This window comes from Lissotriton vulgaris, chromosome 4_1 (assembly GCF_964263255.1).
Source record: "Lissotriton vulgaris chromosome 4_1, aLisVul1.2, whole genome shotgun sequence".
NCBI lineage: Eukaryota > Metazoa > Chordata > Amphibia > Caudata > Salamandridae > Lissotriton > Lissotriton vulgaris.
In genome coordinates this window covers 1846505945-1846650123 of record NC_141691.1, presented here as the reverse complement: position 1 = coordinate 1846650123, position 144179 = coordinate 1846505945, and the positions used below count along the sequence as shown (strand labels likewise).

The window sequence follows — 144179 nt, the reverse complement described above, 5'->3', positions numbered from 1 at the left end:
AACTATGTGGCACTGAGTGGTATTTGGAGTGTATGTTGCATTGAGAGCTGTGTAATTATGTGGCAGTGCAGTGTGTGTGAGGCAGCGCAGTGTGTGAGGCAGCGCAATGTGTGTGTGAGGCAGCGCAGAGTGTGTGTGTGTGAGGCAGCGCAGTGTGTGTGTGTGAGGCAGTGTGTGTGTGTGTGTGTGTGTGAGGCAGCGCATTGTGTGTGTGTGTGTGTGAGGCAGCACAGTGTGTGTGAGGCAGTGCAATGTGTATGTGAGGCAGTGCAGTGTGTGTGTGGCAGCGCAGTGTGTGTGTGAGGCAGCGCAGTGTGTGTGTGTGGCAGCGCAGTGTGTGTGTGAGGCAGCGCAGTGTGTGTGTGAGGCAGCGCAGTGTGTGTGTGAGGCAGCGCAGTGTGTGTGTGAGGCAGCAAAGTCTGTGTGTGAGGCAGTGTAGTGTGTAGCAGGGCAGTCTGTGTGATGCAGTGCAGTGTGTGTGTGTGAGGCAGTGCAGTGTGTGTCTCACAGTGCAGTTTGTGTGTAACAGTGCAGTGTGTGTGATAGTACAGTGTGTGTGTGTGTGTGTGAGGCAGTGCAGTGTGTGTGTGTGAGGCAGTGTGTGTGTGTGAGGCAGCGCAGTGTGTGTGTGTGTGTGAGGCAGCGCAGTGTGTGTGAGGCAGCGCAGTGTGTGTGTGAGGCAGCGCAGTGCGTGTGTGAGGCAGCGCAGTGTGTGTGTGAGGCAGCGCAGTGTGTGTGTGAGGCAGCGCAGTGTGTGTGTGAGGCAGCGCAGTGTGTGTGTGTGAGGCAGCACAGTGTGTGTGTGTGAGGCAGCGCAGTGTGTGTGTGTGTGTGAGGCAGCACAGTGTGTGTGTGTGAGGCAGCACAGTGTGTGTGAGACAGCGCAGTGTGTGTGTGTGAGGCAGTGCAGAGTGTGTGTGTGTGAGGCAGCGCAGTGTGTGTGGCAGAACAGTGTGTGTGTGAGGCAGTGCAGTGTGTGTGTGAGGCAGCGCGGTGTGTGTGTGAGGCAGCGCAGTGTGTGCGTGAGGCAGCGCTGTGTGTGTGAGAGAGGGCAGTGTGTGCGAGGCAGCGCACTGTGTGTGAGGCAGTGCAGTGTGTGTGAGGCAGCGCAGTGTGTGTGAGGCAGCGCAGTGTGTAGCAGGGCAGTGTGTGCGTGATGCAGCGCAGTGTGTGTGTGAGGCAGTGCAGTGTGTGTCTCATAGTGCAGTGTGTGTGTGTAACAGCGTAGTGTGTGTGATAGGACAGTGTGAGTGACACACAGCAGTGTGTGACTATTTAGTGTGTGTGTGAGGCAGCGCAGTGTGTGCGTGTGAGGCAGTGCAGTGTGTGTGTGTGAGGCAGCGCAGTATGTGTGAGGCAGCACAGTGTGTGTGTGAGGCAGCGCAGTGTGTGTGTGTGTGTGTGTGTGAGGCAGCGGTGTGTGTGTGTGTGAGGCAGTGCAGTGTGTGTGAGGGAGGGCAGTGTGTGTGTGAGGCAGCACAGTGTGTGTGAGGCAGCTCAGTGTGAGGCAGTGCAGTGTGTGTGAGGCAGCGCAGTGTGTAGCAGGGCAATATGTGCGTGATGCAGCGCAGTGTGTGTGTGAGGCAGTGCAGTGTGTGTGTGTGTGTGTGTGAGGCAGCACAGTGTGTGTGGCAGCACAGTGTGTATGTGAGGCAGCGCAGTGTGTGTGACAGCACAGTGTGTGTGTGAGGCAGCGCAGTGTGTGTGTGTGAGGCAGCGTGGTGTGTGTGTGTGTGAGGCAGCGCAGTGTGTGCGTGAGGCAGCGCAGTGTGTGTGAGAGAGGGCAGTGTGTGTGAGGCAGCGCAGTGTGTGTGAGGCAGTGCAGTGTGTGTGAGGCAGCGCAGTGTGTGTGAGGCAGTGCAGTGTGTAGCAGGGCAGTGTGTGCATGATGCAGCGCAGTGTGTGTGTGAGGCAGTGCAGTGTGTGTCTCACAGTGCAGTGTGTGTGTAACAGCGCAGTGTGTGTGATAGGACAGTGTGAGTGACACACAGCAGTGTGTGACTACATAGTGTGTGTGTGAGGCAGTGCAGTGTGTGCATGTGAGGCAGCGCAGTGTGTGTATGAGGCAGCGCAGTGTGTGTGAGGCAGCGCAGTGTGTGAGGCAGCGCAGTGTGTGTGTGAGGCAGCGCAGTGTGTGTGTGTGTGTGTGTGTGTGAGGCAGCGGTGTGTGTGTGTGAGGCAACGCAGTGTGTGTGTGAGGCAGCGCAGTGTGTGTGAGGCAGCGCAGTGTGTGTGAGGGAGGGCAGTGTGTGTGAGGCAGCACAGTGTGTGTGAGGCAGTTAAGTGTGAGGCAGTGCAGTGTGTGTGAGGCAGCGCAGTGTGTGTGTGAGGCAGTGCTGTGTGTGTCTCACAGTGCAGTGTGTGTGTAACAGCGCAGTGTGTGTGATAGGACAGTGTGAGTGACACACAGCAGTGTGTGACTATGTAGTGTGTGTGTGAGGCAGCGCAGTGTGTGTGTGTGAGGCAGCGCAGTGTGTGAGGCAAATGCAAAATTGTGTAGAAAACCTCGAATCGGCGCTGAATGAATTCCACTGGCCCCGCCCAATGTTTACACAGTATTTATGAAAGGTAATAGAAAGAAATCTTAATTTCACGCAACGCGGGCCTCTGAATATTTCAAAATAAAATCTTTAAGAGCACGTCACTTTGGAAATGTTCTTACCAGGAGGTAACGGCAGCGGTCCCAAGTTAAATCAAGGTGGGTGCACTGCCCCGAAAGTATCCAGCTCTCGTCGTGTATGTGCCCGTTTCTTCAGACGACACTGCCCAAGACACCGAAAAGCCTGTCTCCACAACAGTTTGCCCACTTGTCTTTGTCCTAGTGAGGAGGGGGCTTTACACAGTCAGTCTTGGTCGTGGGCCACGGGAAGAGAGGGCAGGGACGGCTATACTCAGCTTCCAGATGTACATGCCAGAATACCTGTTTGTTAATTGCCTAACACTGGTGCATCACAGATTGTGTTGCGCTGACCTTAATAAAAGTCCGCGTAGCAGTGTTTATCTGAAGGCCAAGGAAAGATGTCGTCTGTAAGATCGACAGCCCCGGAGGATGTAACGGGAATCGCTGCTCCTTTTGCTGTTTTACAAGCCGTTGCAGTTTCAGTTTAGGACTGCGTAAAGCCCATTTAACACACTCCAGGGAGTACATGATTACTTGCGACAAACACGGTACTTTTGTTGCAGCGATATCATAGGTAATAGCAACCAGGGGGAAACAAATGCAAACGTTTTCATTATGGATTTATGTACACAGGCACAAAAATGAAATTATTTAAAACTAAGTATGGCACATGAATCAATCTTTTTCAGTTTGACTGCCGGGCATTGTCAGGTGGAATGTAGTTGCATCGGTTTCTTTGTTTATTTATGGGCATTTTTTTGTTGTTGTTCTTGATGATTAATGCTCTATATTTAAGACAGAAAAAAACGTTTCTTTTAAGATTTGGCTAGTCCCATTCTCCAGCAGAACTGAACTTGCCCTAGAGACATTTGTTGTTTTCTTATATTGTTCAGGTTGTCACTCTGCTCGGCGCTGGGCGAGGAGCCTATTTTATAGTCGTGCGCTCTCTGCTGCCATGCAGAATCCCGCCTCCTTAAACTGCGCGTGTTCACGTCCCTTCGTGCCGCAGGCGTGGCCTCTTTGCTTTTTTACGGAGGCTGTAGTTAATTTTGATGGCTCTGAAAAAAGACCACAACAACTACTTTGAATCCAGGGCTTTAGCATTGCCACCATTACCATTGAAGCAAAATCTGTCCAGCTTTTGGGGTTTACAGACTGGAACAAACAAGCTGTGAGCATGCGCATCCCGGAAGTTCGGAAGCGTCACGCCTGTCGTGGGGCGGGACTTCCGTCTTCCGTGAAGCCCGCGCCCACGGAGTGGATGGCCTAGGAGCAGTCGTGACGCACAGCAGAAGTCAGGAGTGGCGGCTGAGGCCGCTGACGCGGTAAGTGGGGCGGGGTGGGGAGTGGCGGCGGTATGTGTGTCTATGTGCGTGTGTGTGTATGCCTGTGTGCCTGCGTGTGTGTGCCTGCGTGTGTGCCTGCGTGTGTGTGTGCGTGTTTGTGTGTGTGTGTGTGTGTGCATGCGTGAGTGTGGCTGTGTGCGTGCACGTGATTGAGAGAGGCGAGAGGCTTACTTGCGGGATGGAGCTTCCGAGGCAGGAGATGTGCACGGCGCCGTGCGCGCCCTTAAGGAGGAATCTGAGACAGCGAGGCGCGTGGCCGAACACTGTCTCACATTCCCCCGAAACCGCCGACAATAGGTCCTTCGCTACGCTCGACCTAAAAAAGTGTTCAATCATTGAAATCGAGTGTTTATCCATCGTATCATACAGATATGTCAGACAGCAATTCTAAGAAGAAAGCTTTATAAAATGTATCCTAGGGCTGTCAAAATGTATATTTCAAATTATATTAATATGCCTTTAAAGTATAACAGAACAAAGATCAACCAATGTCACATCATATTACATATATAGTATAAGTCATGTAGTTGCAATATCAGGCAGTATGTCTCATTTTATATGCTAGTGTCCGTGACTCTACCCACAAGGTGAATCCAGAGTGGTATGCAGCCCATATATTCTTAGGACACAAAGATTCCGGTAGCTCTTGTAAAAGATGAAAAATTAGTTGGCCCTCTGTTGAATGAAAATATTAAAATTGAACCGTAGTTTATATTAATTTCTGTCTGTTAACCTGCTTGCAAATAAAATGAGCCAACCAGTCATAATGAAATGTTGCTCCATGGTGCACAGCTGGTGCACAGAGGGTTAAATTAAGTTGTCTGAAATTCAGCTGAAACCAGAAAAGAATGACAAGTGAACATGAACGTGCCCATTCTGCTGTAGCTCCAAGTTGTTTAATGATTCACTAGCCTTTCACCTATGTACAGAGCCAGTTCAGTCAGTTCAGCGAGCCCTTTCTAGGAATCGTTCGCTGACCTAGGACGTGACAAGTTTGGCCTGCCCTTGCCCCGTTAAGTGAAGAGGCGAATTGTTTGCTCAGCACAGATAGCATAGATAGCAAGTGCGTCATTTGTGTTGGAAAGCAGAAAACACGGGCCTCTGCTGATAGTAGATCAACATTGCACATTGACATTTCAAGATAACCGGCCAAGGCAAGGCTGAAAGTCAGGAGGTGGTAGTTTAAAGATTAACCTGTAGCTGCATGGTCAGATGTGTCGCAAATAATGTAAATTGTGAACGTAGACATATTTTTGAAATGCACCTTGATACTGTAATGTACACGTGGACCTAATTCTAGCATGGTCACACCATGATGTAATTTATTAATGATTAATGCATCCAGGTTCTGAAAATTGTATATAAGAACTGGCTTGCTTTCTGAAAAAACCAGATCACTTTGCACTCCTGCAAATTGTCTCAGCTGCAGCTTTATTGGCAATAAAGCCACTTTCTTTGAAACCTTGAATGTGCCCTTCTTCTTGTCCCTATTAATAAATTTTTTTGCTTTAACAGATGGCGCCGTGACTCGACAGGAACTGATGGTCTCTGCAGGGGATAAAGAACTGCTGTCTTTGGACTCTTCAGGAGCCTTCCTGTCTCGGTGTATTCTGCGCAGCTACTGAGAGGACTTGTTTCCTGACACGCCCAGATGACAAGGCTCCCGTTGATAAGCCTTTGACAAAAGACACCACCAGCTTCCTTTGAGCCATCAGGTGATTTTGCCACAGCTAAGAAGGGTGCATACAACGGCATACTGGTCTGATGATCAGGTAGGCAGTGCTTAATTGCACTGAACTCAATTTTATCAATTGAATAGTGTTTTTATAAAATACATCAGAAAGTACAAACTGAGATTCATTAGGGGTCTCTAGGGGAGGTCTGAAGGCGCCTTTAAGATAGGTGCCTGAGGAGGACTGTCCAACCTGTGAAAGATCTTAAGGATCCCAAGGACAGGAGAAGGACCGTGGGTGGTCGCTTTTAGGAGAGGGACCGTGGGTGGTCGCCTTTAGACAGAGCATGCTTCTGAAAGACGTCTAAAAAATATAAGTACATATGCATATTGTTGAAATAGGTCGTACAACTGTATCTTGCAAAAAGTGTTGAAAAATAGTATAAAAAGTGTGTAAAGTAGTGTACAATAGTGTATTTTAAGTGCACTTTAAAATAAAAGGAAACAAAAAAATAAATAATAAATTTAGTAACTAAATAAAATTCACTATGCTTAGCAAACTATTTTTGAGCACAGCTAAAGGCCGCAGGGCAGCCTTTGATGTCACTCAACCAACACCTCCTCGTGGCACACCAGCATGGCACGTGTCACGGAAAAAAGGGTACCATACAGCTATTCATCTAGATCAATGGACTCATTATACCAGGAAAAAACCTGATCTACAGTGGCCAGAATATGGGACATTTGACAGAGCTAAAATGCTTTATTTAGAAGATTGTTTAAGGGAACGTGAAAAGAAAGGGAAGAAAGTACGTTTATTACAATGGGATGCATTTCATGCATGGCGGTCATACGCCGCTAACAGATGGCCAGGGGAAACTAGGACAACAAAAGGGAAAGCTTTGGCACATGATAGGGAGAAGGCAAAAGAAAGATGTGTAACAAGTTGTAGGGAAAAAGAAATGGAAATGGACAAATGCCTTACAGTTCACAAGCCTATACCAGATGTGTACCCCACTCTACCTAATGCTCCCTTAGAACAGGAAGATACAGAGGATCCTGTAATAGAGTCATTATTGACAACTCCACCACCATACAGCCCGCAAACAATGCAAACTTCACAAACTTCACCAGCACCACACACACACGCACACCACAAGCTACGTCACCAACTAGTAAGACAGTACCTGTACAACTTCAAGATACACCTCTTTCTACCTCTGGTAGACCAGGGTTACGAACAAAAATATCAGAAAAAGAACAGAAAATAATACACGAGTGGGTGATGGAGGTTATGAAAAATGGTACTTCTACATGGCGTAGTGCAAAAAGCAGCTTTCCTACTGATTTCACGCCTCCACTTCAACGCAGTGCTTTGGAAAAGCTGGACAAGAAAAGTTACAACTGGTTTAAAGAATGGGACAAACATTGGCCTGAGAAAGACAGCTACCCCCAACCTGACAGATTGTCCCGTGCTCATAACAGCACAATCTCAGCAGCAATAGAGGATATAGGGGCAACAAGCACAGAAATATTAAATGCTGTCCAGATATTAGCTGAATGGATAGATACACTTCTGATACTAGAACGAAAATGTACTAAACTTAAAAAAAGTAAAGATGAGGAAGCTAGTACTCATTCTCCTACTCTTGCCATGCCATTAAGAGAAGTACCAGGTAGTCAGGAAGGGAAGCCCACTATTAAAGTGCACACACCATGGTCAAATGTTGAATTACATAGATTTGCACTTCAGTTTCCAGACATTAGACAAGACAGAGAAGAATGGTACAGACAGAAATAATACTAAGAGTTAGCACTCTCACACTGGATGACATAGAACAAATGTTTTCTATAATATTGCCACCAGACATTTGGGGAAAAATAAGGAGAGAGGATGATGAATTTTTAAAAATAAAATGGGAAGATATAACTTCAGTAACAAGGAAAGGAGGAGATGATATATCAGATGATATTAGAGACTTACCAGCAAAAATAATGGCTAAAGTAAATACACTGGTACCCAGAAAACAAATAGACTGGTCAAAATTAAATGCATGCATTCAAGACACTGAAGAAACAGTATCTGGGTTTTTCGCTAGAATACAGAAAGTCTTCACAGCTTCAAGTGGTTTACATACTGAAAAGGAAGCAACACAAAGTGCACTTGTCTCCTGTTTTGTAAATAATTTAAAACCATCAATTAAAAAAGGGATTCTAGAGTACAACCCTACTTGGTCATGCAAACCGTTAACAGAAGTTTTACAATTGGCACAGTATTACGAAATGCTAGGTAAAAAGGAGTTGGAAAGTAAAAATAACAAATTAAAAGAGTTAAAAACTAAAGTTTTGATTCAGCAGGCAAACCAGTATAGCGGCAGAGGACAAAGAGGCAGGGGTAGAGGAAGAGGCCGTGGGGGCCCACAAAGGTCATTTTCTACTCCCCCTACACAGCATACCACCACAAATGAACAAGCACACACACAAGGATGCTTTAATTGTGGGGGTCAGGATCACTGGAGAGCTCAATGCCCACACCCCGTCAAGCAGTCACAAAGAGGGGGTGGGATGGGAAGATCAAGAGGCCGGGGAAGGAGCATGGGAAGAGCTGGATATCAACAGCAAGGACGTGACTCACAACATGGCCCTACAGAGTATCCCCCCAACACAAATTTCTTTGATAATGAACAAATACCAAAAATGCAGGTGCATCACCCTTATGATGGAATATATCAGGAAGGGCCCCAAGGGGAATGGGACTATTATGCACAATAGGGGGGCCCGAGAGAGTTAATACAGAGGATGGTAATCCCTGTAGATCCCACTGGACCATATGTGAGGGGTAAGATTGAAGGTACACCTGTGGAATTACTAATAGATACAGAGGCCACCAATTCCTCCTTGACCAAGAAAAAGTTTCCAGATGTTCCTCTCTCGGGAAAAATAAATAAGTCAGTGGGATTCACCAACACACTTGTAACAAGCCCAATTTCAGCACCCTTGAAATACAGTATAGGCCCAATTCAGGACACGCATTCATTCCTTATATCAGACAATGTGCATTTAATTTGTTGTGATTGGACTTGCTAAAAAAAATGAATGCCACTATTAAGTGCACTGCAGACGGAGTTTTCTTGGAAGTAGATGGACCAATGACAGAGGAAATGGGCAACTGTTTCCTATCAATAGGAATACAAAATATTGCCGCACAAATAATGGATCAGATAGATTCAAGGATATGGGCAAAACACAAAAATGACACAGGGAAAATGAACATCACACCTGTCACTATTACAGTCAAACAGAATGTAAAATTACCAAGAATACCACAGTACAAAATTGCTCCAGTGGGTCTAAAGGGATTGCAGGATATAATAGCTGACTTACTAAAAGAAGGGATTGTTAAAGAAATATCAGGCAGTCCTTGTAACAGCCCTATTCTTCCGGTCTTAAAAAAGAGCGATGGAAATACTAATGAAAAAAGTTACAGATTCATAGTTGATCTAAGAGAAATTAATAAAATAGTGGTGCCACAGTTCCCGGTTGTCCCAAATGTAGTATCAATATTGTCAACACTGTCACCAGAAATGGCATATTTTTCTGTAGTGGATTTGAAGAATGCCTTCTTCTCAATTCCAGTAGATGAAGGTAGCATGTACCTCTTTTCATTCTCTATAGGCGGGAGAACTTATTGCTTCTGTAGGGTCCCTCAAGGGTTCACAGAAAGCCCGAGCATTTACAACCAGGCCTTAAAGGGAGAACTAGACACATTCAATTTATCACCTAACTCTGTGCTAATACAATATATTGATGACCTGCTGCTTGGTAGCATCTCTGAGGCACAATGTACAACTGACACCATTAATTTGTTACATTTCTTAGCTGAACGTGGTCACAAAGTTTCACCAGAAAAGATTCAATTTGTTCAACAGGAAGTATCCTACCTAGGATACATCCTGTCGAAAGGGCAGAGAAGATTGGATGATAAGCGCATTAAATTGATTCTACAGACACCAATGCCACGCACTCAAAAACAGGTGCGAGCCTTTTTAGGCATGGCCAGTTATTGTCGACATTGGATTGCTAACTTCTCCTTGATTTCAAAACCCTTATTGGCCCTGACCCACAAGGACACGCCCGAACCCCTTCAGTGGTTGCCAGAACATGAACAAAGCTTCCTTGCCATTCGACAAGCTCTCTGCTCTGCTCCTGCTTTAGGCCTACCAGACTATTCTAAGTCTTTCCAACTCTATGTTCATGAGTCTGACGTGAGTGCTCTTGGGGTTCTATGCCAGCAGTTTGGTGACCACAAAAGACCATGCGCATATTTCTCTGTCACCTTGGATACTGTCGCCAAGGCTTTACCTTCCTGTATACGTTCTGTTGCAGCAACCGCCTTAGCACTACAACGTGCATAATAATGGGACATGAAGTTGATGTCTATGTTCCACATGCCGTAGAGCTGATACTAAATAAGACACGTACGCAGCACCTCACAAATGCCAGGCTCACGCAGTATGAGATCTGTTTATTTGCAGCACATGTGACACTTCACAAATGCAATGTGCTTAACCCTGCCACTCTGTTACCTATTCCCACTGATGATCTAGTGGACTCAGACCATGATTGTATTTTGTTAACTGAAGAGCAAACAAAAGGGAGAATAGACATGACGGACATAGCCTATGCAGATGCAGAGGGAGAATTGTGGGTGGATGGTTCCTGCCTTAGAACAGAGGATGGAAATACATCAGCAGCCTATGCAGTTGTAACAAATAAAACTGTAGTTGAGTCCTGTAAGATACCTGAGTTGTCTGCACAAGCAGCAGAACTTGTGGCACTCACACGAGCTTGTGAATTATCTGAAGGAAGGTGTGTTAACATATATACAGACAGCCAATATGCCTTTAATGTGGCACATTCCTTTGGAAGACTCTGGAAGGAAAGAGGTTTCATTACCTCACAAGGCACAAAGATACAGCACGGAGTGCTTATCACCAAATTACTTAACTCCTTGGCACTTCCAAAGAAATTGGCCATAGTTAAATGCAGCGCTCACAAAAAAGTTACAGACAAGGTAGGCCAGGGAAATGCATTTGCTGACATAACAGCAAAACAGACAGCAAGAAATAATTCAGCACTAGTACTAACTGTCCAAGAATTACCAGATGAAGTGAAGTCACTAGATCTAACAAGTGAAGGTATAAGACTAATGCAACAAGGAGCAACCGCAGAAGAACAGATGAGTTGGTCAAAGAACGGGTCATTTGTTCAAGGATGTTGGATGAATGGCGCCAAGGATAAATACATGTTACCAGACAGGATGGTCTACTCTATGTGTTTGGCCATGCATGGCCCAGCACATATATGCAGGGATGCAATTGTAAATTGCATGGACAAATTCTGGGTGAACAAGAACATAAGAAAAATAGCACAGGAGATATGTCAAACATGTATGGTATGTGCACAGTACAATGTGGGTAAGACTGCTCCAGTACCCAAAGGCCACTTTCAGAAACCAACAATGCCATTTGAAGCCCTGCAAATAGACTATGTGGAGATGCCCCCTACAAATAAGTATAGGTATATCCTGGTGGTGGTGTGCATGTATTCAAAGTGGATAGAGGCATATCCGGTGAAACACAATGATGCCATCTCAACAGCCAAGTGCTTGATAAAGGAACTGATTCCACGTTTTGGGGTCCCAAAAACAATATTTTCAGACAATGGCAGTCATTTCTGTAATGAACTAATAAAGCTGACATGCAAAGCCTTGGGAATACAGCAGAAGCTTCACTGCGCCTATCATCCAGAGGCCGCTGGTGCAGTAGAAAGAAAAAATGGCATGCTCAAGGCCAAGATAGCAAAAATATGTGCTGACACAAAATTGACCTGGATGGATGCTTTACCTATTGCCCTAATGAGCATGAGGAGCACACCAGATGCCAAGACCAAGCTCAGCGCACACAAAATAGTCACTGGGTTGCCAATGGTCGCTTGGGGAGTTCCAGACAAAAATGCTCTGCCTATGATGACGAATGAACTGTTGAATGATTACTGTATGTCACTTACACGTACTCTTGCTTCTATCAACCAGCAGGTGAAGGGAGCCCTTCCAGAGCCGCTGCAGGTCGAGGGGCACAAGTTCAAGCCCGGGGACTGGGTGCTAATTAAAGCATTCCAGAGGTACAACTGTCTCCAAGCTCGCTTGAAGGGACCACAACAGGTGCTGCTCGCAACAAAGACAGCGGTGAAGTGCACCAACAACAAATCTTGGATCCACGCCAGCCATATAAAACTGGCACCTCCTGAGACTGCATCCAGCCAAGACCCAGGTCAGCAGCACATGCCAACACCAGAACTGCTCAAAGAAGAAAAAAGGTACAATTTGAGGTCTACAAAGAAGGAGATGAAATGTCAGTAATTCTGGTACCTGATCTTCTGCAGGAAATAGATGAAGTACTACTATTAGATATTATCCTAACAGATATTTTGACGACGATTTTTGACTTTGAGAATAGCAGTGAAGAAGACAACGAAGACGCACTCAGTTACCTTGAGGAAGTATTTAGTCAGCTAGAATACCAACTAATGCAAGATTTAAATAGTATAGCATTACAAGAAGCCTTGAATAGAGTACTTGCTGACTGAGAAAAATAAATTAGAGTATATTGCACACTACCACCAGGAATAACAGCCTGTCTGCATAACAGGAAGAGACTACAACAATTCATCAGGGAAGTTCTTAGTAAAAAGTGGGCCAGTACAACGTTGAGTAGATGAACTGATCCAGGAGGTATTTGCGAGTCCTCCTGTAACTGCATAGTGCCCGTGCCACTGCAGTAATTAGTAGATGAACTGATCCAGAAGGTATTTGCGGGTCCTTCTGTCACTGCGAGCACCCGTGCTGCTGCAGCAACCAGCAAAGGACTTTTTCCAGATCATCAGGACAGCCAGCTTCAGAAAGATACATTTGGGGTGAGGTATAGTGGACACTCCTGTAAATGTAAATGTGGCTGCACTAACAATTGATATTCATGATCAAAGGGTCGTGTCTTATAGGAATTACATGCATATCTTTGAGAGGAGAGAAGTACCAAAAAATACTCAGAGACCATCTGAAATATTAACGAATAGCTGTTCGCAATATATTTTATACTACAGCCTCACCTTATATGTGTTTATGCTTTTTGTGTGTTTAGCTTATATTATAGTAAAGATTCATAGTGATAATTCACAACATAGTGTCATCAATAGCACTACATCCAATTAAAGAAAGTATAAGAATAGATAGATATGGATAGGGAAAATACAGTTCTAAAAATGAAGAGAAAATGGTACAAGTCTAAAATGTGCATATCTGGGGTGATATTCTGTCTGTTATTATTAGCATTAATTACTGTATATCTATTAGATGTGTTCTATCCCATGGAAAAGTTGATCCCAACACCAACAACACCTGCTACAATACCTGCATACACTTTGTCACCTGAAGAAATAGCCCACAGAGAAGATATGCACCACAATTCCTTTGTGACTTTGATGCATCATACCAATAAGATATTAACAAGGGGAGATTGCTGGATATGTTTGCAATTTCCAGCTTCTGTAGGCCAAAGTTTGCCCCTGGTTCAAGTCCCACTACCGTTTGCAGCATCCTGTTATGCCATTTACATAACAATAGTAAAAATAGAACTGATAGCTGTTTTGCAGAACTTAAAGAAAAGTACTGCTGGCGCAGAGACAACTATGGCCCCACCTGCAGGAACATTATATAACAAATATATGGCAGATATTCTGACACTAGGGAACTGCACGGAAGTGATAGAACAAAATGCAACATTTCCCCTGTCTGACATCTTTACTCCGCTCTTTCCAAATAAGAATACAAGCATTAAGATAGCAGGCCCATCAAAAGAGGCAAATAAGAATATACCATTTTTAAAGTTAAAATTAAGAAAACACAACGCAATAGGGAGTATATGTATTAAGAGTAATGGGACCTATCAGGTGGGAAATAGCACAAATTGTAACATGACATTTGAAATGACGGCCGGAAATATTAGCATTCCACTTTACGTAGGTGACTCAATTTATTTCATTTGTGGAGAGAAGGCTTATACATGGCTTCCAACAAATTGGGGTGGTTGTTGTCACCTAGGTTTTATATTACCTGCTATAGCAATAAAAGACACAAAAGAAGTTCGAAGGGACATGCAAAGACATGCACCACGGCGAGGCAGGAGAAGTGTGGATGTGGATCAAAGAGATACAGCATCACAGATAGCGGGTGACATATTTAAAGGAGTGATACCATGGATTGGTCCAGCTATCAACTCCAGAGATATACGTAGATTATCCAGGCTACTAGAAGCAACAATAAATGAAACAACAAGTATACTTGAAAATATTACAGTAGAGCTTCAAGCTGTGAGATTAGTTTCGTTACAAAATAGAATGATTCTCGACATGATGCTAGCAGAAAGGGGAGGAGTCTGTGCAATTATAGGGGTGTCCTGTTGCACCTATGTCCCGGACTCCTCTGTTACTGTCAGGGAAGCAATAAAAAGATTGCATCATATAGGTGTAGAAGCACATCAGGATTCTGGTACATGGGATATAGGAGGTTCACTTTGGAGTTGGTTGAGTGCATGGGGTTGGAAGATAGGAATGGTGTTCATAACAATTTTCCTACTAATAATAGGCTGTTGTCTATTAGTTAATTGCCTGCCAATGTGCTGTCAACTATTGGGACAGCTGACAAAATGCCAAGTGAGGAAATTAAAGGAAAAAGAAAGAATGCTGATGCAAACAGTCACTACTGAGTTAATGAACATAGACATTTCTGACAATGATAAGAATGGACAATATAATTATTAAATTGTGATATGCTGCGTGATGAAATTATTTTAAACTGAGGTTCAAATGGTCGATTTGTAAAAGATGAAAAATTAGTTGGCCCTCTGTTGAATGAAAATATTAAAATTGAACCGTAGTTTATATTAATTTCTGTCTGTTAACCTGCTTGCAAATAAAATGAGCCCACCAGTCATAATGAAATGTTGCTCCATGGTGCACAGCTGGTGCACAGAGGGTTAAATTAAGTTGTCTGAAATTCAGCTGAAACCAGAAAAGAATGACAAGTGAACATGAACGTTCCCATTCTGCTGTAGCTCCAAGTTGTTTAATGATTCACTAGCCTTTCACCTATGTACAGAGCCAGTTCAGTCAGTTCAGCGAGCCCTTTCTAGGAATCGTTCGCTGACCTAGGACGTGACAAGTTTGGCCTGCCTTTGCCCCGTTAAGTGAAGAGGCGAATTGTTTGCTCAGCACAGATAGCATAGAAAGCAAGTGCGTCATTTGTGTTGGAAAGCAGAAAACACGGGCCTCTGCTGATAGTAGATCAGCATTGCACATTGACATTTCAAGATAACCGGCCAAGGCAAGGCTGAAAGTCAGGAGGTGGTAGTTTAAAGATTAACCTGTAGCTGCATGGTCAGATGTGTCGCAAATAATGTAAATTGTGAACGTAGACATATTTTTGAAATGCACCTTGATACTGTAATGTACACGTGGACCTAATTCTAGCATGGTCACACCATGATGTAATTTATTAATGATTAATGCATCCAGGTTCTGAAAATTGTATATAAGAACTGGCTTGCTTTCTGAAAAAACCAGATCACTTTGCACTCCTGCAAATTGTCTCAGCTGCAGCTTTATTGGCAATAAAGCCACTTTCTTTGAAACCTTGAATGTGCCCTTCTTCTTGTCCCTATTAATAAATTTTTTTGCTTTAACACTCTTCAGCATACAATTCCAGTTGCTCTTTACAGTACGTCATGTCCGTGAGCCATTGACGTTGTGTAGGCATTACACGTTTGCCACAGCAAATCACAACCCTTCTCTTAGCTAACAACAGTGTTGCGGGTTGATAGTTTTTTACCAAACCAAGAAGACACACTTGCAAGTGGCACTTAACAGGCTCAATTATCATGGCAGAAAAAGTCCAGTAATTTGCGCCCAGTATTGGTATATCGGGGGAGGGGGGGGGAAGGGGGCAAGACCATACCAGGTGCATAAAGCCAGCATCTGGAGCACCGCACACACAGCATTGTCCTGCAGGCCAAACATATACAATTTAACAGGGGGTCATTTATTTATAATTCCTTTACTCATGGTGCTGGTTAGCTATGTATGTAATGCATTAAAGTGGGAGTCTCACATGGAAACTGGGGAAACATTGCTGGTCCTGCAGCGTGAAGAGGGAGGCATGTAAAGCTCAGTAGCAGGAAAGATATCCCTCCTGGTGCTCCACTCCACCCTATGAATGATATGGGTGATAGAGCAGAGGGAGTGCCGGTCAATACAAAGGGCCCTTATTGCCACGTTTCCCAAACATGCCCCAGCCTCTCCTGTAGCATTTTAAATTCAGTCCCTGCAATGGGATCTCTCTCATGGAGCAGGATGGCATTTAGTGGGAGGAGCATCGTCATGTTCTATCCTAAGTGTGGAGTGTAGGCGTGGGGGAGATACCAGTAGTCAGCCCAATGGTCTTGGGCACACAAGTGATGTAGCTCTAGGTCTGCAGCATTAAAACCGCCTTGTGCATACTGTAGAGTAGGCATCTCCACCTTAATTCTAGGTTGATTTTCAGCCCATGCTGTGGTTATCAAATTTTTATTAACCCCTTGACCGCGGCGCAAATTCTGCCATGGTGCTGGTGAAATAATGAGTGGGCGGGGTTCGGACAGCTCCCGGCCGTCCTCCGCACACGCCCACTGTGACGTCGGACGGCCGGGGGCCGTCTGGCGCATGCATGGGGTTAAAGCTTTCAAAAACATGCTGTGATAATATAACAAAAATGTTAACAACAGATATAAAAAACTAAGGTGAAATCACCATCTTCATCAAGGCCACTCTATCATCTGCCATAGACAAAGAGAGCCTAGAACATCTCTGTACCTGATCTTCAAGCCGCATCACAGCTCTGCCATAATTGTATTGAAGCACCAAAGAGGGATACCAATGTATCTTGACCCCTAAATATTTTACAGGCTCGTCGTTCCACTGCAAGGGGAAGTCTAATTCACACTACTTGGTAGCTGGAGTAAAAACAAATATAATCAACTTATTCCAGTTTAAGTGGCCAAATTGTATATATTCATGGATTATAGGTACTGGGAGGAGAGCAAGGTCTTTCACATACAGCACTATATCGTGTGAGTACATCAAGATGCACAAGGGCTGGCACATGAATTGCAGAGCTGAGGCAGAGTATCGCTAGTGGATAACACATGCTAGTGGCTCTAATGTAAGATCATATGATAATGGGGAAAAGGGACAACCCTGACTGGCGTCTCTATATATGCGTATTTCAACAAAGGTATCCCCATTTACCCCCACCTGACCAGTTGGGGTTGGGTATAATAGCCTACTCCACTGGAGGAAATTTGGGGGCATACCCATTCTATGCAAAATTGCTAACATACATTCCCATTGAATTACATGAAAGACTTTGGCAGCATATAAGACTACAGCCACCACTAAGCTTGGGTTGAGCTGGTGAAGCAGTGAAACATTTCTGCACATGTTATGCAACGTAGAACGGCCTGTACAAATCCAGATTGATCCGCTAATACCAGACTGGGAATGAGAAGCTGCAACCCTGTTGCTATTATCTTAGCTAAAACCTTAACATCTGTATTGATGAGAGACAGAGAATGGTATGATTCACAATATTTGCGTGCTTTTGTCAGGTTTTAATAGAGTGATGAGGAGGGCTTTTCTAAGAGTAGGCATAAGAATGTGCTGATTTCATTCATCATACAGTGCATGGAGATGCAGAGCAAAGATAGAGCCACTCTTTTTGTATAATTCACTGGTTAGAACATCTTGGAAGGAATTTTATAGCCACTTCAATTTCTTCTACCGTAATAAGTTGACATAAATATTCGCTCTGGCCAGTCGACAGCCATGCCAGGGCAATTTCATATAGATATTTTGCCACCGCAGGCATGGAACCTGTGACACAAGTACTATAGAAATTGGTATAGAAGGCAGTAAAACTTACCAGAATAGAGGATGTGTCATAACGGTGCGCCCCATAAGGGGATAGGGCCCAGAGTGACGTCAGCTTTGCAGCCTGGAGTTGTCCTTGGTGCCCTCCCTCTCCATATGCCCACATTAAATGAAATGCAATGAATTTCTAGGAGAGCTGCCTCACTGCCTTACTGAAGTTAGTACCCTGTTTGCGAATGGCTAATAAGGTATGAGGATCTGGGTGGGATTTATGAGTACACTGCAGTGTGTGTAATGTTTTTTCTATGCTACACAGCTATTACCAGAGTGTCTTGAGTATACTGGTTTGTGTGCTGATACAGACTCCTTTAATAGTACCTTTGAATGCTTCCTAGAGTTTGCCAACATCATTGACAGAACCCTCATTTTAGATAAAATACGCAGCAATGGCAGAGTGCAGAGTCTCACAGAACAAACAACAGACATGGCACAAGGATGTCACTCTTCCACTTCAAGGGCAATGGTAGGCTCATTATCATGCCTGTCAGGGTCTTTCAACAAGCTCACTGATCTAGGGATGATAGGGTGTGGAGAACTTGGTTGCTGTCCCACACTTGTCCCACATAGGCTTCATGTACGCTGACATGAAGATTGTACCTCCATCAGATACTACCTCTTTGTTGTGTACTCAGGCCTGCTTTGCCCACACCCATATCAGATAATGGTGGTCTCTCTGCATGTGCACCATCAGTGTAAGGGGAACGTCTACAATTTAATAGGCTATTTAAAAAATCCTCCTACTCATTTAAATAACATTTCTCAATTCTTTTTTGATTTTCGGCTTTTGATTCATAAATATTTAATTTCTCTGATTCATCAGCTATTGCAGGAAAAGTCTGTATTCCCTTTTTTATCCTCTTTCCTTGCCTTTTTCTGAATGCCCCATTTAGATTTTAGCCAATGGCTCGTTGAATTTTTAAACTAAACCCTCATCTTCCTTCTCTTTTTCTCTATGGCCATCCAAGCCATTCATTTAGTGCCTCAAATTGTTTAGTTCTACGTTGCGGTTTTCTCTCACACATTGCATAACTCAGGAAATCAAACTATTTTGTATTAAAGGTACTTGCCAAAGGAAATGATAGGCCTTTGTTACCAGAAGTATATTTGTAGGAGGGTGGATACCTGACTATGGTTGCCCCCAACTTTTTGCCTGGTGTTTTGCTGGTTTTCCGACTTAGTTGACCTGGGACCCTGCTATTCAGGGCCCCAGGCCTACTGCTCTCTCTGTAAAATGGATTCCATGTACCTTAGGTACATATCTAATTGGATACTGAGTCACCTTATCAGCCCCTGTACAGTGTACCTTAGGTACCCAGGGCATAGGTGTACCCAGGGCCTACCAAGGGCTGCAGCATGTATTATGCCACCCCTGGCTGGCCATCTAAATCTGACACAACTGGCTGCACGACAGCTGGGGCAAGGTGGTGTAATCACCCTTTGCTTTAGATATAGTATACCTATATCTAACCCTAAAATGGACACATGTATTCCTTTCAGTCACTCCTATGGCAGGCCTTATCAATCCTGAAGGCAGAGTGCTTGGAATTATGTGAGATGGTGCTCTGGCATGAGCTGAGCCCGTTTGCAGCTTGAGGAACCAAGTCCTAATAGCTGTTCCATGATAACGCGTACCATATACTCTTAAGTGCCTTATAATCCTCGCGGTTATTTGCCAACTTTGGTATCGCTTTATCAAAACATGTCGAGTAAGGTGTCATACCAATTGGAATACTAACCCCTCGCCAATTCTGGCGACAGGGTTAGCATTCTACCCTTCTAGAGGGACACGACATGTATGTAACTGTGAACCCCGGTTAAAGTTAACTCGAGCCTCAGCATCACAAAATGGATGCTGCCACCACAGACACAAGTCTGACCTCCTGCTGCTGGGAGTCCTTCCAGCGAGGAGAGCTTGGACAAAAGGTTTCCTGTCAGGGGCGGTGCTAGCACCATCCCAGACAGGGTTTTGTGTATCCCAGGTAGGCAGGGCTGAGAGGAAGGTGACTGCAAGTGGCACCCCGGTGCTCACTGTGCATAAGCCGGCTTGAACCAGATCCAGGGGCACACAAGTCCCTGAGCTGGGGAAAGTCCGGACAGGGGAGAGGGGTGTAACTACCCCCCTTCCTGGTCCCACCCATGGGCAGGACCTAGTCGAGTGCCAGCCCCTTTCTTTAGAATAAAGGTAGGAGCGGGGACCCTTCCAAATTAGATCATCTTTGAATCCTGAAACTACTTTCCACGAAAGGAACTCTCGACTTCTTCTCAAGATGTCGCCCTTGTGACTAAGGAGTAGTCACCCTGCATCAGCAGGCACCAACTAAGTATCTTGCGGTTTGCTGCACGTCCTTCCTCCGGAACCAGACCGACCAGCACGACGAGACCCAGACTCCCTGCCATCTCTGACCTCTACCTGCCTCTATAGCACAGCTGAGAACCGTGGGTGCGACGAGACCAGAGGAACCGGCTATCATCAGAACCTGCACGACACTGATCCAGCACGACCGCCGAGGGACCCTCGAGTGGGTGCACTGGGGTAAGAGAAGCCCCAACCCCAAGCAGCACGAGCACCGAAGTCCAGCCCCCCAGCATCCACCAGATCTGCGTGGGGCCCCTTTGCTCCTGTGTTGCTTGCCACGTTGTCTGGTCACTTGCCCGTTGGCTAGTGACCCTCCAGACGACGTCCTACGTTTGTTTCACCACTGGTCTAGCTCCTCTAGACTGGCCCTTGTCTCCTCTTGAAGGGGAACATCCTCGGACCCTCCTGGTCCACTCCAGACGCCATTTTGTGTCGCCACGTGGGCTTGCCTTAGCCAAGGCTTGTTGCCTCCTTCAACGGATCCAGCATCGCCAGCAGCAGACATCCGACGTGGGACAGCTCGCAGACCTCCAGCCTGGTCGACATCAGCGCCCTGGTCCGTGCAGCAGCAGAATCCAGTGTCACTTCTTCACCTGGCTGAGTGACCTCGTCCGGTGCCATTCTGGTGCCCACCTAATCACTGGCTAGTGATTCAGAACTTGGTCCCCTCTGCTTACAGGTATCCTTCTTCACTGATCCATCCTTGGATCAGCCCGGAACATCTTCACTGGTCGCCTGCCAGCAACTACTTTCTTCAGGCTCCTGAGTATCAGCGAGGATTCCCGACGACACTTGAACCCTATGCAGCCGCAGCCCCTGGGCTAGGTAAACCGAGTACCACGGTGCTCCAGCACAGGACCACTCTCTAAGTGTCCAGATCCTTTTTCGTTTCAGCTCTACCTAGTCGGGTTCGCCCGATAACACTAACTTTGCATTTTACTAGTGTCCATAGACTTTGTCCCGCATTGCGCGTAAGAGTTTCCACTCTGCACACGAAGTTCCTAGGCCTCCTGCTTCTAATCTAAGGGTTCAGTATTGTAGGCCTAGCGGTTCTAAAGCCTCTGAGAATAGTTACTTACCTGCTAGTAATTCGCATTCCACTTCCATAGTATATGGTTTGTCGTGGCCCTCGGGCATTTGTGTAAATTGTGCAACTTTCAGTATTTCTTTAAGAGTTTTGTATTGTGCTTAGCACCCTGTCCTCATAAAGAGTCCTGGGTTGTTGTGGTGTTATAAATAAATATCCTTTTATTTTCATAACAACTTGTGTGGTGTCCTTTCACTTGGTGTTCAAGGGGTATATGTGATGGTATAACAGCTGGCTTAACACGCCCTCTAGAGTTTAGCCTAAAGACTGCTCTTGTCCATGCTACTAGGATAGCTGGTCTATAAGGTTGACTTACAACCAATCATCAATAAGGGTCGTTTGGAATGATACATAATGATCACTAGAATAGTGAGCACTGCATATCAGGCCAACTTCTCACATTGGTGAGCAGCGGTTGGGATTTGAGCTTGCTGTTGTTTTACCACACGTATCCTAAGAATATCGTTTGAAAGATCACATAAGTACCAAGGTACATATAACTTAGCTTAGAATACTCTGAGTTCTACTGAACCAGCTGTTGTAATTTAACAGGGCTTAGCACACCCTGACTACAACTCTTAGCAAGGGATCAGTAGGCAAACAAATAGTGTAGGTAAATGCACCACTTACACCTCACTAGAAAAGCATGTCAGACAAAGGAGGGAACTCAGAGGCTCCCCTTGTGTCAGTTGACCCTCCACAGGTCATATCAAGATATGCAGCTCTTAGCTTCCAGGAGATGAGATAAGTGTGTACCTCCAGGAAGCTAAAACAGGGTTCTAACCCTACCATCCCATTCCTGATTGGTCTCTTAGAGACTTATGATGCCAGGAGGGCTTCTAACACAGGCCCTTCTAATCCAGATGGGAGTATGCCCCCCTTAGAGGGAACCCTTGGGGACCCTGACCTCAACCTCAATGAAGCAGTTAGTGGAGGTGAGGAAGAGGATCAGGAGTTGTCAAGGGATGAGGCAGACAAAGGTCAGGTAGAAGTCAGTAGACTCACCAGGACCAACTTAAGCAGGCATGAGAATGGATTTGGGGGACCCCCAGGCCCACTCTCAGGCAGGCTTAACATTGGGAGTGGACGAGTTAGGTCTCTATACAGAGGCTCTAACAGATCCATTCGAACCAATGGCTCTCAGACCTCTTCTCACAGAGGGATGACATCCCCTCAGAGGAGAGAGCATGAGGCCAAGATGAGGGAAGTCAATCTGAGGATTGAAAGGGAAGAACTTGCCCTGGCCAAAGAGAGACTTGCCTTTGCTAGAGAGTAGAAATTGAGTGGGGCAGACCCCACTGGTGGCAGCATTTTACCTAGAGAAAAGGACAGGAGTTTAGACACTAGACACCTGAGTAAGATAGTGCCCCCCTTTAAACAAGGGGATGACATCCACAAATGGATGACTGCTTTGGAGAGGGCCTGCACTGTCCAGTGCGTCCCCCAGAGTCAGTGGGCAGCTATCTTGTGGCTCTCCTTTGAAGGCAAAGGTAGAGATAAGCTCCTCACTACTAGAGCTGAGGATGCTAACAATTACCAAGTCCTGAGGAATACACTGATTGATGGGTTTGGCTTAACAACTGAACAATACAGGTTGATGTTCAGAGACACCCAGAAAACTCAGTCTCAGGATTGGGCTGACTTTGTTGATTGTGCCACTAAGGCTTTTGAAGGCTGGCTACTGGGAAGTAAGGTTACTGATTTCAAAGGATTGTACAATCTAATTATGAGAGAGCAAGTCTTAAATAATTGTCAGAACCAGTTATTACACCAGCACCTGGTAGACTCTGATCTGACCTCTCCACAAGAATTGGGTAAGAGGGCAGACAAATGGGTCAGAACCAGGGTCAGGCCTAAGAACCAGGGTGGTGACCAAAAGAAGGAATCAACCAAGCCTCAAGAGAAGGGTGGGAATAAATCTTCTGATCAAACCCCAGGGCCCCAAAAATCCTCTGAAAAGGGTGGGTTCCAAAATCCTTCCAATTCCCAAAAGAAACCTTATTGTCATACCTGCAAACAGGTAGGCCATTACAAAACTGACAGCAGTTGCCCAAGGGCCAACGACAATAAGGATAACATACCCCCAAGTAAAACTTCCCAGCCTCCTGTTACTACTAGTAGTAATCCCCCAGGTGGTGGGAGTGCCCCTAAGAATCTGGGTGCATTTACTTTGGGAGTTCCTGGGGACTCTGGCCTAACCAGGTCCCCAAACTTAGATACTCTTGTCTGTGAGACTGGCATGGGGTTTGCCAACTTCACAACTTGTCCCAACACTTTGGGCAAGTACAGACAGGAGCCCCTCATCAGTGGTAAAAAAAGTTGAGGCCTACGGGGACACAGGGGCTAGCATCACCATGGTGACTGAGAGCCTAGTCCCCTCAAGGCAACTTATACCTGGAGCCACATACCAGGTAACCAACATTGATGGAGTACAGAGAGATCATCCCATAGCAGTGGTCAATCTCAGCTGGGGAGGTGTCACTGGCCGCAAGAGAGTGGCGGTGTCACCAAACTTGCCTGTAGATTGCCTACTGGGGAATGATTTAGAGATCTCAGCCTGGGCTGAGGTAGAGCAAGAAACCCATTTTAAAATGGTAAACCTCCATGGTAAGGTTAGTGGGGCAGTGATAGCCACAGCCCCAGTCCAAGATGTCCTCCCTGAACAGGTCAGGAGGGCTGTGCCAGTCACAGCCCTATCCCAGAAAGATGCCTTTCCTGAACAGGTTGGCAAGGCTGTGATGGTCACAGCCCATACCCAAACTGAGTCCCTTCCTGAAAAGGTTGGTAGAGTTGTGATGGCCACAGCTCAAACTCAGACAGATAATAGTGTTGTGAAGCCTGAAACTATGGATCACTCCACTCAGACAGAGAGCATTGAGGAGGAAGAGAAATCTCCCTCCCACCAGACTCTAGGAAAGGATCAGCCTCCTCAGGGAACTGATCTGACCCCTTGTGAGGAAACTGCCCCAGAGGTAGTCAGGCCTAGCCTGGCAGAGCCTCTGATGTCAGTGGACCCTTCCAAGGTGAGACCCAGTCTGGAGCAGGTAACCTGCCCCTCTCTACCCTGCCTCAATCATCCCAGGGCTGTAAAGGTAAGGGAGGCCAGTGGTGGACCCCAAAGGGCCCCCTGTCCAAAAGAACTCCCCAATCAGCAGATTAAGGGCACTGAAGCTAGTAATCCTAGCCCGGTGAAAATAAAACACACTCCTGAGGGATCCCCCTTACAATTAGCTAGGGACCTCCCACAGAGGGACACTGTTGGGCACAGCCAAACCTGGGGCCTAAAACCCCCAAACCTGACCTGTCCCTCCAGTAAGCCAAACAGAGGGACTCAGCCTCCAGCTTTAGGTAGCTAGAGGTTGACCCTGAGAGCTCACAGCAACTCAGTCCTGGAAAGAAAGGCACATAAGGTGGATAGTGATTGGAGGAAGTTGAGCCCAACCTTAGTGGAGCCTCACTTCAGTACTCCATCCCAGCACCAGCCTTTTACGTTGCCAAAACACACCACAGGTAGAGATTGCCTATGGTGGAGACCCTCAGATACCCTTAGGGTGAGGGATTGCTTGGTGTACCATGATATAGGGGGTAACCATGCCAGTGCAGGTACCACCTCATATGGCCACTCAGGCAATATAGGCTTACCTGGTCAAGGATAGCCTTATCTCCTTTCGTTTGGGGGGGGGGGGGGGGTTATGTAGGAGGGTGGATACCTGACTATGGTTGCCCCCAACTTTTTGCCTGGTGTTTTGCTGGTTTTCCGACTTAGTTGACCTGGGACCCTGCTATTCAGGGCCCCAGGCCTACTGCTCTCTCTGTAAAATGGATTCCATGTACCTTAGGTACATATCTAATTGGATACTGAGTCACCTTATCAGCCCCTGTACAGTGTACCTTAGGTACCCAGGGCATAGGTGTACCCAGGGCCTACCAGGGGCTGCAGCATGTATTATGCCACCCCTGGCTGGCCATCTAAATCTGACACAACTGGATGCACGACAGCTGGGGCAAGGTGGTGTAATCACCATTTGCTTTAGATATAGTATACCTATATCTAACCCTAAAATGGACACATGTATTCCTATCAGTCACTCCTATGGCAGGCCTTATCAATCCTGAAGGCAGAGTGCTTGGAATTATGTGAGATGGTGCTCTGGCATGAGCTGAGCCCGTTTACAGCTTGCGGAACCAAGTCCTAATAGCTGTTCCATGATAACGCGTACCATATACTCTTAAGTGCCTTATAATCCTCGCGGTTATTTGCCAACTTTGGTATCGCTTTATCAAAACATGTCGAGTAAGGTGTCATACGAATTGGAATACTAACCCCTCGCCAATTCTGGCGATGGGGTTAGCATTCCACCCTTCTAGAGGGAGACAACATGTATGTAACTGTGAACCCCGGTTAAAGTTAACTCGAGCCTCAGCATCACAAAATGGATGCTGCCACCACAGACACAAGTCTGACCTCCTGCTGCTGGGAGTCCTTCCAGCGAGGAGAGCTGGACAAAGGGTTTCCTGTCAGGGGCGGTGCTAGCACCATCCCAGACAGGGTTTTGTGTATCCCAGGTAGGCAGGGCTGAGAGGAAGGTGACTGCAAGTGGCACCCCGGTGCTCACTGTGCATATGCCGGCTTGAACCAGTTCCAGGGGCACACCAGCCCCTGAGCTGGGGAAAGTCTGGACAGGGGAGAGGGGTTTAACCACCCCCCTTCCTGGTCTCACCCATGGGCAGGACCTAGTCGCGTGCCAGCCCCTTTCTTTAAAATAAAGGTAGGAGCGGGGACCCTTCCAAATTAGATCATCTTTGAATCCTGAAACTACTTTTCACGAAAGGAACTCTCGACTTCTTCTCAAGATTTCTCCCTTGTGACTAAGGAGTAGTCACCCTGCATCAGCAGGCACCAACTAAGTATCTTGCGGTTTGCTGCACATCCTTCCTCCGGAACCAGACCGACCAGCACGACGAGACCCGGACTCCCTGCCATCTCTGACCTCTACCTGCCTCTACAGCACAGCTGAGAACCGTGGGTGCGACGAGACCAGAGGAACCGGCTATCATCAGAACCTGCACGACACTGATGCAGCACGACCGCCGAGGGACCCTCGAGTGGGTTCACTGAGGTAGGAGAAGCCCCAACCCCAAGCAGCACGAGCACCGAAGTCCAGCCCCCCAGCATCCACCAGATCTGCGTGGGGCCCTTTTGCTCCTGTGTTGCTTGCCACGTTGTCCAGTCACTTGCCCGTTGGCTAGTGTAGTGACCCTCCAGACGACGTCCTACGTTTGTTTCACCGCTGGTCTAGCTCCTCTAGACTGGCCCTTGTCTCCTCTTGAAGGGGAACATCCTCGGACCCTCCTGGTCCACTCCAGACGCCATTTTGTGTCGCCACGTGTGCTTGCCTTAGCCAAGGCTTGTTGCCTCCTTCAACAGATCCAGCATCGCCAGCAGCAGACATCCGACGTGGGACAGCTCGCAGACCTCCTGCCTGGTCCACATCAGCGCCCTGGTCCGTGCAGCAGCAGAATCCAGTGTCACTTCTTCACCTGGCTGAGTGACCTCGTCCGGTGCCATCCTGGTGCCCACCTAATCACTGGCTAGTGATTCAGAACTTGGTCCCCTCTGCTTACAGGTATCCTTCTTCACAGATCCATCCTTGGATCAACCCGGAACATCTTCACTGGTCGCCTGCCAGCAACTACTTTCTTCAGGCTCCTGAGTATCAGCGTGGATTCCCGACGACACTTGAACCCTATGCAGCCGCAGCCCCTGGGCTAGGTAAACCAAGTACCATGGTGCTCCAGCACAGGACCACTCTCTAAGTGTCCAGATCCTTTTTCGTTTCAGCTCTACCTAGTCGGGTTCGCCCGATAACACTAACTTTGCATTTTACTAGTGTCCATAGACTTTGTCCCGCATTGCGCGTAAGAGTTTCCACTCTGCACACAAAGTTCCTAGGCCTCCTGCTTCTAATCTAAGGGTTCAGTATTGTAGGCCTAGCGGTTCTAAAGCCTCTGAGAAAAGTTACTTACCTGCTAGTAATTCGCATTCCACTTCCATAGTATATGGTTTGTCGTGCCCCTCGGGCATTTGTGTAAATTGTGCAACTTTCAGTATTTCTTTAAGAGTTTTGTATTGTGCTTAGCACCCTGTCCTCATAAAGAGTCCAGGGTTGTTGTGTTATACATAAATATCCTTTTATTTTCATAACAACTTGTGTGGTGTCCTTTCACTTGGTGTTCAAGGGGTGTATGTGATGGTATAACAGCTGGCTTAACACGCCCTCTAGAGTTTAGCCTAAAGACTGCTCTTGTCCATGCTACTAGGATAGCTGGTCTACAAGGTTGACTTACAACCAATCATCAATGAGGGTCGTTTGGAATGATACATAGTGATCACAAGAATAGTGAGCACTGCATATCAGGCCAACTTCTCACAATATTCATGCCAGTCTTTTAACAACACACATGTTTGAAGTCCAATGTCCATCAATAATTCAAAGGCAAGAGAACCCATCACAGATACACTAAGACGTGGGTACTCGCAAACATTCCCCTGGGGTCACAAAGTACTGACTGTAGCAAGCCCAAGGGCCGCACCTATACCAGGAGGGCGAGAGTTGGGGTAAAGGTGGGCGAATGAGGCCGTGATGCAGATTCATGGTGTGGACAACAAACCGAGCCATATGACTTCTTTCTGCCACCAAAGCTCTATTCTCATACTCCAAGATTTAAAGTCAAAGCATGAACTTCTAAAATAAAACAAGAAAGAGATTCTCATCTGGTGGCTGAATTGCAAAATATGAATCCAGAATCCCTTTATTTATGTCCGTTTCACATCTTTCTGAGTGTTCCTAATCTGTCAATTGAAAAGCAGCCCAGAGCTGCTGGCTACCAGGGGGGCGCAATTAAAGGTCAGGAGGACCGCATACGTGCTGCACAGTGCAGCACCAATGCAAAGAAGGATATTTTTTTCAGTGTGTCTACGTATAGTATTTTGTACTGAAAAAGTAACCTTCCAGTGCAAAACATATAGTAGACTCAGGCACACGCACTAGCACTATGACGCTAAGGTGTGTGCCTGGCGCACAGAGCTGAAATCAGCTCCGGGCCCAGGGATAGGGGAGGAGACAGCAATATCTTTATAGATATGTTGTCGCCTTCTCACTGCGTTCCATTACTTTTTTGGTAAATCTGAGCCTTTGTCCTGTGCACAAAGGAGCAAATTATACCAATTTAGGTTTAATATACAAACCCTGAAATAACATTTTGATTCATTCAAGAAAAAACCCTAATCAGGGTGAATGTGGTGCCTTTCAAAGCACACTATGGGGTCGATTCCGATTCGGTAAAATCCCCTACGAATAGCCGTACGGAGCATTTTTCCTGTACGAATCATACACCTTCAAAGTCCCCGTACATACAATGAAGTACGATCCGAACCCAAAGCAGATCTCTGTACAAATCGTACGAAAGACCATACGACTTATGAATATGTACAAATTGCATTCGCAACACGCAGTACGCGACGTCCATATGGATCGAAGCAGCTTTTTCCGACCCAGCAAGTACGATTCGTTACGACAGCACTCTGTACGACTCTTTTTCTACGGGAGTCTGTAAAAGCAGATTTCGTCTCGAACCGCGTGCGAAACAGACCCCACCGGGTACGCGAGTACACCCCATGATTGCAGGGGTATGGTGTGTAGGGGTATGGTGCGTGGGGGTACGGTGCATCGGAGTATGGTGCATAGGGGTACGGTGCTTAGGGGTACAGAGCATAGGGGTACGGTGCGTACCCCCATGATTGCAGGGGTACGGTGCTTATGTGAATGTGTGGCTCTCTGTACGAATTGCTCATATGACGTTTTCCGTATGAATCGATTTCTCTGTCCCCGGTCCGGATCGTACTTGTCGGGTCGTATGGCATGTTTACGATTCGTACGGATCACTTTCAGGGTCAGAATTGTACGGATGTTCCCTTGCTTTTCATACTGTTTGCAACGATTCAGACGTATTTTTTTCTTACAGATCGTACTACGCGATTCGGACAGATTTGTACGATTCGTATGAAAACGGCTATGAATTTGAATCGTCGTACGGATTAGTTTCCCAAATCGGAATCGACCCCTATGTTTTGCAGACAAGTTCAACATTATCTCAGGATCTTAGATTATGACTGATCTGATTGCCTTAACCAACAGTTAACCAGACTAAAACTTCTTCAATGCATTTCACAAATATGATGAATACACCAAAACCACAGTAATCAAATCATCACCCAACCAGGAATCAGCAACACAAAACCAAAGATCTCATCTGAAATGTAACAATTCAGGCCTCAGCACAAATCCGTTCTCTCTACTACGAATCCCACAATGACTCATTAACATACCAAAACACACTCAATCTCAAAAATCATTCTGCCCTACTAGTTCTCAAAGTCCTTTTGTTCAGGAACAGCATTGGAGCACCGGAACTCAGAAAATAATCAAATTTGGATTCTTGGTAATATAGACAAAAATCGAAATCGGGGACAAAAATTGTGTCAACGGCACATCTTATCTCTACTAACCATCTTCCTATTGAATTTTAAATGTCACTTAAACCTGTCAATTTAACACTAATCCCCTACATGAATATTAGTTTGCCCCTTCTGACCTAATGACATTCAGAGTTGTTAGAACAAAATAGTTACATAAACAACAGTGAAACAATGTGAATGAATGCATTATGAAGTGTAAGCATAAGCCCCTTGAATTATGTTGCAAACGTTTTTCTTCTAACAGGTTCTTCGAGAACAGTGTCATTCCGAAAAAAATAATCCACATCTTGCTGCAGGTAATGTCAAGCCAAAAATATCAACACAGAATGAACATTATGATAAATAAGGCTTCCATTTTGACCAAAATGGAGCTGTCTTAAATGAGTCCTTGTTAGCAGAAAATTCACTTTAATACAACGTAGTGATTTTGTTTCAATTGTATTACCTCCATGCACATGTGAATTGTGGTGCAGAACAACTACAATTAAAGCACCTTTTACTGTAAACATACAAAACCTTCCACAGCAAGAGTATGGCCTCCATTTTTCCTCATTTTCTTCTTCATGCTCCTGCAATAAAAAATACCCAAACATTATTACAATAGATTAGTGACAACTTAGCTATTGAGTTTGCCACTGCTTGTTGACATTGCTGTCCCACGTCGTTCCTACTTTTGTTTAATATGGTTCTATGTGAAACATGATCAGTCTTGTTCCTCACTCAACCCATTAGGGGAAAAACATAGATGCAGCTTCCATCCAGTATATCTCTTGTCGGAGTAAAAATAAATGAAAAAGTATTTAGACAAATACCTATTTCACATACCTGATATTGTAATTTGAACTCTGGTGAAGATCTCTATGCAGTTTTTGTTTCTGACAGTATATTTATGTTCACTTATGTGTATCTTGCAGCTCAGGCAACATAGTATTCCTTTGAGTGTAAAGTCTGTCCTGTGTTTGAATGATGTATCTCTGGTACTTTTATTATCCCATGGGAGTCTGTGCTGATTACACTCAATATGACCTGCTTCTGGGTGTTCTTTTTCTGGAGGTTATCTGACAGGCAATTTGATTAGTAAATCATTATGTTCTATTTTTATGAAGATTCTGTGGAGGTTATCATCATCTATCAGCATATGCCAGTGCTTTAAGATTATTTTCATTATCTGCCTTGCATATGGGGAACATGGCAGAATCTGTTATAGGCTTTCACTTTCTGACTTTGACTTGGCTGGCACTAAACATTCTTCTCTGCTAATTTTCGAAACCTTGGCCTGATGACCAGAATAAAATAAGCCTCGTAAATTGTGTGGTTTTTCAAATCTCCAGGCGGGGCCAAGGACTAGCAATGATTGATGAGCATCAATTTGTCCATGGATCAATGTTATTGTGTTGAGTTACATATTTTGAGTTTGTCTATTGAGACGTTGCCATGAACAGCTCTTGTGGCTACAAAAGTAGACTAGTTTATAGTTCTGCTGGTGGATTTTCTGATTGTAATTGCAGCACAGGCAGCTCCTCAAGCACACTGGGGATAAACGCATGTGCCTCACTGAGTTATGCTCAATGCCTAAGCTTCCACCACCAGACGTGGAAGGCCCACTTGAATGAGAGCATCTGATGGGACCTCCACTGATGCCTCCACCAGATCATGGAATTTCCACCACTAAATGTGGGCACTACAGTTGAACCTCCCCAAATTGTATGTTTATCTGGTCTTCCAAGCTATGCTATGTAGTGTGTCATTGTATGTCATGGTCACTATATTTACATTCTATTGAAAATGTACCACCCTTTCCACAGACACAAGCATCTTCATAGCTATCAGAGTATGCTTATTTCCACTTATGCCTCGGCTCAGAAATGTAATCCTGCACCATCGTCAAGCCAGAGAGGGAGCATAGCTTGGGATTGTGAGAGCCAGGCATGTCCTTGTAATTGTGACAGCTGTGTCAATCATCGAAGATGGAGGCTCATTCATTTGGTTGTAATGGAAAGTTTCTAATCTAAAATTTCAACTTCAAACAAAGTATTCTACTTCCAGGTTATCACTGGCAGACACAGTATAGATAGAGCAGAGAGATCTACGCACTTTGCCTGGAAGCTGTGCATATTGGTGGGTCCCTCTTCTTCCATTCCAGTTGCACCCAGCTCCTCTAGCTGGTGCACCTTTGTTATATTCTAGTATTTCCCTTCTTGTTGTGTTAGAAGAGGCTTCTCTCTGAGCCTTCTCCTGCCATTCTAATCTTCCATCTCAGACAGACGACTCTGGTACTGGTTTCCCCCTCTTCTCTTGCTACCTTGTGAAGATTAGTATTGATAATCTTGGCTTAGAACTTAAACAACAGAATCTAATGACACACACAAATCTCCTCAGCATTAACCCAACTGACAGTGCTCCGGAAGGACTTCCCTGCTAAAAGGTGACCATAGCATTTCTAAAGTATACAAAAAAAGATGGATGGAATGCTTGAATCAATCTTAGCCATTGGTAATTACTCAGGCCGCATCCCAATCTATCGTTATTTTGCACAACATGCCACCTCAGTTTGGACCCTTACATATGCAAATCAGTCTTGTCGCTGCTCCAATAGGGACAGTCCAGCCTGAACTACCTGGCTAGGTCCTCCAGAACTGGAACACAAGCAACCTAGGACTGGTTTCAATCTAGTTATGGGTTCTTCACCCGGGTGCAGCTTGGTTCCAGTGACAGAGTGTGCACAGCACCCAAGTCTGGGCATACCCATCCTACTTAGGGTGACACAATAAGTACACAAAACATTGATGGATGGAATGCTTGAATAAATCTCAGCCCCTGGTACTCAATCGAGGCCGCATCCAAATCCATTGTTATTTTGCACTCAATGTCTCATATGTTTGGGCCCTGCTATATGCAAATCAGTCTTGATCGTACTCCAATAGGAACAGTCCAGCCCGAACTACCAAGCCACGTTGTCCCTGAACCAGAACACAAGCAACGCAGGACTGGTTTTGCCCTTGTTATGGGCTCATCACCCAGATACAGCTTGGTTCCAGCGACACTGTGTACACAGTACCCATGTAGGCATATGCATCCCACTAAGGTTAACACATTAAGGTATAAAAGAAAGTGATGAAGGGAATGCTTGAATCTTCACAGCAGCCCCCACCTGGCATGCTGGGGTAATGAACAGCAGCACTCGGGAGGACAGTCCAATTGGTGCAACAGTCCTAATTCTCCACCAATGTGCCCAGATGTGGATCACGTGCTCACTGTCACTGAAACCAAGCTGTACCCAGCTGATGAGCCCATAACTAGGGTGAAACAGGTGCTGGTTTGCTGGTGTTCCTGGTTCAGGGAGGACTTGGCTTGGCAGTTCTGGAAGGACTGTTCTTACTGGTGCAGGGTCAAGACTGATTTGAATATAGCTGGTTCCAAACTCAAATGGCGTGGTGTGTAAAATAACAATGGATTGGGATGCAGCCTGAGTAATTACCAGTGACTTAGAATAATTCAAGCATTCCATCCATCGCTGTCTTGTATACGTATTGTGTCGCCCTAAGTGGGATGGGCATGTACAGACTTGAGCCCCATGCACACTGTGTCACTCAAACCAGGCTGTACCCGTCTGATGAGCCCATAACTAGGGTGAAATTGGTCCTGGGATGCTTGTGTTCCAGTTCATGGAGGATCTTGCTTGGCAGTTCGGGCTGGACTGTTTCTATTGGAGCAGGGTCAAGACTGATTTTCATATAACTGAGTCCAAAATGAGGTGACGTAGTGTGCAAAATAACAATGGATTGTGATGTGGCCCGAGTGATTACCAGTGGCTCAGATTAATTGAAGCATTCCAGCCATCACTGTTTTGTATACTCGTAGAATTTTTAAAGGCAGGTCTGTTTCCATCCTGTCATACTTCAGGATCTAGAGGTACATCCTCCACCTCAGGAAAGTAGGAAATAAACTTCCAATACCATTAGAGTGTATATTACAATCTCCATTTTCTGCCGTGTAAAATCATGGGCAATACAAAGTGGATCCTGTCTGTTTCAGAAATCATATATTCTTATCCTCACACAGTCATGCTAACATGCACACTAAACACAACCCCCACTTGACATGTACACAATTTGTCAGTGCAATAGTCTGAGTGTTTTATATAAGTAGAACTTTAAGCAAATAGGACCAGACGGTGCCGCACTCCAGAAAAGGATAAAATGGTCTCTTCAGTGCTAAGAATATAATACAAACGGTATGCTACAAACATGGTTGATGTAAGAGTACCACATTTGAAATGCGGATGGATCCTTCAGGGCAGGAGTAAATGTCTATTTACCATTCATGGGACATTCTGGACCCGACAGAGAGGATTCTGGGATGTGGTTATCAATTTGAAGCTTGTCTTTGACTGACTCAGGCTTAGAGAATTGGCAGTAGATGCCACAGAGCCTTGCAATTTCAGTTGCAGTGGGGCTGCTGGATGAACCGTATGCTGAGAGTTTACTAGTTGCATGCTTGGAGAGGGCATTTTTGAATTTTAGTCCATGTAGTTAGCTGGGGAGGAAAGAGAACTCTTTCTGAGGGAAAACTAGCAATAGTGGAGAGCTTGTGGGCCGAAGTAGGTAGAGACAGAGGAAAGTCGGGTAATTGCGTTAACTTTGCCTTATACTACGGAAAAGGAGCTTCAAAAAAGTGTATTTCTTTGTGTCATGACTTGTTACTGCAGAATTTGGAAATAGTAAGCTTTGTTTACCAATGTTTGTGAGTTTGCATTCATAAGTGATATTAACATTTTTCACGTTTTTATTGATATCATAGAAAGTATTTATTCAGGCAAGTGACACAATTGGTTAGTCATTCATTCATACTGTATTTCAGCTTTCTCTCTCTCAATCCTAACCTTCCTTGCTGTAATCAAAGGGCCTTCCTTTTAGTTGAGAGGGCGAGGAGTTGTGTGATTGTGCCTTCTAGTTCCTAGACTGCAAGATGACACACTGAGGGAAGAGTAGAACCTCAATGTGCCACAGTACAAGGACCACAGCGACACATGGAGCTCTATCTTGGATAGCCCCCGTGGAGCTCCATCTGGGAAAGTCTCTGTGGAGCTCCATCTGGGAAAGTCTCTGTGGAGCTCCATCTTGGAAAGCCTCTGTGGAGCTACATATTGGAAAGCCTCCATTGATGCCAATGGAAAAAGTAATGTTCTTCATTGCAGAGGATATGCTGGACGTTGCGTCCATCCCCCAATTCTGAACCGAAAGAGGAAGTGCTCGGTTTTTCCATGTCACTTTGTTGATTGTTCAGTTCTGCTACATAATTAAGAGCTCAACATTTCACAAAGTGAAGCATGAATCATTGGCTAAACTTTAGAGACTGCCAACAGGGAATCGTTTTATGGAAGCCACAAATGAATGCGGATATGACACAATGATTTATGGAGAAGATGGAGGTCATTTTTCAAAATGGAACATGCAGTAAAAATATATGTGAGCAATTATAGCAAATGCAAAAAGGACAAACCTAATGAGTTTTTCATCACTTGCAGATCTGAAAGACTAGACTGCCGAGCGCCATGAAACACCCACATGTTGTTGCCTTCATTGCCTGAGGCACGCTGCTTGCTGCCGCCCTCCTCCAATAACATGGGCTCTGTATCAAAATCTTCCCAACAGGGGCTCTCGCTCCACTTAACTGCATATAATGGAGCCTAAAGTATTGCCCAAGTAATGCTTGAAGAAACAGACATGCAAAATTGAGAAATGTGATATTTGGTGCTGAAATGTGTGAGACAACCCAAGGCTAAATTGTTGGCAGTACAGTGCAAAACCTTGTGGAGTGTCCCACCACGAAAAGTAGAAGCTGTGCACTCATGACACACTGACAGTCATTGTGACTCAAAAACGTGAGTAGGGTTCAGCCTGCTTCTAGCTAAGCAAAGAAAACTAGACTGCGCCTGGAAATTCATCCAGCAACACAATTGATTACTTAAGTAGTACAGAACACAACACACCAAGGGGGCATTTGAGGGCCCAGCCAGCCACTACAACATGAATTCACCACTCACTGGCAATGCCTTAAGGGCAGGGCTGCTGCCTGGCCAGATTTGGCTCCTGTCATTGGAGATGTGACTAGTGTTCTCAATAAATGGCCCTAGAGTAGACACTGTGCCAAAGGCCGGACTGACAGTAGCGGGCACCAGGCAGTTTCCCAGTAGGCCGGAAGGTTGAGGGCCTGGTTTGGACCCGTGGGGGCCAGTTTATTAGCAGTGCTGCAATATCTGCCCCCTGTAACAAAATCCGGAGCGATGCTTCTCACTAGCACCCCCCCCCCCTCCCACGCGCAACCGGGGCCGGTCAAACAGATTGCCAGGGTTGGTTGCTGTTCCCAGTACGGCGGTGACTATACCCCTGGCTTTGCACATGCTGAGTGGACTGCAACTATTATCCTCCTGCTGGACACTTAACATTGTACTCCCCATCTGGGAGAGCTGCGAGGAAAATAGCTGTCTGCTCACATTCACCGAGTATGAGGCACATGTTCCAGATCATATTTTTGGGTCCAAGGCATCTCTGCTTGACAATTGGTTTGTGGGTGTATTGCTGCACGAACTGAGACACTTCGATTTTGTTTGTCAAACCTGTAGCTCAACCCTGGGTAGCTGTGGCTCTCAGCAACAAGGCTTACACAAAGGACCAGATGTAAAGCATTGAAACAGCACCAAATCAATTTAATAAGAAGTACACGAGACACTCACGCAATCCAAATTCTATTTATAAAAATAGAAATTGGAGTCTTGGGATCTGAGCCTCCTGATGATGCCTTTTATCGTTATGTTATTTTTCAGTGGCTATGTAAATGAACCCCGAGAGGACACAACCCTCATCCCTCACACATTTTGTATTCGAAGTACCGTAAATATGGGGGAATTTACATCACAATATTATGGAAACTTGGCAGAGGTAATCTCTGAATAGTACTTTTTACAGATTGGCTAGTCATAACATTACTTTTAAGAAATCAGTTCTTTGGGAACATATGACAGTAAACTTGAATTATCGGTGATGAGACATTATTTCTCTCATTTCATCGGTGTAACCATAATAGTCTATGACCAAGAGCGCAACAGTCAACACGTGTCTCATCTCATGGTGGTGCACAGGCTGGGTCTTTTTCAAGGCTCTCCCTTTCATTTAAGAGCTTTACCCTTAACTCTAAAACTTTGTTGGGAGGCACAACTTGATAGTTCATCTTCTCTGCATTGATAACGCTTCAATTTTCCGGACTCTATTGCTGACGATTTTTGTTGACTGTATGCAGACTAATTCCAGTTCAAAATGTATACTTTGCGTGGGCTTTCAGTCAGCAACTTGTTCATGATTGGATGGGTTTGTGGTCTGTCTCAGTTGCCAGCTTCCTCCGCTGTTCTTGTGTTTGTCCTCCCCAGCAGCCTTTCCGTCTCACAATGTTCGGCCTGTCTGCGTTGTAGCCTTCTATAGCCTAATTGAGTGGACTCTTTTTCATTTGTTATTGATCATGTCATGAGAGTTCATGTGTTTTTTGCTCTCACCCCCTTTTTTTCCACAATTCATGGCCATGCGTGCACATACGTTTTTGATGCATGGGTCAGTCCCAAAAAGTACCGGAATGGTCAATAGCTTGGCCTTTTTTAATCCAAGACCAATTGCCTTTGCAAAGGCTTGTCTTTCTATTTTATCATTATTTTTATTTTATCAATTATTAAAAAAATTTATGATCAATTATTATTATTTTTGTATCCTTTTCACCCTATAAGCTACTTAGTTCGTTCATCACATCTTATTCTCTGGCATCAGTTATTCAATATTTCCTCAGAAGTTCCACTAATTTTGTTACCACTATTTAATACGATTTTTTCCGTAAATCAGCAATATTCTTCGTACCTTTTTTAAGTTTCTGTAAAATACATCACATAAGGCTTCATAGTTATCACAACGTGTTACTTAGTTTACAGAGGACCCTGAAAATAAATAGAAGCCTTATCTGTGAAAGCGGGCAGTTGTTTTCATAGCGTGAAACTTTATACTTCATTCTAAACAGGGACGTAGATTCCATTGGTGCAGCAGGTGCAGTTGCACCAGGACACAGAGGACTGAAGGGGCGCGCTGAAACCTGAGTTTTGCTTTATTTCACGGTGGGGGGGGGGGGGGTCGGGGGGAGGGGGTCTTACTTGCACTAGGGACCATGACACGATGGCTACGTCACTGATTCTAGAACCAGCTACATTTTTTGTGAGTGGCCACTAATATTTTTAAATGGCCACAGCGAAGCTGAACTCAGTGACATTTCATTCTGTCTCTGCTGAGGCTGGGTTTCAAAGTGTAGGCACGCGCAAGTAATAAATGTATACAGTTTAAAATAGACCCTCAGAGTCCTTCAGTGTGAAAATAAACACGCCGGATATTAGTGCTCGCTGCGCGCTTCTTGCTGTCTCCGATGCCGCCTTCATGCCAGGAAAGATCGTTTTCATTCCCAGTACATGTTTCTTTGCATTTTCCGAGTACTGCTTCAGTATGTTCTTTCCATTTTATTTTTGTTGGCATTTGTGTTTTGAAACGAGGGTCCGCCACGCAGGAAGAAGCCATGTCACCGTTCTTCCAAAGCACGCGCTCCTTCTGTTTTTTTGCAATTTGGATTAAAACTACATCAGCGCCGTTCCAGCGGTTAACACCAGGCGTGCACAGATGAAAGTTCAAAGTACATCCCACCGCACCACAAGGAAGAATAACTTTCACCCCAGAGGAAGTGAGTACCCTTTACAGGTTCCACCGCAAAAGTTTATGTCAAGCCATGCTTGCACCGCTGCGCAGGCGCAGAATGTACAACAGCTCCACTCGATCTGTGCATAAAGCGGCCACACCCCAAATGTGAGGCCCTGAATGCCTGTGTTTGACCATGTGCCCTATTACTCTGGTCTTGCACCTCTTGCACCAAATATTATAACAACAGGGGTTCCGTTCTAAGGGCAGAGGGACCACCACCTTTTGGCAGACATGGAGGCCTTTGCTCATCCTGATACACCCTTTATGTTCAGTTCAAGCAGCCAGGCACTATACATGCGCTAAATGCACAGGCGCCTGGCTGCAGGAGCTGAACTTTTCCGGTCTTAAGATGTCACAGCCCTGGGGGTGTGACCTCCTCAGCCCAGCAAACTGATGTGAGGTCTTCTCCCTCATGACAGGGGGGCACGTCAGTGCTAGCCTCAGACCTGGGCACCCCAGTTTAAGCCCCGAAGTGCCCAGTGCTAAGTATCAATCAGTGACACCTAGTTACATGGTGACAGTGCCAAGTGCCACTCAGTGACACCTCGTCAGCAGTCTCACTGACCCCATTCCACTCTGTCATGAGTAAGAGACTCTCTCCCCTACTCGTTGGCTGTGTTGAGGTCATCCAATGGCAGGAGGTGGCACACACAATCCCCCAGGAACATTTGAGATTTGCAACCCAAGATCATCGTTGCAGCTGATAAGTTAAAAAAAAATGGTTTGTGCGTACATTTGCGTGTACGTATAAATGTATGTGTATCTGTGAGTGCATGCTGTGAATGGGTGTGTTTGTGCACCAGTGACATAACGAAACTTGAGGGGGCCCCCCTGCAAAGTACATGGAGGGGGCCCCCCATGCTCTGGACCCAGTCAGGCGCTCTCAAGCCAGGGCCAGACTGGGAACCCAAAGCAGCCCTGGCATATTTTGTCAGACCAGTCTCTCTATGGTACGTAGCGAGCAAGCCTGATTCTTGCAAATGGGCTGGGGGGGTGGGAAGGGGGGAGGGGCGGTTCACCCCCAATAATCTTTTTTTATGGCAAAAGCTGTGCATTATACAACATATTTTTCATTGTATATTCAAATGTATTCACTTTTAAAACATAGTAAATGATGACCTTACAGTGCACCGGGATACCCAGTCATACCCACATTCTTACAGAGAACATAGAAGATAGACCATGTTTTCCATCAAAGGTCACTGCTTTGTCTGTAATGTTTGGCACCTGAGGGGAGAGTGTGGGTGGCAGACAGAAGCCACATGGAAGTCTGTCTCACTTTGGTCTCGAGGATCCGACCAAGAAGAACCGAGCCAGAGCAATCATCTGCAAGGAGGGTCCGATCTAGCTGCTGTGTCGGAGCTGGTCAAGGCCCTTCACCCAATTGGAAGCAGGATATCAGGAAAGAGGAAATAGGCCAGGCTGAGCCTACCCCCCACCAAGCCTCATTTAGAAAGCAACCTGCGCAACTGGGGGCTGCCAGACACTGTAAACATCCTAATTGAAGCAAATGCTTTCCCACCACCTCTCCCTGAGAAGAGAAATTCAGAACCCCCAAAGAGGAAGAATGCAAAGTTCTGAATTCACTTCCTGCTCAGGTGGAAATATGCCTCAGAGGAGCTGGTACTGCCCACAAATACTGAGGCGATGCAGCTGGAAAACTGTTGGATGGTGCCCGTGACCCACGCAAGGGAGTGGCTGTATAAACCTTCTTGTGCCCACCCCCTTCCCTCGTGTGTCTTAGTGCACTTAAGTAGACCTCTATCTGCTTGCAACACTCTTTAAATCAGCAATGGTACGACGTATCACAGCCCAATATAAAAGCTTAGCAACGTAACACATAGAAAAATGGGGCACACCATACTATTTAACAACATAACATATCTCTTGTTTATATATATATTTTCAGGATTTACTGTGTGTCTCCTGAAGAAGGCGGTTCACTGCCGAAACACGCGTCGAGTTTTTTATGCTTTTTTACTATTGGATTTACTGTATATATTTTTTGTGTATGAATTTCATTGTATTTAAGTTTGATATTAGATGTTGATTTAATTGTATGTAACTGAAATACTTTTTATCTTTATCATATGGTTTGACCCCTTGGTCATACACAATATGATTTTTAAAGAATACTCATTAAAAATATATATATTTTATAAACATTGTTAATCTTTCGATTATTCCTTCTTGACCTCTGACCTTACCTGATTGTTCACACTGTCCACTTAGACATCCTAGGAAGTTTTTCACACCTATTTCATTATACCATAAGCCAACATACATGACATAGCAGCTCTTATAAGGTGGTCTGATTCTTACAATGTTGCTCACATAGTTTTATGTTTAATATAACCTTTCATTTAAAACATCAGGATCACAGATTTGTAACGTTTTCAAAATCATCTTTAGAGTTGCATTTTCATCAAAGAATCGGTGCAACCTCAAACAGGACTAATCTGAGGCATGCACTTAAATTTTGAGTCCTGCCCCTAATGGGGTCATCCAAGAAATCAGGCCTCCTATAGCCCTGCCAACCTAACTAACACATAAGCCAGCCTCACCCATGCAACCCAGGGCATTACAGTCAGGATTTTGAAAAAACAGCTTTTCTGAAAAATGGTCACAAGTTTTTTAATTTTTTTAAATCAAATATGATGTCAATAAAATTCATCTTACTGATATGCTTCTTATTATTATGACCACATTATAAGTACTTTCAGCCACTGTGAATCTATATCTTAAATATGCCTATCCACACTTCCTGTCAATGGCATGGGCTGCACTGGCAATGAGCTGTCAAGAACACACACATGCTGGAGAAAGTATCTCTTTCTAATAAATATTACAGTCAATGGTGGCTGGTGTATTTGAACTGACATATTACCAACTTGGTAGCAAACCATGGCATCCTTAGTCAGTTGTTCTCAAAATAGCTACATTGTGTATGTTTTAATCCTTTGCACCTTAGCAATGACAAGCACCACTTCAAGACTGTGTTATGACGCAAAGGCAGACATTGCGCTTTAGAACCTACAGGGGCATACAAGGTAGGTCTAGGAGGGCCAGACCCTTGCCAAATATTTAGGATATCCAAATAGAAGACACCCACATAAAATGACTCTCAATTGCATTAGTTTACATAGCTCATGGATAGCTGAATATCTTGCATGGATCCGGTTCTCCTAGACCTATGTTGGACACCCCTGAGAGACTCAACGTTTGCATTTCTTTCTGAGGAGCCTCGGAAAGAAAAAATAGCAAGAGAAGCTTTGTATTTCAAGTGGCTGCTGAATTTTAACAAGTATACATTTTAGAGCTGACAGTTCTAAAAGCAAATCGGCTACAGTGCCAAATGACCACCATGGACAGACGCACAGAAAACCCAGGCTAAAAAGAAGATGCATGGACATTTGAAAAACCAGTCTGCACCAGGGGAGTGCAGCCAAAGTCAATAAAACGTCATTAGTGGAGGTGGCAGCCTACACAAAAGTTAGTGGAAAGTGCTTGAGGCACTTTTCTGCCTGCAGATACACTCTTTTTGTGTAATCTAAGTCAATTTGTTAATTTCAGAGTCAAAGAGGTGAGCGGGGATTTATCTTGAAAGACGTACCTACGTTTTTTAAATATTTTTTTAATTTCATCAAAACAATTTACAGTTAAAATGAATAATTGTTCCTGTACTGAGATGACGACCTTGAGTTTTCTCAAGTTGAAAGGAGATGGTCTCCTGCCTTGAAAAGATTGGTTTAAATTGTTTTTTTTTTTTTATTTGAAGTGTGTGCACTACTAGGAAATCTGACGAAGGCAGATAACAATTAGCAAAGGTGCCGAGAGCGTGTGGTGTGAATAGGCAGGAGAGCAGAGTCGCAGAGAATTGTCCTGGACAGGTAGACTGGCTCACAGGAGTCGGCTCCTTACCACTGAGCAGTCAACACTGGTGTGGCACTTGGTTATAATACGGCTGGGTCTCGGATGAAGGCTAATGGTCTCATACTGTACAGAAGAGCAGCAGAAGTGCAGAAGCAGGGGCCTCTACCCCAAGTTCTTCCTCCACTTAGCTATAGAAAATACAGTTAGATGATACAGCCAGTGCCAGATCAGTGAAAGGATGTAGCAGACAGGCTCTCATCACTAAAGGCACACATCAGTGGCTGAAATAGCAAATACATCCAACTCATACAGTGCACATTGCTCTCATTGAATAGTGGTTTCATCTGAATCTGTATTCAGCGTAATGTTATGGGCTATGACACAATAATGTTACTAATAAGTAAAACATACTAAGACGACTTTCTTCAAACTGCCGCCCTTTGCAGCAAGTCACTTTTAATATCCTGAAAGGCATTTAGTCTTTTTGGAACAAGCATGCATGCCAACTGCTGCGACAACATAAGACGCTGGCTGACTTATTGTGGCCTCCGACAAACAATGATGTACATATTAGCATGTTTAATTTATATTTCAAGGAGGAAACTGCAGGTGATAAGACTGCATCTGAGTTCTCTCCTGGCCTTAAAAATGTGCTTGTAATGCTTAACCGGTCTAACTCTGTGCGGATACACGCTAAACTTCTCCATATAAGTAACTACTGACATTTTGCTATTATGATGACACAGGGCCCAGTCGTCCTGGTGCTCACTCCTGCCTTGCAGTGCATGCCCATTTACTAAGTCCGACTCATGAACTTCTACTGAGGCAGCCTACTAAACACCTTTCATCCTGCAAATCCAACAAGCGCAATGAACTTTTTCAGGATCAGATTGGTGCTCCGCTCCGCTACAGGCTGTGCCATCTGCTGTCTTGTGAGTGAGCACAGAGCGACTTTGTCTTTCTTTTATTTCCATGACGACTGACTTGGAAAAAAAAGAGGAACAAAGGCGTTTAGTTTAACCCCTGTGCTGCTACTTATAAAGCTGGCATTTAGGCTGTGCCAAACACCTTGGATGAGTCAGGTGGTTTGATGTAATATAGAACCCCAATAAGAATATCGCCCCCCATAACAAAACCAGCCCCAGGAAACCCCAGGTACTGCCAGTCTGGGCCTGTCTCAGAGCAGGGGCCCACTGCACGTGCACAGTTCCAGAGGGGGGGGGGCCTGGAGCTTAGGGCCTCCTGTGCTGTAGGGGCTGCAGGGGCTATTCTTATGCCCCTGCCATGAAGCACAGTGACAGTTAACTGGTACACTCATTTACTCCGCAACGTTCCAAACACCAATCAGATGAGCCAAGGAAGTAATGCAACGGAATAGAGAGAAAGGGGGGATACAAAAATGAACAATCAAGGTAACATAATGAAAGATGTATTGCAGAGCATGAGTTAGAATCATAGTTAGACCAAACACTTTCATAAAGAGGAAGCTGCTGTAGGAGGTGGAGACTGCCAGGAGAGAGTAACTATCATTGACGAGAAAGAATACAGTAGGAAAGAAGCAGAAAGAAAATAAGAGCAGTCAAATAGCGGGAGACAGCAGGACATAATGGATGTATAAGATGAAAGAGAGACTGAAAGAGGATGCAGGATGATACAGTCAAGGAAAGAGAATGAAAAGGAGATTGAGAAGGACATTCATAACAAAAAGTGGGTATAGATAGTTAGTGAGTAATGGAGGAGCACTCTCAAAGAATGTGTACGAGAGAGAGTAAGTGAAAGAGTTAGGGATAAAGAGAGAGAAAGGCTTCTTAGTAAGTTAGGACAGTTGGCAAAGAGATAAAGGAATGAGTGAGAGAAATAGATCAGAGAGATAAGGGTAGAAAGGAGGGACATTTATGGGAAAGAAAAGAAAACAAGAAAGAGAAAACAGAGAAAGAAAAAAAACAGCTAGAAAGAGAATGGGGATATGGAGGGTCAAGAGTGACCACCCCTGAGCAGATGCTGTCTAGAGAGTAAGATTACCTGAAATGAGGGTCACTCACATTGCATGAAGGGGACTATATGAAAGAATGAGGCACAGAAGAAAGTACATCATAGTAGAATCTAGAGAGAGGGGAGGAAAGAAAGCAGGATGAAAACTACACGTTAGGAGATAACGGAGATCAAGTAACCCACAGAATAAAAAGTGAGGCAACCAACAGGGAAAAAGAGGGATGTTGTGTTGGGGATATAGATTTGAAAGGTGATAGGAAGACACAAGGAATAAGTACATTGAATGCAGCGTGACTGTTTGCTTTATTTCAAGTAGCCGAGCTCTGGGAACCTTTACACAAGTTTTCAGTGCTTTCTTACAACACGAAAAACATACAGTTTAAGTAAGTGCAGAGCACTCATTTTAGTGCAGTTTAAAAAACAGAAAAGCTGTCCCATCTTTCTCACCCAGCTTTCAATATTTATGGAGGAAAAACATACATGTAAAAGGAGCAATGTCCACTATTCAGAGGATCATTGGGATGGAGCTGCAGGCCACGGCTCTGAGCCATAGGGCCACCCTGCTACAATACCTAGGCACTGACAGTCTGAGCCAATAGCGCCACTACCTGAGTCACAGGATGTGAACCTGGCTTGGCTCTTGTCTCAATCCCAGAGCAACACATGCAATCCACATCTGCGCTAAATGTTGTAAATACTAAAGCAAGTGCATTTACTTGGTCAGATCTCCCTGTTTTTGGAGGAGGGGGGGGGGCAGCAGAACCTACCTCTGAAAAGCTTGACCAAGGAATGCAAGGAGTCACTCATACCCAGATTCCACCCGCTGTCAGGCATTGTTAACACAGTTGCCTTTGTTCAGTACTTGCAGGGGCCCCAGTGGGGGCTTCTGGGGTTTTGTTAAGTCTTGTGTGACCACGTGGCGAGGCATAAAGATTGCTATGATATCAGCCCAATACCCCCAGGGCCTGCCAGTTACTCCTGGCTGTTGGTGGACTCACCTGTTTGGGTGACCCCAGTTAGTCCAGCGCTGGCATCGCTACTACTTTAATCTCCAGGAATCACAGCCCTTCAGCAGCTGAAGGATGCCAGCTTGGCTGGGGAGAAGGCTGCTGCAGGACGCATGAGACTCTGTTACTCTTTGCTGCTTGCCACCTCTGTAGTCTGACTCTGATAATGGACTCAGGATGGTTGTGGGAGGGTCCACAGACAATCACTGAATCCTGCTTTAGTCATCCATCCAGGCCTTCTGCAAGAGTCCATCACCCTCTCCTGCAATTAAAAAACCCTGGCTGGCTTCCAGTAGAATCAGTGGCTTCCTAAAATGTAACAATAAAGTGTTACTTACATTTCTTCAGAGCGGTGTCAACCTATTGCACTTTTTCTGCACAAAGAACAGAGCAAGTTGCTGTCTGCTGAATATCAGGACAAGCAAGGTGCATGGCTGAGGGGTGCCGGGACCTCCTGCACCTGGGGGCGAGCGGGGCGCTAAGCACCTTTGTGTGCACACATTCACACACAGAGTTCTATCATCTGTCTCTCCCTCTCAGCATTTCTTCTTCCTTTGAACTTTGTTTTGACTTTCTGCTTGTTGCTGCTCTGTAGACTGCTTCTTTCTGCACTCCAGCACTGTAATTCACAGATAAATCCTGGGATGCCTTCCCTTCCAGGCCTCTGTACGCAAGCAAGAAACAAAACCTATGAATTGCAACAGTTTTTTTTGTGCCCCAGATCTTCAGAACTCTGCTACCTGCCCTAAGAAAGGCTGCAGCTTAACACAACTGGGGGCCTGTGCTTCAGCACTCTCTTCAGTGTGAAGCCAAGGGGGCCCCCAGGCCCCTTCAAGTGTAGGGGAGCCTTAGGGCCCCCATGCACGCTTACACCCCTATTTCCAATGCCTCCCAGCTACGGACATCTTAAGCATTTTGAGGGTCCTGGGCGAAACATATATGGGGGGCCCCTGTGCTGTACAGCTTTGAATTTATTTTCCATTTTCAGCTCTTTCTTGCCCTCTTTGGCCAGGTCACTGACAGTCCACAGGCGCACGCCCACATTCTCAACATTGTAATATAGCAGCAGCTTAGTAATATTAGTGCAAATATTATCTGGCACCCTTCCGTTTATTGCATATGAGATCCTGTTATGATGTAAAATAAACTTTTTTTATGAGTGTTGCATGAAACATAAACAAAACATTCATCTGCAAAATGCCTGTAATAGACCCTCACTCATCACCCACATTAAAAATAAACTTAATAAAAAAACAATATTTAAAACAATCAGTTTAAGAATTAGTCAAGGTCGTCAGGTCAGGATTCTCTGCAGAACAGAGCTTGCTCTATCAACCCCACCCCAGAAAGGCTGGGGCCCTTGGTCAGAGCCCCCTTTGCCCATGCCTTAAAACCTCTCTGCTCCCAGCAGATCCTGTTTTGCCTCAGAGGAGCAGAGCCCTGTGGAGACTGCTGTCTCTGGGCCCCCCACCCCCACCCTTGTCCCGGCCTGGCTCCTGGCTCTGACTGAAGAGAAACAATGTATGTTGATACTTTGATTCTCTTCAGTCAGCGCAAGTGGCTCAGAGCAGGCTGCAGACTGCCTGCCCCTGCTTTAGAGGGAGAGAGGCTTGCTTGAGTGCAAAGAGTCTGTCACAGCTCTCACCAAAGAGCTGAGGGGGCCCCCTTTATGTACTTTAGAGTGGGGCCCCCCACACCGCGGGGGCTGCGGGGGCGATTGTTACGCCCCTGGTGTGCACACGTGTGCTAGCTTGTGAATGGATGGGGGGTTTGAGTGAGTGTGCATGTGGAAGGGTAAGTGTATGCAGGGCACAAGTCCTAAAAAAGAAGTGGGGGGACGCTGACGTCATGACAGGAAGTGACGTCACAAAAGGTTGCTTGCCCCATCAGACTCATTGCCTCCCCTCGCTCTTCCCTTAGATGTGATTGCATCAGTGAAGCCAGCACGTGAGCAGCGGGAGGTGTGGCGCTGCGGCTAGGGCGACTGACTCCTGAATCAGGGAATCCCAGTTCGATCCCCGGCACCAGCGGCAGATTAGCACAGCACCATGTGACTCTGGGCAATAGCTTGCTTAATCTTCCCGACGGCCCCCAGCACCTAGAGACCCTTACGGGTGATTGTGCGCTTTACAAATGTGGATTATTCTGAATGAGCTTCGATCTCGCCCCAGAGAGGCCAAAGAGTGAATGTGTGGCTCCATTTGCTCCAGTTATCAAACTCCCGTTAAAATAAGTGGGGGGACACCGTCCACCCGCGTGGTACCCCGACTAGATCCCTGAGTGTATTTGTGTGCATGTGTGTCCCACCTTCCTGCTCGAAATACCGGCCACCACAGTCCTGATGGAAACACTATAAGCACAGAATTTCGCAAACAAAGACACACAATATAATATAAGCAATAAGAGTGGCCAAGAAATTGAATTGCGAAAACATCTGTTTAATATTTCATTCATCGGAATTTGTGTGCAGTATTCATTTGATAACACAGTTAAATATCAAAAATATTAGGTGAAAAGTGAGTAGATAATCGGCAATGGACCTTATAATGTCAGTTGTAATTTATGAATATCCAATAGTATTCCAATTTGAGTGGAAGAGCTAATAATGAGGTAACAAGTGCCAAAGTCGTTGAAAGAGTTTCATCCAGGAGGGATTATCAGGTCACCATCAGGGGAAAAAGAATTTTGAACACATTTCATCTGTGACTAAAGAATAATCCAAATGCCATGGGTAATATTTGTATGGCCATGTCAAAGATAGATTGCTTTTACAAGAACCAAGTGATCCATAGCTATCTGAACACAATACTGGTGGAGAACTATATGATTAATACACCCCTACTCAGGATTAATTTAAAGCCTTTCACCAGCAATGCACAGAGATAGTAAGGATTGTATTAGTACAAGACACCAAGTTAAGAAAAGGACAAGGTTATCTGGAAAATTCAGAGTGGTATTGTGGTATTTATCATTATCTACCACGATCACAGTGGCTAATTAAGAGACCAGTTAAAGTAGTTCAGTTTCTCCCTCCTGGTAACCCTTAGACATTGATGAACAAAGCAGCCAAAGCAGAGTGCTACTGCACTAAAATACATTGAAGTAGCATTAATGTTGACCTGCCAACATTGACCCCCCCACCAATTCCTCATGTTAGACTCCCTCATTACAGTAGATGAGATACGTGAGGCATTGTCTTCTCTGGCAACCGGGAAGATTCCAGGGCTAGATGGACTCCCTTCGGAATTCTTTAAGATGTATGCTGATACACTTATAACTCATCTACATACCCTCTTTAACTCTTCTGCCGACTGTTCTAAGCTTCCCCAACACTATATGCAGCGAGTGTGGTCTCACTACTAAAGCCTGGGAGAGAGCCGAAGCTCCTGAATTCTTAAAGGCCTCTGGCGATCCTGAATACTGATTCTAAAATATTAGCCAAAATTCTAGCCACCAGGCTGGCACCATGCATCCCCTCCCTAGTTCACGCTAACCAAAACGGGTTTCTGCCAGTCCGCAGCACTTCCCTCAACCTCCGGCGCTATTCTAGAGTGGCTGAGTACGCCTCTTTAGAGTGGCCTTGAGCGGGCTGTCTGGTGCTCAACCTAGAAAGAGCTTTTTGCTTGCTGGAATGGGACTACCTGTTCGTTGTCTAAATTTGGCATTGGCCCCTACTTTCTGGGGCTGATCCAGATGTTATACAGGCACCCAACCATTTGAGTAAAGACTGGCCCAGACATCTCAGAAGCCATTGCGGTGGGTCTATGGACTAGACAAGGATGCCCCCTATCACCTTTACTATTTTCACTAGCTGTGGAGCCAAAGGCAGCAAGTATCAGGGCCGGAGGAGACACAGTGATCCCCCTACGAGATGTGCATACCATCTCCTTATATGCAGATGATAGTCTACTCTACATCAGAGACCTCCACTCCATCCCTTCCGTTGTTAGATCTGACACTATCCGCATTCGCTGATGTGTCAGGGTTGCATGTTAATGCCTCGAAGTCTTTCCTGTTTCCCTTTACAGAGAACATCCCAGGCCCGAGTAATGCACTTAGTGGTGGACCAGTGCTATGGTGTGTATGTGCTTTCCGCTACCTGGGTACCCGTATCTATCGTCAGAAGACTGACTTGCTGAAGGGCAACGTTACTAGGGGAAACATCCTTTACAACAAAACTTTTTCCACACAGTACCTTTACAACGCAGGATTTACAACGCAAGTCGTTACAACGACTTGCGCTGGGGGCGCTGTAGGATAGGGAATAGTTTAATTTACTATCCAAAACCTTCCCTACTATCCACGGGGACTGGAGTTGGAATAGTAAATTAAACTATTCGCTATTCAGCGCCCCCCAACGCAAGTCATTGTAACGACTTGCGTTGTAAAACCTGCGTTGTAAAGGCATGCGTGGAAAAAGCATGCGTTGTAACGACATACATCCCGTTACTAGAGCCGTATCTGCCATACGCTCTCAGATCATCTTTTGGAATACATTGCCGCTGTCCATGTCTGGCAGGATTGCTCTTGCTAAAATGGTGATACTTCCCGACTCCTCTATTATTTTACAAACCTATCGCTCTATTTGTCTCCAACTTCCTTCCGAATGCTGGAAAAAATGGTGAGAGATTTTATCTGGAGAACTTCCTGACACAGAGATTCCATTAGAAAGCTCTATCTCCCGGTCGAGCAGGGCGGCTTGGCTGCTCCTAATCTTGAGCACTATTATCTGGCTGCCCAAGTACAGTTGATATCCAGATGGTTGACTTCCCACCATCTCGCAGACACTACTACGACGCTTCCCCCTAAGTTGCACCTGGCTTATTTCACCCATGCGCGGGATCTAAATGTGAGGACTCCCTGCTGCTCACTGTGGCGTACCGATGCTTTCGTAGATGTCTGTTCCCCACCTGAGCCTTAAAACCATATGCCCCTGCTATGCCGTTGCTGGGAATGCCCAGGGGGTGGCAAGTCACCTCTGTGGCTGACCTGAGAGACTGGGATGCAGCTGGCATTCAAGATACCGGGGATCTGTTTCACGACCGGTCCCTACTTCCTCACACGGAACTGGTGGAAGAGGAGGGCCTCCCCCCGGCGAGCTTCCTTCTACACCACTCGATAATATCCTCACTATCCACCAAATGGGACTGCCAAGTCTCCCATGCATCACACAATCCAATACCTGCATGATATGGGGAAAGCAGGTCACCTGACTCGATGGTTTGCAGCATTGCTCCGGCAACTTTCTGCAATTTCCCTAGATCCACAAGGACGCGCTTGGAGGATGAGATGGGACGGGAGTTCACGGATAAGGAATGGGTGGCTATCCTAGACGGCCACGCCCAGGTTCCTCGAAATCAGAGGTTTTGGCAGATTCAATTCTTCATACTACAGCAGACATACCTCACCCCAGCGAAGATCAACAGATATTTTAGACTAGCAGATGCTTGCTTCCCCAGGTGCCACTTGAACGGCGCAGACATTTTACAAATGCTATGGAGATGCCCGATGCTCGTCCGCAGGGGGTGGCCACAGCTCTATCATGCTGCACGGGGCAAGTCATCACTTTTACCTGGGAGGTCCATATTCTGTATTTGTTCACAAGGGGGAGGAAACACAGGGTCGCTTCTCGCTTTCTGGACTTGGGCTTCACTGTAGCCAAATGCCTAATTACAAAGCAATGGAAGGCACCGGGTGCCCCGCATGTAGCAGCTTGGCACCACTCTCTTCTCAATTGGGCAGAGGTGGAAAGTGTGGCCCTTCGCAGAGAAGATTCATTAGGGCTCTGTATGTTCCTGCTGGCCACAGGATGGGACTCTACATTGACAGAGTTGAGGAGGTTGGATGAGGCAATGGGGGGCTCTTCAGCAGAGATGGAAGATGCCACGGAGGCGGTGCCACAGTTAGGGGGTTACACCTGCAACTGACCCCAACAACTCAGTCCTAACTCCTTTTCCTCTCTGTATTATGCCTGTTGGGCAGGGATACAAACGAACACACCACGACACATATGACTCGAGCATATGGATTATGGCATGTAATGGAGGAGAGCAGCTGCGTCCCACCCGCAGTTACCCTAACCTTCCATAATATTGCTTTGTCCTCCTTTTGTTGATAACTGTATCCAAAGTTCATGTATACAGCATTACAGCTTCATTAAAGGTGAACGCTAAAGGTTAAAGCATGTTTAGTAAATGGGTTGAATACACATATTGCGGTGATGTACCACTGTGTAATGTCTCTCTCGCCATCTGTACCTACCCCCCATGGCAGGACTGACGTTTGTCTCCCCGAACGCACCATATACTGTATTAGTTGAGAGTGATGCATACCTGGCTGTTGTTGGCTGTGAGATATGCGTAACCCTACCAAATGCCAATAAAAAGATTTAAACAAAAAAATTAAATGTTGCTAATAGCCAGCATCCATTAGAAGCCACCCTCAAGAATGAAAGGAAGTCAGGACTATCCCTAATATGAACGAACTCTGTTGTTGAGGCACCCCAGTGCTCAATCTGGTGCGAATGTGTCCTGAAGCAAGGGAGGAATGAATGCTGAGGCAGTGAAAATGGCCAACCTCCGAACACATGATCCGAACTATCTCGGTGTAGAAACCTGGGACTGTGAATCCTTTAAAAGGGAGATTAATATGTTGAAGTAGAGTATTCCTTACAGACATAGAAATGCAAATATTGTACAAGACTTCAAAAACTAATACTGACCATAATCAAAATCAACTTTGGAAAACAGAATGGTAAGGGAACAAGAACAAATACTAATCACTGTAGGGAAACCAATATGTATCTGATTATTAACAGGTAATAATCAAATCAACCTAGAAAAAGGTAATGGCTATTAACAATTTATGCCTATAAGCAATTTCCATTACAATTGTAAAGCATCAGTAAATATCAAAAGAAAGTCTTTGAAAAAATTATGCTGTTGCTCTCCTTCTTGTATTTAATCCTTTCTCAACTGTGTTGCATCTGAGAATACAGTTGCATTCCACCTTGTTTAATACAGTTGCATGTCTCCACCCTGAGTTTGCGATTGGATGACTTCAGTGACTTTCCACCTGATTTCCTTTTCTGAATGATTCTTTTCTACAAAATGTGTAACAGATGATGCAGGCATATCTGTACATTTAATGTAGCTGCAAGGTCAGCTTAGTCTGCTCTTAATTTTCTGGGTGGTTTGTCCTATATACACAAATTACATGGGCACCTTACAGAATATATAACCTATGTATTGTAGGAGACCTGTCAGACTTTGGGTCATCTTCCCCCCATTGTTTTTCCTTCCCTCTCCATTTTACTGACCTTGTTTTTGCTCGCCCTAGAACTCTGAATACTTTACCACTGCTAACCAGTACTGATGTGGATGTACTCTCTCTTCTAAACATGGTAAAATTGGCTTAAGCACCAATTGGCATATTTATGTTACTTGCAAGTCTCTAGTATGGTGGTATACCGAATACCCAGGGCTTGTAAATAATTGCTACTAGAGGGCCTGCTGCACTAATTGTGTCACCCAATTAAGTAGCCCTTTAAACATGTCTCAGGGCTGTCATTGCAGAGCCTATGTGTGTGCACTTTAAACTGCCATTTTACTTGGCAAAATAAACCTTTTGTCATGCCTAAATCTTCTAATTTAATACATATAAGTAAACTATAGGGTAGGCCCTGGACAGCAGCAAGAACAGGCCCCTCACTTAGTAATATTTTAAACTAGGTGGTACATCCTAGATACATATGTTAAGAAACATTATGGATTGTTATTTATTGTTTATCTTTTGAACTTTGTGTGTAGTGAGTTTGTGATTGTGTCTAAATTGGTTGTTCAGATGAAGTGTATGAGTGGTTTTGACTGACTGGGTATGTTTGTTTGTGTTTTTGGTTCATGGGGGTTCTTTTGTGTGTATATAATATAAATATGTATATATAGATAATTTGTTGTGTACTGTGGTCACGAATATGAGTATATATTGCTATTATGTGTCAAAGTATTAGAAAAATATGTAAATAAAAAATGACAATATTTTTTGAATACTTTCTGTTTGTAGGACAATGTTTCTTAACATATGTATCTAGGATGTCCCACCTAGTTTAAAATATTACTAAGTGAGGGGCCTGTTCTTGCTGTTGTTCATTTTTCCCTGCCCCCCCCCCTCACTTCATCAGTTTTCAGGGACCCTCTGTTGTTACTGTTGAAATTAGGCCCTGGACAGCCCATAGGGCAGGGTGCATACATTTAAAAAGTAGTACATGTACTTTTAAATTTTACTTGTGTTGTACGGGTGACTGATTACTATATGGAGTGCTGTCTTTATTAACGCGAGAGAAGCATGTGGGCTCTTTCAGTCCTTTTTTAGTTAAAAACATGATGGAGTCGTCAGACCACCTGCCAGCTGTGTGTTCCTGGTTCTGTAAAAGCAGTTGCAGCAATCTGCATTACAAGTGAGCAAAGTGAAGGAATTGCGAATGGGACACACATTAATCATCCATGTCCCACGTTCTGTTGAGGTTCTGCTGACCTGTACTCAGACTCAGCACATGAGGAACAGTTGTATGAGCAATTATGAACAGGATGTCTGATCAGATATGAATAAGTTATGCTAGCAGCTGAGAACATCTCTTTTAAAAGGTAATTTTATAAATCCTACAAAGCGGCTTCATGTTCCAGACAATAATGAAGACAAAGATAGGAGTGATGATGTTGTTGATGAACCAGAACATGACTGTATCAGTGTCACAGGGTTATGTACCAAGCTAAGACCAGTGTAGCAATCTCGCAAGAAATAGTTCCAAGATTAGTTAAAGATGTCAAGTTTATTCCAATAAAAAGAGCAAGTCTGGAATGGTCAGCAGTAGGAAGGGAACTGACCCACAGTGGAACATATTACATTCCATTACAACTCTCAATGGAACATGGAACATAAACACATTCAAAAGGCTACATACTATTTAAAGAAATATGCATAACAATAAAGATAAATACTACATACTACATATCTTCCCCTTTTTCAAAAAACAAGGAGAAAGGAAAAAAAAACTACTTGTAAAATATACATTCTTGGTACTTTACAGGTCTCTTAACAGATGTTCCAAAAGAAGATTTTTTACTGGAAGATACTGAAATTTAATTATCATTGTTGTCAATGGCATTATCAACCATAAGATCATTATCAGTGGAACATGAAGGTAAATCATGAGGAGATTTATCACTTTTATCGTTGTCTAAACACCAAAAATGACCACGGGATTTTGAAACTGGAACAGAGTCAATATCATTGAACATATGTACATCACTTGGATGAGCTAAAGCTAAACGACTCAAATGCCATTTTTCACCATTCTCCAATGTTACTGAATTGTGATGAATGTTTTCAATTCTTTTTGGAGCACTAAATTTGCTATGACCTTTGGAAACGTTCTTAGCACTCTTAAATGTAAATGAACAGGTTTAGATCCATGTCTGGTATCACGATAGACCTTATTCTTTATTTGTGAAGAAGTGAGATTTGATCTAATTTCACAGGTATCATTAAAAAAATTCATTTCTTTTCATCCAACTAGGATTTGTTTTCAATAGTAGAATTCTACACCTCATAAGAGAAAATAGGCTTTTCCCTAAGGACGGATGAGATGTTACCCTATAGGCCCACAACATTTTTTTAAGCTCACTTTCCCAAGAAAGTTTAGATTTGACACATAATTGTAGAGTACTTTTGATGACTCTATTAAGTCTCTCCTCAGTACCATTACAAGAAGGATGATAAAGTGGTGTCAACTTATGTTTAATTCCGTTTGAAGTAAGAATAATTTGCATTTCCTTAGACTTGAACTGTACACCATTGTCTGTTAAGATAGATGACGGACACCCCTCTTGTATAAAGATGTGTTCTAAAAATCTATCACATTAGTGGTGTTTACTTTGTCAACGACTTCTACTTCAAACCATTTAGAAAACAAGTCAACAAGTATAATGATATACTTTATAGTATTATCAAATCAATTGACAGGACCCATAATGTCCGTAGCTAAATCTTCCCAAGGAAGCTTTGGAAAAGTAACTTCACCTAATGGTGGATTAAAAGTTTTCTTAGATTTGTCAGATAGTTCACAATTAATGCAAGATCTAACAACTTTTTCAATATTATTATCCATTCCTGGCCACCAATATTGATCCCTCACTCTAGATTTGGGGCGAGAAATACCAGGATGGCCTTCATGGGATAATTGTATTATTTGATTTCTTAAGGACATAGGAGGTATTATTTTATCTCCTCTAACAAGAAAATGATCGGAAATTGAGAGTTCATCTCTGACTTCCCAAAAACCTCTCAAATCATCATTAAGATCTTTTTTCCAAATTTACTCCAACCATTTATCACTTCAGATTTAACATCAATCCAAATACTGTCCTCAGAATCAGCTTTCAACCATTTTTCCTGAGAAATACTATCAAAAATGTTGCCATTGGAAATAACATTTGCGACAGAAAAATCATTCCAGGAATTTTGATCAGATTCAATAATGGGTAAGGAAAACCTACTTAAAAAATCCGCTATGACATTTTAGCGCCAGGCACGTAACGAATTTCAAATAATAAATCTTGCAAGTGCATTGAAAGTCTTGCAATCCTAGCAGTAGCTTTATTTAGGCCTTCTGTTGTGAGCAATTTGGTAAGCGGTTTGTGATTAGTTCCTACACAAACACTTTTACCCCAAATAAACTTCCTACATTGCTCTAAACCCCAAACTACAGCTAAAGTTTCCCTTTCAATCACAAAATACTTTTCCTCTTTGGGGGTCAGAGATCTAGAAGCAAAAGCGATCACTACTTCTTGATTACTCTCTGAAATTTTAGTTAAAACAGCTACAGGGCTTTTAGAACTTGAGTCAGTAGCTACCAATGTATGGGCATAAGGATCAAAACCTTGAAGGTTAGGAGCATACCAAATAGTTTTTTTAACCATGAAAAATGCTTTCTGACACTCTTCAGACCAAATGAAAGGAATTTTGTTTTTCAATAAATTCCTCATGGGATGAGTCTTTTCTGAAAAATTAGATGCAAATTTCGAATAAAATTCGGCTGAACCCAAAAATGATCTTAAGTCATCTTTTGATTTTGGAGCAGGGCCATCTAAGATAGCTCTTACTAATTTAGTTTTGGAAAGGGGCGACCACTCGGTCCCCCCGAACGTATGGTGGAGTACCCCGATCTCCCCGGGAAACCATTTTGGGCGGGAGGCGTGTCACGGCTGGTATGCCCGAAGCGGCGTAGCCGGGGCGCGCCTTTTCCCGCCCAAGAAGGGGTTGTCCTAGACACCAACACCGCCAGCCACGCCCGGGGGGCGGTTTGGAGGAGGGTCTACGCCCGCCCGACGAAGGATAAAAGGAGCGACAAGCCAAGGAAGCATCCTCTTGTTCCTGTGCTCTGAAGCTGCACCCACGCGTCACACGTGAGCTCGAGACGGAACGAAGAGCCAATTTTGAAACTTGTAATTTCTCTTTTTTCTCTTCTAGCGCTGCAAGTCTTGTCCAGGACCTTCCATCTACGTGAGGAGAATGCCGGGCAGAAGGGTCGCAAAGAAGGTTAGCACCGACCAAATGCTCCGGATGCTGGTGAAAGACATGGCGGAGATGAAGAAGAAAATGGCGGCCAGGGATGGTACAGGACGGCCAAAAAGAACCATCCCAGTGGAGGTCCCTGCCGGGAGACGGAAGAGGGCCAGGAACGGGGCAAATGACGAGGTCCCAGTTCCGGAGGCTCCCCCGGCGAGCCCTCCCAGTCCAGTGGAGGCTCCGGTGCCGGCTCCCGTCGAGGGGCAACCGATCCCTGTGGTGGTTACCCCGGTGAACGAGGGGGACATGCCCCCGGAGTTGGCCGCCCAGCTGGCGGCATGGTTGGGTAGTAGCAGCGTGGGTTCCACTGCTCCAAGGGACACGCCGAGGAGGCCAAGCAATTAATGAGGCAGATGCGGCAATCACGGGAGGCCGCAAAACCACCTTGTCCTTTTGTTTCCCCGCAGGCGCCCGTCGGTCACCCAGGATCAGGCGTTGGTACGGCGGGGTCGGCAGTTGCAGCGGTAGCTCCAGGTAAGCCATTACCGATGGTTGGGGAGGGATCGGTACCTTCAAGGAGGGAGAAAATTGTACTACATATCCCGAAGGAGGTGAAGGAGAGGATATGGGCTGATAAATATGTAAACATATTCTCCTTGTTGTCCGATCACTACGAAATTGAACATGTAAAAAACCAGAAAGAGTTCTTGCATCCAAGTGTATGGCGAGCCAAGATGGCCGGTTTTAGAGTTGATGAATCAATAGGCAATTGGGGCAGAGCGTTCGGAATGTTCATTGAAATTATGGGGGAACGTAGGCCCGATTTGTTGGGAGAATTGGCTGTGTATCAGACACGTATCATGGGTTTTTATGAAACGTATGGAGGGAATCAATGGTTTGCCTATGATAATATATTTCGTAAATCTAAGGAACATGATGCATCCTTGACGTGGGACTGTTTTGACTCCATTTCATGGCAAAATATGGAAGTGGGGAAGTCACCAGTAGTGGGGAGTGAGATGGCCGGGTATTCCCGCCATTCGTCAGGGACGCCCTTTCGAGCAGGTTCCAGCAATGACCGGAACTCGAAGACTAGTGGCAGCACAGGGAAGAAAGGGGTCTGCTGGAGCTTTAACAGGGGCAAATGTACTAGGCCCCAGGGTTCTTGTAAATTCAGGCACGAATGTTCAGGGTGTGGTCAGTCCTCCCATCCGGAGACCACGTGCAGAGCCAAGACTAGTGATACGGGGAATAGGGGTAGCACCAAACAGGTTTGAAATGGTCCAGGGTACACCGCTACCGACCCCGGTTGATATCATGGCAATGATCCCTTGGCTAAACGAGTACCCAGATCATATCTCCGCTGGGGTGTTGCGAGATGGTTTCTCATATGGTTTCCGCATCCCGGCGGGGGATTTTCGGGGTGAGGCACAATGTAAGAATCAGTTATCGGTGCGAGAGAATGCGGCGGTGGTACAAGCAAAGATTGGTAAGGAGGTGGCCCGAGGTCGGGTCGCTGGACCATATGATAACCCGCCAGTTGCTAATTTTGTTTGTTCACCCCTCGGTGTAGTCCCCAAAAAAGAGCCGGGGGAATTCAGGTTGATACATAATTTGTCAGCTCCAAGGGGTCTTTCGGTGAACGATGCGATTGACCCTGATGTCTGTTCAGTACGGTACGCATCATTCGATGAGGCCGTCGCCATTTTGAATCGCCTAGGGCCCGGAGCGCTGATGGCTAAATCAGATATCGAGTCAGCGTTCCGGTTGCTCCCGGTACACCCAGACGATCAGCGTCTCCTTGGTTTCATGTTTCAGGGTCACTATTACATGGATAAATGTATGCCAATGGGTTGCTCCATCTCTTGTGCTTATTTTGAAGGTTTCAGTTGTTTTTTGCAATGGGCCTTCACAAAAATAACAGGGTTTACTCATGTGATGCATTATCTTGATGATTTTCTGTTCCTGGGGGCAGCTGGGGACATAGAGTGTACGCGGGCTTTGAATGCATTTTGTGATCTCATGAGGCACTTTGGCGTGCCATTGGCGCCCGGTAAGACAGTGGGGCCGTCTACTTCACTCGAGTTTCTTGGAATAGAGCTCGATTCCGAAGAGGGGTGCTTCCGCTTGCCCAAAGAAAAGGTGGCGAAATTCGAGACATCGCTCAAAGCATGTATTAGCGCGACCAAAGTAAGATTACATCAGTTACAGCAGGTCGTGGGTCAACTGAATTTCGCCCTGAGGGTGATCCCAATGGCGCGCCCATTTTCCCGTTCAATTGCACAGGCCATGGTTGGCCTTAAGGAAGGCCACCACCGCACAAGGCTCTCGGCTGAGGTTCGGCAGAACATGCTCATATGGTTGGCATTTCTGGCGGATTTCAACGGTCGGGTCGTGTGGAGCAAACCCGGGGTCTCCTCGGAGGAGTTAGGGTTGTGGACAGACTCGGCAGGGAGTGTAGGATTTGGCGCCATTTTTGGCAATCACTGGTCAGCACAAAGCTGGCCGGCGTGGTGGCACGAGAATGGGCTCACAGGTAACATAGGGTTTCTTGAGCTTTTTCCTATTCTGGTGGCCTTAAAAACATGGCCCGAGGGTTTTCGTGACCGCACTGTGGTGTTCTGGTCTGATAATATGACCGTTGTTGAGTGTATCAATAGTCAGGCTGCCCGCTGCAGATGGATCTTGAGATTGCTGAAGGAAATTGTTTTGCTCTGTATGAGACTGAACGTACACTTTAGGGCAAGACATGTGCCAGGGGTGTTAAATCAGGCTGCTGATGCGCTTTCTCGTTCCCGTATGCAGGCCTTCTGGGGTTTCCTACCCTCAGCGGACCCGGTAGCGGCACCTTTTCCCGAAGCTCTCTGGTCTCTCGGTGCCCCGGACTACAAGACCTCGTGGGAGAGAGTCTAGCTCCCAGAACAAGGAAGGCATACGAAGGGGCGTTCCGGTCCTATTGGTCCTTTTTGGGTTCTGCTGGGGGGGAGCTATGGGGCCAGGAGGAGTCTGTCCTGAAGTTTCTGTTATCATTACGTCAGGCAGGCAAATCAGTAGCCACGGCACAAAGGCACCGGGCCGCTATTTCTTTCATGGCTCGGGCTCATGGTCTACAGGACCCCACAGCGTCTTTTGTGGTTCAGAAGGCGCTACGTGGGTGGCAACGCCTTGAGGGTCGCAAAGTAGATGATAGGCACCCGATAGGTCTGGAAAGGTTGGCCCTGTTGATGTCAGTCCTCCCTGCAACATGTTCATCACAATATGAGACAGTGCTGTTTAAAGCCGCTTTTTCATTAGCATTTCATAGGGCGATGAGGGTAAGCGAGCTTGTGGCAAGGAATAAGCAAGATACGGGGGGGACTGTGCCGAGAGCACATCCGCATTGCTGGGGAATCAATGGTAGTCTCCTTTGCCAGGTCCAAGACCGACCAAGGAGCAAACGGCGAGTGTGTAATAGTCCGCCGTATTCCTGGATCGCCCATATGCCCAGTAGCCTGCGTGGAGGAATATTTGGCACTGAGGGTGGCAGCATGGGGGGGAAGCTTACTGAGGCACGCCGATGCCACACCGCTGACGAGGTTTCAGTTTCAACGGGTGCTTGCAATGGCAATTACAGCCGCAGGGTTAAACCCGTGTGAGTTCGGGACCCATTCCTTCAGGATAGGGGCTGCAACAGAGGCCACAGCCAGGGGTCTGAGTGTTGATAAAGTGAAACAGTTGGGGCGTTGGTCCTCGAATTGTTATAAACGATACGTGCGGTTGCACATGTTATGAAGCTAATATCATGAACTCACGCTTCTTGTTTTTGTTTGGTTTTACAGTTTCGCATGCTTACGAGGCGGGGCGGACTGTGCAGTCGACCCGACACCTGGGAACCAGCGGTCAAAGGACACCGGCTGTGGACAGAGTGGTGTGGGTCGTGGGCCACTCATACGTGAGGCGTGCCGCAGACGTATTCAAAGCAGGTGACATGATTCACATGGCTGGGGAATACGGGTACAGGGTGACCTTCTACGGAAGGGGCGGGCTCTGTATTGACCAGTTTCAGGTGTTTATGGAGGGTTTGTTAGGGCGGACGAGGTCACCGCCGTCTATACTCATAGTACATCTTGGGGGCAATGATTTGGTGACCATTGGTCGACGAGTGCTTCTCGAAGTAATACTATCCACTGTAAGTTGGTTGGCAAAGAGGGTCCCTGGGTGCACAATTGCATGGTCCCACATGATCCCACGGAAGGTGTGGCAGGGGGCTAATTCTGTGTCTGCTTTAAATCACTCCGTGAAGAAGGTAAATAACAAACTTGGTAGATTGTTTCGTACGAATACATTGCATTCTATTCCACATGGGTGTATCAGGGGGGATCAGATGTATTTGGAGGACGGGGTTCATTTGTCCCGGGTGGGGAATGATTTACTTATAGGAGACTTCATAGCTTGGTTAAAGAATTTGTAGCCATGACCTTTAAGTAGGAGTTTTGTGGGGGGTCCGGATAGCCGGTCAACTATCCGGGCCTGTGGCGGTAAGGTCATGATCGGTGAGCAGTAATTGGAAGATCCCTAGAGGTTTGGGCGTCACCCATTACGGATGGGAGCGCCCGGGGGGAGGCGGCCATTGGCCCCTCAAACGGGAGGCGGTCCCATCTAAGGATGGGACGCCGAAAGGGAAGGCGGCCATAGGCCCCTTCACTGGGTAGGAGGGGATACGGACCCCTCCTTGGAATTTACCGGGGCCCGGACATCTGCGACGGCAGGTGTGGTAAGTTGTGTGGGGTGGGAGGGGGGTCTACGCTACCTTCTAGACACCTCACACGAGTCCTCGGGATGACCACTAAGATGGCGTCGAGTTAACAGGGGGCCCCCGCTAAGGCAAGGGAAATTGGAAGTTGGCACTGAGGTACAGTCCTCTGTGCGCCCGCCCCTCACAAGTGAGGGGGGAATTGGTAGTGGGGATCTGACACCGGTTACGACCTTGCCGTTGGCCCGTAACGTTAGGATGTACAATTTCAATGTTCAGAAATGCATTTGCAGGATGTTTAGTATCGGCTAGGAGAACCTTTGTATTAGAGATGTGTTAAGGTCAGCCAAGAACATCGTACTGTATAACTGAAATTGTACATGATATGAAACTGTTATTTTAATGTTTTAATTTTGTTTCATATTTTTAATAAATACGGCCGGGAAGGGTAACTCCCTTCCCGCCTTCCAAAAACTCAGAACCGTTTCCGTCTTCCCATCCTTGGGGATTTGTGTTGAGAGGGGGTGGCGGGTATCTCGGCCATATGGAAAGGGGCGACCACTCGGTCCCCCCGAACGTATGGTGGAGTACCCCGATCTCCCCGGGAAACCATTTTGGGCGGGAGGCGTGTCACGGCTGGTATGCCCGAAGCGGCGTAGCCGGGGCGCGCCTTTTCCCGCCCAAGAAGGGGTTGTCCTAGACACCAACACCGCCAGCCACGCCCGGGGGGCGGTTTGGAGGAGGGTCTACGCCCGCCCGACGAAGGATAAAAGGAGCGACAAGCCAAGGAAGCATCCTCTTGTTCCTGTGCTCTGAAGCTGCACCCACGCGTCACACGTGAGCTCGAGACGGAACGAAGAGCCAATTTTGACCCACCCACCAGCCCCTGTTGACAGCGATTTGTTGGAATAAAAAATTGATTGACGTGAATTGGTTTCGTTTACAGGTTGCCTTGGAATAAAGTTGATAATGTGTGTATAATAAAGAATAATTTCGTTTCCAACATGTTCCCATTAGCTGAAATGTTTGCGGATAAGTTTAATGATGATGCTCAGTAGAGTTGGTTTCCTTTACAGGTTGTCTTCGAAGGAAGTTAGTAATGTCTGTATAATAAATGATGATTTTCGTTAAACATGTTTTCTTAGCTGAAATGTTTGCGAATAAGTTTAATTGGTGATGCTCAGTAGTGAGATCGTTTGAATGTAATTTCCTTTTCGTTAGCTTAGTTTAAAAATGTTGTATATATTTTTTGGTCGGGCGGTAAGGTCATGATCGGTGAGCAGTAATTGGAAGATCCCTAGAGGTTTGGGCGTCACCCATTACGGATGGGAGCGCCCGGGGGGAGGCGGCCATTGGCCCCTCAAACGGGAGGCGGTCCCATCTAAGGATGGGACGCCGAAAGGGAAGGCGGCCATAGGCCCCTTCACTGGGTAGGAGGGGATACGGACCCCTCCTTGGAATTTCCCAGGGCCCGGACATCTGCGACGGCAGGTGTGGTAAGTTGTGTGGGTGGGAGGGGGGTCTACGCTACCTTCTAGACACCTCACACGAGTCCTCGGATGACCACTAAGATGGCGTCGAGTTAACAGGGGGCCCCCGCTAAGGCAAGGGAAATTGGAAGTTGGCACAGAGGTACAGTCCTCTGTGCGCCCGCCCCTCACAAGTGAGGGGGGAATTGGTAGTGGGGATCTGACACCGGTTACGACCTTGCCGTTGGCCCGTAACGTTAGGATGTACAATTTCAATGTTCAGAAATGCATTTGCAGGATGTTTAGTATCGGCTAGGAGAACCTTTGTATTAGAGATGTGTTAAGGTCAGCCAAGAACATCGTACTGTATAACTGAAATTGTACATGATATGAAACTGTTATTTTAATGTTTTAATTTTGTTTCATATTTTTAATAAATACGGCCGGGAAGGGTAACTCCCTTCCCGCCTTCCAAAAACTCAGAACTGTTTCCGTCTTCCCATCCTTGGGGATTTGTGTTGAGAGGGGGTGGCGGGTATCTCGGCCATATGGGTCTTATGCCTTGTTCACCAATCTCATATTGGTTGATTGCTTTATTTCGATATGCATATATCATAAAAGCGATACAAAAGATTAAAACAGCATGTCGAAAAGAGTATGACTGTACAATAAGTAGAAAACATTAAAACACATTATTTCGTCATAAATTAGTTAAAAGGAGATTAAATTGATATGGACAGTCTTCTAAGTCTAATCAACCAGGCCCATTTTAAAAACTTGGCAACGGCACAAACAATCGGGGGGGCTGTATTAGTTAAAAGAATCCGAAGGGCGACAGAGTGCTGGCGAGTACCCAATTCTCTGCAGATAGGTCCAAGCCAACGTGATCTTGGTCGGCCATAATCTGGGCATTCGAAAAGAAAATGTGGCACAGTCTCTGGTTTGTCGGGACAGAGAGCACAGTATCGTGAAGAGGGCTGGGATTTATTCCACCTGGAACAGAGGTCAGCCAAGGGTAGCGACCCCAGCCGGAATTTGATGTACAGGGACCGGTCCATGGCAATTGTTATTAGGTCCATGTACGGCTCGTAGGCAATGACATCTTTTATCAGCAGAAAAGCTGCGGTGGTTTTGCAGTGCTGCTGATTACTGATGCGCTTCACACGGACCCACTCCCCAAAAAGTTTTTTTAGGGTCTCCTTCGGGGGAGCGGAGTGACTATACCAACAAGAGTCCAGGCCTAGGTCCCCTAGAAGGTGTTTGATATTCTTCAGCCATTTGATACTGTGCCAACCGTCGGAGTGCATCACCTCAGCAAGGCCGTCAGCGTAGGGTTTTAGCTCCGGTACCCTCCACACACGGGCCCAGAGCAAGAGGGGTCGAAGGCGAGCCTGGTCCCCTATTGCTTTACAGCCAGCATCCATGAGCACTGGGATAGTCGGACTACTCGATGGAATGGCAAGGAGATCTTTAATGAATTTGTTTTCCGCCTTGCACAGTAGGTCCACTTTGCCCAGTCCCCACAATTCAGCTCCATATAGTGACGCAGGGACCGCACGAGCTTTATAAATGTCAAGTAGGGGGGCAACACAGTGTTTTGTTGAGTTGTTAAACTCTTTGAGGAGTGCCCCCCCCACCCTTTTGTGGGTCAATGCCATTTTATTGATATGGGCGGTCCAGTTCATCGCGTCGTTGAGTCGAATTCCCAAGTAGTCGAATTCTGCCACTCTTTCTAGGGGTATAGAATTCAAAATGGGGGGGCGGCCAAGTTTGCGGGGCGGGTGCAAAACTAAGTACTTGGTCTTTTCCACATTGATGACAAGGCCCCTGGAGGTGCAAAAGTCCTGGAAGCGATTTAGTAATGTCTGGAGACCTTGGGGGGTTTTAGAGATGAGGAGGGTGTCATCGGCGAACAGCAAGGTTGGAATTTTTACGCCTCCCAAAGTGGGAGCGTCTGCTGGTTCGCCGAGTAGATGGTCTACCACCCCATTGATATAGAGGAAGAATAAGGTGGGGGCCAGAACACAGCCCTGCCTTACTCCCCTCTCGACCCTGATCTTATCGGTCTTTTCCCCGTTCAACCCCCATCTAACCTGGGCATAGGTGTTTTTGTGCAGTTTAATAAGGAGGTTTAGTAAATACGGGGGCATCCCTAGACCATGTAGCACCCTCCAGAGTTCCTCCCTGGGAACCAGGTCAAAGGCAGTCTTTAGGTCAATAAAGGCCAAATAGAGACTGCCTTTGCCTAGCTCCACCACCTTCCAGTGTAGTAACAGGAGCCTAAAAACCTGTTCGATGGTTCCGGTGCCTGAACGGAACCCGGCTTGCATGTCAGACAGGATGTGGTTTTCATCCACCCATTGCGAGATCCTCCCCAAAATCACTTTCCCCGCCAATTTCTGGGTCGAATCTATTAGGCTTATAGGCCTATAGTTCCCAGGTAGGTCCCTACTGCCCTTCTTGTATATAGGGACCACCTCAGCACCACTCCAGGAATCTGGCACCGGGCCTCCCGCAACAATTGCGTTGAGGAGTGCAGAAATTATTACCCCCCAGTCTTCCGGGTATGCTCGGAGAATATCGCCTGGGAGGCCATCCGGGCCAGCTGCTTTAAGTGGTACCAGGGTTTTGATTTGTTTTGTAACATCCAAAACAGAAAAGGATTCCAGGTCTTGGGCCAGGCTAGAGGGCGGGGGGTCAAAGGGGTCATTTAGTGAGCCTTCAACGGCAGAGTAGAGTTTTTGGAAGTGGGAGAACCAAGTTTGGGCGTTGATGGTACAGGGCCTCAAAGTATCGTCAGGACGGTTCCTGATACCCACCAAATCCCAAAAACGTTTTGCGTCTTTCCCTCGACTGGCGGTCAGAAGGTCCTGCCAGAAGTTATCCTCCCACTCCATTTTGGCGTTTTTTTGGCAGAGTGCGTAGTGCCTCCTGGCCACCCTAGTCCTAGATGGTAATTTGGACTTTACTGCTTCAATGAGAAGTGACTTCGCCTCCCTGCACTTCTGATTGAACCAGCCCAATCTGCCTCGTGGGCTTGGTTTCCTTCTGTTCGTGTTAGCTGGCACTACGAAAAGATCGCTAATAGCCTGGGTTATAGTGCAGAACCTCGAGGCCACCTCCGACAACCCGTCCACCTGGTGGTCAAAATTGGTTAGGGCTGAAGCAAGAAGCTGCCTAATGGCAGAGGTTTTCTCCTCTGAGAGTACTAACTTTGCCCACTTTAGCCGCCGGCCACAGTTGGCGACTACTGACAGGTCCGGGGGGGGGTTACAGGAAGTTCTAGTCACAGGGCAGGTTATCCACCTGTGAGACATGGTGAGAGAGAGAAGATTGTGATCACTCTCGACAGATGGTATAATCACCATGTCCTCCACCATGCTCCACGGGTGTATGTCAAGGAGGAAATAGTCAATCCGTGACGTGTGCCCTGGCCTATTGTAAGTGTGGGCCCCGGCTTTGTCGGACCTGGTCCTGCCATTGGCAGCCCTCAGGCCAAACTCCATGGCTATCGAATTGATCTGGAGGGCCACTTCTGTCCACTTTTTAATGGGATTCAGTTCAAGGGACGGGATCCCCCACCTGGCATCGAGTTCCTCTTGATCAGATAAGATTTCAAGGTCCAGGGGCTCAAAGGTGCAGTTAAGATCGCCCCCCACCAGGGTGCAGGGCCTATGAGGTGATAAGCGGAGCTGGGCTTCTAAGCAAGATAATACTGGAGATTCTCTGCCCCCCTTTGTACCTCAGGCGTAAATATTAAAAATATTTAAAATAACTCGGCCTTGGGAGTTTTTCAACACTATGTTCAGGAGATCCGGGCATTTAGTATCCCGCTCCACCACCCTGCAGTTGAGTTCTGAAGCCACCCAAATTAAGAGGCCACCCGAAGGGCGGCCCCTACCGGTTACACTAGGGGCTGCTGGCAGAAAGTGGGTGGAGTAACCTGCCTTGTGCAGGGGCACCCCACTCCAGGTTTCCAATCTCATATTACAAATACGCTACACTATTCTCTGAAAATGTATATTATTAAATTTCAGCAGTAAGACATTTGTCATTCAAAACACTTAAAGGTTTTCTTAATCTAGAATCACATTGATGTGAATTTTTTTGCCACAATAAGGATATCATCTTTAAAAAAGATGACTCCATGCATATCTCTAAACAGTTGTGACATAAGTTGTTGAAAAACTGCAGCCGAAGATACCAATCCAAATGGCATGCGGCGAAAAAGAAAACACCCAAAAGGAGTACAAAACCCTGTCAAATCACGACTAGAATGATTCAGGGAGATCTGGTGATATGCTGAAGATAAATCTAGCGTTGAAAAATATTTGGCACCTCGAGTTAATGACAACATTTCGTCGATTCTTGGTAAGGGGTATTGATCTACTATAAGATTGTCATTGAGATTTCTTAAATCAACACACAAACGAATTTTTCCATTGGCCCATCTAGCTACGACCAATGGAGAAATCCACTCGGAAGCTTCAATTCGTTCTATAATGCCATTTTCCTGTAATTTCAACAGTTATTTCTTAACTTCATCTTTAACAATGACTGGTATGTTGCGTACCTTATGTATTTTAGGAATGGCATTACTTTTTAATCTTATGTGATGAGAAAAACCTTTGAATTTACCAATCTTACCTGAGAATACACTGGGAATTTCTTTAAGGACCCAATTTTTTTGTTCTCACTTTCACCAGTAACAAGGACTTGTTCTGGACTATTTGGATCCAAAATAATATGCAAGGATCTTTGATCTTTCCAACCTAATCCAGAAGGACCATCGGAAGCAATGTTCAATTTACAAATAGCAGTGCGGTTTTTAAATTCAAACACTAATGAGCGATAACCCAACATATCAATTTTGTCTCCTGTAAAACTTTCTGGAAGAACATAAGTAGGTTCTAGGTGTGGCCCTAAATTATTAACCACCTTTTTTTTCCATACACTTTTAGCTATAAAAGTGAAAGGAGAACCAGAATCTGATGCAACCTGTAAAGGAATCCCACCAAACTTTACAATGCACAGGGGTTTGCTTCTTTCATTATCCCCAACATTCAAAACAATATTGCATTGTTCATTTACATTAGAATTAGAAATAGAATTGTTCAAATCAGAGTCATAGTCCGATGAATCAGTATCAGTAATACAAGTAACTTTAGCTCGCTGAACCGATTTCTTTCTGCAGACTTTGGCAAAATGACCCAAATCGCCACAATTAGAGCACTTGGTGGATCTGGCTGGGCATTTTTCGAAACCTGCGTTTGATTTTTGTCACCACAACGATAGTATGCAAAAGTAGATATATCATTTTGGTTAGACTTAGACTTGTTGAACGGTTTGTGATTGAAGGATTTTGTTTGAAAATTCTTGTTAGTTTGAAAATTCTTTTTTGGAAAACTTTGTTTTTCTTATACTCAGATATTTTGTTAAGTATAGGAGTAGGAGTAGATTCAGTCTGTTCAGATAGAGCTTTGGAACTTCTGTCTGAAAGTTCAGCTTTTTTAAGAAGTGCGATAATATCTTTAAGGCTGGATTCACCCTCAATCCAAAGTCTATTCTGAATGCTTTTATTTTTTGTGCAAACAACTTGGTCCCTAATAAGTTCATCATGTAACGCTCCATATTTACAATGTGCAGCTAATAGTTTTAATTGGGAAACGTACTTTTCTACAGTTTCATGCTGAAGTTGTTTCCTTTTGAAGAAGGCACGTCTAGTAACTCCTATACAAACAGTAGGCGAATAATGTTCAGTCAAATCTAAAATAGCTGCCTTAAAAATATAAAAATCACCTGATCCCTCCGGTTTTTGCATCTGATTATAAACTCTTAACCCTTCGGGAGCAAGACTGTGTAAAAGCATTCTTTTCTTTCTTTCAGGAGAAAGGATACCGACATAAACACATTCAAAAGGCTACATATTATTTAAAGAAATATGCATAACAATAAATATAAATACTAAACACTACAACCAGACATTGAAGAACTTTTCCTTGAATTTAGAGACTATCACGGAGCACTGAAGGTTGCCTATGCAGTATGTTCCATTTTGGAAGTCCTAGAAGCATCATACTAGCCAAATGTCACTTCAACTCAAGTGGCAGAGTTGATTGCACTGACAAGAGCTTGTTGTTTTGTAGAAGATTTAAATGTATGCCGGTATGGTGTTGGAGTGGTCCATGAATTTGGAAAGTTGTAGTCATAAAGGGGTTTTATGACATCTTCTGGAAATCCCATTAATAACAGCTCCTAAATACCTGATTTGTTGGAAGCAATACAGCAGCCCAAAGAATTTGCAGTGGTCAAGTGTCTGCCCATAAGGCTGGAAAATATATGGTTACGCTTGGAAAAAAATATGTGGATCAGGTAGAAAGATACTGTATACTGGAGAATAAAGCTGTGACATAAAATTAACAAATTACATTTCAAGAGAAAGAACAAAAAGAAGTAAGTGAGAAGTCTATTGAAAATGCAGAAAATGTAAAAAAAATGTGTTGCATTCAAAGCGGACTTTGAATAAATTGAGAAACCACAGAAGATGAGAAAAAGAGGTAGGAAATGTTGGGTTACAATAAGAATCATCAAGATATCTAGATCACTCCTGGGTATAAACATATATTAACTGATTCAATGTTGATTGTACGGCTAAGTAATTACATAAACAGGCGCATGCAGGGAGAGATGCCATGTCTCAATAAAAATTGGTCAAATTGAGAATTGTCGCAGAAGATTTGTTTCAGAGATGTCAAATTTTTCAGAGAAATAATCAGGGGAACAGAACCATAGTTCGTATGAACGATATTAGCAATCAGACAGTCCATTTGCAAGACTTGAGGAAGATTTAATTGAGATGCATGATTACAATGGTCTTAAATACATTCTTGTGACTGTCTGCTTGCTCTCTAAATGCAAAGAGGCATGGCCTACTCAGCGATCAGGTAGAATGACAGTTGCCAAGCGATTGTTTTACTTTGTACCAGGTTTTGGCCTGCTGACTTCTATTGGGACAGATTGAGGCTCCTACTTTAAGAATGACTTTTTTAATTGCTCTGTACAGCTCTACAGCGCGAACAAAGGTTAGTTTTTGCCCTTATCTGGCATTGTGATAGAATGAATAGAATCATAAAAAACAAACTGGCCAAGAGGAAGAGAATCAGGCAATTTCAAAGAAGTGGATACTTGCTTGAAATGTCTAGATGCCCTTCCTCTTGTCCTGATTAGTATTTGAAGTACCCCAGATAAAATGACGAGTCTCTTGCCCCATGAGGTTCTGATGGGTAGATCAATGAGACTGGCCCATTTCGCTACAGTTTTTTAAATAACCGATGACATCTTTTTAGATTACTGCAAAGGGCTGGCTGATATGGCGAAATTTGTTTCTCATCAGCTGAATTTGGCAACAGCATCAACAAAAGAAACTCAGTGCCACTCCCTGAACCCAGGATATTGGGTTCTCATAAAGAAGCATGTCCACAGGAGTTGTCTAAAAGAACAGTGGAGAGGCCCTTTCCAAGTTGTGCTTGTGACTAACACTGCTGTGAAGTCTGCTGGAATCCCGCAGTGGATCTACACAACTCATGTAAGAAGAGAGACAACAAGATGAAGTTGTCTCTGATCCAACCATTGAAAGGCTTCAGTTGAAAATTAGAGTCTAGAAAACCCCCAGAGGAAGAAAGCAATTCAGTCAGTTGAGTTGCTGATGATGATTGTAAGAAACGGTAGGGCATATTATCAAGAGGGTTTATCTCTGCTTATTTGGCTTTAAAAGCCAAGAAAGCGGAGATAAAAGTATCTCCCTATTACCTAGCTGTCGCTAACACCAGTTAGCGACAGCTAGTAGGAGATAGCGACCACCTTGGGCCCCACTTTGCATGCCAGTGATATTTATCACTAATGACATGCAAAGTGGGCGTGCCAAGATGTTAGCGACTGAAAACAGTCGCTAACATCGCTATCTCCTATTACCAACTTTTGGAGATATTCCCGCTAAGCGCAAATATCTCCAAAAGCTAACACCTGCCCTGAGCAGTTCTTAGCCATGTTATCCACTGGGAGGTGGATAACATGGCTAAGAGCATTAGCTCGGTAATGCATGAATATCGCTGACTTTTCAGCGATATTCATGCATTGCGGCGATTTTTATCGCATTTGCGATAAACCTTGGTAATACCAAGGTTTATTTGCGGTAAAAATCGCTGCAGCTCAGCTGTAAATTTTTGTCTCTAACCAAGCAATAGCGATAATTATCGCTATTGCTTGGTAATATGCCCCTGTGTTACTGGTTCAGAAGGTAGAAGCCCTACTCAATCAGGAAACACAATCCTTGTCAGGGTGAAGTCATATGCAAATCCTAAATTAATCTGTGCTCAACCCACGGGTAGCTACAGAGCAGTGGCAATGTATAAAGTATTTGTGCAACACTTCAAACAATAATGAAGTGAAAACACACCACAAAAAGATCCCACACCAGGCCTGGGTTAGGAAAGTAGAATCATTTTTAATAAATAAAACTGGAGCAAAATGCCCAAAAACCATTACATAGAACCAGAGATATGCAATTTGAAAGAGTTCAGTGAAAACAGAGCCAAAAAGCACACCGTGGCAACTGTGGATAGCTGGTTGCTCCGGACCGGTGCAAAGTCACAAGTTCAGGCTGACCATGATGGAGCATGAGCCGGCTACAGGGACCCAGTTAAGCCCACTGAACAAGAGTACCTTAAATCCGAGTTGTGAGGTCTTGTGCCAAAGATGGGTAACCAAGGCAATGTCTCAGTTCTGAGGGCCTTACGAAACTGCAATGGGAGGTCATGCGCTGTTGTCGAAGGTCCCGTCAACAAGGGTTTGAGATGTGAAGTCCGGCGTTAAGGATAAGTTGCACAGTCGAGGTGATGCATCATTTCCGCAGAGTTGTGAGGCTGTGATGCGAGTACCTGCGTCCTCACGGAGGTAGCCGCCGATGAAAGATTTGCAATTAGAGGACCTACATCTGCAAAGCTTCACACAGCAGCGGTTCTGATGCAGACTGTGAGGTCGATGTGGAGTCCTTTAACTGGGAATCCCTCGCTGCAGACATGGTGCATCCATTCTCCTCAGGATTGTACTGTGCGGCAGAGGTGATGCATCGGTTCTGCTAGGTCCACAGATGGGATGGCAGAGCACCTTAAGGGCCAATTCCAAGAGTCCAGGACTGGGATGGCTTCACTTGGCAGGGTAGGACTCACAGACGGCAGAGTTCAGGTACTGGTTTCAATTGTGTTGGAGCCTTCTGTCCCTAAGGTTCTAGTAAGGAAGCCAGCCATTTAGTCTTTGAAGTCACTCTGAGATCCTGGGTTCAGCAGATACAAGTCCAGTCCTTCTTACCCATGCAGGAGGGCAGCAAGTCAGCACAGCAGGGCAGCAGTCATTCAGAGCAGCAGTCCAGCAGTGTGGATGTCCTTTTAGAAGCACAGCAGTCCTTCTTCCTGGCAGACTATCCGCAGCTTCAGTAGTGTACTGAAGAGTGGGTGTCTGAGGTCCAATATTTATATTGAGTTCTGCCATTGAAGTGAGAGAAGCTTCTAAAAGTTTCCTTTTGAAGTCCACAAGCTTCCTGCCTTCCCTGTCCTGTCTCCAATCTAACTACAGGGGGGATGAGGCCCTTTATGCGGAGGCAGGGAACAGCTCATTCAAGTATAAGTTGGGCTGTGCCCAACTCTGCCCTCTTACTCTGTCAGTAATGGAGCATCCAGGCACACCTAACTTCTCTATTGTGTGTGGCTGTCTAGGAGCAACACACAAAGCCCAGCTGCTAGCTACACCCAGACATGTAACCCAGAGATATTCTGCGGGCACAAAATCACTAAGGCGGGAAACATACTTTCCCTTTGAGGGACAAATCTTGAAAGGGAACTTGTTAATATTGCTGCAAGAGCACATTGATGTTTAGAAACTCCTCTAAACGTAGCTATATAGGGTCGTATTACACTAAGGAGACTCTGTCCGTTTGCACGATGGTGCACCTTCAACTAGGTACGGCAGCTGCAAACATGGAGAGAGCGACCAATTACTGGTAAGGTGCCACTCTTAAGACAACCACAAACTCACACTGTCCTGGGGCAGTATGTTAGGTAAAGGCAGACTGGCTGTTTGAAGCAGCCGGTCGTCTTTCTCAGTGCAGGCAGCACCCAATGTTCACTTTCAAGGGGGGTGCAGTCACTCACTGCCGGGGGATGTCTGGGGGAAGCAATGGTGAACTCTCGCCCCCTCCTGAGGGATGCCTTCAAGGGGCACACTGACTGTCCACCATGTCTTTGCCTCTGTGCCTCTGCACATAGTACGGCTCTGGAGCAGACAAAAAGTGTAACCCTCATTTACATGAGGCCATGACCCCATGCAAATGAGTGAATGCCACTGCAGAATAAATTAACGACAGAGCTCTGGCTGCACTATCTGTATTACTGAAGGGAATGTGCAAGTGTCTGCTACTCCTTCTGTATACAAAAGTGCCCTGGAGGTGCAGAAAGTGGGTGTCCAAGCCCATAGTACCCAACAGGAAGTGTATGCAATACGGGCCCTGGCTCCCCCACCTTCATCCAGGTAGTATGTGCCATTCTACCAATCACTGTCCTAATATTGGTGATCCCTGTCCGTTGGTGCTACTTGTTATTTCAGAAGATGTGGCTACCATTGAAAATCATAGCTTACTTGAATCTTTCCATTCTTGAAGGTTTCTTTTTGTACAGGGGGATAACCACCAGTGTGTAAAAGTGGTTTGCTTGGAGCTAAGCATGAGCGGATTTTGCGGATTGGCAATCCGCGAATTTTGCGGATTTGCGGATTCGCAATCCGCAAAATCCGCGAATTCCCGCGAATTTGCGGATTTTTTTTTTTTTGTGTTCGCCCGTGTTTCTGCCAGTTCGCGAGGGTTTTTACAATTTCGCAATTTGCGAACTTACCTGTCGGGTCGCAAGTTTTGCGAACTTGTTGTTTCTACGTGTCCAGCCTGTTTGGGACACTCTTCTTCATCACTGCCACTCTCTGTCACCACTGCCACTCTCTGACTACTCATGCCACCCTCTGGCCCACCCATGCCACCCTCTGTTTCATCACCACACCCTCTGGTTGTCCAGTGTACATTATTTTCGGCAAAGCAAAGCACACCTTCCCTGCCTCAAGTGACCTGAATTAATTTGGGGCTGATTAATGTGTCACAGAATATTTTTTTAGCTGGCACCTGCTTCCTTAGTGTGCCCTGATTAGTGATCTTTTGCACTTGCTAAGTGCTTTCATTGTTGCAAAATTAGTTACAACACCTGCCCTGCCCCAACTGACAATAATGAATTAGGGGCTGATTAATGGATTTTAACTTCCAGCCTGGCTCCTGCTTGTCTCCCTTAGCTGTAATTCAGGACCTTTGTGGCATATGTGTAACTATTCTGAGGTTCAGAGCAGGGTCACATAATAGTTTCAACTGGCAACTGAACTCTGGAGGGGCCCCTCAGGAAGCACTACAGGAAATGGCTACTAATGATGTGCCTGAACTTTTGAACCTGGTAAGTAGTTACTTTCAGTTTTGCTAAGATCGTATTTCTGCAATTTTGCACTTATTCGCGGGGCGCGAACTCACGCGAACAGTGCGAGCAAAATCCGCTGCTCGCGGATTTGCGGATTTTGCGGGAAATTCGCAAATCTCGCGGATTGCGGATTTCCCGAAAATCCGCAAAATCCGCGAGCGTAACGGATTTTCCGCCCATGCTTACTTGGAGCACTGTTGAACAAGAACAAATTGCTATCCACCAAATTACTGACAACTTCCAACTACACCTTACACTGTTGGTGGCTAACAATATTTTTAAACTCAGATCCTGCCTGGATGTTATTGAAGCTTAGATATCTGCACTCTATATGAAACTCAACAAAACACAGAATGAGTTTCTCCTCACAAACAGAGGAATCAAGTAGCCTTTCATGTAAAAGTAGTTTAACAATATGAACATAGTTGTCTTAGCAGATGTGATGAGTAAGATAGATGGATAAATAGCATTTGGGGTGATACCGATGAGAGATATCAAGGTAATAAATAACCCTTGGCTTAGTTTGCGAAGTTTGCGCTACTCTGCACTACGCAAACTGCATGTAGCACAGTGCAAGCACGCGTAGCGTAGTGCAGTGGTCATTTTTTGCTTGCTTGCGGTCCTCAGTGTCAAGTTGGCGACCGCGAGCAAACAAAATGACATCCCGGCAAGCCTTTTCGCTCGTTCGCGATCGCCAACATCAAGTTGCCGACCGCGAGCGTGGAAAATAAACCTCCCAGAGAGATTCTCAATGTGGGAGGCTATGGTGTCTCATTTCGAGTGGTTGTGTATGCTCGTGACCGCTCGCGATGAGAAATTACGAGTCCGCGTTGAGAAAGCTGCTGCTCGAGAAAACATCTACTCGAGCGGCAGAAAACTACAGCTCGCACTGTGCATGATGACATTTTCAATGATTGCACAGTGCCGGATGTTTGTCCACACTGTGCAATCATTGAAAACGGCATCTTGCAGTGTGAACAGGGTACTACACAGTTCGTCTCACAGCTTGCGAAGTGCACTTCACGTAGCTACGCGTATCGCTACTTCATGAACTACGCCCAGCCCTAGTAATAAAGACTTAGCACAGAATGAAATTAAATTAATGAAATGAAATGAAATTAAATGGGGTTTTTATAGAGCGCACTTCTACCCTGAGGCCTTGTAGCGCTTAGGACGGGTGGGAGGAGACAACCATCAGACTGTGCAGTTAGTGGAAGAGGAAGGTTTTCAAAAGTTTGCGAAACTTAAGTAGGTCTGGTTCGCTACGTAGGGTAAGGGGCATGGAGTTCCAGCAGGAGGCGGCATTCATGAGAACGAACGCCCCCCCCACCCCCATCTAGCTCCTTTAATTGTCCGAATTACTGCCAGGAAGGTGGTACTAGAGCGTAGATTTCTTGGGGGGTGGTAGGGGGTGACTCAGGAGCAGATCAATGCAGGGCCTGCGTGCCACATAGCTTTACGGGCTATGCACATCGCCCAGACTTTTGCTACCTTTTTCTACTCCGTTTATGCCTCCAGATATTGCCTATATGAAATAAAATGGTAATAATTGCTTGACAAACTCAGGCTTTCTGGACATTCAGGATCCAATAGTGAATTGCTAAAAAGAGAGCAGTGGAGAAGGAGAAAGAGACAATTCGCCAACTACAAACCAGATAATCAGCAGGTTTTAACTGAACCCAAATTAAATTTTTTAACCTTTGGTGAACAGGGTATCTGACCACATCCTTTACTTATTTAATGTAAGAAAGGGGGAAGCTACCCAAAGACCTTTGTTTGGTGACACTGATACTAACTCTCGGGAGGGAAACTCAAAATAGAACTTCAATTAAAATCAGCCCAGATAATTAATTTAGCTGATGCAGGCGTTGGCAGGTTGGAAAGGGAAAGACCCCCTTAGCAGAGGTCTGAGATAGGATCCCTCCTAGACCAAGATAAGTTTGTTATTGGCAGATTATATATTTCTGTATGTCCCTGGTTTAGAAATGTCTGTTACTAGAGTACTCAACATGTTACAGGTATTTGGGAAATGCTTGGGATTTATTGCCAACTGGTCTAAATTGCTGTTTTCTCCCCTGACTAAGTGGTGCCATCAACTATACTTTAAGGATCCCATTAGAATAGAAACGATGGGATTTACACTCTATATGATATGAAAGGTTAGTTCATGAATATAACTTGTCTGTAGTTCTGAAGGGCTTTGGACAAGGTGTCCAACACTGGAGCCCTCTGCCTTTATTATTGATGAAGGGAGCATAGCTCTATAATATTCTTACACAGCTAAAATTTCAGTGCAAGCTTCATACCCTACTGTACAGGGTACCTCGGCAACATGAACAACACCACTATTCACCACCTGCATGTCCAATGTAGCAAACTGGCTGCAAATACAACAAAGGTCCTGAACTTCAGAAATAAGAACTCCCCACTGGGATTCCTCCGGGTGGCCACCAGACCTAGGTCCTACGCCCACCCCCAATGATCATTCAAAAACCTCAGCATCGGCCTTGATGACAAGCTCTCGATGAACAAACAAACAAGTCAATGCCATGATCTCATCATGCTGGCACACCCTCATTATATTTCTCATAATATTCAAGCGACTCTCCACATACACTAGACGTGTGGTCATCCAGGCCCTCATGACCTGCAGACTCAACTACAGCAACGCATTATACTTCGACATCTCCAGTCAACTCACTCAAAGACTTTAAACCATCCAAAACACCACCACCAGACTCATCCTAGACATCCCCAGAAGCACACACATCACGCCCTACCTCGCGAAACTGCACTGGCTACCTATCCAGAAAAGTTTTAATTTCAAGTTTCTCATCCACGCCTACAAAGCCTTCAATAATGCAGTACCAGCCTACCTCAAAGACCTACTCCAACTCTACCAACCATCCTTGCAGAAATCCCTAGCATCCGCAGAAGCAAGACAGGAGGTTGTGCTTACTCCTTCATCCCAGCCAAAACTGGTACCAGCTCCCTCTGCATATAACGACCATCACTCCCCTCTTCAACCTCTGCGAGAAACTGAAGGCCTGGATGTTCAACTAGGAGCACCTCAAGACTTTGCTCCTACTCGGGCACCTGGAAATCAACACGGGTGATGAGCTGTGCCATACAAATCTGCACAACAGAACATAACCTAACATAACATAGCATAACCCCAAAAGAATATGTTTATTCCTTTATTTTTTGGGGTATTTTTCTATGGCGCCACTGCACCATAAGTTATTTAACCACCTTACAGACAGCTGTAGTTCCATTTGCACAATATCTTTACAAAGTACAATTTCAATTTAGCAAACACGAGTGGGATGAAAAGGAAGAGGGGTGAACAGAAGGATGGAAGGCGTGTGGCTCAGGACAAAGAATCAAAATGGAGAAGGGGAGGGACAGAGAGATGGTAGAAAGAAACTGGGGTTGTAGAGAAAGGGCAAAAAGAGACAAGAGGCGTGCATACCGTTAATCAATAAATGACAAAAAATTAAACTCTGACATTATTGAAAGTAGGAATGTCAGAGACAGTCAGCTCTTTCTGGGATATCTTCATTCCTTCTTAAAAGACAGTGGTCAGGATGCCTTTGTAGTTTGGTCGGAAGAGAGTTCTTTAAGACCATTGAGAACACTTTGTTGTGGTATGACAGCCCCCCAAGAATAGTATTGGGAAGCCTTTGTAGCGGTGAGTGTGTTGTTGGTGTCACCTTGTCAGATTTACAGGCACATTGTGAGCATCCCAGCTGGCGATAGTTCATGGCTGGCTATTTAAACATCAATAAGGAAAGTATAATGCATCCCCTGGGGAAGGTGAGATATCTAGCATTTCTGTACATCAGCAGGCAGTCTGTGCATTTAACAGCACATGCTGAAGCAGTGATTACAGTATGCTCCATGCTGCTGCCACGCTGGGGTGGAGAGACATTGTGACCAGATTTACTTCTCTATGGTGTAGCAATGACTACACAGAATTGCAAAAATTGACATCAACTGAGACTTGACTGGCATTTCTATGTTGAATGATAAATAGGGAGCAGAAGGGCTGACGAGCTTTGAACAGTGGCGGACTGAATCTAATTTGACAGGTAGGGATGTTTTTCACTAGTTGACACTTCAACATGCATTGGCGGTGCATAATGGAGTTGTAGAAGAATGAACCCCCACAGAGAATAGAATATGGAACCAGAAGTTTCACAACACCTCACATCGTAGATATACACAACACTGATGCATAATATCCCTGCGAACCTGGATTAATTAAACACCTAGGATCGGACCCGGTTTGGGGGGGAATGGGGGAGGGAGTAAGGCCTGCTCCGCCACAGCCATGTCGGTTTGGATCTTTTACCTCTGGTGTCCTGGGCTCTGTCCTACTTTGCAACTGCAAACTGGGTCAATGACAACCCTCCTACTTGACTCTCAGGGGAGCAAGGGTAAGCAGTCTGTGGAAGGGAGAGTGGGGCAGAGATTTAGGACTCAAGCAGACAAATAGTGGACAAAATAAGAGAATGTCCGCCCAGCTTTTCTTTTAAGAAAAAGAAAAGTGTTTTTTTTAGTTTATTCATTATTAATCCCCAGTTATTAAAAATCATGGCATAAGTGCACCTAGTAACCATTTCATATCAGACTTCTATTGTAGGAGTAAAAAAGCTTCACAATAGATCATATTGCGAACATTTCATCAGAAGGTGGAAAAATATTTCATAAAAATATTTCATAAGCATTTTCAGTCATTTCATTGGCAAAAGACGAAAAAATCACAGGGATGGCAGTGTATTGAAAGAAAAAGGTAACATTGGCAGTTATTTTAATGCTGAACCGCAGTTTCTTGAAAAACACTGGGTGAGAAATGTACTTTAATCACAACACAACTCTATGCTATACATAAGCAATGTGCAGTAGCATCTCAACCATGAAAGGAATAATGTATGCGTTTTTACACGGTTGTTTCCTGTTCCTTTTTCTCACGCGATTTACTAACTCTTTTCCACTTTTACCAAGGTTTGTTCTCCATTTATAGAATAGGGCAGGGTGCCCGGGGATGTTTCCAAGGGGTTCGAGGGGTGTTGCTGTCATTTGAAGGCGCTTCCTGTGATGAATATATTGTACGAGGTTTTTCAGTCAGTAACTTTAGAGTCGTTGCTGTCGGGTGCGCGTTTTTTTTAACTGGCTGTTCTTTTCAGGGTGCGTGGGATACAGCTGGGAAATTAACCTGTTTTCAACGGATGCTCTTTCCGTAAAGCGCGCGCTTCTTTCCGTTACCAGACAGTTCTCGATGCCCATTTCCAGGGGGGTGCCGGCGCTAGACAGAGCAGTGCAGAGCCATGCATGCCAGGCGCTGGCGCTGTTCCCTCGAGGCCCTGTGCGTGCCCGACTCCACGCGCGCGCGCCTGCCGGCTCCAGCCCTGAAAGGGTTCGACGCGTCACATTGACAGGTTCCTGAAAGGTTTCATCACGAAAGGGGAAAGAGTGAGTAAAAGCGAGCCAAGCCTCCCAGCTCCGGGGCTATATATAACCTGCCCTCTGTAATTTGGGGGGACGTTCGAAGCCTGCCAGCAGCGAGTAGTGCCTGTGCTCCCAGCTCCAGAGGTTTCCCTTCAGACCACAATGAACCGGCTCCTCGGCTGCACGCTTGTGGTGAGTGTTGTGCTTTCATTCTTAAGGCAGCTGGAAAGCGTCCCGGCTGCGCTGCTGAGTGACACCCTGTGCTCGCCTCTCTGCATTAGTGATGTGACTGAAGTATGACTGAAGCAAACTGAGGGAGACTCTCCCTCACTGCACGGGTTGCGGCTCTTTGAAAGGGGAGTTCCCTCATACTACTTCAGGTGTGGTGTTTGCATTTTCAGGTCAGTGTTTTTAATTCTCTTTTCGCGTGAGTTCTTTATTAATTATTATCTGATGTCGATCTTATTCAAAGTGCCACGGGTAGAAATGATCACCGCATTGACGTGATGTACTGTACGAACCAGGTGTTGATTTACCCATCTCAGTGGTACTAATTGTATCGGCCTCAGAAAGATGAGAAACTGAGCTGCCCGTGAAGGATTCAACCAAGCGACTTTTATCTTAGACGCGGATTTCTGCTGTTGATGCCCACGATCAGTGACCTCTTTTGATGGCTATAAGGTAACCTTAGAGCTGGAGCTTGGATTATTATGACGCCAGAAGCCATTATATAGTTTGCTCCCACTCTGCTTTCAATTGGCTGAGACTCACGTTTCTTGGGGCCGTACGGTGCCGTCTAGTTCCATACGACCTATATGGCTGCATACAGGTGCCTTCTCATCACAGCAAATGCATGTGACCTATTCAGCTAAACGCTTTGTGTTGAAATCCGTGTGCAGCCTGATGTGAAACACCCGATCCCCTAGAGGCTTGGCTCAACCTTTCATCCTTCTGATGTTTATCATTTGTAGACAGGGGAGATTGATTAAAATAACTTCAGTTCTGTATAGTGCTACATAATGACTAAAAATGCGGTAGCAAGTGCTAAACAAAAAGTTCCTATTATTATTATTGTGACATTAAGAAAGCTGGGAGTCCTGGGACAGGTGAAAAGAGAATAGAGCATGTACAACTTGTCACAACAGTGTACAGGTAGGTGTGTGTATCGCTTGCACTTTCAGGGAGCATTCATTTTCACATGGCTGGAAATCTGTACACTCAACATTAAGGGCAGCTTGTTCCTTTATCCATAGTCACAACGTACCAATGCCTTCTTCCTACTAAGGCCCAGCGCTTGAAGATGGCTTTTATATTCTAATCTATGAACGTTCAATATCAATTTCTGATTGTTAGATTTAAGAAAAGTGAGTGCTTCTCAGGGGTTAATCGAATGCAAGTGTTATTTTGTGCACTGCACTTGTTGCTTGTGTTTATAATTGCTTACTACATTGGCCGGTGAGCGTCAGAGACGTCTAAAGTTGTCCTGAGAAGTGATATTGTAGCAGATCCATAGGCCAGCATTGAAGGGCAGGCAGTGAGCAGAATGTTAGGGGTCGCGGTTCTTAGACAACCTACAGTTCTTTGCAGTGAGGGTTACTATCTATTGACCAGGCTCAGAATATTTTCAAATAACACGTATGTAAAAGATTCATAATCGCTGGCATCGCTTAAAAAATGAGACGACCATGAACCTGATTTAGAGTTTGGCAAAGGACATCTGAAGGATTTGGGGGGGGGGGGGCCCGGGCTAAACCCATTTTCGGGGCCTCTGTTCAAAACAGCTTTGAATTTATGATCCAATTTCAGCTCTTTCATGCCCACATTGGCCAAGTAACTGGCAGTGCGCAGGCGCACTGGTCCAAATTCTATATGGGTTTGCATCTAATATTCAGGGATAGTTATGTGTGTTTTCAGTATTGTAATACAGCAGCAGCACACTTATATTACTGCAAATAATATCTGTGACATATGAATATGTGAGGTCCTGATTTGATCCAAAAGATGAAAGAAACGCACCATTTATCTGCGAACTGTCTGTAATAGATTCTCACACATCACCCACATTAAAAATAAGGTAAAGGAAAACAGTATTTGAAACAATCTGTTTAAGAATTATTCAAGGTAATCAGGGCAGTATCTTTTGCAGAACAGAGGTGGCTGTACCCATGGCCCCCTGAAAGGCTGGGGCCCTGGGCCAGAGTCCACTTTGCCCATGCTTTGAAACGTCCCCCGGGGGCCTCAGTCACAAACATGACAGATATCCCGCTCACCTTATTACCAGTGCGTCATGTCATGGTACCCGCCGGCCAAACTGTAAATCGGGCCCTAAATCCATCTTAATTGTCTCTGACATATTTCACATCAGTAGCTATTCCATTATATAGCAGTGAACCTTATGGTATGTGTTAAGCGCAAAGAGGGATCTATCTGGAGGTACTTCCTTCCCCTAGGGCTCTTGCTCGCTACCAGCACCTGGCTGGCATACCTTGTTGCGGTTCACACTGCACGAGAACTCTAATATTATAAAGGGGAGGAGTCGAAGAACCCTCTGTACTGAGGTTTACCAGTTAGTAATGGCGGCCTTTAATGGGGGTCATCACGTGGTGGAGATCAGGGCGCTGTCTGCTAGGTGCCTAACCATGGCAGTGCCGGCCTGGATTGCCATCTGGAGTAAGGGGTAAATCCCTGGGCATGGGGTGCAAGGGGGCCTGCACTGTTAGCTATCACTCCCAGCCGGCTGCTACCAGGGGTTGCATCAGCCAGGGTTTGCACTGGGCCCTGTCACAGAGGTGCCAGTGTTTAGGGACCCAGACTTGGGTGGAGGTCAGAGGCAGGGTGGTCTTATATATATTGTGGCCACGCACAAGCACTGCAGCACGTGTGCACCAATTTTCTCTGAGCATATGACTGACAGTGCTGGTAATGGCCCAGCTTACATGAATTAGGAGCGTCCTGCCAATCCCTACAGCACTTCCATTTCATTCCCGGCCGCAGTGTTGCTTGGCACTGAGGGAAGATGAGCAGGTGAGACTGGCTCCTGGGCGAGGTAAACCTGGCCACCGTTGTTGATGGGTCTCCATGGCACCCGGGTGTCTGCTTTTTGATTGTTCTGTTATGGTTCAGTTGATGCTGGATTTTTGGGTTGTGGTTGGTCGCGACTCAATGGCCTTCATTTGCGTAGAGAGCATCTTCCTATTTCAGACGCCTTCTGTTTCCAGGCCCCGCAGCTGCGAGCGCAGGGTCCTTGTAGAGTGTTTGAGGCCTACCAGGCTGTGCAGAGTGTGGAGTTCTGTGATTCGCCCTAGCCCTGCCTCCAGAAAGTTCCTTTCTCTCCTCTGTCTCTCACTGTCCCTCCATCTCCCCATCTCCCCTCTGCTTCCCCATAGGCATGGAGAGCTGTGGTCTGCTGTGCCACTGCCCTTGCTGTACCTGTCTTGCATGTTTGATGCCTCTGCCATCTATGCTCTTTGTGAGTGTAGGGAGTTGGCTACACAGCTGCTGCCAGTTCATTGTGTGTATATGCCGCCTGTGTTGCTTCTTTTCTTTGTGTTGGTGAAGCTTGCCCTGCTTCTGACTCTGCAATACGTGTTGGGCGTGAAACTGGAAATCTGCCTGAGTTGCAGTATTTGAGCAATGCATGCACTGCTGGTGCCTGAGATGTACCTGTTTTACGCATGCAAATAACGTGCACTGTTGGTACATACAATATACCTATTTCATGTATGCAAACAGCGTGCACTGATCCTATCTGCGAAACACCTATTCTGTATATGCAAAAAACGTGCAATGCTGGTACCTGGGATGCACCTATTGTATGCAAACAACGTGCAGTGCTAGTACCTGGGATGCACCTATTGTGTGCAAACAGCGTGCAATGCTGGTATCTGTGATGCACCTATTGTATGCAAACAGCGTGCAATGCTGATACCTGTGATGCACCTATTGTATGCAAACAATGTGCAATGCTGGTATCTGTGATACACATATTGTATGCAAACAGCGTGTAATGCTGGTACCTTTGATGCACCTATTGTATGCAAACAGCGTGCAATGCTGGGACCTATGATGCACCTATTGTATGCAAACAACGTGAAATGCTGGTACCTGTGATACACCTATTGTATGGAAACAACGTGATATGCTATTACCTCTTATACACCTATTGTATGCAAAAAAGGGGCAATGCTGGTACCTGGGATGCACCTATTGTGTGCAAACAGCATGCACTTCTTGTATCTGTGATGCACCTATTGTATGCCAACAACGTGCAATGCTGGTACCTGTGATGCACCTATTGTATGCAAACAACATGCAATGCTGGTACCTGTTACACACCTATTGTTGCAACCAGCGTGCAATGCTGATACCTGTGATGCACCGATTGTATGCAAACAACGTGAAATGCTGGTACCTCTGATACACCTATTGCATGCAAATAACATGAAATGCTGGTACCTCTGATACACCTATTGTATGCAAACAACGTGAAGTGCTGGTACCTCTGATATACCTATTGTATGCAAACAGCGTTCAAAGCTGGTACCTCTGATATACCTATTGTATGCAGATAGCGTGCAATGCTGGTACCTCTGATATACCTTTTGTATGCAAACGGCGTTCAATGCTGGTACCTCTGATATACCTATTGTATGCAAACGGCTTTCAATGCTGGTACCTCTGATATACCTATTGTAGGCAAACAGCTTGCAATGCTGGTACCTGTGATGCACCTATTGTATGCAAACATTGTGAAATGCTGGTACCTCTGATACACCTATTGTATGCAAACATTATGAAATGCTAGTACCTCAGATACACCTATTGTAATCAAACAACATGTAGTGCTGGTACCTAGGATACACCTATTGAATGCAAACAGCGTTCAATGCTGGTACCTCTGATATACCTATTGTATGCAAAAAGAGTGGAATGCTGGTACCTGTGACACACCTATTGTATGCAAACCGCGTGCAATGCTGATACCTCTGATGCACCTATTGTATGCAAACAGCCTTCAATGCTGGTACCTGTTATGCACCTATTGTATACAAACAGCGTGCAATGCTGGTACCTGTGATACACCTATTGTGTGCAAACAATGTGCAGTGGTGGTACCTGTGATGCACTGCTTGCATGCAACAACGTGAAATGCTGGTACCTCTGATACACTTATTGTATGCAAACAACGTGTAGTGCTTGTACCTGTGATGTACATATTCTATGCAAACAACGTGCAGTGTTGGTACCTTTGATGCACCTATTGTATGCAAACAGATTGCATTGCTGGTACCTTTCATGCACCTATTGTATGCAAACAACGTGCAGTGCTGGTACTTGTGATACACATATGCTGTATATGCAAACAGCATGCACTTCTCATGCCTATAACACACCTATTTTATGCAAACAACGTGCAATGCTGGTACCTGTGATAAACCTATTGTATGCAAACAGCGTGCAGTGTTGGTACCTTTGATGCACCTATTGTATGCAAACAGCGTGCAATGCTGGTACCTTTCATGCACCTATTGTATGCAAACAACGTGCAGTGCTGGTACCTGTGATATACATATGCTGTATATGCAAATAACATGCACTTCTCATGCCTATAACACACCTATTTTATGCAAACAACGTGCAATGCTGGTACCTGTGATAAACCTGCTCTGTGAATGCGACCAATGTGCATGGCTGGTGCCAGTGATACGCTTATTCTGTACATACGAACAATGTGCACCGCTGGTGCCTGCGATACACCAATACTGTGCATGCAAACAACATGCACTGCTGGTGCCTGTGATACACCAATTCTGTGCATTCAATCAATGTGCATCAATGATGCCTGTGATACACTCATTCTGTGCATGCAAACAACGTGCATCGCTGGCACCTGTGATACCCTTATTCTGTGCATGAAAACATCTAGCACAGCTGGTGCCTGTGATACACCTATTCTGTCCATGCAAAGAACGTACACCGCTTGTGCCTATGATACACCTGTTCTGTGCATGCAAACAACGTGCACTGCTGGTGCCTGTGATAATCTATTCTGTGCATGCAAAGAACGTGGATCCCAGGCGCCTGTGATACCCTTATTCTGTGCATGAAAACATCTAGCACCGCTGGTGCCTATGATACACTAATTCTGTGCATGCAAACAATGTCCACCGCTGGTGCCTGTGATACACCTATTCTGTGCATGCAAAGAACGTGCACCGCTGGTGCCTGTGATACACCTGTTCTGTGCATGCAAACAACAGGCACTGCTGGTTTAGTTTAGTTTAGTTAAGCCATTTATAGAGCCCATGGGTACACCACAGGTGTGTCCCCGCTCTAAACGGTGCCTGTGATAATCTATTCTGTGCATGCAAAGAAAGTGCACCGCTGGTGCCTGGGATACACCTGTTCGGTGGTGCGACCGCCTTGCAAGAGCTTGCGTTATAGTCCCCCTGGCAGGACTGCTGACGGCTAGTCGGTTGGCCCTTTTTCCTATAGGGTATTACGTCCTCCCGCCATCCTAATCGGCAAATTCCCAAAAATATTCCAGGAGTGGTCCTGGTAACAGGTGACTGTTGCAATTGCCCATAGTACCATGGGAAATATTTGTGCATTCTCTAAATTCGAAAATTTTCACTCATGCAAGGGAGTAATGCTGCAGATGGAGATTTATGAATTCCTTTTTTGTGAATCAAGCTGCCAGTATTTTGTGTCAGGCCAACAGGTTTCGCAAGGGCATTTGCAGGATTTGCTGCTATGGAGAAATTCCGATCCTTGGTACCATCGCACACTTTGAAGTTATGGAAAATTCAATTATTTCCTCTTCCAGAACTGCCCATTAAACCTTTGTCTTTCTAGTTAATGTGTTTGAAATAATGGCATTCAATTGTTTCAAACTTTTTTTTTCTTGGGAGAACACCTTAGGCTCCAACCCACCTTACACAGTGCAGTGTGTGTGTTGGGGGCAGACAGGGTTTTGTATACATTTTTTAACCAGGTCTGCTTATGGTTCACTGTTTGGTCTTGGTTCCTAGACTTTGACTTACTTTTTGCAATTTGCAACAGCGAGCTCTTCTTGGCAAAGTAAAATGTGATGCAGATTAATACCAACTATACCCCAAAAAGAAGACCCAAGGTGTCGGAGGTGCATATTTCATCGTTCTCTTGGAGTCGAAAATGTATGTGCTTTTTGTTATCAAGGTTCACTGAAATTTGATATGAAACAGAAGCAACACCACAACCCTTCTAGGAGGATAAGTGAGTTATGAGCCCCTGGATATAGGCTGTGAGATTGGCTGTAGAACGTGTTCTTGAGGACGCTATGGGTCATGCACTTCTTCAAGTGTGGTTTTTAGTAATTTAGATTACTGTCTTCGAGTGTAAAAAGCTTATTAACATTGGAGAAACAAACTCTTAAGATACTGTTAAAAATACAAAAGAAAAATATGGGTTAACCATATCATAGCTCCAAAAAATAGTAACCGACTTTAAGAAGTTCTAATTGCATGTTGGTATCTATAAAAGTTTAAAAAGTTTACATGTAGGTTGGGTGACATACTCACGTTTTCCGTCAATCCTCCAATCAAGTCAAAAGATGTACTATTCCATGTCAAAGTTAGGTTGGATTCTGAGCGGAATGATCACTATGACTTTTAATTCTGTGTCTATTCACTTTTCTTACTTTTCCTAATATTTATGAATGTATTTTCACTTTTCTATTATACTGAACAGCACAACGTGTGATGGTCTTATTAAGAACTCTGAGCATGAAAAACACACTCACCATTTCCAGATAATACTTTCACCAGTGGTTTAAGCATTGAGCGAATGTGGGTGAAATTCTACAAACCCAGACACTTTCTTCAACTGATGTGAAACTCACAGGTGTAAACACTGGAAATATAAAAAAAGAATGAGATTCTTTGAATGGCCAGACTAGGAAAGTATTCAGTAAGACCAGGAGGAAAAATACATAGTGAGATCACTCGAAAGTAAACGTTGCTCAAACCGAGCAAGTTCCCTGACCAAATATACAAGCTGGGTTCACTGTTTACTCCTCTCTGTAGACCAGCGAGTGAACATTTCACCTCCTGTCCAAGACCACAAAACCAAACAGAAAGCATTTATCCCACTCCCTCCCCCTGCATTTCACAAAGTAACAATTTAGGCCTGTGCCTGCTCATTTACCAGGATATCATAGGTTTGTTGGGGAGACGAGCCCACGGTATAAAAGGGAAGTGTGTTTGCTGTTTTGATTGCTTTTACCAAAATCAATATTATCTTGCAAATGTGGGTGTGAAGTTCAGCCATAAACAGGAAAGGGAGCGAGAGACTGCCACACAAGGCGTTTTTAGGAACGTTATTTGATGTTCATATCTCGCCGTAAAGAGGCTAGAGTGATATTATTCTGGGAAGCTATGGGGAGTAAATTCCTGGAGCTACTCATGACAATTTGTATGACTCTTCTATAAACATGCATTCCAAAGCACCTCCATGTATCTCTGAAACACTGTAAGACGCATTGCCCTTGTTTGAAACCTAACCTGCTTATTGTACTTGGAAATATTCCAGTCCTTATATAAACATGATTGAAATTGAAACTTTGATTAAATGTGAAAAATAATTATTATCAAAGTAGAAAAAGCATTTATACGTTTGTGCCTAAATTACTTAAGAGACAAATTAAATGAAACAAACATGACTTATATGTTGCAAGTACAACTAAAGCATTTTATTTACCATTCAAATGTGTAACTAAAGTTGAACTGTTCCCTTCCCCTATGTCCTGACCTGACATACGAATATGTCTGTCAGTGGCCACATACTAAGATACATAAAGCCTGATTTTGAATGACTTGCGCACACTTGCACACTATGCATGTGTACATCTGATAGCAGAAGCATTCTGTTCATTCCAAAATGTACACCGTGCATGCACTGATTCAACATACGCAGTAACGCAGACTCTGCTACGAAAATGCAACACTCGGCTGGATAACTCAACTCCACACGTGTGAAACTTCCATCCGCGAATGTATTGAAATACAAGTGAATGAAAAGCACATGAAAAGTAAATAAAAATAATCTTAATTCAACTTCTATACTATGTTGTCAGAAAGAGGTAGTTACAGAAGTGAGGCAGATACAACTGCAGGAATTCAGGGGTCAGATGCTCTAAAAAAGGATTTGCAAAAAGTGGTTGCAAGTTGTGCACAGTATTTTTGAGAATCAAATGTTTTTTTGTGAACTGACCTATGTATTGGTATTTCAATTAATAAAATACCGAATCGTTGTGGGTTGCCAATCGACCTGCCTCGTGAATATTATATGATTCGCTGCCATAACAGGGATTGTAGCCTGCTTGAGTCATAAGACACCCATGTCTGTGATTGCTTTTAAATAAAAATGCTGCCCATCTTCTTTGAAGGAAAATGGAATATGTTTTAAAAAAGGGAAGTTTGTAAAACTATTTTAAGAGTAGGCAGTGGTCCCACTGACCACTGCCTACTCATAAAATGTCTTGGAACAATTCACAAATGGGAAGGGTCCCATCTCATTTGTATATAGGCTACCACCTCCTTTGGGGGGGGTCGGTAAAATTTGAATGTTTTGTGATTGGGTTTCATAGCGCTGGGATGCCCCTGGGTAACCACGAGCTTTATAAATGTTCCTTCATTCATTCAATTGCAAAACATGAATATATGCCATAAGGAATCGCTATTTGGAAGGTAGCCTACAAATACACCGCTTCCAAAGGGTGATTTATTATGATTTTCTTAAACATTTAGTGATTCAGTAACATGTTATCTGTTGGAAATTTGCAATTTCATAGGTTCAGCTTGGATTTTGTTGCCTTCTTTTACTGAACCCGTTTTTTGTTGGCCATAGGTATTTGCACACTTTATCCCTGCTAACCAACTGTAAAATGCTGCCACTCTCCTTTTGAAACCTATTCAAATTGGCATATTTAATTTACTTATAAGCTCCTAAAATATGGCATTATTGGCACCCATGGTCTGTAAATTCAATGCTAATAGTAGGCCGCAGCACTCATTGTGCCACCCACTAAAGTAGCGCTATAAAAATATTTCTCCAGGCTTGCAACTGCAGCCTGAGTCTGCAGTTTTAAACTGCCATTTCGACCTAGCAAAATAAACCTTTTATGTCGTAAGCGGCACCCAAAGATGGCTTCCCCTCAGTGCACCGCTTTATATCTAATACAGTTCCAAGAATGTACATCATCAATAGTTAGTAGACAGTGAACTTTTATTTATTGGTCCCAATGCATTTCGGGCTCTTTAGGGGCCCTTCATCAGGGGAAAATTAAACACCTGAGCTCAGCCCCAGCCTTCGGCAGCCTAGGTTGAATATGAAATTATATTCATCAAAAAGAATTCATTACGAAGAATAAATAGAATTTTGCAACCAACTTGTTTGAATGATTTGAATTGGATCACTCCTTTTATTGGATATAAAGCAGTGCAATAAGGGGACGCCACCCCTGGGGTGGCGCTTCCGATACATTTTACTGTAGCTCGTGGATCAGTGAGCTATACTCAATCTGCACACATTACACTGTCTAATTTGGAACAACACCAGAATTTCCTTGTCCTTAAAACAGGTGTGCATGTACCATCATCCTACGAAAATAAACCTTTTGCCAGCCCTAAGCCTTCCTTTTTAATACTTATGAGTCAGTCCTATGATAGGCCTTAAAATCCCATAGGGTAAGATGCATGATATTTGAGAAGTGCGACATGTATAATGTATCTGTTACATGTCCTCACAGTGAAACACTTTTCCACTGTGGATAAAAAGACTGGCTCTTCCATAGGTTAACACTGGTTTACACTATTACCTTTAATAAGGCTAAACTCAGTTTTGGAGTAGCTAGTAAAAGGGTTCAGGGACTCATTGTAATAGTAAATCCAACTTGATGTGTGAGCTGGATATTGTATTACTATCTTGGAAATTACACTTTTATAAAGTTGTCATTTTTCTACCCAAAACCAATCGGCTTTCCTGCCAATATCCAGCTGTAATCTGATCCCCACTGGCCCCCATGTGGTGAGAAGTATATTGCTCCTAGACAGTGGACAAAGCGCTCTGCAAGTGGGAAGAGAGACTCCTTTCTTGACATGATAACCTAGGTGACTGTGCCCAGCCCCTTCCTGAACTTCAAATGATGCCTACATTGTCACAGGCAGATGGAGCTCACAACTAGGCCTGCCTCCCCTTTGTCTCCCTAGGCAGGTGGGCACCAAATCTAGTGGGGGCAGAGGAATTGACTAGAACTGGTTTATGAGTTGGACAAAGGCTTGCCCTCCACCCTCAGACTGTCACTGGGAATAAAAGTAGACCACACAGACCTCTCCTCAGAAAACTCATGAAGAATGAGAAGAAGGACTGCCCTGCTGTCTGGAGAACCTAAAAGAAGATTGGACCTGCTCGCCCAAAACTCAGGACCCCAGAAGCGACTCCAAAGTCCAGTTGGCTGACCTCCTGTTTGAGTGTAAGTGACAAGGCAAGCATCCAGAGGCTTTTTCCAGTAACTGCCCATTTGGCCAGTACCAACTGGACCTGCCCTGGACCAGTGTTGTCGCAAGAGTGGGGTGGGGGAGGCGGTTCTCCCCGGGCAGCACTTTTTGGTGGACGACAGCACTTCACGTCCTGTGAGCAAATTCGGTGAGAACAAGGTAAGTGGTTTTCTTTTTTTTAAATGTATTTTACATTATTGTCATCTGTTGACTCCCGCCCCTGCTCTTACCTGCACTGGCTGTCATCGGACGGCAAACTTAGGGACCGCCCTGGGCAGCAAAAGCTCTAGATACCCCACTGCCCTGGACCCTTCTCCTAGTTTCTGTTGGAGTCAGCCTTAACCCCCAAATGGTGCCCCACCGGTCCTCAACCCTTGGCTGGTATTAGAGTGTACTTCTTTTGTCCAAACTGCAAAAGCTGGCACTTAGAAACTTTTTGCCACAGCCTTCGATGTCTAAACACTGGCAAGCCTCAGCTTGCTGGTTTGCCCAGCTGTAGGATGTCTGACTTCCAGAACATTTTTCAGTCCAAACATAGAGGGCTGAATTGAGACCTAAACCGAGAAGCAACCCGTCAACAGTGAGGACTTCTTGGACACAGTATTCTCCCACTCTGATCTTTTTTCATTTAGTCGACGAGTGCAATGGGACCCCTTTCTTCAGCAACCCTTTGTCATCAAGCCCCTCATCAGATCCAGTTTACAGCTTGACCCACCAATGACTTGTCGACCACCGTTCATTAATTAGATTTTTCAGTGGTTCAGAGGCTCTGGCCCGTTGTCCTCCATGGGTCAAATAAACCAAAACAGGATTCATCCTTGTCTGTCTTTCACTGGGGATGACTGGGTGACTTTAGTTAACATTCCATAAGTAGTTAACTAAAGTAGGAAGAGGGCAGGAAGTCATAGAAATTCTTGTAGAGGTGGATGCTGGGCGCTGCAGTAATGTCATTCCCTATGGAGATGGATGCTATGGAATGAAGTGCAATTGTCCAGCTTCTTATGAAGAGTACTTGTCTAGTTCATTCTTTTATCATTATTCAAAAACAAAATTTTTCACAAAGGGTCTCACAAGCAATAAGTGATATGTGAACTTAAAGGAGGATTCAGTGGCCTGCCTGGTGGCAGATTTACATTTAGCAAAGACTTCTTTCTCTATTACACCAATTCCTAAACCCTTTCCTTTGACCTGTAATAGTGCCTATGAAACATTGCCCATGCTAGTGCTGAACACCAAGCCCTAACATAAGTGCCTCCATGCAAATAAATGTTTTAGCCCTAGGATTCCTATTACAGCCCATTGTTATTTAACATGCTGATCCAATCAATTAGTTGAACTGCAGCATATGAAGACAACAATTCCCAAAATCCACTAGTATGTTAAATGAAAGCCAAAGAACCTGCACACAATTTCTTGCCAGCTCTAAGTAACATGACAATCCTACAAAGCTGACAGTCAAGGTGACCAGATTTAAAAAAACTAAAACTGGGCAATTCTACTAACATAGCAACAGGACTACCATTTTGCACTGACCAAGGGGCACAGATTGACTTATTCGACTGCGCTCACCAACGTTGAAAACGCAGACAATGAGAATCTAAAAGCAGCTTAATGCAAATTTTGCACACTATCATTTTTGGCCACTAATTTTGTTTTGGGTAGGGTCTGCTACACATTACGACCTGGGAATCATAAAAACTTGCCACCCTCTCGGTTCAGTTGTCCATAGTTGAATATTGGCCGTGTATCAAATGTACGGAAATCTGAAGGGTCACATGGTGGAAAACAGGGACTGTTTCGACAAATCTGGGATGCCTGGTCACCATAAGGCTAGTTATCTTCACACTGAGCATTGTATTGCATTGTAATTGCATTTATATAGTTCTTACTATCCCTGACAAGACGTTGAAGTGATTCATTGTGGGCAGCATGCAACTTTGTAACCCAAATGTATAATTAATACAATTTATATTACTTATTGTTACAAATTTGTTGGTTATTGGGTTAGTTCTCCTCTTTTAGGAATCAAAAGCATGTCCTACGGTTCCGAGTAGTGAATTAAGTTTGTAGAAGTTAGGTGTAATTATTAGGGTGAAATCATACAAATAAAAAAAATGGGATAAGTAAATGGGGGTTGTGGGGGTTAGCAATGATTAGGTCTCAAGGAGAAGTTACACAGCAGGAGAAATTTTGATTTATGGGAGTGGGATGTGTAGTTAGAAAAAGGTTAGATATTGCAGCAATGGTTCCTCAGGGGGAATTTATGATTTGTAAAATAGTGGTAGACAGTAAGGCAGCAGGCATGTGAGAGTGTACATACATCCAGCTGCACTTAAGCAGGCAGGGGATGGAATGCAAGGAGAGTAACATTCAAATGGAAGGTAAGAGAGAGAATAATCCCAAGATATACATCAGATTATTTTCATGTAGCTTTTCTTTTTTTAAATTGAGACACAATGTAAACTAGAAAAGTGTAAAGAGTAGAAAAGAAGGGTTGAAAGTTGATTATCTGTGGGCAGGTGATATAAGTTGTTGCGCCTTAGGCTGTCCATTTGTCTGTTAATGATGTTGATAAAGTCTGTTCTTTTTTAATTAGATATGACACATTATTGAAATTCTTTGAGTTTGTACTTGTTTTTTAAATAGGAGATACTGAGTTATATGGTATGTCTTAATAGCGGGTCATTTAGGTGGCTGGTGAGACTTTGGAGAGTGGACAACCCTGCAGCTTGCATTGATCATTGCTATATGTTTTTTGGTAATGACATATGCTTAGTATTGTGCATCCCTTCTCACCATCAGTAATGGAACACATTATCTTCATCTTCATTTTTACTTGCAAGTAGAATTTGATTGGAACATTGACCTGCATGCTCTTCCTTAAAATGATCAATGTTCAGTAAATAATTTCCACTCACACAAGCTACATGCACTAGCTTGCCGTAGACCAGCACAACAACCAGGTGACCTCGAGCTGAGCTGTAGTACAGGGGAGGGAAAGTGAGGGCCATTATAATTGGATCATAAATCTGAAGCCATGTTGATGTTTCACATTCTGAGCTTTTGCAACTAAAAGGGCTTTGATAAGTTGTGTGTGATTAAAAAACTGAAGTGAAACTTTGGCTTGGGAGCGCTGGTATCAGGGAGAACAGAGAAACAATACTGTGTTTATGCATCCAGGGAAGTGAAAAGCAGGGAAGTTCTGCACCAAAGCTGATAATGTTGAACATTAGCGAAACACTGGGTCCTCTTTGGTTTAAAGAGGCCTGATTTAAAACAAGAGTCTGGGAGCCTTTGGATAGAACACAACTAAGAGTGGGACCAGCTATACAGCATAGAGAATAAACAGTTCCCTTTCCCCAGTCCTGCATCTCCAACAATCAGCAACAACAGGCACTCTAGAATGGTGACTTGTTTTAGAAAGTGGGCATTTTCTTTCTTTACCATTCTGTGCCTTTGCCTGCCTGTGAAATCCACGTCTGCTTTAGTTTGCCAGTTGAGCTGCTTGTGCATTCACTCTAGACAGACACACATAGGAAGCAGAGGTGTGCTCTGCATATCCTGATGACCCATAACCAGGCTGATGGGCCTTCCTGGGCTACAGTGGTGGGAGGAGTTGTCACTGGCATCTGCATAGGACTGTGTCTGTCCTCTCACAATTCTTTCTCCACCCTCCTGTAGTATGTCTGGAGCCAGGTCTGGGCAAGGCAAGATCTGTGCACCACAAATGCTATCCTTTGAAGTATGCTTACTTCAAAGGTCTAAAGGGGTATAAGTGTTGGACTTGTAACCCCAGACTTTGAGAACACTTGTGGATCAAGAGGAGACTCTACCATGAGGAGGAGCTGGAAAGCTACCAGGAGGAGTACTGTCCCTTTGCTGTGTTGCTTTGCTGGGTTGGCCTGCAGTTGCTGCTTTGGTCCTGGAGGGAACACATATTAGTCTTTGCTTTTGTATCCTGCTTGAGACGATTTTCCAATTGCTTGTGTGTATTTGCCTCCTGTTAAGAAGTCTCAAGGCTATCAAAGACTTCACCTGTAGCCCCTCCCCTTGAGCACCTCTGCTGGGAGTTCTGACCTGGCAAGAGGTGCCAATTCCAGTTCTGGGCCCTTGGAGGTGGTTTTGTAAACGTAGTGCTTATATAGCGCACAAATCACCCCCGAAGGGGTCTCAAGGCGTTGTACACATACCTCTGTGGAACCCTTCCTGGCCTTTCCCTGTGAAGTGCCCACTCCTGGGCACCCCCAAGGTGAAGCCAGGCATCCTAGCGCTGTTGGGGCCCTTGTGGAGATTAAGCAAGCTATTTCCCAGAGTTGCAGATTGGACCCATGATTAGAATAGGCACCGAGGCGAGAATTATCAGGTCCGGGGAAATTGAGCCCAGGACCCGCCGAGGCAGGAATTGAACCCTGGTCCGGGCCAGACCTCTGCATCAGGGTCTGCCGCTCTAACCATTGAGCCACACTTCTCCACTGAAAATACAGGCATCTCCCCTTCAGCTTCGTTATTTCTGCTGAAAGCTTGCCGTGAGGTTGAAAAGCCAACGCATCGCTATGGTGCAGCCAAAAGCATTGACGCAGCACCTGTTTACGGCAGGAAGAACTGCCATTGGCTCGAATCCAGAGCAACACATTTACAACGTCCAAGACCCCCATTGTGACTCAGACGTAGGATCTGCTTTGTGGCTGAAGGAATCAACGCATCACCTGTTGGCGGCAGGAAGAATTGACACAGCGCCGGTTTCACTGCATCAACTGCAGCACGTCTGTATTTTCCATGCATCGCACCTGTGAACCAAGTCTTCAATAAGGAACTGGGGCCGCACGTCTGGAGTAACAACACATCTTCTCCCCGCGCAGTAAGAAACCAATGCATCACCTCTTCTCACAGTAAGGAACTGACACATCACCTCCCCTGCATAGCATTAAGGAACCAATGCATCATCTCCGCTGGGAGCGAGGAACCGATACATTACGTTCCCTGCGTGTAAGAAACCAAAGCATTGAGTAGCTTTACGGCACCTCACCGCCCCTGTGCCTGGTTGCGACTTGTGATTTTGATGCATCCCAGGTACTTTGTGGTAAAAGTGACGTATCTATAGTTCTATATAGACCAAAGTGTTTTCAACATTTTTAAAGGAATATCTTGATCTGTGTATGTTAGATTTGTTGTTGTTTTGGTCTTGTTTGGCTTAGATAAAGACTGGTTATTTTTCTAAACTGGTGTGGTGTCCATTTATAGTGTTTTCACTGTGTTACTGTGTGTTTATGTGCAAATACTTTACACATTGCCTTTGAGATAACCCTCACTGCTTGTGCCAGCTACCAAGAGGGCGAGGAGGGGTTATTTTGTGTGTGTAACTCTCTTACCATGACTAGAAGGAATGAGCTCCAGCTTCCAGTGTTTGAGTTCCCCTCTGACGCTGTGGTTCTCTACACCGATCATGGGAAAGTGGCAATCAGACCCTGGAGTGAAGAGGCAGTTGGCATTCAGTGGAGAGAGAGTGACATTGGCATCCAGCACATGCACCACAGAAGCAGTAGCAGCAGTACAAGAGCAAAAGATTCCCAAACACATATATGGGAACACATTATACACTGGAACAAAGAGCTTTCTACTCTGCACAAGCCACAAATAACACATATGAATGCTGAGACACACATACCACGAGACACAACTCAATGGGGAAACTACTGCATGGACATCCACAGCCACAACCTGCTTTTCACATAAACAGAATGTGCAAAATATGAAGTGGTGAGTACCCAACATATTATTCATGTGTGAGACATTCTATACAAATACACCAGTAAATGTGTAATTGTATGTGGAGTTGATAGTAGGCCAATCTTCCTATCTAGTAGTGCCAGCAACGTGGGTGAAGCAGGGGAAGTATGCTTTCAACAGAAGGTTTGTGCTGCTAGACACATTGTAGTATGGGAGAACAAGAGTACCCCGAAATACGAACCTGGGGTTAACATATGTTTTAGGGAAGACAACGGTTCAATGTTGGCCCCAATGAGTCCTGTGCAGAAAGTATGATCCCTGAGGGCGACACAGGGTTTCAATTTAAACTAGACAATTAATCATCAAGTTGATGATTAATTGTTTAGTTTAAATTGAAACCCGGTGTCCCCCTCAGGGATCATACTTTCTGCACCGGACCCATTGGGGCCAGCATTGAACCACTGTCTTCCCTTCTTTCCTAAAACATACGTTAGACATAGCCTGATTCATCAAAGACCCGTTTTGCGAGTCTATAATAGCGATTCATAAGGAATCGTTATTACAGACTCGCAAAACGGGATTCATGTTGGAATCGCAAAAAGAATTGTGATTCCTAAACAATCCTTATTTGCGATTAGCAAATTGCTAATCGCAAATAAGGAATAACTCCCCATTCATTCCTATGGGCCAAAAGGCCCATAGGAATGAATGGGGAGTAGCAATTAGCTAATCGCAAATAAGATAGCGATTTTAAGGGTGCCAGGGGTGTCCAAAGGACACCCTGTAGCACCCCTTAAATGCAAATTGAAACAGGTGTTGCGCACACACATGTCCAAAGGACATGTGTGTGTGCAACATGCAACTTAGAAAAATGCTTTTAAAAGCATTTTTCTAAGTTTTCGCTATTTACCACGAGGTTTGACCTCGCGGTAAATAGCGGGCCGAAATTGCGAAATCGCAATTTTTAAATGGATGATGAACTGCATTTAAAGAATCTCAAATAGAGATTCCTTAAATGTAATTCCTCGCTAAATTGCGAAATCGCTATTACCGATTTTTGGATTTGGGATGATGAATCCCAAATGCAAAAATAGTGCTCGCAAAGCGCCAGATTCTCACAATCTGGCCCTTTGCAAGCCGATTTCGGCTTGATGAATCAGGCTGAAAGTGCCATATTACCTCAGTCTCAGGCAACCTCAAAACATTGCAAACTCTGATTCCAGCGAAAAGCAGCACAGCAGAGAGATAAGGAAGATCATGATCGCGGAATGTTTGTGAAGCGGGGCAGAGAAAATTTAAGCTACCTTCATCATAATCGGCATAGCTGATCATTTAAATATCTGGTGAGATTTTGTAGAGTGGACAATCCCCATGGCTTGCATTGATCATTGCTATATGTTTTTTGTTTGCGACATATGCATAGGTGGAGTATTGTGCATCACTTCTCCCCATCATATTTACATTTAACTAGAATTTGATTTGAACATTGACCTAAATTTGCTCTTCCTTAAAATTATAAATGTCCAGTAAATCATTCCCACTCAACCACGCTTCATGCACTATCCTCTCCGCTGTGTTCTCCTTGCTGTAGACCAGCACAACACCCAGGTGACCTCGGACTGAGCTGTGTACAGGAGAGGAAAGGTGAGGTCCATTATAATTGGATCATAAATCTGAAGCCATGTTGATTTTTCACATTCTGAACTTTTTACAAAAGACCTTTAATAAGAGGCGTGTGATTAAAAAAGTGGAGTGAAACTTTGACTTGGGACCTCCGGTATCAGGGAGAACAGAGAAACAATACTGTGTGTATGCATCCAGGGAAGTGAAAAGTAAGAAAGTTCTGCACTAAAGCTGATAATGTTGAACATTTGAAAAAATGCTGGGTCCTCATTGGACTTAAGAGGCCTGATTCGAAACAAGAGTCAGAGAGCCATCCTCAAACACAAACACACACACACTCCATAATGTATCCACCAACTTTTTAAAATGTCCTTAACATAGACATATAGTCAATATCTTGCATCACTCTTTGTAATTGTTTGGAATGGAATTGTTTAATTCTGTCTCAATGACTCAAAAGAACATACTTTAACTCTGGGCAAGCAATGCATTTTCAATATTGATGATGCCATTTTGTGAACAATAACTAATTTGAAGGATCCATGTAAATTCCAGTTAGAGTTATTGACCTTGGTTATGTGCCCGTTGCAGGGATGGACATTTGCAATGTTTGCATGGTGAACGAAGGTAACGTGTCCTAAATTTGAAAAGTTGGGTAGTGGGAATGAGGCCCAAAGATGTGCTTAGATCATGTAATGCCGAACATGAAGCAGCATCTGTCCATAATCCTGGTCAGCGATGATGGATTGTTGGTTTGCTGACTAAGAATTGATAAAGAAGAGGTCTTTGGAAATATTGGGGTTCACTGTAGGATTCTACATATATAGTTCTCTCAATAGAACATAACTAAGAGAGGCAGGGCCGGCTTTATTGTTGGTAGCGCCCGGTGTTACAATGTTTGTTGCCCCCCCACCCCTCCACAATGACCAACATCGCCGTGGATTACCTCACTACCACCTTTTAACAGTGCCCTATGAGTCTCCATAACCTCTCTCTCCCAGGTGCATTTAATTAGTTTTATACCACCACTCATACCAGTGTTGGGTGTCCGAGCAATTTACATCACACGCACCTTGAGAAAATCAATCATACATGTGTAAATCAGTGTAGATGAAATGTTACATAAAGACAGAGGACTACAAGATGTAGGAGTCACATGTCATCCATACTGGTGGGCAATACACTGTAAGAGTGCTTTGGCTGGAAAAGCACAAACTCACAATTTAAAACGTCACACCATGGTTAGGGCTCTCTCTACTAATGAGAATTGATTTCTACCCAAATTAACCCTTTTTGCAACATTAGGAAAATGAAAGAATGGGGGGGGGGGATTATAATGCTCTAACCTTATACCCTGCAGTATGCATTCAGCTCTTTGATGACAATTTAATAGTTCACTGCTCGATATTAGGATTTTAACGAATAAACTGCAAGTAACAAATGTATCTCTCTGACAAAAGCAATAACCCACTAATTATGTGCACTTTGGTACACATTCTTTGCAGAAAGCATATTAACCCTCTGCGTTACTTTATGATGAGTCAAAACCTCCACTAGACAAAACTCTGATCTCTCTCCAACAAGAACATTAATCACTGGAGTTATCTTGACATTTTTATTGTTACCTGAAAATTGCTGGAGGCAAAGAATGTAGCAACAGGTGCTTTTAAAAACATAATATACTTGCAAACACAATGCCTGTTTGATGATGTCTGTCTGGTTTTAAGACCTAATGTCACATCATTCACCCGTGGTCCCTTTTAAGGAAATGCAATGAAAATATATATTGGCGACTCCTAAAATTAGCACTCCATTGTTAGAGAGACATTGGGAAGTGAGCACTGAAAAGAGAATATCCTTTGTTAGTGTAGCGTCCACAGCACCAGTAATGATGACAATAGGATAAGGAATGGCACACATGGTTTTTCATCACAATACTAAGCCAGTTTTGTTTAGCGTTGAAGTGCATAGGCGACCTACCACTGAGAGCTCCTCTTTCACTCCTGCTAGAAGGGTTTACCTTCTAGCTAGCCCATTAGATAATAACACAAGGGTTTGGTAAATATATGTTCTATAATTGCTGATACGATCTACCACCTTTATGCAGACTGAATATTGATATTTCCATTATTGGAAAGGATATTTAACCACATCCGTGCGGCCAAGATTTACCGCCGGTGCTGAGCCCTAATGAAAACGGGCGTGGTCATGACGGAACAGTTCCGTCATCAGCACAGCCCGACTGATGCTCATGACGGAACCGTTCCGTCATCAGCATCGAAAGGGTTAATGAATATATTTAGAGTGCTCTTGTAGCAATTGAGGATTACTGTCAATTTATGTTTATTTACCTGCACTGCTTTCTACTTCTTTGATTTGATACTATGTAGGCATTTTAGCTCTATTTCTCCTTCATAGGTGTGCATTACTTTTTTGTGTTTTGAAATGTACCTAATTTTTGTGTTTTACCTAATAATTCAAACACAAGGAGATGATGGACAGAGCGCTAAAACTTTTCAGACATTCACCTCCAGTCACAGATCTGGGTTGAATCCATCGACATTCTTTAGCTCACTTCGCCACCCCAGTTCAGACACAGCTATATAGAAATCAGTCTAGACCCAGTGTCTCATGGCAACAGTCCAGCCAGAGCGGCCAAGCCATGTCTTCCCTGGACTGGAAACAAGCATCCTGGAACTGGTTTCGAGGTAACACCCCTCATCAGCCAGGCTAGCTTGAGTCCAGTGGCAAAGTGAGCATGGGACCCACGTCTACGCATACCCTGCCAATTTAGGGTGAACAAAGCAAACACAAGGAGATGATGGTCAACTTCAAAATGACTGGAACCCCCCATTTTGCAAAGATGTCATATAGTCTCTCAATGACCACTGGTTATCAGGAGTAAAGTGTGCAAAGTCCTAAAACCAATAAAAACAGGTTCTGCAAAAATATGGTAGTGAAGGCAAATATCTGGCGGAATATCGCAGCAAAGATAGCCATTTCTAACAGTGCAGGTGGACAAAAGCATACAGAGATACAATGTAGGAATCAGCGACTGAAAATCCTCACAGCTGACAAATGGGTTCAGGCCTCTAACACCGAGAAACTCATGCTGGCCTCACTACATTAAAAGCAAGGAACCCATACACAGGAACCAGCACTACACCTCATAATCCGACGCTTTCAAGATCGGACTGAAAGCAAAGTCTCTCATCTCATTTTGAGACTAATCAAGGCCCAGCCTTCCCTCCTGTCTAGCACCAGCCAGGCCTCTGTTGCAATCACTAATCTGTCTACAAGCAAGTTAATCTGCACATGAACGTTATTCTTACCTGCCTACCACTGGATAGCCATCTCTCTGACATGGAAGTTGCCCTGACTGGTCAATGAACAAGACTAGTAAGCACTGTATGATCCCACCCAACCACTATCAAATAGCGTTTGGAGGTTTACTGGGGGGTCCAATTTGAGTTCACCAGTTTGACACTTAACGAAGACAAAAGGCATTTCAATTCTTTAAAAGTCAGGTGCTGTTTACAGAGTGCATCTGAAATCGTCCCTCTTAGCTTGGAATGCATGCACAAGTTCCTAAAAAGCAATCACGTTGATACAACAGAAAATAAACAACAACTGAAAAGTTCACCATATAGCTGCTAACCACTCCAAAACGTTCACTCACTATTTGCATCCGCTATAAGAAACACTTATGCTTCATCACAGCTATTATCCTATATCAGATCCCAGTCTCGCTCTATCTGGTGGCAAATGTGTATAACTGCAGTGAAGCACTTTCTCATGGCGATAAAACCTAACAGTGGTGTTTACTGCATATTAAGGATTTGCCATCTACTGAGGAAACATTCCCATTAAGGAATTACAAGCCCTCTGGTTTCTCATGCTAGCAGTTATCAGAAATTAAAAACTTAGGGCCCGATTCACAGAACTAACTTAAGACAAAATCCTAAAAATCCAAACTTACTACCATTTTGGTATTCACAGAAGGCACTTACTCATTTTGGTATTCATAGAAGGCACTTACTCATTTCGGTATTCACAGAAGTTAGGAGTCCTAACTTTAGGACTCCTAAATGCCTTCTGTGAATACCAAAAGTCTTAAAGTTAGGATTTTTCTCAGTTTAGGAGTCCCAAAGTTAGGAGTCCTAACTTTACTACTCCTAAACTGAGAACAATCCTAACTTTAAGACTTTCAGTATTCACAGAAGGCATTTAGGAGTCCTAACTTCACTACTAATGAGTAAGTGCCTTCTGTGAATAACAAAATGGTAGTAAGTTTAGGATTTTGTCTCAAGTTAGTTCTGTGAATCGGACCTAATATTGCTAAACACATCATTGTTTTTTAGACAAAGGGAATTCAGCACTCTGAAATTATCTCGGGTATACACAGATGTGGATCTCCAAGCCCAACATATTTTACCCATTTCTCTCCTCAAGTATACTAACAGACATCAACCTAGCCAAAACAAACCCTAGAAAAGAGTTCACCTGGAAACCTTATCCAATTTAATATTGACAGATTGAAACAACAAAACAGCCCTATGTCAACAAACCTAAAAATGTGCACTCATTAATGCAATAGTAGCTTAGGCACATGAACGTGGAATAGATGATCTACTAACTTTATTCATTGTAGATCTTCTATCCTATTTCACTTACTTATTATGGCATGCTAATCTCTAAAGACCAATCTATCCTCCACAAGAACTGATGCCAAAAAAATAGGTGAAGCATTGCAAACCCAAACACTTCTTAAAATACTCCACCGCAGTCTCTCTAACCTTTACTTACTTTGAACAACTTGTATGTGTCTTGCAATGGGTTGCATTTGTCTCTTGGCCACAGACTGTCCTTTTCTGAACAATTTGATGAACTTAACAAAGTGAAGGAAACTCTCAACTCCTGCAACATATTGTTGAGAGAGTTCAACATCCACAGAACATATAGGAAAAAAATCTTACAAAAAGCTAACTGGCATATGTTTGCACCATGACCTGACGCAGGCCGTTCCTTCCCAACTCATAAGAAAAGCTGAAAGCGCAAACCTCATCAACTCTAAACTAAAAATCAACTCTACAAATAGCACTCTGACTATCACCTAGCCCAATTATATATGTGATTTCCTTAACATTCCACAAAGAGAAACCAAGTAAAAAAAAAGTGAAAACTCGGAGAAGAAAACTAAAGGAAATGATTATGAACCTTCTTTTGGAAGAGCTCAAATCCATAACTTATTCTCCAAACTTACCATCTTCTACAAATGACCTCAGCAACTGTTATAATGAGTCCACCATGTCCATGAGGGACAATCAAACACCTCTAAAAAAGGCCAAACCCATTTGCACCTTTGTACTCATGACATCTCAACAAAAGCAAATAAACAACATAGAAATGATTTGGACAGGATCTAAGTTTGTGAATAACTCATTGCCTTCGAGGAAAAGATGAAAAGCCATGAAGCTCTCATCATGGCTACGAAATTAAACTTCTTCAAAAATAAATTTGAAGAAGCTATAAACTGACCTAGAACTCTCTTTAACTCCATAATGCACTGTCTGAACTTTACTTCTAACTCGAAAATCACAAGCTCTCCTTCCCATGTCAACAACATCATACTGTTTTGCATACAATATCAATGTAATTAATTCTGAGTTCACTGTAACATGTATGAACTATCCAATTTATGAGATTCAAAGAAGAACCACTCCCAAATGGTATGCATTAAAAAAACTTGATAAATAGTCCATCTTGTAAATGATTTCTTCCATACATCTTTCATCATACTCAAAAGATGCTATAGATAATTTTACTAAAGTAGATCAGGCATGGTATCTCACCTCTCATGCACACATCTCTAGGAAAAAGGCATTTTCACAAAAGCTCTAAACTCTGCCCAATCACTCCACTTGCAAAGCTTAAAACCTGGAACCAAAAAACCTTCAGAATTTCTGCCAGGCACTAAATTACTGTTCCTGGAAAAAATAATTGCAAGAGCTGCTGCAGCTTAACTCGTAAAACATATTGCAAATGACAACCTCTAAACCGTTTCTAATTTGCAAATTTATTATAGACCCAGGCAGAATTCAAATAAATGAAAAATGCCCTAAACGTCTTTCTAACTGGATCTTTTACGCCCTCTGCAGCATTTGATATGTTAAACCATAACTCATTTCTCAAATCTGGAATGAGAGTAGAAGGAGCAGTATCAAACTGGTTGCAATCTTTCCTCTTTTCAAGATCTTAATTTGTGAAACTCCGCTGCTTTAAGTCACCCTCATATCCATTGAAATATAGTGTACCACAAGGATCACCCTATTACATCAAAAATGTAACTTATAAATGGATCGTCTAGTAACAATCTTTCATGAAAATACCTTATCCTTTCATCGATATGCTGAAAACTTCAGCTACTCATTTGAGCGTATGAGCTGTAAACCATATTAACTCTGAAAGCTTCCCTCCTTAATCTAGCAAACCTGATGCTATCACTCTCACAAAAACTGAACCCTTTAAAGACCACACTCTTTCTCCTTGGTTGGTAACCCTCCAACTGACAAAAAGTGGACATCCGCTTCACAACCCAAAGGCATCATCAACCCATACCAGATACCCATGCAAAACCACTTGGCTTCATCTTAGACAAAAACATCAGCTCAATTGTACATATCTATAAGCTAAGTAAATCAGCTCCCAATCAAGTTCACCTGCTCAGAAAACTAAAAACCTGTAATCCTCCCTTACAGATTTCAGATCCATAGGACAGACCCTCTGACTCATTCATCTTCTAGTTGAAATACATTCTGTCCTAGCAGCCTTCCAAAATCTACCACAGCACCTCTCCGTGGTGTACTAATTGTGATTGCCCGAGTAGTTGTAGGAGAATAAAAATCTGATCATATTTCCCCAATCCTGAAACACCTTTACTGGCTACCACTCAAAGCACAATTTGACTGTAAGATTGCGTGTGTCATACATAAAGCAATCCATGCCACCCTATCTAGACAATAAACTAAATCTCACTTGAGGCCAACAAAAAACCAGGCCCAGAAATTGGCTAAATCTATAAATCCCTAAAACCAAGAAAGCCAAAACAACAATACATAGCTCCTAGACGGTAGACTTCTATTCCACACTAAATTAGGATAAATCCTAACCTAGCTTTTAGGAAATTAAAAATATATTTCTTCAGACTCCACTTTGCCGACTGAACTCATTGCCTATTCCTCCAAGTTTTGTAATGCCCATAGTTACTTATTATTTGTAAAGAGCTCTGTTGCCTGATGGTTAGGCTCAGGCTATATTAAATACTTACAATACATAGATAAATAAATACATAAATGAATATATATACATTAGATCGAAAGTGCTACATTTGTGCAGACGTTCATGTTGTAGGTCTCATCTACTCATTGTTCAGAGAAGGGGTGGTTATTCTATTTGTCTTCAGAATATCTATTCAGTATATAGTATGCTGATAGCGAATTCATGCAAGCTTTGTGCTATTTCTAATCTTGAGTGCCGGCCTCCGAGGTCAATTGGAATCAAATGCCCCGAGGCTGGAGGTGGGGGCTACTATTGTAAACCTCAAAGGTGTTCTGAAAAATAGGACTAAAAGTGCTAACACACATCTGAAGAGGTCAAACAGGTGTAAGAAGTCTAACATCAAGCATTTTGTCAAAATGTATCTCACGCTTTATTACATTAATTAGTTCCAAAAGTAGCTCCATTTGGGGAAGATGGGTATTTTATTAACTACTTTTTTATTTAAACTACCTTTATTGTTATATGTGATATAGTTTATATTCATAGAATGCTATTTGTCTGTGTAGACTTAGAGAATCACAGCATTTCCTTATTTCTACATTCCTTGCAGCTCTTCAGCTTCTCCTTTGCGTGGACCGTGCATGAAATGTCTCCTCCAAAGTATCATCACCGTGACCCAGAGACGTGGGAGCAACTGTATTGTGACCAGTGCCCGCCAGGAACCTATGTACAGCAACACTGCACAGCGTCCAGGAAAACCGAGTGCGCCCAATGCCCAGACCATTATTACTCTGAGCACTGGCATTTCAGTGAGGAATGCCTCTACTGTGGAAGTATCTGCAAGGAGATGCAGTATGTCAGACAGGAATGTAACAGTACTCACAATCAGGTATGCGAGTGCATGGACGGGTGGTACCTGGACTTGGAGTTCTGCCTGCCGCACACGAAATGTCCTGCTGGATTTGGTGTATTGCTCGCAGGTATGTCTCTGAAACATAATGACACAGAACCGCAATCAAATGTTATGGACTTATTCAAACAACTGTCTTAAATACTCTTTGTTTGTAGCATTATGACTTTGCCCACATCTAGAGATTTCAGCATTCCAAAGTCTCTAATATAAGTCAAGAAATCAACTCAAGTTGTAGATTACCATGGGCACTCTTACTACACTAAACTCCTGTGAATTAAGGGCGGACATTCTTCAACAGGAAGTTTGACAGTAACGCACATTACCACAATTAGCTCTATGCTAATATAGTTTACATCAGTAATATATTTGTTACGAGAGAAAAATCCATTAGAAAAATGGGAGTTTATGGTGATCTCTCTCATCCTCAGTTGCACATTTATTACAAAATCAACATCTGCAAAGTCACATTGAAAAAGCCACTGCAAAGGTATGCAATATGAGTAAATGCATGGAATTCTGGGCCTTTAGTACCTTCCCAAAAGTAATTTGCCACTTCCCCATGGTGTCTTCTTTATTCCTAGCAATAGTAATGGAGAAAACCTACTGTATTGGTACATTTTCTCTGTCTGTTCTATCTAGAGTCAGCCAGTTCCACTGGAAGGAACCCCACACCAACTACCCAATGGAGTTGGACTGGTCATGGTGACCGGGGGGGGGGGGGGGGGGGGGGGAGGAGTGGGGGAGGGGGGATGGACACAACTCTTACGGGGACCCAAAAATGTCAGATGGCCCCAAATCAGCCCAACTCCAATGAATATTTACAAGATATGGTAGACTCAGGGGACTCATATTCTGCAAGGGGCCCTATCACTTTGTGCTATGCCGCTACAGTAAAGTGACTTTTGCTTGGAAATGTATATCCTGTAGCTACGTTCTGCTGGCTAGAACAGTGAAAAATAAATATTTTAGGAAATGAAGATGCAGAGATAGATTTTGAATCCTAATATGGTCAGAACAAATGGAGTACATCATTGTATGTATTTGCAGACATAGGATTGATCAGGCGATAGGAGGACAGTGAGGTTAGGCATCCTACATGAATTTACAAGAAACTCAACAAATTTTGGACTCACATGCAGAATGATACGGAAATACAGAATTGATCCTTTTCTATGAGGAAGATATTTGATGGAGTCAACTCAAAAGCGGTGCATAGGGAGTGCGGCGATTTAGTCAGATCCCCTCAAAGATATTTCTGAGTTCCACCCAAAGAAGAGCACAGGAAAAGGAATTAATTTCTCATATCCCAGGCAAAATATTTGTGTTATTCTCTCGCGTAAAGTGTTAAAAGAGTTCTGTATAAAGATACTGTGGGCCCCAACAATGTGTAGTTTACCATCAGATAGAATTTCCCCTGTCATAGTGGCAAGAAAGAAAAGCCACTAATTTAGGCTCTATGTTGACATAAGAGCACTCAGCTAGCGCATACGGATAGATGTTCATCCTCAACCCAGATGTAATGATCTTATGATCAAATTGAATGGGCCACAGTATTAAGCAGTCTTGACCTCTGTTCGGCTTACCATGAAATTGCTCTCACACGTTCATCTCACCACCTCAAGGGTTTTATCATGCAGCATGATTTCCTCCAGTATACTAAACATTGACATTGACAAGGCCTTTGCTTCAATGAGCTGGCCATATATTTTCCATTTGTAGACTGGTTTGAGGAGAACAATTACTTTGTTTGGTTTGTATTTGTAAAGGCATTATTTACCTGTGAAGACACTTACGTTTGCGCATCTGGGTGCTATAGTATCAGAACAAGAAACCCACAGTCTCTGTTAAACAGTGGGCTATGCTAAGGTCTATATCACTATTGGATAAACCAGTTTTTGAACGCAGGTTATTAGTGTATAATTGATGTGTGCCTTGTGGGAAGATACCTACAGGAAATATTCATAATGTGACAGATTGTTGCATTTTTAAATACCAATAAAAAATATTGAAAACATAGAGAGAGGACCACCAGGTTGATAGGTAGTGTGCCAGTTTAGCATTGTCTAGTGGATTGAAAATTGACAAAGTTTTGCAAAAATGTTTAACATCATACCATACAACCTCTCAGACTACAATAGGAATGTCCTTGTTTGATTGAGGCTATTAGGAGAGGAGGCCATTTCATGTTGGTGGAACAGTAATAGATAAGACAACCACTGAAAGAGGTAATGTGCGTGCATAAGGGAAAAGAAGTTATGGTCAGAGTGAAAACAAGGCAAGAGAAATCATGCTGTAAGCACAATCTGCTAAAGTTGGAGCAGAATAGAAAGGTTAGAGTGGGTGACATTGTTAGATTCAAGCTTCCAGGAGTGGTCAGGAAAGAAGAACCCAGTCTTGGTTCTGAACAGCGTGTTACTGATTTATCCAGGTCAGCTGTCTAGAAGTGGGAAAATTGTGTAATAAATCTGTTGTGGTGCCTATTTTTCGCTATGTTTTCCTTGATAGTTATGACTCTTTGATTGAGTCTGGTGACAGGCCTAAAATGTGTATCTTCTTTGTGTTCTTCGATCCAAGGGGACATGATTACTTTTGGGAGGCCAAACACTAATAGGAAACAACTTGGGATGCAACCCTTGAGGTTGAAGAATTATGGATTATACATAATATAGTTTCCCTGAGCATGCTGTCTACCTTCACTCAGTCTAGTTTCTTTTATCTCTGTTTTTAAAGTTGAAGTTATTTCCATTATAGTGTTTAATAGTTTGTATTTTAAAAGTTTGTTTATATGTTAAGTGAAGTGGTTCAATTTAATATTGTGCCTCCATTTTGTCATCTGTTATGTGTTTGAATAGTCTTATTTTCTCCATAAATGTAAGGTTTGATGTGTCTGTGTGGTTGAGGATTTATGGCAGAAGAGTCTTGAGATTGCTACTGCTAATACGCTATTGGCTTAGATGTAATACATATGATAACCTTACCAACCGTACTAAAGTCTCTTCCTTACTACAATATTATGCTAAGCCAATTAAATTTACGGTCATAGAAAAATATACGGTTATTGAAGGGCATGCGATGGCTAGTTATGCGGTTTATGAATTGCTTTACAAAATGCCCCACTGGAGCAATGGCGAACTTCCAACATTGTGGGCAGACTGCTGTGAGGCATGCAGAGGCGGAGTTTCTGCCACCCAAGTGGCTTCCTGAGGTGCCTGCCAAGCCTTGCTTGTTTCCCTTTTTGCAAAGTACAGTTATATCTCAAGGAGTGCTCTCTTGTTACTTACCCACCCTGTTAGTAATCATATGGCCATCTGGTGTGATGAAATATTCTCAGGTGTAAGATATACCGAAGATGGTGAGCGATCTTACATGCTTCCCATGCCCTCAGTAGATACAAAATACTGGCTGCAGGGTCAGTGAGATGCTGGTGCCTGGGTCCTCCAATGGCTCTCATGGAAAACTGCAAACACAGGAAGTACTCTATTAACTTTCAAGTCACCTGCACACATCATACATAGGCCCAAAGGAACTCAATTCCTGAAATACAAACGATGTCAGGATCCTTCGATCCTTCCCTCAGGTGGTTTTACTTGAAGCCCTTTTGTGAGCTTCCTTCTATCTGATAGAGACTTCTATCCTCAGATTCGTTACCTTAAATATTCCCCAAGGCGCAGAATGGATCCAGAAAGTTTTGAGCAGTACCTCTGCATGTCGGCAGGTTGCATAATTAAACTCTGCATCATCTGCATCATCTACCCTGGTAGTGGCGTGCGCGGTGCCTATATAGCGTCACCTCAGCATGTTGACATCAGTTCTTTTTTTTCCAGGCCATCAGCGCTGATCTGGAGAGAGCTACCTTTGTCCGCTTTTTGGACAACTTTTGTCAACGCTTTGTTGTGTCTTTTTGAGACTTTGTCTTCCAGTGTGTTAGGGATGCCTCCCCAAAAATATTGTGAGGTTTAAACCTTGCGGTTCCAGTCACAGACAAATGTCTATGACAGACCACATTTTGTTTTGTCTCTGGTGCCTTTACCCAGACCACGACTCCATGACCTGTGAGGACTGTCGGTCCATGAACCCCAAGTGTTCCTTGAAGTTCTCAGTCACCCAACAGCAGTGGCCTCTAGGATGCCCCAGGTTCCGGTTGCAAAGAAAGTCCAGGGCCCGTTCGCAGAGCTGTACCACATACTCTTGAATCATGTGCAAATTTGCCGGGTAAATCCCACAAGAAGTCAAAGAAGTTCAAGAAGGTGAAGCACTCTTCGACTTCACTGCACTAGTCTAAGTCATTAGACAAGGCAATGGAATGATGTCACTTTAAGCCACATTGCCACATTGAGCCTTCCCCTGGGTTCACTCCCCACATCCCTGCATTTCCTAGAGCAGGAGTGACCCTTGCACAACTCCATAAATTTTATGAGGCCATGCACCTCATCTTTAGGTTGTCCGACCCATTTGGAGCACACTCAGGCCCCATCCCATGGGTTCAGAGGATACCCACACTGGATTTCTGCCTGCTGATCCACCCTTTGCTCCAGTCAAGCCCTCTGGATCCAGTTCTGGATCTGGAACTGCTCAGATTGCGAGACTGCGACCTTCTCTGGTGCCTGTTCCAGTGACGTCGCTCCTGGTGCAGATGCCCCACAGTGGGGTTGACCCCATCATCATACCCAACTCTGATACAGAGCTGGAGTGGCATCATGCAACATCGACTTCCGAGCGGCCGGAACTCGAACTGCCAAATCAGGTCCAGGCCATTTGATGAATCCTCACAAAACTTTCCTGAAGGAAATGGAAGTTTATCCACCTTGGCTCCTTCATAGATGATTTTTCTCCAATTCATCAAGTGAAGGCAAGGACAAAGGGGAGTTCCCAAAACATTGATTTTACATGTTATTTCCTATAGGAAACCTTGCTTCTGATACAGAAAAAAAGGATGAACAGAATTACACCAAATTTAGCAGAAAGTCAGAACTTAATTCAGAAATCATATTTTTAATATTTTGATGGAAAACCAGTCAGCTATTTACGAGAAAATAGCATTTAAAGAAAGGCTTGATGTAGGCATAAAGGAGTTAAAATATTAGATATATTTGAATGGTTGGCCTAGCAATAGTCCAGCGGTACTAAAAATTACTGACCATTTCAGTATCAAGGACTGAAACCAATCCCCTGCATAGGCAATCTGATTGTCTGGCCTCAGCACTAAAAAATGTTTGCCCTATTACAGTATTCGGGTACTCGGTCCCTATGTCCTAAAAAAGTTTTTAACAAATTGAGTCTAAGGAAATACCTTCACCCGTCTGGCACATGTGGGGTGACCCAGAGAGACACCGCCAAAGGCCAAATTAAAAACAATTTGGGTTGCAGGACCCACTGCTGTCCATGGTACCGCAGTACCACACAAGTTTCACTGAGGAATCTTGTGTGGTACCTGAGCACTATGGTCCCTGCAAAAACATTCTTAAAAAGGAAGACAAGAAAATGAAGGTTGGGTGCCTGTGGAGGACTGGAACCACCTGGAGGGGGTTGGGCACAGATGTTGGTCAGAGTCCAAGTCCTGTGGTCAAGCCCCTCTAGCTCATGGCTGAAAGCAGCATTGTGCAGTGGGGGGTTGGCTGAATATGATAAAAAAACACAGACATTCATTGAAAACCAAATAGGGTGTTCACTTACATTAAAAAGCACCTTGAAATTTACTGTAAAATGCAAAGATTAAACTGACGTTATAGTTAAGTGTTCAAATTAAATACAAACTGTGTAAAAAAACCACTGAAACTCACCATTAAGTTTACAGAGCTAACTATAACTTGCAGTCCCGTCTTGAATTTTTATGACATCACATACTACATCACTTATGACATGTTAAATTTCAGCATTGAGGACATCTCAAAGGGTATGAGAATATGATACGATTCTGGAGGTATCCTTATGCTCAGTCATCTTTTGTTGCCACAATCCTAATACCTGAGTTTCCAGAAATCGAAGCGCTGTCCCGCTTTTAGTGAAAGAGAATGACATCATGGTGGTGCCTCTTTCCCTGGACAGAAACCCTGTTCGTAGTTCAGCTGTGAACCAGCATTGTGCAGTCAACAGTGGCCTGAAGCCACATGAGATGCAGCGTGCTCCCTAAAAGGTCGAGGAAGGAGGTCGAGGGATGCCATGGACATTGTGGATGGTCAAAAGAGCATGCTAGTCGCTTATCATTACCCAAGTGGATCATAACGGGAGCATCCTTCACAGAAAAGTACTTATTGGTAGAGGCTGCACTTATAATGTTTTAACAGAAAGGACACCAAAGCAGTAAAAATGCAGCAATATATTAGTAGGAAAGCATTTTTAAATGCACCGTTTAGCTCTTTAAAACCAAATATTTCTTTAATTTGTTTAAACTAAAGTAATACCCAAAACTTTAAATCAAGATTTCTCTTGAGCAATGCTTTGATACAATTCACCTAACTCCAAGTTTAATGTCCTCCTGAGAATTTTCGCATTGAAGACATACTTCAAGAACGGATCACATCTCACTTCTTGGTCAAAAGAACCTCTACACTTGAAATATGAAAGATCATTTATTTTGTGTGTTTTCAGTCTTTGTGAAGCACACCATTGCTTCTATACCTCCCTGAGCTAGGACTCTCATTGGAATTCCATGCATAATAATGTAAAGCGGAATCCCATCATTGCTCAACACATAAGTATTGCAAAAAATAACAATATACATCAATGCTGAACACATCAGTGACAGTGTCATAATGCTATTATTTTCAAGTTCTACTTATGTTTTCGATTTTGTACTACAAGATTGTTTTTTACATTCCTCAAGGCACTCCGGAGAGCAACACTGTTTGTGGGCGGTGCCCCCAAGGATTCTTCTCCAATGAGGTCTCAACAAAAGCGGCGTGTCAGAGACACACAGACTGCGAAAAAATGGGACTAATCATGGTCTTCAAAGGAAACACAACACATGACAACATATGTCAGCAACTTGCAGCAGATCCTTCAACCTCTAAATGTGAAATAGGTATAGTACTACTTAACCTGTTGCATGGAAGCACCTCTGGTTGAAAAGAGGTTTGTCAAAGGTGCAGTGATTTTTAAATGATGCCAGTCCTCTAGTGACAATACTAGACTGATTATAGAGACCTACATAATTGCAAAGTTTTAGTAGGGAAAATAGATCATGTCCTACAGCGTACACTATGACCAGTTTTAAAATTAAGGAAGCTAATAATCAGGTATTAATAATTTTTTTTAGATCTACGGAGCAACAGTATTAAATGTTTTTAATGTAGCAAGCAGTCATAATCGCTCTTTGTGACTACAAAAATATTTTTTGCCATGTACTAACAACATTTTAGTATTCAGTACAATTTTACAGAGTCCTTAAATTTGTTTGCGACTCCATACCGAGTCGCTCTTTGGAAGGAGTATGTTGTAGGTATCCCTTCAAAAGAGGGCGAACGTATGAGATGTGTCATTGTTTTGTGGCTGAATCCTGGTCAAAAAACAAATTACTGACACAAGAGTAGGGGTGGTAAGCCTTGGAAAAGCACAGGGCGTCCCACTGGGAAAGGTTTTTGGGGCAGTAAAAGGTATTGAGGTTTGGTGACCCTAAAAGGCCACTTTCCCTTTGAGGGTCACCAAATGGAGTGAGTCATAATTTGCGACCTACGTTCATGAGGTATGTCAGGTTGCAACCCATTATGAATCTGAATTTTATTATCCGACCTATTAGTACATAGTTCAGTTTGTAAAATTGTTTACTGGTCGCAAATTGCAACCCGTTTTTTGCAACCAGTCCTTTGTACATCTACCCATTCATGTTTTAATGGAGTAGCCTTATCATAGACGATATATAAAATGAGATTCTTTATTTTGAAGGACATACTTTTCAGATTGAGGATACTAAAATGTTAAAGTAGTTCTTTTCAATGAATGAGTGAGGGATTTTGGTTTCTGCTGGCTGCATTGGTCAAATATGTGGATTACATCCTTTTCACGCAGTTTCTAATGGTTTTAAATGTAATCCTATGCAAGGCAGGATATGCTGTATGTATGTTAAACCACTACTTCTCGTTTCACTGCAGATATAACTCTGTGTGAGGAAGCATTGTTCCGGTTTGCTGTTCCTACGGACCTTGCTCCCAAATGGTTGAACATACTAATGCAGAGCTTGCCTGGCATGAAAATGCACGCAGAAAATATAGAACTGATTGATAAACGTCATAACTCCCATGAAAGGATTTTTCATCTGTTGAAGTTATGGAAATCTCAAAACAAGGGTCAGAATGTTGTCCGTAAGATTATTAAAGGTAAGTGTGAAATATGGTGTTTGAAAGTACATCAAAACATTGAAATTGGTGTTAAGACAATCTGTTGATTATTACAGTGATTGACTAGAGAAATGCAATTGTCAGACCCACTTCAACTTTGGTTGAACATAGAAAAACATAAAAATATCAGAATGCATCAGTTTTACTAAAAAAATGGATTGAATTATTATAACATTTAAGAACTTAGAGGTACCAAGCATTCTCCTTGAGACTAAAGAAAACTAACGCAGTTACAAGGAGAGGAACACATTTGTTTTGAGCTGTATATGATAGGCAAAGTGGATCTCTAATAATGAAAGATTGATAGGAGGCTTGCTCCATTTAGATGCTGACAGATAAGAAAAAGACCCAGATGCTCCTCCTTAATAAAAGAGAAAAGCAACAGTCCCTGAGATGTAGACCAAAGAGAGCATGTAGGTACTTTGTACACTTTATGTGTACTGAATGATGAACTATTCAATCCCCTCGATTGTAAGTGGCAAGTAAAATTCTAACACCTTTGCATATCACTGTTTGCATGTGTGCCTGAAGTCTTTCTATGTCAACATTTTCTGACTGTCATTGGATACATTTTAGAATATCAACCCTGCTGGGGTGGACTGGGTGAAAAAGGGGCGGTAAATACAGGGCACACAAATTCGGTGTGGTAATTACCAAAATCTGTATGTAGTGCATCATTTTCATGGAAAACTCATATTTCCATTGTTTGTCACCTCTGAAAAATAGCGAACTAACAATTAAGTTATGACAAACTCAGAATTTAGGTCTTAGACTGTCTTAATCAACTCTCTCTTGGCTGCTGGGAGCTGTGCAAATGTTTAATTGATGGTATATATGGTCTGAATTACATATGGCCAGATACAGACAGGCCACAGTTCTGGATAAGCTGCATCCTGTATATAATATATATTTGTGAAAGCCCAATTGCAATATGTTTCCATAATCCAGGCAAGATGGCATTACATCAAATGACGTTTGCCTGTGGAAGCTAGAAAAGGTAGACTTTTAAGTAGTACCTTGATGTGTAAAAACAACAAACAAAGTTTTTATTAAACTTAGGAGCCAGGGCAAAAAAGAAGTAAAAAAATGAAACCTCTGATAGTGATCACAGCTGAGCAGACCACCAAGCAAACTTCTAGACTGGAGGAAGCCCAACAAAAATGAAAACAGCAGTTTTATCAGCGTTTAGACTAAACTTATTTGTGGCCATCCAGTCTGTCACTAAACAAGATCAAAAGCATTTGCCTGAGTTGTGTTAGGGCCTGATAGTCTGACCAGTAGCAGTGTATCATAGGAGGAATTTATTTATTATTTTATTATTTGCACTTGTAATGCGCGGCAGCTACTCAAAAAGGGTTTCCCGGCGCAGTTTGCAGACTTGCGGCGAGAGGGATGAGAAGATATACATGTCTAGATGTTAAATACCATGTTTTTAAGGCTTTGCGAAATTTAATGTAATCTATCTCGTTTCATAGTGGAAGAGGCAGTGAATTCCACAGAGAGGGACCAAGATAGGAAAAGGATCTTCCGCCCATACGCGAAAGCTTGATTTTAGGAATGACAAACTTCTCTGACTTGGAGGAGCGGAGAGTGCGAGAAGGAGAATAGGGGCTGACAAGGGATTGCAAATATTTCGGCGCTCTACCTGCTCTAATTTTGTGCATAAAGCAGAGTGTTTTAAATTTGACTCCGTTTTCAATCTTGAGACAATGCAGGTTACGAAGATTTTGGGAGGTGAGAGTGGTTTTAGGGATCTTGCAAAGCAACCTAGCTGCCGAATTTAAAGGGAGAGATCCCATTTCGCATGGCCAATGTTGGGGACCCCATAGATTTTTATTTTTACCGAATATGACCACTTCGGTTTTTGCACCATTTAATTTAAGAAGGAAGGCAGAAGCAGGGAAAGCCACATAATATTCAGTGCTGCAAAGGGGCTAAGGAACAATCCACAAGGTGCTCCAAAAGCAAGTGATGTAAACCTGGAACAGAAGGGAGACCAAAAGACAGCATTAAAGTGGTCAGAAATAAATGGTGCAATCCATCTTCAGGTGCAAGAGACATGTCCCATGCCACAAGCTGAACTCCCTTGCATGATAGACAATGCCAGTTGTGGCAGAAGCCATTTGCCTCAGAAGAAGACCGGTGGCTGCACTCTGCAACGGAGAGATCACCAGACAAAGAACTGCTCCTAACTTATTTTGCCAAGATGTACCTTGCCCGCCCCTGAACTTGGTACCAAGGCTACCTTAAGGTTTGCATTCAGCCTGTGAAGGCTATTGTTTCAATGTTGTTTCTACATGAAAGGGTAATGAGAATTAGAATGTATTTGGCACAAATAATGATGGCAGCTGGTAGACACTTAAGTATATTTACATAGCAGAGAAAAGCAGGGCAGGCAGACAGATGGCAAAGGCACAAACCAATGAAAGCATTCTTTTAAGGAGACACTATTGTTCAGACCTGTAAGGGAAAGACCAGTATTATGAGCAAAAGGCAGGAATGAGAAGAGGGTTCGAAGAAAACCAGCAAAAAGATAAATCAATCTAAAATGATATCACTTAGAGAGCTCTAAAACATACCATTAAACTTCAGGAAATATTTTTTTTTATTCAAATAAATCGACTTCTAAACAGACCGACCAGTCTCTGTACAGAAATATGTTGAACTTCATGCATGATGCATGCAGACCGAGATAGAGAATGGCATACAGTCTCAGGGGAAAGAGGTATAGGGCGCTGCAATTAAGGTATTTTGAACCAGCATTTTCGATGCATTTCTTCCACATAGAAGACATTAACTAAACAGCATTACATAGAGAGCAGATGCTTAGAGTCAATGAGAAGGACTGCTTTAGGTTTGATAGCCATGAAGGAGCCATAAACACTGAGGGGTAGATTTACAAGAAAGTTCCGCAAGCCAATTTGATGCGTCGCACTGAGACACTTTCAAAGCACAGGGATGCGGCATATTTACAACAATATGTCGCATCTCTTTGCTTCCCCCTGCACTGACTCACAAACTGCTGCCTTGCGCCGACCCAGGCACGCTAACTCCATGGTGCAAGGATGCCTGCGTTGTTGCAATATTGTTTTTGTTTAGAGAGGGTTCTCTTCCTGCACAAAACAATCTGAAATGCCGTTTTTCAACTTCTATGTGTGCTGCATTAGCACACGTAGAAGTTGAAAAACGTCATTGTTTCAGTGATTGTTTATGTGCAGGAAGGGAACCCATCCTGTACATAAACAATCATTAGAGGTGATTTCCTCTTTTTATGTTTGCTGCAGAATGCAGCACGCATAGACAGAGGAAAAGAAAACAAGGAGAAATTAATACATTTCTCCTCATTACGCCTCCCTAGGTCTCTCCTGGGGAGGCGTAGCATTCTCACGCATTTCCAGATTTATGATTCCTCGTAAATCTGGAAATGTGTCTGGTTCCATGGGTGTTGCATGGGAACACCCACAGCAACACCCATGGAACACCCCTTTCATGCAAAGTGCTGCATGCAAAGGGGACATATTTACAAGGACAGGAAAAGTCAGGCGGGGTGGATTTTCCTGTCCTTGTAAATATAGAGCAGTAAAATGCGTCACCAGTATGACACAACAAGTGACACTGGTGATGCAAGGGGCTTGTAAGTCTGCCCCTGAGTTGGAAGCTTAACTTCAGTGCTGCAAAGTGCAAAGTCATGCTTTTATGGTGCATAGGGGGAGAGAAGCAGCACATGATGGGGCATGAGAGATATCATATTAGACAGCCTCAAAGGGTTTAAACAATGCAACAAAAGCAAATAGAAGGTTAGGAGCTACATGGAAAGCTGTAAACAGCAGATATAGAAATATAGTTAGCACTGTCCAGATTACTAAAAAGATCTAGCCTGGAATATTACATCTGGTGCTTCTGATTGGAGGGAACATATTCAGAATGAAAAAGACAATAAGACCCGAAGTGCCTACATTGTGTCTGATTCATCGAGGTAACTGATCAAAGTTCACCAAACCACTTGAGATCAGAAACTGTTTCACACAGCATCAAAGGTCAGAGCTATACTTTTCTTAGTTGTAATGGCGGAAAGCACACACAAGTGTGCCTATATTTTGGGGGATATGGATACACACTGGCAAATTCCATTTCAGCACAACACACAGCATATAACCAGGGCCGGACAGGGAACACAAACCAGTCCCCCTGGGGGGTGCTAGTGAGAAGCACTGCTGCTGCCAGCCGCTTTAGCACTACTGCTGCTTTCGTTATAGGGGGCCGATATTGCAAAACCGGCCCCTACCCTTCCGGCCCACTGGGAGAACACACTGTGTCCACTACTGCCAGTCTGGCCCTGCATATAACATAGAGTAGCTTTGGGTCAACCCACTTCAACTATTGCCCTTTCTTGTGTGAACAACTAGCAACCATTGCCTTTCTGGGTTGTCTGTCACATATTTGCATATGTGTGGCAGAACTGTAACAACTAGTTTACCACCACTTTGAACTGGAGATAACCATTTAAAGGTTTCAAGCTTTCTAGTTTTTCTCTTCTATTTATTATATTTTAGTGGCATGAGAAAACATCCCCACTCATAAGGGGCTCAAAATGGTGGTGCAAGCCTTCTGGCGATACATAGATGCCACTTGCAAGAGATAGATTAGGGGCCAGATGTATGAACATTGTAAATTGTGAGTCGCAATTTGCGCTCGATTGCGAGTCGCAAATTGCGAGCCGCAATTTACAATGTACGACAGTGTCAGAGACACTGTTAGCGATTTCTAATGGGGTCGCAAATTGCATGCCTCGTGCATATGAATGAGGCTCTCATAATTTGCGACCCCATTAGGAATGGCTGGCCCTCCCAGGTATGGTGGCCTGCTGGGCTCAATAGACCTCCATGTCTGGGACTGCTTTTCAATAAAGCAGTTTTTTTTTAAAATGCAGCCCATTTTCCTTAAAGAAACACGGGATGCATTTAAAAAAACAAAACGTTTTATTTTAATTTTTTAAGGGAGGTAGTGGTCTTGGGACCACTGTCTGCCCCTAAAAAATATTTTCTCCTGCATTTGCACAGGGGAAGGGGTACCTTTGGGATCCCTTCCCATATGGGACTGCATTACCACTCTCTTGAAGAGGGCGATCAATTGCAAGTGTTTTGCGACCGCCATTGTGGTTGCAAAACAATCTTACATAGGGTTGTGAGGCGCAAGTAGGAAGGGGCAACCTTGGAACGAGTCACAAAACCTATTTTGCGAGTCGCAAATCAATTGTAAATCGCTAAATATGCTTTGTACATGGCCCTGTAGGTTTTTGCATGTGCAAACAGTTTGCAAACCCGTATGCGCACATCTGAAATATGCTAGGATAATGTTTTGAGGCGTCGTTTCATGTATTGCTTTTGTTTTACACAATAACTCTGGGATCCATTTGTCTTCGTTGGCGTGTTCAGCAGTATCAAACACTTTCCATTTCTCTGCACCATCATCTTGATGGTGGGGGCCCAGTCAACTAATGGTTTATTTCATAATTTCTGCAGCAGGAAATGTTTTCCAAAGTCACATTTTCTGCTCCTGAGGGGATATGGTAGATGTATAATTTGCTGTTAAATTTCTCGGTTGCCTTCCTGCAAATTGGGAGCGTGCAAAGCAGTGGCGGCGAGAAGTAGAAACATAGAATGGTAAAACTACCATTTTATGTTTCTGTTTCTCGCAATGTGAGAAAGCAGAAGTGCCTGGCTGGGGGCGGGAGGGTGGGCGGTCCTGCTCGAGGGTTGGGGGAGTGGCTTACCCACTGTTGTGGTTACTGCCTGTTTGGTCGGCCCTGGATAACCCACTCCCCTCTCTGCCCTCGAGCAGGACCGCCCACTCTCCCTTTTCCTCTATGTAGGCTTCTGCATGCAGCCTACATAGAGAAGATGGCACAGCTGGGGCGCTCTCCGATGCGACTAACCAATCACAACGCTGCCATTGCAGCATTGTGATTTGCTCCCATGTTAAGACGCAGCTGGCATCCTCATGACTCGCGGGCTACGACTGATTACAAACCCATGCTATATATTTGGGAAACCAGCGGCTTAATTATAACTGAATCTTAGAGAAAATGCATTTGTTTCCAGAAACAGCACCCTCGAACAGGCCCTTTGAATCAAGTCGCTACCTCCGTCTTCAGACTCGCCGGGTCTCTCCAGCAGTGTGTCGCCCTCTGACTGTCATCGTCCCCTTGCTCAGGGTCCTCGTCTGACGACTCCTCGTCCTCATCAAGGGTTTCAGGGTCCTTCTCAACAGTCTCACTGTTGCCCCCTTGTGAGCTGATGGAATCCAGGTGGGACTGAACAATGCGCTGGACAGCTTCAAACAAAGCATCATTAAATAAGGAGGCGGCCAGACATTGGGTCAAAGAATAACTGCAGGCCCCCTGCCGATGACCTGGATATGCAGGAGAATGTCAATGTATAGAAGCAAAGTGGCAGGACACGCTCTACCCTAGGCTCACGACGGTTAATACACAAGGCTGTGCTTCACCAGAAATCCCAAATCCCAAATGCAAAAATCGCAATTTAAGGAAGCTCTTAATTGAGATTCCTTAAATTTCTGCGTTTAAGGAATCCCAATTTGAGATTCCTTAAATGCAATGCATCAAAGTCCAAAAATTAGCGATTTCGCTAATAGGAGTAGCAAATTACCATGAAGTTGAACTTCATGGTAATTTGCAAAATCGTTGAAAAATGCACTTTTGTGCATTTTTCAAAGTTTCACGTTGTCCTTTTGACACCCTGGCATCCTTGAAATTGCATTCTCAATTTGCGATTCTCTAATTGAGAATCGCAAATTGAGAATGTCTTTCCATTCATTCCTATGGGCCTCTAGGCCCATAGGAATGAATGGGGAGGTATTCGAGTCGCAATTAAAGAATATTTAGAAATCGCTATTTTTTAAGCGATTTCTACATGCATAGGCTTTTGCGATTCTTTAATTGCGATTCCTTAAAAATCACAATTGAGGAATCGCAAAAGCCAACATTGATGCATGTGCCTGATTGTGCCTCTGCGAATTTCCTTAATGATTCATGAGAAATCGTTCCTAACAGTCACATAGTTTCAGGCTTTCCAGGTTTTTGCGTCTTCCATTTAGGCGAGTAAGTATATATTTCATTGTTGCTATTATTGTTTTGTTACTAATACTATCATTTTGATTGTGATGATTATTATTAGCTAAGTCAATGTGTGGGTAGAATAGAATGGTACGGAAAAAGGTGAAGCATAGACAGCGAGACCCCGTAGCCTCAAAAGTGAAAAGGTATATTTAGATGTTGGCTCTGACAGCACGTCATTAAACTTGGAATGCAGTCAGCTTTAATTCTCCGAGACCCAGCCGCGGCCTGTGGACGGAGTTCCGTGGGGCAGGCAGGCAGGCAGGCGGGGTGGGGAAGGGGCAGGGTGGTGGGTGATAAACATTGGAATATGGATGATTGCAGGTACGTAAACATTTACATTAATAAAACAAATTTTGTTCCGAGCCCTGCATTTGTTTACCTGCAATCATCCATATTCCAGTGTTTATCACCCCCCACCCTGCCCCTCCCCCGCCCCGCCTGTCTGCCCCACGGAACTCCCTCCACGGGCCGCGGCTGCCGAGACCTCTGAACTTTGCCTAACTCCTTGATGTCGGTAGTAAGCTGCATGACTCATGAAGCCCTCAGGACAATGATCTTTCAGGAAGAGTCACCGTTCTAAATTTCACCCAGCCCTACTTTACGGCTTGCAAGTGGATGCTCTGCACTTTTTCATTATGGATTTTTAAATATACCTAGCATTGGCACGCGGTCTCAGAAACCTTTAATTTGTGCTTAGGAGAGAGTTATAAATGGCAAGGTAAACCAAAAATCCTCTACTTCAGTGACCCTCCGTAGTTGTGAGGTTCTCAAGGCCAGATCAGGTTTTCTATTTTATTCATAGACAGCAGTGGGCTTGGTTTCCCTTTCTGGCAATCAGAGGGCGGGAGCAGGATTTGTTATCGACATGCGGGCACGCAGTTCACACTCCTGTGTCTGCCATAGCCCCCTAATTGTGTTGTCCTTTCATCCATGCTGTATTCACAGCCTGCATTGGGCTCAGACTTTGGCCTGTGCAGAGGCACCCATTTCTGTGATGTTTTGCTTCTGCCAAGGGCCAGTTTTGACCTCTGTAAACTATAAATGTGGCACAACCACAAGGAATTACAGAACAGGTGAGATGATATCTTTTGGAAGATATCTTGAATAACTTAGAAGAAAACTCTCTGAGTGAATAAATGTGTGAGAGATGTCTGTGTTCAGGGTGAATGGTGTAAACGACCAAACTTCCTTTCCAAAATTGGAGAAACATGGATTTGTGTATCCCAGTTATATGTATTTGGAAAGAAAATGCTAAAGCTGTTGCATATTTGTATGTGTGAGAGAGAGCGAGAGCGGCTTGCACTACCGCATCTGCTTGCGCTGTTCCTTGCTGTTGGTGATGTTTGGTCTGCTGCTGTGCTCCCTGTTTGTGAATCTAGTTAAAACCCTTTGACTCATGTGGGGCATTTGCAAACACTTTGCCCGCTAAACTTTTTGCCTTGCTCGTTACGCTCCATTGCCATAAGGCACACATCCCGAACCTATACGCCCTTCCACTTTCAAATGTCACCAGCCACCACTGGTGCAAAGTATGTACTACAATGGGGACCCAGGCATGTTGCAGGTCAGTGGTACAGACACAAAATGCTACCCAGATACAGACACTTAAAAACAAGCATTTGCAAAGTCAATTGGTATGGTTTATAACTGATCGAGCAAGCCTACCTTTTTACATAATTTCAACTCACTTGCTTCACAGGGTCAAGGAATTGACAGAAAGCTATTTTAATGCTCATCAGCATCAAGGGCTGGTGTAACTTTCACATCCCTCAACCGTACTGGTCATGGGCACAAGACAATGCAAGCCAACTCTTCATAAGTTCTCAGTCTTGGATCTGATAGGGTTCCAGACCTTATTATTTATTAATATCATGGATCTAAAATGGTGTGTAGTAGTATACATACATTATTCATTGAGATGCAGATATACTGTGTCATGCTTTTTTTTTATGTTACTTCTCTTCTGAAAGAATAAATGAATACCATGCTCCAAGGCAGCAAATAGGAAATACCATTAACAATGGCTTTCAAAAATCACATCAGGTATGTAATTAGCTTGAAAACAAATCAAAAACAGCCACTGATAAGTGCACCCTGAATATTTAAAGTTTAATAAAACATACATATCTCCTTTGTTGGAATGAGCTCAAGGGATCTATCAGGTAGATTCATCAAGCATTTTTGCGAGCACAAACGGTGCGAATCGCAAAATTCGGCCGTTTGCGCCCGCAAAAATGGCATTTGAGATTCATCAATGGTTCATGAACTCGCAATTTGACAATTCTTTAGGCCATAGGAATGAATGGGGAGTTATTCCTTATTTGCGATTAGCAATTTGCTAATTGCAAATAAGGAGGCTCTAATCGCAATTTATTTTGTAATTTCTACATGAATCCCGATTTGCGAGTCCTTAATAGCGATTCTTTAATAATCGCTATTAAGAACTCGCAAATCGTGACATTGATGAATCTGGCTGTATGTATTTTTATTGCAAGAAAACGGTTGACATCATTAGGTTCAAGATGCATTAAAAGAAAGAGGCCTGTGGTGAATGGATCACTGCCAAGGAATGACCACAGGTAGAGCGGGAGACTTGATAAATCAGTGGTACCCTCAGTTTTAAATGGGGTGAGAAAACCTCAGGATTGGAGGAGCGAGAGTCCTGATGGGTCAAAGCAAGGCTTCCACTCCGGCAAACTATGAAAGATCCTCTAAAAACCAAAATAGAAGCGAAGTAATGCATATTGCATCAAATTAAACAAAATAAGTTAGCACTTTCATAAACCTCAGTATGTGTGTAAAGCAAAGCCAAAACCTTCTTCAGAGGGATCACTCTGCTCGCCTATTGAGACAAGTTGTCATTATAACTATCTCCAGATATTAATAAATAATACTCATTGTTTGTTTTGTGTTTTTTAATGCAGACATAGATATTTGTGAAAAGGAGGTGTTTAATCATATTGGAACCCTGAATCTCACCCTGGAGCATCTTATGGCGCTTAAGCACGCTTTGCCGGGGAAGAAACTAAGACAAGAGATTGTGGAGAAGATCCCGGTGACATGTCCTCCTTCCAGGCAAATTCTGAAACTGCTCAGCCTATGGAGGACGAAAAGTGCCAATCCTGACACAATTAAAGCACTGCAGCGTTTGAAATTTAGAAAACTCCCTGAAGAATTAGGACAGAAACTAAAGAAATTGGTTAAATTCCTTCATGGCGCAAAAATGTACAGAATATACCAGAAATTATTTTTGGAAATTATTGGAAATCAGATGCAGTCACTGAAACATAGCTGCTTGTAACTACAAACAAAAACTATTTTAGTGGATGAAAGAACAGTGGCCTGGAAGAAGTTTTTTTTCTCCTTGATTATTTATTGAAGCATGTGTGTGGTTGTGTGAGCTATAAAAATGTATATTAAGTCCTATATGAGGGTCCACTGTGGCAATGAAGGACCTAATTATGCAGCAGGAATGACTAAATTATATGGAAAAACGACAGATTCTGTGGCAATATTATTCTGCAATTTTTTTCAGTTTAACATATATAAATACTACCAGAGCAAACGTTTCACCTCATTAGTACCAGTTTAACTCCTGAATAAAGCAGCCATCAACTGAAAGGTGCTCGGTTAAGCTTTGCAAAAGATCTGTCCCAAGCATTGTACCATGTTTGATGTCTTTGTTCTAACTTTTGAAACAATTGAGCTAGAAACGTTATATGCAGCATACAGGGGATCATGGGGCAAGTGCAGCAAATCCGTAGTTGCATGGAAAACAGCATGCTGCAGAATCGCATAATTCAAAGTGTTATATTATTTTTTCATTGCATGATTACTGCTGGACAGAATACATCTTTGAAATTCAACACATGTCTTTTACAAAGTTCGAAAGAAAAGTTCTTGGACGTTCTGCAAAATATTGACTCCAATTCCATTTCAAAAAGTCTGCCAGCAGGTTTATGCACAACATTCGGTTTTTGAAGACTCCCAATGTAAAATTGATATGATCGTGCATATATGTTCTCCTCATTAAGTATGAATATAATATGTATGTTGTAAATATTTCTCTGTTGTTGTTTAAAAAAGTGAAGCTAGTGGGTCGGGGATTATTTTCTTTATCAGGCTCTATGTCCACTGTTGTGAGGGAGTTAGCGATGTCTAGAGACCCATTAAAGAATGTAAAGCACTAAGTACCATCTTCCTATAACTTAAAGGTGTTTGTCTTTTTTAAGGTGGGATAGCATGCAAATAATATCCAGTAGTCAATGTGTTATTCGAGTCCACATGTTTGAGATTAAACCATCATCCTCCATTCCCAATCCAAAAGGGAACTTAGACAATATGGTTACAGGTACTAACAGGGATTGGTCACCATGTCTACATGTTTGCATGCCTTGTATAGGTATTTTGAGACCAGATGTTGTGAAGCACAATTAATGCTTCTGCATGGGGTGTAATGTGGAGTGAGTATTTGTAAGTATGTTGAATCCTAGTTCCACAGGCCTTATGGATAGTCACGAGTATCTTGAATTTGAACCTGGTATCCACTGCGAGCCAGTGGCGAACCTGTAGGGCTGGTATGGCATGATGTCATTTAATTGTATAGGCACATTTTGGTAGCTTTGGGCCATACATTAAAATCAGGAGAATATTGACTCTGCCCATTCTATTTGAAAGCTATTCTCCACTGATAACCCCCTCCAGGTTTCTTTGGCCCACGGAATGTTTCATGTCCCACCTAATTATTACAATGAGCAGAACAACATAGAAAGGGTCTTGAAGCAAGTCACATACACAGGCTTTGGTTTTAAAAGAACTTAGCACATCGCTCCTAACATGAAGTCTCTACCCTGATTTTAGGATGTTAACGGAGATCTGAAAGTTTGGACCCACTGTAGACTTCTGTACTTAAATCAGATTGTCAAGTCCTACCAGCCATACAGATGGCTAAATTCCACCTTCTACAGCTTGATGGCTATTATTCCAGGCAAGTATGCATGGTTTAGTAGGTGGCTTCCTATCTATAATGCTCGACTCTCAGGAATGTCCTCCCTGTCACTCTCAGACTTTCTAAGTGCTTGGTACATGAGGCCACCTCAACCTCCTCAATGAATCTGGTTGTCCCGATTTTATCAACCTTTAACTTGTTAGCACTCAGCAAGGAAATGATTGATCAAAACAAAGATCTGTTCAAAATGCCCTCATTTCACTAAATTGCTATCACTTGCAATTTTGAATGCCCCTAGAACAATGACAGCCAGGAAAACAAGCAGGGCTTTTTACGTTTAAAGTTTATTGAACATTCCTGAAAAACTACTACCGAAAAAGATAGGAAAGGAGACATTTTGACTTTTGTATTCACCATAGAGTAAGATGTGCACAATGTGGCATATATTATCCTTGATAGGGCTTTGTCTTATAAATGTAGAATTCCTGAAGAAGCATGAAAAAATGGCTAACTCCACTTACTTTAGACTAGCTACATGATTTGCCTAGATTAGCAATGTTTTTGAGGATTCGCAAGAAACCCAAAGTACACTCAGTACTTTGTAGAACAGAAACGTGCATTTGCACATTTGATTTATTTCCCATTTGCCCCTAAAATATATGTGATTTTAGCAATGTTTGGACCACCAATTTGTACACTTGCCTACTAACTACTACTACTACACTTACTACGGCATGTTTAGCAGTATGATTATGGAAATTGAGTGCAAAACCATTGAAAATGTTTGGGAATATCCACAATATCACATTTTCAAAGGCACCCCACAACCCCTCCATTTGGAATATCCATGTTCCTACATTAAACTCTAGACACGGGTCTGAAACATCTGCCAAATGTGCTGAGGTATTTTGCTGTAGAAACTTCAAGTTGCTGCTTAAAAATCCACAATTCTTCATTCTGTGAATCAGGATTTGTGAATTTCAGTACGAACATAGGTTCTTATTTATGAAGGGCTTACACCGCTGTTGTGCCACATTTTCGTGACGCTGCGGCTCTGTAATCAATGTGCCCTATTTACAAAGTGACACATCTAGGTAGACATAATGCTTCAGATATAATGTATGCAGGGTCGAAGTTCCCCCATAAAAAAGCCTTGTAGAAGTGGCGCAGTGAAATTTATGAGATTTCACTGTGCCACAACTTGACTGCATCAAAATCCGTACACCTGCTTCTAGCAGGCGTAAGGATTGACGCAGGTCTTTTTACATGGTTCTAGCCCATGGGTCTTGACACATTGTTGGAGTTGCGTAATGTTTTCCAACACAAACCACAATGCATAATTATTGCACCACCAGTCACTTCAGAATTCCTTATGAATCTGTAAATATTTGCGCTATGGAGCGCTGTATTATAAATAAGGCACATTCATGGTGTCATGAGGATGGCGCTATGAATAGTGATGCATCGCTGTTTTTGCCCAGCAATGCTTCACTTTTCATAATGAACCCCCAAATTCTTTTCGATCATAAATGATGATTGTGACTGTAAGATATTTTGTGAATCAGAATTTAGGCATATGATCTCACAAGTATGATTCTATTTGCACCAACCAATTCAAATTCAGTATTTAAACGATATTGTCAATCCTCTTAATTAATGAAACAACCAACAAAATGCTTCCATATTTTAAACCAATGCAAACATTGGAATTTAAATCCTTAACAAATACATTGAACTTCCTAATGGTGTCTTCAAACTGTGTAACCAGGACATGAGGTTTGGAATAAAAATAGTAGTAACTTTTTTTATATTATTTTTATATTAAAACTACTTGTATATATAACTAGCACTAAAGTAAATATTTATGGCATCAGACTCCCAAGATAACTTTCACTATTAAGACTTATTAAAGAAAGAATCACTGTCACTCCGAACGAACTCAAAAGTATATATTTATGTACATATTTTGCTATGTGTTTGAATCTGCGTAAAAGACATTATTGGTGTATTCCATAAGCTACTTCTATTCAATTGATGTTTCGACAGTCTATTTTGTATGTATTTTTTTATTGTTACATTTTTATAGAAGTTTTCTTATTTTGCTAAAGAATTATTAATGGGAGAAATGAAAAATAAATTATTTGGACAAACGTTATTTGTGCTGTGTGTAATTTCCTTCAAACTACATTTACTGTAATTTGCATGACTTGTCATTGTCTTACCCTAAATCAGTGGCCTGTTCTCCAACTGTCTCCTTTGCGTTGAGTGGTTTAATGAAGTGACCAAGTGTCACCATGTCTCTGATGTCTCACAGAACATCACATAAACAATCCTTCAGACATCACAGAGCAATGCTTGGTATTCTGCAAGTATTATCAGTTTGAACAAACAGATGTTCAAGCCACAAAGCAACACATTTCAATGGTGGCTGAACATGCGTTGCATGTGTAATGGTACATTACAGTTTTGCCCTTAAATCATATTGGCTCACATTACCATAATAATATTATGTTATCATTTTAAGTGGGAGGTTTACTAAGATTTTACACCATGTTTTCTTCACAAAAGTGACGCAAATGGCGGAAAAATCTTTTCTTCAGGTTTACTTTCCAGCACTTAAACTTGTTTAGCGCTGGAAATAATGTGAAAGTAACTCAAAGCAGCGCAGACCGCGGATTTGCATTACTTAGTGCAAAGGGGGCGTACCATGGGCAGAGCATGGGCGTCTCCATGAAGCCACTCATGGTTTCTGACATGAAACTGAATTTACTAAACAAAGTTTGACGGGGTTAAGCATCAGAAAACGGTGCCCTTTTAAAGTAGGCACAAGGAAAGAGAAATGCTTTCTTTCTCCTTCCTTTTCTGACTTTGTACATGTGTTGCACTTTACAGCACACATACAAAGTCGGAAAAGTGTTGAAGTCAGTCTATGCTTGGTATTTTGAATTGGATGGGCTCCCTTCCAGTACAGAAACCTATTTTAGACTCCCTGAGACACCCTTGCACCATGGCGCAAAGGTTTCTCAGAGTGGTACGGCAGCAGATTTGAGTGCCGTTGCTAAGGAGAGGAGAGAGCGCGCCTTATTCCAATAAATTTGGTGCAGCATTTACGGCTGCTGCACTGCTCTGCGTGAGAACTTTGTAAAACTGGCCCGAAGTTTTGTTATCACTTACAATTTGGTTATGAACAATTTCATACAATAACATGATGATTATTTGTTATGTACATATATATTCACATAATACTATAAAATATGCCAGTGAGAAGTCATAGTCATCATATGTAGTGTCATATCCTGTCCTGTTATGTGATAAGGATTTATAAAGCACAAACTGTTACCTAAGAGGGCGATTTGGTGCTAAATCCAGCTGGATGCAAAAGCACACAAAATCCTATTCTTGAAAAATTGAAGAGGATAGTTTTTAAATATTTCCTAAAAAGGCAAATAAAGGGCAATAGATTCCAAAGACCGAGAGAAGGAATTCCAGTTTTTGGCCACCTGGCAACCAAAGGTTTAGCCCCTACAATGCCGTTGTTAACAAGGTGAAATGATAAGCAGGGCCGGGCTAGCTGTACTGGGCATTGGGCATTTCCCCAGGAGGCTGGGAGGGTGGGATCCAGTTTTGCAGCAGTGGGTGCTGGTTTTGTTACTGGGGGCAGTTTTGTGGGCCCCAGAACATTAACAGAAACAGCAGTGCTTCACACTTGCACCTCACTCCTCACTCCCTCCCAGCCCCTCCCCCCAGGGGCATGTCCAACCAAATTGCTAGACTGCTTTGAGTTCCCACTCTGGCACTGATAAAGAGTACATCAGACTGAACCACCATTTCGCTGCAGGAACACCACAATTTTCGCAGCACCAATGCTACTCAGAAAGGGGTGACATACTTTTAATCAAATGTCTCAAGATATTCATCAGAGGTGATATACCTGTGGTTTTGGTGCATAATCATCTGAACTGCGCTATCAAGCTATTAATTGCATAACCTTGACACTTGCTTACTGAAGGACTGCAATATATTTTCATGGACAATGCCAGCACTTCTCAGTGGAGGTTGTCATTTAGACAATCCGAAAACCTGTCAGCTTATCGACCATTCCTTTTTCTATCGGAAGTGCGGGTAACAAAAAGATATCCATGATAAATGCCATGTTCTATTGACATTTTGGGTTGTGGGCCGTCTTGTTTGTGCCTTAATGTTCTGTTGTTCACACTCCTTTTTTCCAGTACTCATGACCATTGCACCACCAGCCCCAACAGTGTTGGTGACTGCCTGTCCTAGGATCTGTATTTTCTTTCCTTTATGGAAACATATTCCTGCTTCAATGTTCACGCCTCTCTACTTAGTTACTCTTTGTCCTCCTGTCCGTTTCATTCTCTGCCCTGTGATATACTGTGAATTATTCTTAGGCTAATGATATTAAAGCACACATGTAATGGGAAGTTCTATTTTCCCATCTCTGGCCCTTGGTGATGATGTTGACACTATCTTATCAGACAATCAAGATAAAGACCCTATGCAGGATTTGGATGGTGCTAAACTACAAGCCTGCATGCGGCAATGTGTCTCTAAATTGCACCCAAAACAAATACACTAATTGGCATTTTAAAGTGATAAATCCTCAAGATTCAGTAGTATAATGTAAACCATGAAGGCGTATTTAAATAATTTGAGGTGCAATAAAGAAAGCAAAAATAACGGTCAAAATGCATATCAGCATAAGGCTCAATCAAATGCAGCAAAAGAACAACATGAAGCGAAGCAAAAAATATAAATCAAGCTAACAAGGGGTCAATGTCTAATATCGGACAGTCCGAATACTGGTTCGCTTCCACAATATGCCATCATTTATAGGACATTTCACAAATAGAGGATAATTCACAATAGAAGTCAAGGGAAATCGCACTGTCAACATAAGGTGAGCAACGCTAAACAAATCACCATACAGAATCATATATCACCTTGTCGCACCATTCTAGAACTATCCCCTAACTGAATAATAATGTGCCCTATTCTAACGTAGATCATCGGATGTGGCAGTACAAATCTAGTTACAAAACCAATGGAAATCTCACAATGAATTGATTCAGTGTTAAGAAAGAGTCTTGAATGTTGCTGTAGTTCTTTGAGACTGCATGTTAATACACAGCATTTCAGAGTGCATATTTTGGTTTCGTGTGGTGAACAGAGAAATGAAAACACACATCATGGCTGTGCTGAATATCCAAGATGGAAGTTCGGCAAAATTCGGGCCTAGTTGTGTCAAGCACAGGAAAATACAGTTCTCTCAAGTGCAATGTTTTCGTTTTAGAGCAGAAATTTTGATAATTTCAGGCACACATTTTATTAAATCCAAATCAACTTTTCCAGTGATACATTTGGGATGGCTTTTTTAACTTTGTTAATGTTACATTCAACATGGATTATAAAGCTGTGTGTTAACATGGTTATTATTTGTGCAATAAATGCATTGTCAGACAGACATTTTGCACCTAGAATGTTTCTCACATTAATAAGCCAGAGAAGAGATTTTTCCACTCAATCCAACAATCTGCATGACAAAGTGACAGGGATCTGCTTTGTGAGTGTGACTTTGTATGTTTCTGTAGCAGAGGAAGTAGAGAGGTTTAGGAAGCAGCAGCCTCCAAGTGCTTCCAAAAACCTATAGGTATCCTTTCATCACTGTCCTGTGTAATCAGTACTGGATAAGAGCACGGCCACGTCCCCTACTCACTCCATAGACTACCATATATGAAAAGTTATAAAATATATCAGTGACTGGGTGGGGTACAGCAAATGGCTCAGTTTGGAAGAGGGCAGCTGACACAGGTCTTCAACTTTAGGCCTTATGGCACACAACATTCTGGAGTAACCTAACAGTAAATCAGATACTTATAAATTAGGTTGAGTTTTATCCTAATTTATCAGGGCTGTATAATGAAATAAAATTGGGGGGTATACACTGTACGCGATTTTATCCATTTTTGTTGCCTGACTTGTTAACTATTTCTATGATAATTCTTCCCCTACATGATGTGTAGGCAAAATAATCTAATAAATAATAGCTCATTATAGAACTACTAGTAATTGTGATGTACATTTTGAAAGGCCTGTACAAGAGCAAAATTCAGTGGAAAGGGTGTGAGACACACGCAGTTTTCCGTTTCTACAGAAATGTCAGTGTTTCCCGTTAAAAATTGGGTCTCTAGTTGGCAATGGTTTGCATCTTTGTCCAAGTAGGAACCCTTATTCGAAGTCAGGGTAAGAGGGATACACTTCTAAAATAACCTGTGCACTCCACCTTGGTAGCTTGGCACGAGTAGACAGGCAGTGGCAGAGACAGTGTGTGAAGCATTTGTGCACCCATACAGTAATACAGTGAAAACACTACAAATGGACACCACACCAGTTTAGAAAAATAAGTAATCCTTAGCTAAACCAAACTAGACCAAAAATGATAAAAATCCAACATACAGAACTTAAAGACAGGTACTTTTCAAGATAAACTTAAAATTGCAGAAACATCTTTAAAAGCAGATCTTCCAAGTCGGTAGATCTGTCTGGGGCTACCACGATGCTGAAAACGTCAGAGGCTTCTGTCAATCCTGTGATACCATCATCACGGGTGAAACAATGGAGTTCAACAAGATTAAAATTCAAGCAAAAGAATTCTGGACCTGCAACACGAAAAATGTTGTATATTTACTTATGTGTCCATGTAATCTTGGATATGTGGGTGAGACGTCTCGTATGATAAAGACCAGGCTAACCGAACATAGGTCAGCCATTAAAACACAGAAAATCTCTGCTCCGTTAGTTACTCATTTCATAGAGTATAAACACAAACCAGAAGAACTAACATGGAGAATCTTAGAAAAGATTCATCTGCAAAAAAATAAAGGAGGAGACGAGGTTCGCAGGAAAAGAGAGGTTTTTTGGATCTTTACCCTCGGGACTTTTACTCATGGGCTGAATCAAGAACTACCATGGGAGAACGCGATAATATGACTTTGAGTTTGTTACACTAAAGCAGTAAACGAATCCATAGCATTTAAAATCTGATGTTAGAATGTTAATTCCCAGTCCTTGTCTACGTAATTTCTAAAATAGTGATCCTTTAACCTAACCCGTAAGGATGCGAATAAAATGTAACCTGCAGTGATTTAAACAGAGCGATCCTAATAATTAACCCGTAAGGATTCAAATAAAATGTTACTTGTAGCGATCTGAGCAATGTGTCGCTTTAAGCAAAATGCAGCTTTAATTAAGGGCGGAGCCTATCCATGAAATAAATAGCGGCACCTGAAGGATCACACGTAATCCTTTTTTTCACAAACCGAAACGCTGAGGGAGGCAGAGACGTTTTCGAGCGCTGCGTACATCCAAACGGTAAGAACCCGGCATACCCCGCACGCGTTCTATGTTAGCGGTATGCTGCTTTGCATCTCCGCACTACCTAGACATAGTTTCCACCGTTAAATTAAGGATTTTCTTTTGGTATCCTTTCGTTTCATAGTGGGCGTCATCCGAGTAACGGTGAACCAACCTGAATCACATGCCATATCACGGCTACTTCTGAATGAAAACAAAGCTAAGATATAAAACAGCCTCTAACGATCGCCGAGCATCTTGTAATAACACCCAACAAAAGTAAAAGGTGAATATTAATGAAGAAAAACTTCCCGAGATTCATGCAGTAATGTTATATATAAAAAAATACTGATACAAATTTGTGTATCTGTTTTAGTTATATGCAGACTTATCGGCTGTTTTAACGGTTACGAAACACTCGACGAACATGGCGGTGATTGTTTGAAGCCTCCCTCGCTCCCCTTTTTTATGTGAAAAAACGACGAGTAAAGTTGTGTAGGTAGAAGTAAGATGGAGGCAGTGAACACTGCTTAAACAGGTATGATGGTCGCTTAATAGAATCGCTACCCGATAATCTGAAACTAATTACCAAAGGAACTGATATAGCATATTACTTTTCTTTGAACAGTTATCACATACCATTTTCCGGATTTTAGCGGAAAGGTGCCTCACTCCCTACACCAACTTTGGACACTCTTGATCATATTTGTTTTTAGGTAAGGAATGCATTAAATGTTAACAAAAAAATCTTAATGAATTGTGGAAGGCTTGTTTTGCACATGTTCAACTAGAATATACCGTTTTTTCAGAACCTTATGCGACATAAACTTTTAAGGGATGTTGATTCATTAGATAGCAATGTTAACACTCTTGTTCTCCTAAAACTAGATACCCTGCTAACATAGCCTTATAAAACGTTATCTAGTTACATGACCCTGTTTCACTAATAATATGAACTTTTAGGAATACACCTCCCGCCCCTAATCTTTAAATTCAGGTTGTCTTATACTATATAAACTAAAATGTTGTAAGATAAATCACATAGAGAGGATATCGAAATCCTCATTCTGTATGGTGCGTGCCCTTAGAATTAGTTTAGGGTTCTGTGGGAAATATGAAAATTCATGAATGTTGCGCCAACCTCTATCCAACGTATATAAATTTACCTAGGAATAAAGTTAAGTCTAGTACGGTAGAAATGAACTTTCTATCCTTAATGAATCTTCGTAGGATGTAGGATATAATATGTATGTTTTCCAAATATGTCTTTCAAATGTGTGAATTCGTTGGAGTATGTATTTTGTATGTTTTTCCAACTGTTTCCAACTGATTTCATGTAAATGATATAAACTATGATATAAGTCTGGCAAGGGAAAGAAAAAATTATTTTATCAATTTAATAATATTTCTGTTTTGAACTGAAGCAATGCACTGTGTTCTTAATGTTATCAATGTTGTTTTATTCGGTTTAGAAAAAGTGGCTGAATTTCGATTTGTCCTGATGAAGACAAAAGACTTTGTCGAAACGCGTTGACACACAGCCCTAGATATACAGCCCTACTCTCCATAAACAAAAGGAAGAGGACAAAATCCCTTTTTTTATATATATCTGATGTTTTTTCTAATATGAAATTGAAGGAGAGTCGCACAAGCCTTGAGAAGGACTTTTTTATGTATAATTGTTGAGTTATATGTACAAATTCATCTTTTACATTTATATTTGTATTAAAAATTATCTTTTTGATATCACCCCAGTCCATTGCTTTAATTTGAACTTTTATCAGTTTTATTGTATATGTCCATGTCTCCCTAAATAGCCAGCTTTTGCCTTGAAAGTCTACCTGGGTATATGTTTCTACATAAAAATTGTTGTCCCTGACCCAGGAGTCCTATCCATATCAGGGGGTCCTTGATACCTACAAGAGAAAACGTCAGAGTCTAACAGTTCCAGACAACCGCGTCGGTACGGGTCAACTGTAGCCTTGACAGACTCATAGACATTATCTTTTTTCTTGCATCCGATCCCGTTGGTACGAGTTGTCGGAGCAACTGTCCCTGTTGCTCTCTGAAGTGAAGCGGTTCAGCGTGCAGTGCCCTCAAGGTGCAGTGCAGGCAGCGGCTCGGTGACGGTCACCCAACGGTGTCGGTGAGACCAGGGATGCAATGTGGGTTGAGATGGTGCTCGATGCATTGACAGCAGGTCACGGTGCAGGCAATGGAGCCGGTCGATGTTTCAACTAGCAGCGATTGTGTCTGTAATGTCAGGCGTGCCACCTCAAGAGCCCAGGTTCTTTCCGTCTTGGAGATGACTAATCCCAACACCTCTAGGAACCAACAAATGTGACCAGGAATTCAACACTAGTCACAAGTGCTGACCCCTAAAGGGACAGGGAAGTGGGGGACGGAAAAGGGAAGTGGAATGGGGGACGGAAAGTGAGAGAGAGAAATAAACACAGGATCTCTTCTTGAGATGACTGTCTCTCCCTTTGAAGCACTCTGGGCTTTTGTTCATCAGTGGCGTTGACTCTGATAGCTAACTGCGTTTAAAGATCAATCATTAATGAACATCATTCCTAATGTCCCAATAACAATGCTACATTAACTGCATACAAACATACCAACTGTCTCAAAAGCCCATTCCTGTACTTCATGTGCAAGATCTATAGTGTACGTTAAACTTCGTTGAAGTCTTTTATCATCCTTTGAAAATAAATATGTCAAGTCAGTTTTATTTTCTTAAACATGAAATATACGAGTATGACAGTGAACTTATTCAAGTAACTGGTTAGTAGGAACTGAAAGAACTCTTTACATGCAGCGTCCTATTCTTACCTTGCACTTAATTATGTGAGGCTTTATAATGGGGGTTCTGTGAAAATAAGAGAACAAGAAAGAAAACAAGCCCCAAAAGAAACTACTTCTCAATCACAAACTATTGCAGTTTAAATCACTACAACATGTAGATATTGGAATCAAGGTTACATCCACAAATCTGACTTGGCCAAGGTCCTTCTACAAACTCTAACAAGGTTCGGTTTGGAATTGCCAAGGTTTGTTTCCTTTTAAAACAACTGAACACAAAGTACAAGGTTCGATTTGGTATTGCCAAGGCTTGTTTCTATACCAACAACAACAGAAAAGTCTTACTGATCTCCTTCAATGAACCGGAAACTCTAGTTCTGAAGCCGGGGGAGAAAACAGGAAGTCCGACTGCCAAGTTGCTCCGATGCAGAAAACTGAAGTCTGAAAACTCGTCTCTGCCGATAGCTGGAAACTGAAGAGGAGTTCCGTGAATGCTAGCTCTCCTACTGAACCCGGTAGGTGCAGCTGCCATGTCAGGACCAAGGGCGGGGCCGGGGTGCTGGAATCGGAATCCTGGAGACTCTCGAAGCGACGCGTAAGCTGCGAAGCGAAGCATCTTCCAGAGAGCCGGTGAGCCTTTTATAGGCTGTGTTTCACGTGCGCGGCAGCGCCGGTTGAGCGCACCTGTCCAACGTGAGTTCTAATGAATATTCTTGTCTCTTGGAAGAACAACAAGCAATGGGCCGAACAATTGAGTGTTTCTACAAAGAATCATTACCAGTGTCGGTAGAATCAAAGAAACAAGCATTGCTACCTCCAAGTCTTTCCTATACCTTTCTAATGATGACCCAGAGAGAGTGTTGCTTAGGTTTTCGTGACATGTAATGTCTGGGCAGCAGAGTGAGTTGAGGCAGTGCTGTGCAAGCAGCGGCTCGGAGACGGTTGTCTAACGGTGTCGGTGAGACCAGGGTTGCGGTGCAAATTACGTTGGTGCCTTCTGCGCTGCCTGTAGGACACAAAGCCAGTGAGGGACTTAGTGACAGAGTCTTCTCCTCTGTGGTAACTGAAACCAGCGGTTCCAAAGACAGTGCCCAGAGGGACGGTGAAGTCTTTGCTGTTCTGAGACTTCTTGAACAGGGGACAAGCTTTACTTCCTTGGCAGAGTATCCTCTTGTGTCCAGAAGTAATCAAAACCAGTTCTGCCTCTCTGGTGCTGCTACCAGCAAGAGGTGGAGACAGCATTGTGTAAGGCAGACCAGGCCCATTCAGGTGAAACAAAATCTCCTCCCCAACTCTAAATATATCCCATGTCTATTCAGCCCAGCCCTGACTCATCCAGGAAAAGCAGGACAAAACTCAACCTCAACAGTGGCTGTCTACACTGAATGCACATCCCCAGCCCCTGTCACTCCAAAACCAGACAGTCAATACAAACCTCAGCTTGAGAGGCACAGAGGATGACCAAGCAAGAACATATCTACTTTCTGAAAGAGGTATTTTCAAACACATAATATAAAAATCATCCTTACTAAAAGATACATCTTTAGATTCTGAGTTCAGGCACACTAAATTTCACCTTCCTATCTTGTCCCAATGGGAAGTTATATTTATAAGATGTTATAAATAAACTCCAATTCTATCCTATCGGACAGATAGCCTTTCAATAGTGAAAAACGAAATTCCCTGTAGTTCACTATCAGATTATGGTACACACATCAACACATGTCCTTTCACAGACACTGCACCCTGCCCAGAGGGGTACCTAGTGCCTACCTTAGTGGTGACTCATGTGTAAGAAAAGGGAAGCTCAGGTCCTGGCAAGTGGGTGCACTTGTCAGGTTATACATAACAACAGAAAATGACCGGTCTTATGTGATGCTGGTTGACATGTCAGTACCAGTCTGCGCACAGACACTGCAATGGCAGGTCTGGGAACCTTTTGGAAGGTTGCTTGTATGGGTGGCACATTCAGTGTGACAGGCCAACTAGCAGCATTTGGCTTACAGGCCCTTGGCACACACAGTGCACTGTACTAGGGTCTTAGTAGTCAGTCAAATGCGCCAATCATGGAAACACCAATCCATAGTCTCAATTTACAGAGGGAGCACTTGCACTTTGGCACTGATCAGCAGTGACAAAGTGCCCAAAGCATCTATACCAGCAAAAACAAAGTCCAGCACACAGCAAAAACACAAGAGGAAGAGGCAAAAATATAGGAGAAAACCACCCCAAGGATGACTGTTCTAACATGTCCTTTTGAGGCTTAGGAAATACTTCAGGGAGTCAATCCGGTAAGCACAACAATCAGAAGCCATTGTTTGAAGTGGCTAGGAACTGGAGTGCTACTTGCAGTACATGTTTACAACAAGGGGTGGTGAAGGACAGAGTCTCTGAATTAAGCAGAAAGCTCTCACCCAGTCAAGAGATCAGGGCTAGATCCAACACCGTTTTTTAGCTCACTGCACCATCCCAGTTTCAGAACCTGGCTGTATGCAAATTAGTCTGTTCCTGTCCCAGTGCATGATGGGAACAGGGCAAACCAAACTACAAAAGCCAATTCTTACACTGGGAAGGAAACAAGCTCCCGGGGACCGGTTTCTGGCATTACAGCCGTCTTCGGCCCGGTTTGCTTGAATCCTGATGGTGCAATGAGCAAGGGTCTCACATCTGAGAATACCCTTCCACGCTTAGGGTGGACAAAAATATTTACAACAAGGGGTGGTGAAGGACAGAGTCTCTGAATTAAGCAGAAAGCTCTCACCCAGTCAAGAGATCAGGGCTAGATCCAACACCGTTTTTTAGCTCACTGCACCATCCCAGTTTCAGAACCTGGCTGTATGCAAATTAGTCTGTTCCTGTCCCAGTGCATGATGGGAACAGGGCAAACCAAACTACAAAAGCCAACTCTTACACTGGGAAGGAAACAAAACTCCCGGGGACCGGTTTCTGGCATTACAGCCGTCTTCGGCCCGGTTTGCTTGAATCCTGATGGTGCAATGAGCAAGGGTCTCACATCTGAGAATACCCTTCCACGCTTAGGGTGGACAAAAATATTTACAACAAGGGGTGGTGAAGGACAGAGTCTCTGAATTAAGCAGAAAGCTCTCACCCAGTCAAGAGATCAGGGCTAGATCCAACACCGTTTTTTACTTCACTGCACCATCCCAGTTTCAGAACCTGGCTGTATGCAAATTAGTCTGTTCCTGTCCCAGTGCATGATGGGAACAGGGCAAACCAAACTACAAAAGCCAATTCTTACACTGGGAAGGAAACAAGCTCCCGGGGACCGGTTTCTGGCATTACAGCCGTCTTCGGCCCGGTTTGCTTGAATCCTGATGGTGCAATGAGCAAGGGTCTGACATCTGAGAATACCCTTCCACGCTTAGGGTGGACAAAAATATTTACAACAAGTGGTGGTGAAGGACAGAGTCTCTGAATTAAGCAGAAAGCTCTCACCCAGTCAAGAGATCAGGGCTAGATCCAACACCGTTTTTTAGCTCACTGCACCATCCCAGTTTCAGAACCTGGCTGTATGCAAATTAGTCTGTTCCTGTCCCAGTGCATGATGGGAACAGGGCAAACCAAACTACAAAAGCCAATTCTTACACTGGGAAGGAAACAAGCTCCCGGGGACCGGTTTCTGGCATTACAGCCGTCTTCGGCCCGGTTTGCTTGAATCCTGATGGTGCAATGAGCAAGGGTCTCACATCTGAGAATACCCTTCCACGCTTAGGGTGGACAAAAATATTTACAACAAGGGGTGGTGAAGGACAGAGTCTCTGAATTAAGCAGAAAGCTCTCACCCAGTCAAGAGATCAGGGCTAGATCCAACACCGTTTTTTAGCTCACTGCACCATCCCAGTTTCAGAACCTGGCTGTATGCAAATTAGTCTGTTCCTGTCCCAGTGCATGATGGGAACAGGGCAAACCAAACTACAAAAGCCAATTCTTACACTGGGAAGGAAACAAGCTCCCGGGGACCGGTTTCTGGCATTACAGCCGTCTTCAGCCCGGTTTGCTTGAATCCTGATGGTGCAATGAGCAAGGGTCTCACATCTGAGAATACCCTTCCACGCTTAGGGTGGACAAAAATATTTACAACAAGGGGTGGTGAAGGACAGAGTCTCTGAATTAAGCAGAAAGCTCTCACCCAGTCAAGAGATCAGGGCTAGATCCAACACCGTTTTTTAGCTCACTGCACCATCCCAGTTTCAGAACCTGGCTGTATGCAAATTAGTCTGTTCCTGTCCCAGTGCATGATGGGAACAGGGCAAACCAAACTACGAAAGCCAATTCTTACACTGGGAAGGAAACAAGCTCCCGGGGACCGGTTTCTGGCATTACAGCCGTCTTCGGCCCGGTTTGCTTGAATCCTGATGGTGCAATGAGCAAGGGTCTCACATCTGAGAATACCCTTCCACGCTTAGGGTGGACAAAAATATTTACAACAAGGTACATGAGCAGTAATCTCTTTCTCTGGCTGATGGGTTCACTTAGTAGACAGGATCTCTGGTAAGCCTGTTTGTAATGGCTAACAGATATATTTTGGGCACAATTGACATAGTCATGTACTACATCACTCTCACTGATCAATGGAAAAAATTGAATGGTTTAATTGCTACACCTAGGACGCAGACCAACATAGCCTGGCCCACTGCTTTAGAGCAGGACCGGACTGGCCATAGCAGGCATTGGGCGTTTGCCATAAAAAGAAGTCTGGATCATTTTCTATTTATTTATATTTATTTATTTATTATAAGTTTTGTATAGCGCTAGCTGGACCCGAGGGTATCCGAGCGTTTTACAACAGGTACAACAATGTGCCTTATCGGCGATGGAAGATTGGTAACTGGACAGCTCAAGGGGATTGAAAATAACAAAATCATACAGATCATAATGACTACAAGGGTGAGGGGTACTTTGAGCATCCCCGTACAGTTCAGGTGGCTTCCAGGAAGAGGGCTTTGAGTAAAGTCTTGAATTTTGGGAAGTGGGAGGTCATTGTGATGTGTGGAGGGATGGCGTTCCATATCCTGGGTGCATTGCTGCAAAGGATTTAGTTAAAGTTTTGTGTTTCCGCGATTTCAAAGGAATGAGAAGAAGCGTGTTGGAGCTTCTGAGGGTCCTGGACTGGCCGGCCCTTTTGAGTTTCGCAGCCAGGTATTCTGGTTTGCCTGTGTGAAGGGCTTTGTGTGTAAGACATGCTGTTCGAAAGTTGGCTCGTTGTTCAATAGGGAGCCATTTCAGATCCTTGAGCGCGGGGGAAATGTGGTCGAATTTCTTGGTTCCTGTGACCATTCTAGACGCGGCATTGAGGGTGGTTTTCAAGGGGCCTAGGCGTGATTTGGCTGAGCCGGTCAGGGCAGCGATTCCATAGTCGATTCTGGAGAGCACCAGTGCTTAAGTGGCCTGTTGAAGGTCCTTTGGAGGCAGGAATGGTTTTATTTTGTAGAGAAGTTTCAGATTGAGGAAAGCTCTTTTGGCGGAGTTCGCAATGTGTTTTTTCATGTTTAGTTTGGGGTCTAAGGTGATACCTAGGGATTTGACCGAATCTTTCTGCTTGAGGGTGCCATTGAGGGCGTCAATGGCTTTGAACCATTCTTCAATTTGGGGGTTTTCGTCTTTGTTGGAGATGAGTAGAAGTTCAGTTTTTTCTTGATTAAGCTTTAAGTGGTTTTGTGAGAGCCATTGTTGAACGTCTTTGAGCGAGTCGTTGAGTTTGAGAATGTCGTCCATACAGGTGGTTTCCAGATAGAGCTGTGTGTCATCAGCGTAGAGGTGGAAGGGGATTTTGGAATTCCTGAGTATTGTGGTGAGGGGTTCCATGTAGATATTGAAGAGTTGGGGGGAGAGTACTGACCCTTGTGGGACTCCTCTACTGACGGGTAGGGGCTCGGATTCAAAGTTTTTGATTTTTACTCTTTGCGAGCGATTGTGTAGAAAGGAGGAGAACCAGTTCAGTACCGTCAAATCCAAGCCTGCTCTTTCTTTTTTTTGGGGGGGGAAAACCTTTATTTACGAAAACCAAGTACACCGCTATTCAGCCATACATCCCGGAGGCTAGGCAGCATTGTAAAGCAGTTCGGAAATGTGTACAAAACAGAAAAAAGAGCAATCAGGTTTAATTTTATGATTTTTGAAGATAAACTCAATGAACAAAGAGAAACCAGAGAAGGACAAGGAAAAGAAAGAAAAGGGGAGAAAGAAAGGAGAGAAGAAGAAGAAGATAAAGGTGGCAAGGCAAAGGAGCATAGAGAATCGGTAAGGCACATATCCAGGGGGAGAGGCGGGAACATTAGCATCATGAAATAACCAATTCAAGGAAGCATACATATGTAAGGGGAGCAAAAAACAGGATTACTTCACGTGAAATCTGGGTGAGGG

The 144179-nt window shown here is 43.8% G+C and overlaps 1 protein-coding gene across 1 annotated transcript; it reads left to right on the top strand.

Annotated features, from left to right (window-relative positions):
• The first annotated feature begins 80179 nt into the window (after nt 1-80179).
• TNFRSF11B (TNF receptor superfamily member 11b) lies at nt 80180-129769 on the top strand. The gene is made up of 5 exons (XM_086966144.1): nt 80180-80317; nt 106898-107267; nt 114024-114221; nt 115288-115512; nt 125596-129769. Exons 1-5 carry the CDS (start codon nt 80288-80290, stop codon nt 125970-125972), a joined length of 1200 nt encoding a protein of 399 aa, XP_086822270.1. The 5' UTR covers nt 80180-80287; the 3' UTR covers nt 125973-129769.
• Nucleotides 129770-144179: the final 14410 nt, after the last annotated feature.

Coding starts and splice junctions, on each gene's coding strand:
- TNFRSF11B (XM_086966144.1), top strand. CDS start 80,288: ATGAACCGGCTCCTCGGCTGCACGCTTGTG. Junction 80,318..106,897: donor TCCTCGGCTGCACGCTTGTG/GTGAGTGTTGTG, acceptor CATTCCTTGCAG/CTCTTCAGCTTCTCCTTTGC. Junction 115,513..125,595: donor TGTCCGTAAGATTATTAAAG/GTAAGTGTGAAA, acceptor TTTTTAATGCAG/ACATAGATATTTGTGAAAAG.